The following is a 144179-nucleotide window of genomic DNA, read 5'->3' as shown; positions in this document are numbered from 1 at the left end:
TCTTGAAATCTATCCCTCCTATGTAACTGTAACCATTTCCTTTGACTACCATCTCATTATTCTCTTCTAAATATCCCAACTTTTTGATGTTAACCTATAAATCTCACAAGCTTTTTTCAATCATTTTCATTACTTTTTTTTCTCCTTTAACTATATATTTTCAATGAACCTGATTTTTTAGTTCATAGGTTCTTTTTTCTACTTGATCAATTCTTCGATTGTATCCCTTTATGGCATTTTTCATTTCACTCACTGTATTTTTCAAGTTCAGGGTTTCTCTTTATTCCCCCTCCACTAACTTTCTGTTAAAATTTTCTAATAAATTTCTTAATTGTCATCTACATTTTATTGACGTTTTCTAAGCTCTCTTGAAACACGTATTTTGAATTCTTCGTCATGAAATCTTCCACTTCCATTTTGTTAGTGTTAATCACTGGTATCGTATTTTGTCCATTTGATAATATCACTTTTTCTTGTTTAGTCTTGATTCTCAAGACCATACATTGATGTCTAAACATTGATATATATACTTAACATAGTCTTCATAGTCTGGCATTGTTTGGGAGCTTCCTCCATTCTGCCCCAAGATTCAGGTTAGGTTTACTAGTGAGTTTCCTCTTTAAGTCTTTGACCTTTTCAGTGGCTGCAATTTGAGGGGGTAACCTAAGTCTAGGACTGCCAAGGACAGAAACCTTGGACACGGAGCCTGATGCAGCACTGGGATGCATCTGAAACCTATAGCCACTGAGACCAGTGTGGCACTGGAATGTGCCTAAGGCCTTTGGCAAATATGACCTGGCTGCCCCTGATGTAGCTAGTTGGCAGTGAAAGATACTAGCACTCAAGTTCATATTATTACCAGCAGTTGTCCAGGGATTCCATTGTGTTTCTTGGCTCTTATTCTAACAGGAGAGAATTTTAGCAAAGGCAAAAAAGATAGTAAAAGTATAGCAAATTTATTAGGAAAGAAAGCACTCTCAATAGTGAGGAAGAAAGTGTGTTTTCTCTAAGAGGAGAGAGTGACATGGTGGCAGTATGTTCCCTGGTTTTATTGGGGGTTTTAGGGAAGTTTCTAGAAAGTCCTGTCCATGTACCACCTCTCAACTTTTGACTGACAATAGATTGCATCAGACCATCTGCACATGGTATTGTGCACAGGTACTTAAGTGAAATCCATGGGGGAAGGGAGAATTTTATTATTAAATGATGTTCTAAAGATCTAAAAGCAACTCTCAGTCAATTTGGTCCATGCTGACCAGTTTGAATTGGAACTTGTTTTTACAGATTTATGGTCAGTGGGCTTTGATAAGGACCATAAAAGTAAAAATTTCAAGGTAACTTGTGTTTTATTAGCAGGGAGGAACCTTGAGAGAATAGCTGCAAAAATAACTAGTTGTTTGCCAAGGACTATAGCATATCCTCTTGATTTAGGTCAGAGAAGGGCCAGAATGGTCTTTTAAAAATTCCTTTTTAAAAAAGAGAAAATATGTGGCAAGCCAGCACATTCTTAACTTCATGTCCCTATCACTCATGTCCATCAGTTACTTATCATATATCATGAGGGCCATGGGTTCCTGCTTGCACCAGGGCAGGTCTAAAGGCATTGTCTGTCCTGGAATCAGGAACTGAGGGTTTCTGTCTGGGGGTTGTAGGGGCAGGGCCAAAAATGGCCGTAGTTAGGCTCCTTCGCCAAGACTTCCAGCAGGCTATGTTATGTTTTTAGTCTGTAGCCAGAGCTTGTGGTATGGTTAGCTAAAGTATATACACTGCGATTCAGTGTATATACTCAAGGTCATAAACATTAACTTGTGAGCATGTGCCCTCCCTTATGTAACCTGTTCACAATGTGCCTTCTTTGTTTGGGCTGAATATAAAAAGGTCCTATGGAAATGGGCATGAGAGGGGCTAAAATGGAACCGGCTGGGGGCTGAAGCTGAAATTGGGGGCTGGCTAATGGCCATGGCTACCACTGAATAAACCGTTTCTTCTATCCTAATGTGTCTTGCATTTTCTTCCACCTGCCAAACCCTGAATCTGTTTCCTAGGTCAGAGTGGCCACATAACAGTGCTGCATTTTCCTGTGGCAGGCTCCACACTTTCCAAGGCAAAGTCCTACATATATATCCTTTTCATCTCACAAGCAGACAGTGTCTCTCTCCCTCTTGTGCTACCTGGTATTATAGAAGTGATGTTGTGGGTCCTTCTTCCCCTCCCCATTTCAATGCATTTTTTTCTTATTCTTATGCTAACATTAAGTGCTATGATTTCTCACATTGTTTCCTTAAATCTTCTGAAAAAAAAAAGGTTTTTTTTTCATGTTTTGATAGTTATCTAAATTGATGTTTTTGTTGGGGGTAGTGATCACTGGTAGTTTACTCTGCTATCTTACTGCATCTCAATAATTACTCTAAATGTAAATGGATTAAACTCTCCAGTCAAAAGACACACCATGGCTTAATGAAAAAAAAAAAAAAGATCCAATTATATACTATCTTTAAGAGTCTGACTTCACATATAAGAGCACACACAGGATGAAAGTGAATGGATGAAAAAAGTTATTTTATGTAAACTATAACCAAATGACAGCCAGGGTAGCCATTATTTTAGCAAAGAAAATAAACCTTAAGTTAAAAACTATCACAACAGACAAAGAAGGACATTATATAATAATAAAAACTATCAATCATCAGTAAGAATAATTATATATATGTGTATATATATACATGAATGTATATATATATATATATATATATATATGTATGTATACATACATATAGATAGACAGTAACACAAAAAACAGTTGGAGATATCAGTAATTCAATAAGGAATAGCTCAAACAGACAGATCAATAAGGAATTGAAGGAACTGAACAACACTTTAGACTAATCAGACCTATCGGATATATAAAGGACATTTACCCAACAACAGCAGAATTCATGTTATTTTCTATTACAAATGGTCTACTTTCCAGGATAGATCATGAATTCAACCACAAAACTAGTCTTAACCTTTTTAAGTAGATGGAAATCATATAAAGCATGTATTCTGACAAAACAATGAAACTAGAAATCAATAGCAAAAGGAAAATTCACAAACATCTTGAAATTGAGAATAAATCATAAGAGAAATTAGAAAATATCTTCAGACAAGGAAAAGCCAAAGACCAGATGGCTTCACTGGAGAATTTCACTGAATAATTAAAGGATTAACAATAATCCTCCTCAATTTTTTTTTAAATTAAAGTTTACATGAAATCTCAAAGGACAATGATAAGATGATTTTCCACAAAGGTCAGCTATACAAGGGGGAATGCACAGTGTCTTCAACAAATAGTTTTAGTGAAAACTGGAAGCCCCCATGTAAAAAAAAAATGCAGTCATTCATACCTTAAAACACACACAAAAATTAACTCATAGTAGACAAAAGATATGAATGCAACATCTGAACCTATAGAACTTCTAGAAGAAAACAGCAGGAAATCTTAATGACATTAAATCTGATTTCTTGGATATGACACTAAAAGCACAAGCAACAAGAGCAAAATTAGACAAAAAGGACTGCATCAAACTTAATAAATTCTGAACAGCAAAGGAAACACCAAAGAAACTGAAAAGGCAGCCTAAGGAATGGGAGAAAATATTTGAAAACTATATATATGATAAGGCTTTAATGTCTAGGTTCATAAAGAATGCCTCTGTCTGAACAACAAAATCCAACAACCCAAATTAAAAATGATCAAAGAACTTGAATAGAAATTTTTCCAAAGAAGATAAACAAATGGCCAACAAGCATATGAAAAGATGCTTAACATCATTAATCATTAGAGAAAAACAAATCAAAGTCACAATTAGATACTAACTCAAAGCATTAGGATGTCCTCTGTCAAACAAAACATACAAACAGACAAACAATAATAGGAATTTGCAAGACAGAGGAGAATTTGAAACCCTTGTACACTGTTGGTGGAAATGCAAAATAGTACAGTTACTATGGAAATGTATAGAAAGTTCTCCAAAAATTAAAAATAGAATTCCTATATTATATAACAATTCCAATTCTGACTTATAAACACAAAAGTATTGAAAACAGAATCTTGAAGACATTTTTGCCCATCCATATACATCACCACATTAATCATACTAATCAAGAAGTGGAAGCACCCTGAATGTCCATTAGAAGATAAATGCATAAAGAAAATATAGTATATACATACCAGTAAAATATTATTCAGCCTTAAGAAATAAATAAATCCTAGCTAGGTGTGGTGGAACACACCTGTAATCCCAGTGGCTTGGGAGGCTGAGGCAGAAGGATCTCAAGTTCAAAGCCAGACTCAGCAACTTAGCAAGGCCTTAAGCAAGCAAGAGGGTCTCTAAATAAAATATAAAAAAGGGTTGGCGATGTGGCTCAGTGATTAAGTACCCCTGGGTTCAATCTTTAGTGCCAAATAAATAAATAATAATAAACACTCTTATATGCTAAACATGAAAAACATTATGTTAAGTAAAACAAGTTTGTCATAAAAACACAAATGCTGCATGATCTCACTTACACAAGGTATCTAAAATGGCCAAACTTTTAGAAATGTAGAATAGTGGTTGCCAGAGGCTGGGGAGAGAGAAGAATTGGAAATTATTGTTTAATGGGTTCAGTTTTAGTTTTGCAAGATGAAAAATTTTGGAGATGGATGATCATAATAGATGTACAAGATTATGAATGTTCTTAATACTTATGAACTCTCCACTTAGAAATAGTTAAAAATGAGAAATTTTTAGTGCTTTGACCACAATTAAAAATTTAACACAGTATTTTTTAATCTTTCCCATGGGTGGATCATCTAATTTATTTCCTATGTCTCTTCTTAATTATTGCCAACATCATTTCAGCTGCTTTTGATGAAAAGTAACTATTAACTTTGGTTTGTCATGAATAAATTCTTTTTGGTAATAGATAATGTTGGAAGTCTTTAAAAATAGTAAGATGACTTTAGTAAACTTCTGTTTGTACAGCTAATTTTTTACATTATGTATTAAAAAAAATCATAAACCATCATGGCCAGAGAGGTAATGTAATGAGTAAAGTGGGCTAAATAAAGTAAGACTTCTGGAATTTTGATACTTTCACAATAAGCATCTGATACAGAGTTTGAAACTTGGCATTGGTGCCAGGAGATATTAGTAACCAGCGGGTAGTGTAGCAAACTGAAATGCACAGTCCTCCAGTGAAGGGGCAGTTTTTCTTAGTTTCAGAGCATCAGTGCCATGCAGGAATGCACATTCTCTCTTCTAAAATCTTCTGATTTTTAAACATACATGGAAATGTGGATTTTTATTTGAAATCTACTGATCATATCTATGTTGATGTAAATATTTAAAAAACACTATTCTGAATTGTTAGAAGCTGAATTGTCCCCTAAAAATATATGGTTGAAAACCTAATCCCCCAATACCTGTGAACATGACCTTATTATGAAGCAGGTCTTTCAGATATAATCAAGTTAAAATGAGGTCATTAGTGCAGGCCCTAACACAATTTGACTGATACCATTATAAGGAGAGATGAGAGAAACACACAGAGAAAAAGCCATGTGAAGACTGAGGCAGAGATCGTAGTGTTGTATCTATAAGCCAAGAATAATACCAAGGGTTGTTGGCACCATTAGAAGCCAGGGGAGAGGCACAAAACAGATTCTCCCTCAGTTGTCTCCAAAAGACCAACCTTGCTGACAGCTTGATTTCAGATTTGTAACCTCCAGAACTCTGGAACAACCTATTTTTTAAGCCTCCAATGCATAGCACTTTGTTTTGGCAGACCTATTGTTGCAGAGCAAGATCTGCTCAAAGCTGAGGCAGCCTAGGCAGTCCTCAGTGGATTACTGGGTCTCACAACAGAGGGATTTCAGACATGTTGCTCAGAATAGCAGGCAGGAGGATATTAGATGGGATAGGAAAAGAGGAAAAGGGGGCACTCAAGATAGAGAGTGAGGACCGCTCTTGCCCTCCAGTTTTCTTAGGTGTCCCAGGGAAATTTCCGGACCATCTATCCCATGCCCATATCTTGACTCTTGACTGACAGCAGGACTGTACCAGACTTCTAACATCCAAGTCAATTCTGGGTCACTTGGGTCACCTGGGCCCATGCTAATTATGGTTCTAATTATCATAACTCCCTGAGTTTTGGAATCTGGTCTGTCTGTGTAAGGGTCATAAAAGTCCCCCACCTTCCAGCATAATTTGTGTTCTCCTTATGGGTAGGGAGAAGGCAGGAAGGAGCCTTTCGAGCCTTCATTTCTCCTACAGATAACAAGTTGTTTGCTGAGCAATGTACCATATCCTATTGGCTTAAACCAGATAGGGGCTGTATGAAAGAAAGCATGTGGGGCTCAGCACAGTGGGCCCATTTTATAGAATTATTCCCTTAACTTAATGTTCCCACTTCTCATGCCTGTATATTACCTAGCACTATGAAACTAATATATTAGTAAATATGCATACCTATGTGTTTTAATATGTAGTTTGTTACCATGTAATAATATTCAGTAAATCTATTAGGGATTTTACAAATTAAGAATTTAGTAAAGTACATAATTTTTGATTTTCTATAATAGGCAAAGTATTTGGCATCATTATCAACATCACTGTCTTCTAAACTCTAAATAAAAAAAAAATGACCAGAAAGTTAAGTCTTTGAGTTTATTTTCTCAATAACCATTACTTTCTAGTCACCAGTTACTGGATGAGGCACAAGGAGAAAGATCATGACAGCACTTTTCTTCAAGAAATTTAGCATTATAATGGAGCATGGGTTGCTACAGAAAGGCAGTGAAGGGCACTTAACATTAACAAGCAGTCTGGAAAACCATTATGCAAATAGGGAAATGTCAGCTGCTTTGTTTCATAACCACTGGACACTAGAACTGAGATTCAAACCCAGGACCTCTGACCTAAACCTCTGTCTATTTTACCATACTGATTTTTTTAAAATTTACAAAATGTGGATAATCTTGCTTCCTAAAGCTTTATGAAAATTAAAAAATATATATATGAACCACATTCTCTTGGTATCTAATCATGGTAGACCTTACTAGTATCCACCAGAATACAGTCTCTCTCTTTCTTGATACATGGATGACCACATTGCCTAGACTCCTGTTCAGTAGAGCTACATGAGCAGTTCTTTCCAATGTGTCAAGGCACATAACAGCCAGTCTGTGATTTTCACACTCTCTTCCCTGATGCAGGGACAAAGTAGATCATGTCTTCTAGATGGTCCAGCAGCAAGTGACATTTCTACCAACTGGGATCCCCAAGCAACTATGTGGGACAGGACTTCTACCAACATACAATGGAAATCAATCTTTGTTTTGTTAAATCACTGATATTTGAGGATAAATTTTGAGATTAATTTATTTTTGTCTATCTTAATTAATGTAGTGCATCCTCTACAAATTTTCCTTTCCTTTTACAATAATTTAGGTCACAGGCAGATAAAAATAAACATTAAAAATTAAAATTTAAGCCATGTATGTCCCAGCCATATTCAATATATTCATATTCCAAATTCTGAGATAAACTAAAAACTGCCTTCAATAGTTGAGAAAGTAACTAGGTCCTAAGATAAGCTGACATGAAAATCCATTCATTGTCAGAAAAAAGTCATCCTCTCATTAAGGATCATTTTTCTCATTCCTCCAAACCAAATTATTTAGGTTTAAAAATAGCATAAGGACATAATAAAAAAAAATAAATGCTAAAAATCTCAGTTTGAGGTTTCAGCTGCTATTCTTAACATACCTTCAGAAGGTTTTGACTGTCATTACTACAAATAGAAGAGTTCCAGGAAGGAAATATTTAACAAAAAGTATTTTATTTTCTCTACAAATTGAGACACAGGGAGAAAGATGAGAGTAAATATAATTTCAAGTTTTTGACTTTTACAAATCCAAATGCTTCCGCCTATCATTTAATATATTTTCTAAAATTTTGTTATTTTGCCTCTTTGACGCATTATAATTATACACACACACACACACACATTACAACAGGGTTCATTATGCCATATTTGTACTTGCACATAATTTTCTCAATCTCATTCCCAAGTACCTCCCCTTTCCCACTCTTGCTCCCTCCCCCAATCTGCTTGCTCTGCTCTACCATCTCCCTTCTATTATTGTTTTAACTAGTGCATTATAATAGTGTGTGTGTGTGTGTGTGTGTGTGTGTGTGTGTGTATGAATGATTCATTGTGGTATATTCATACATGAACATAGCACAGTTTGGTAGACTGTCAACTTTCTCCCTACCATTGCTATTCAGCAACCCCACCAGAGTCCTAAAAGCAATGTGTATACCTCATCAAGGACTGGAACCACCAAAATAAACTTTCATCTTTAAAAGCTGGTTGTCTGAGGTATTAGTGACAGTAACAGTGAGATGACTAACACACTCAGGTACAGTACTTTAACACAACACAAACAAAAATAAATACCTCTTGGTCAATGAGTTTGTTGGTGCATGTGAAGATTAAAGTCAATTGAATGTGAGAAAGAGGGTAGAAAAATGAAGTGCTTTTAGTCAAAAGAGCTAGCAACTGAATTAAAAATAAGTCTATGGGGTTATGTGAACTTAGAAATCATCTTCCCTTTTTTTTTTAAGCTGAGCATTACTAATTCGTGACCATAATAGAGTAGGCTTACCACAACAGTCTCATAGAGATTTAATGTATGCTTGTGGGTGGGACTGCAAATTGGTGCAGTCAATATGGAAAGCATTATGGAGATTCCTTGGAAATCTGGGAATGGAACCACCATTTGACCCAGCAATCCCTCTCCTCAAACTATACCCAAAAGACTTAAAAACAGTATACTACAGGGACACAGCCACATCAATGTTATAGCAGCACAATTCACAATAGCTAAACCGTGGAGCCAACCTAGATGCCGTTCAGTGGATGAATGGATAAAAAAATATATATATATGGCATATATATACCCAATGGAATTTTACTCAGCAATAAAAGAGAATAAAATCATGGCATTTGCAGGTAAATGGATGGTATTAGAGAAGATAATGCTAAGTGAAATTAACCAATCCCCCCAAAATCAAATGCCAAATGTGTTCTCTGATATAAGGAGGCTGACTTATAGTGGGGTAGGGAGGGGAAACATGGGAGAAATAGATGAATTCTTGATAGGGAAGAGGGGAGGGAGGGAAAGGGAAAAGGCAGGGGATTAACAAAAATGGTGGAATGTGATAGGCATCATTATCCAAAGTACATGCATGAAAACACGAATTGGGTGTCAACCTACTTTATATACAAACAGAGATATGAAAAATTGTGGTATGTATGTGTAATAAGAATTATAATGCAAAAAAACAAGTACATGTATAAAGACATGAATTTGCATGAACATACTTTATACAAAGATGAAAAATTGTGCTATGTATGTGTAATAATATATAATACGTTCTGCTGTCATGTATTTAAAAAATAAAATCAATAAAAAATAAAAAATAATAAAAAGAGAATTAATGTATGCATTGAAGCAGTTAAACATTTTTTGAGAGATAGACCCTATAAGTGACATTATTCATAATTTAAATATTAAATATTCTGTGTTATCACCTGTACTTTGGGAAAGCAGATACATGATCAGTGGATGCAATGCATGTATTAAGTCACTTTACCAATACTGTTACCCACGTTTAAGGTGTAGCACAAAGAGGTTTTAGGTAACAATGGAGTTTCTATTAGTTAATAATATTGTAGTACATACTCATGTGAAGTGCATTAGTACAAATAAATAAAAATAAAAACATTTAGGTAGCTGCCTAGTTGTACAACATATCATATCCTGTTAAGACTGTATTTTCTAATATATTATCTAACATATACCTAACATAGATTTTATGTTTCTAAAAATGAAAAGTGAAAGGTAATAGAGCAAAGTCAGAGCCATGAACTGAGTTGCTTGAATGGAAGTAAAAGAAAGAGAATTTGGGAGGGAGCTGTGCCATTGAACTTGACTTATTCATTCAATAAGTATATCTTGAATACAAGGCATGTTCTAGGCACTGAGGAACTACAAGTTAACCAGTCAGACTTGGCCTCTGCAGGAGGAATACATGCTCCATGTGAGAACAAAGACCATAAAAAGAATGAATAAATCTCCAAGGTGGCTTCAAGCAATGGTAAATACTGTGAAGAACCTAAAACAGGATGCTGTGACACTGCAGCAAGGGAAGGGTTGTTAAAGAAGGATCTCTGAGGAAGTGACATGTAATGACTCTCAGCTTTACCCTCCTGTGGGGAAAGAGTGTCCCAGCAAAGGTCTCCCAACTGGAGTGCACTGAGCATGGTTTTGTTGAGGCATTTTAGGAAGACAGCACAACACAAGAGAGTAGCCATGGCTGGAGAGGATGGTGTGGACCTGACTTGTAGGCCCCACAGGAAGGTTTTTTTAATTTTTTTTTAATTTTTTAGTTGTAGTTGGACATGATACCTTTATTTTATTTATTTATTTTTATGTAGTGCTGAGGATCAAACCCAAGGCCTTGTACATGCTAAGTAAGCGCTCTAACACTGAGCCCCAGCCCCAGCCCCAGGAAGTTTGGTTTTTAATTTTATTAATGGTCTATTAATGGTTAGACCCTCACTGCCTTATTTTATTGATTCTAGTAGTATCTGTGCCCATTCTGCCTTTGCTGTGCACCTGTTACCAGCTGCTAGTTTCCAATCCATATTCTCTCTTTCCTCTTGTCCTGGCTGCTCTTCTGAAGAATCCGCCATCTTTCAAATAGGAAGACTCTATTTTTGAAGGATTAGAGAAAATATACTCTCTGGCTCATTAGCCATTTCTCAGAAAGTATTCCTGGTCCTCACACGTGGCTCTTTTGCAACAAATAGTGTACTAGTTATGAAACTGAAATCTAAATATGAGGCTGGGTAGAGCGATGTGCCTTTTAGAAGCTTTATGTAATCTCTTATGGCGCTGGTGCCAGAGCCAGTTTATCCATATGGCATAGCAGGCACTGTACCTAAGGCCCACAACACTTTTAGGGGTTCATAAAAATGTTTAAATTTCTTTTAAAATCAGAAGGAAACCATGGACTTTTATACTGAATAAAGCAATTAATATTAATATGGTTACTTTATAACAATATAGTCATAAAATGTAATTTTAAATACATACGTTCCTTACCATCAGCTTGTGTCCTGATAAGTATATCATAAGGTAGAAATAGTGTAAATCCAAATTGCATTAAATACACTTAACATAATGAACATCATAGCAATGTGCACACTGTATAGAGTACCGGTTGTTTCCACTCATGACTGTTCAGTTGACTGGGAGCTGCAGCTCACTGCCCCTGCTCAACCTTGTAGGGGAGGATCTTACCACATACTGTTAGCCCAGGAAAAGATCAAAACTCAAAATTTGATGTATGGGTTTTACTAAATGTGTATATCCCTTTTACACATTCTATAAAACTAAATCATCCAGAGTGAGGGACCATCTATGTTAGAAAAATAAATGAGCACCTAATAGCTGAGATAAAGTCAGTTAATTCACTTACTTCATTTTCAATTCAGTGTTTGCTGTAAATTCAGGTGCTAATAAATCAATTCACATATTTAGCAAGTCTGAAAATTGGCTTAGAAGATTACTCTTCAATGATTTACAATAACAATTCACTATATCATTTACTTAGATTTAGCCACCTTATTGTTTCATTTATTTTATTTTTTTTAAAGAGAGAGTGAGAGAGGAGAGAGAGAGAGAGAGAGAGAGAGAGAGAGAGAGAGAGAGAGAGAGAGAGAGAATTTTTATTTTTTAGTTCTCGGCGGACACAACATCTTTGTTGGTATGTGGTGCTGAGGATCGAACCCGGGCCGCACGCATGCCAGGCGAGCGCGCTACCGCTTGAGCCACATCCCCAGCCCTATTGTTTCATTTATGATGAAAGGAAAAGTATGGGAAAATAAGCTGAGTTTGAAGTAGTATTGTAAAAACCCAAGTTTTAAAAGTCAATGGTCACGAAAAATTCTATCCTGCTCATCATATTTGCCTTGGCTTAATCCCTATTTACCAACTTCCTTCCTTCTGGCTATTTTCATCATCTTCTATCATTAAACTAAGACAGTAGTTCTCAGTCTTGAAAGGAGCAGAAATAACCCCTTGAGGGAAGTAATAACTACCTACTTTTCCGACCACACCTTTTCTGTCTACTTTGAGGCTTCTTCTTTCTCCTTCTGCCCCCTAAATGTTCCTGCCTGTGCCCTCTGTTCAAGCCTTTATTTATTTATTTTTTTTGTACCTTTGCCTCTGATAATTTCATTTGCTCCAGGATTTCAATTATTGCCTCTCTCCAGAAGGATCTCCAAAAGGTGACCATATGTGAGACTTTTCAATCTATAGGCTCACATTCTGACTGCCTGCTGTTCGTCTATATTTGGATGTCCTACAAGCAATGCAAACGTAATACACTTAAAACCGAAAACCTGAACTTCCTGCATTAACAGTGTAACTTCTCCAGTTCTGTTTGTAAATGCTTCATTTCTGAAGCTCAGGGTTTCCTTGAATCCTCCCTCTTTCTCCATTGCTGCTGCAGTTGCACCCTCACTATCACCACATGCACTATTTTTAGGACTTCTTAACTGGTCTCTTTACTTCCAATTGAGGAACTTTCCTTTTAAACACAAGCTTGTATAGAGATAGCATATGGACTATCAGGCCCAGAAGCCCTGGAATGATCTCCTTCTGCTATTTTCCTTAGGAATTTGTAGGGCAGACTTTCAAAATATACCTATTGTTCTTAAAGGGAGAGATGGACATGCTTTCCACAGATCTCTGCACAAAGAGTTACGGGGAAGCTGGGGTTGTTGCAAGAGGAAGAGACAACTCTGAAATAAATTTTGAGTAGGAATTATGCACCCTCATTTGGCAAAGGGAAGTCAGTGGATATGAGAGAATGAACTCAACTGAGTATCTGCCATTAGACAAAGAACCAGTTCAGAATCAAAGACTAGATTATAGTGTCAAGCCAAAAGAAAGGTCATTATTCCACATCTATTTTTACGTTGTGGATTATACTCCTATAAAATTATGTGTTTGTTAATATGTGATCTAAATTTCTTGTTAGGCTGAAGCAAGGCTTACCATTAGCATGCTATGCCTTGTAGATACTATACTCTGAATTGATGCTTAATACAGTAACGAAGTACCCAATTTTTTCCCTAAACAGAGATCATGTATAATGTTTTGATGTCATCTGCATTCCTTATAAGGAATAGAAGAGGGCATGTGAAGGGCAGGCTTCAGATGGCATTTAACTTCAATAGAACTAGGTTGGAACCAGAGGGGAGGCTGAAATTTTATTTCTATCTTGCTCTTATTCAAAGTATCCAATAAAAAAAGAAAGAAATCTCCAAGACATATTGACTGGACACATGCAGAAGAGAAAGTACAGAAGCAAAATAGCTTTAATAAAATCACATTTCTCTGCCTTTGTCTACATTCACTCTCCAGGCCTTTTAGACCCTCAAAAAATTTTTGAGTATGTAGTAATCATAAGTTCTTAACTGTGCTTAGTACATGTCTACTTGCCCATCACTAGGTTCATTCTAAAACTTTCACAAACACAGCAAGATATCAATAAAAATAGCAGAAATAATGAAAATACACAGAAGGAAGTCAAGACCAATGTCGCGGACAAGGAAAGGAAAATAAACTAAAGCCAAGGGTTATTCACCTACAGAATGCAAGACTTCACTTGGTATAAATGGGGTACCATAATGACTGACTTTTATTATGTTAGTGTTCCATATTTGCAGATATATTCTGTTTTCATTGCAAAATCCAAATTCTTCAGAACATGAGGCCAAAGAAGAGTTTGTAGGGAAGAAGGAATACACTAGTATTTCTTTAGGTATATTGTCCTAACAATGTCATGATCCTGACTTAAAAACCATTGCCTGAGATTTCCGATTTCTGTAGAACATTCCTTTAGGGGGTATTCATTTATGTTTTTATCTTGCCACTATCCAAATCTTTCTGTTTTTGCTTCTTTCTTCTTTTAAAATCTAATCCTGATGCTCCATTAAGACATTCACTTAAAGGTTAGTCCTTGTATTTATGTTTAAAATACAAGACACTAATTTGTTTATATTCATCTTTCAAAAAAAAAAAAATCAGTGAGAAAAGAACTACACCCAGGCAATGAAAGTAATAAAAGTTGACATATGAAATAGCTATATTTCACACTTTCATATTAAAAGCTGCTAGCAGGATCACTGAGAGCCATCTGAAGTTCTGAGGTCCAAAAGTATGCATTGTTTTAATCTAATAAATGCAGGCATGCACAGGTGTGCTGAGAAACACTCACTAAAAGTTGTGTTTCTAGGGCTGGGGAGTAAAGCTCACTCCCTGGAGTACCATTGTAGTTTTCTTTTCCACCAAAAAAAAAAAAAAAAAAAAAAAAATCTTCTGCTTAATGTAGCTCATAAAAGTGTCAGACTGACAGCTTTAGAGTCTCAAATTTCTTCTTCACATGAAACAAGGGCAGTGCAGGCAAGAAAATTATTAATTTCTGAAACATCCTTAGTATTACTGAAAAGGTGCTTAATTAGGGCATTATGAGAATTAATAAGTATGCTAAAATTTTTTACAAGAATCAGGTTCTAGTACAACTGAAGTCTATTAGGATAGGATTTAATGAATTCATAAAAAGCACAGATAGCTTTTCCTATAACTCAATTATTGCTCCTAGAGATTTCATTTTTAGTTAGGCTAAAATATTATTTAAAATGGCCGTTTGGGACGGGGACCACTTAATGTATAAAATAACCAATGAAATTGCCAATAGATTGTGCTCCATTTACATAAGGGCTTGACCAGTTGACCACAGCAAGTAGTTAAGTCTTTGGAAGACTAAGAGCTTTGGTTCATCTTCTGAAGAGGCAACTCCGGATGTCTAGTGCTTCTGTGAAACAGGCAGATGCAAATACAATCGTTTCTAGGGGGAGCTGGCTTTAGACTATTTCTAAAAATTATGTGGCATATTATCAGGCAAAGACTAATGATAAATAAGTAAATAAACAAAAAAATCAAGTGCTGAAAGAGGCAACATGACATAAATAAAATCCAGTGTAAATAGCAGACAACAGAAAAAAGACAGTGTTTCAGGGGCTCGAAACACTGGAGTTATTAGTAATATTCCAACTAATACTATATTATACTCAAGGGGATAAAAGACCAAATTGATAGGTTTGGCAGTTCTTTAGAAACTAAAAATAGAATAACCCAAATTATGTACGAATAAGTTTATTAACAACTTGGACTCAGGTGAAGAAAGTAAGTCAAGAAAACACCTAGAACAAAGCATGAAAAATAAGTTAGTAAAACATGAGAAAGGCTAAAAGACAAGGAAGGCACAGTGTAAAGTCTAAGATATGTATAACTGGAAAAGAAAAATTTGGGAAAAGGAGAAAAAATAGGGAGAAGCATTTTTTTAAAAAGAGTTCATGCCTAAAAACCTTTGTTCAATGGGCAAAAAAATTAAGTCTCAGACTCAAAAGCACTTACAAAATTTAAAATTAAGTCAGAAGAAATCCTCATTAAATCCTTCACAGTAAAACTGTTAAAAAAAAGAAGACCTTAAGAATAATCTGGCAAGGGGACAATTTACTTTCAAAACAAAGGACAGTTAAACTGACATTTGATTGCTCAATATAAACAATAAAACCAGAAAAATGGAAGGATATATTAAAAGTTTTGTTGAAAGAAAATAGCAGCAGACAATAATTGTATAGCCAACAAAGACATCATTTAAATATGAATGTGAGCAGAAATTTGACATTTGACAAAAAGCAGCACATTTTCATAATAAAAATATAAAGACATTCATGAAAGAGCAATGGCTAGCATCATATTCAATGCTGAAAGATGGAATATTTTCCTCCTAAGAGCAGATAGAAGCAACAGAATCTGTATCATGGGTTAGATCAGGTATCTTCCAAAAGCTTATGTGAGAAAATGTAAGAAAGTTTAAGGGTAAAATGACTGGGTTACGAGAGGCTTAACCTAGTTAGTGCATTAATCCTCTGATAGGAATTAATTGGGCAGTGACTGTATACAGGTAGGGTATACTGGAGGAGGTGGGTCATTGGGGTAGTGCCTTTGTCCATAAAGAGTGGAGCTCTCTCTCTCTGCTTCTTGGTGGCCATGTCCTCACCTGCATTTCCTCTGCCACACTATTCTGCCATGATGTTCTGCCTCTTCTTGAGCCCAAAGGAATGGGGCTGGTCTTATATGGACTGAGACCTCTGAAACTGTGAATCTCAAATTAAACTTTTCCTCCCCAAATTGTTCTTGTCATGTTTTTTGATCACAGCATGGAAAAGCTAACTAAAACAATCTGTATTGACCATTTCCATTGAACATCACACTGGAAGTTCTAACCAGGGCTATTAGAACAATAAATAAATAAGTTTCATTCAGAGTGGAAATGAAGAATTAAAATTGTAATCCTAGTAACTTGGGTGGCTGGGGCAGGACAAATTCATGGCCAGAGAGGGCAATTGAGACAGCAATCTGTCTCGAAATAAAAAATAAAAAAGGATTGAGAATGTTATTTATTGGTAGAAAACCCCTGAGTTAATCCTCACCACCACAAACAAACAAACAACAAATAAAAAAAAAAACAAAAATTGTTTGCTTGTAGATGACATGATCTTGTATTTAGAAAACCCTACTTGCTGAGGGCCATTGCCAAGTAGGAATGACGCATCAAAATTTCCTTGCTAGGGTACTCCATGTTAAATGGATTTCGCTGTTGACATTGCATGTAAGGTGACCTTGCTCAAGGACCAAGGCGGATCTGGGTTTAGAGCTGATCAGGTTTGAGGAAGTATCCCGGTCCTTGGGTTTAGGGCGTTCCCGGTTTTAGACAATAGGGGTTTTAGGGAAGTTGGAGGTTGAAGATTATTGCTGCCGGGATTAGGGTGTTCCTGCTGCTTGTTCCCGTTGAGTTCTCATGAGATTCAAATGGGATATTGGAAAAAGCCTCGTGGAGTAGGTGAATGGGGCGGAGGAGAACTGGGATTGCCCCAGAGCGTGTGTGGAGGCCGGTGTGAGTTCGGGAATAAAGAATTGCTGTTTGAATCTACAAAGCTGTGTGGTGGCTCGTGATTCTGTGCCCAGCCAAGACATTGGCACTACTGAAGCACTAAGCAATAGCAATAAACTGTTAAAACTAATAAATGAGTTTGGCAAGGTTGTAGGATACAAAATCAATTAAAAAAATCAATTTTATTTCTATGAGCTAGAAATTAATAATCTTAAACTGAAAGCAAATTTCATTTATCATTACATCAAAACCCCCCCAATACTGATAAATAAGTTTAAAAAAATAGTACAATATTTATCATTTGAAGACTACAAAACATTGTTGAAAACATCTAAGAAGACCTAACCAAATGGAAAGATACCCTGTGTTCAAGAACTTGAAGACTTAATTAATATTATTAAGAGGAAAATACTCTAGGATTTGAAACACAGATAAAGGAATCCTTATCAAAATCCCAGCTGACTCCTTTGCATTAACTGACCAGCAGATCTGAAAAATTGATGAGGAATTCAAGGGAACCCAGAATAGCTTAAATAATCTTTAAATATATATATAAATTGGAGGACTCACAATTCCTAACTTCAAAATTTACTATAAATCTATAAAAATAAAAATAATGTGGAATGGAAAAAGAATAAAGACTGATGTTCCAGAGTTGAGAGTAAAGAAATAAAACTTTGTATTTATAGTGAATTGATTTTTGACAAGGGCCTGAAGAAATTGAAAGAGAAAAATGGTGTCTTCAATAAATGATGCTGGGACCACTAGGTGAACATATTCAAAATAATGTAGTTGGACTCTTCCTTCATGTCTTGTAATATATAAATATTAACCCAAAAGACAAGGGCTAAAACTATAAAACTCTTTTTTTTTTTTAAGAGAGAGTGAGAGAGGAGAGAGAGAGAGAGAGAGAGAGAGAGAGAGAGAGAGAGAGAGAGAATTTTTAATATTTATTTCTTAGTTCTCGGCGGACACAACATCTTTGTTGGTATGTGGTGCTGAGGATCGAACCCGGGCCGCACGCATGCCAGGCGAGCGCGCTACCGCCTGAGCCACATCCCCAGCCCTATAAAACTCTTAACAAAAAAAAACACAGGAGTAAATCTTTGTGACCTTGGCGTAGGAAACATCTTCTTAGATAGGACACAAAATTACAATTATTAAAAGAAAAAAATGTCATGAAAATTACAACTTTTATGATTCAAAGATATTATCAAGGAAGTGAAAAGACAACTTCAAAAGTGGGTGAAAATATTTCCAAATCAGAAATCTGTTCAGGAATTTGTATCTAGAATATATTAAGTATAATTAAAGTCATTATTAAAAAGAAATGACTTAATTAAAAATGGGCAAGGGGATCTGAGTGGACATTTCTCCAAAGAAAATAAACAAATATCCAAAAGGCACATGAAAAGATGCTCAACTTATTAGCCATCTGGGAACTGCAAATCAAAATAATAGTGGGAGATAGGTATGTGGTTATGTGCTTATAGTCCCAGATACTTGGTGCCTGAGACAGGACCATTGAGGGTATAAGGCCAGCCTTGGCAACATAGGGAGATCCCATCACAAAAGTAAACAAATGAAAAACACAATGGAATACCTCTTTGGACCGACTGGAATGGTTTATAACCATTGGTCAAAGAGACCAATGATAATGTTAGGATGTGGAGAAATTGAAATCCTCATACATTGGTGGTGGGAAATTAAAGTGGTGCTGAAACTTTGGAAAACATTCTGGCAGTTCTTCAAAGGATTAAATACAGAGTTACCACATGACCCTGAAAGTCAAAGAAAAATGAAAACATGTCCACACAAAAATTGGTACACAAATGTTCCTTGTGGCATTATTCACAACAGCCAAAGAGTGAAAACAATCCAAATGTCCATCAACTGGTGAATGGATTAAAAAATTTATATATGTGCAATAAAACATTATTCTGCAATCACTCATAGCACTGACAGTAACCCCATATTAGCCTTGGTACAGTTCCCTGCACCTCAATTCTGTAGGGTTGCACGAAGAGGATTAGACCACACCTTTTTGTGCTGTGGATGCGTTGCAGGAGAGGAAACATGTAACCTGGAAAGGAGGAGGAAATGAGAATAAATTTCCTAACTCCATATTCTTCCCACTCTTCAGTTTCTTGCTGGTCCATTCCATTTAACAAACCAAACCACAAGTCAGAAAGTAAGTAACCCATAAAGGATATCTTCCTGGGGCTCAAGGTAAGGTAGAGAGGGATGGGAAAGAAATTGATGAAACAAGTGGACGATTCAAGGGAGAGAAATAGAGTAATATGATAATCCAATATAAGAATATAAGAAATAAGGGGAACAGGAACAAAGCACTAGTTGGATCAGGAGATAGCACTTAATGACAGAGCATTTTTAACTGAAAATGTTTAAGAGCCTTCATTAAAAGCAATGATTATAATTGGATACAAAACAAATAAACAAATAGCCTTTATCAGATGTCACTTACAAGAGACAAGTTTCTCTAAAACAGAGATATAAAAATATCAATAGTGAAAAGTATGGGTAAAGACGTATATAAAACACCAGCCAAACTGTATTAATATAAGGTAAATACTCAAAGGAAAAACAGTAGAGATGAAGGAGGATACCTCAAAATATTAAATGTCTTAACTTGCCAAAATGACTTAATAATTGTAAATAAGAAAAATAACATACTAAAATTTATCCCCCCAATATAACCTCAAAATCCAAAATGAGCAAAAGTAAATACATAATAGTAAATAAAATAAATAGTAAGAAATTTTAATATGACATCTCTCAGAAAATAATAGAACAAAAAATCAGTACGGAAGTAGAGAATATAAACAGCATAGCAAACTGCATGGTACTGGCATAAAACGAGACACAGAGACCAATGGTACAGAATCGAAGACACAGAGACAAACCCACACAAATACAGTTATCCGATCCTTGACAAAGGTGCCCGAAACACTTATTGGAGAAAAGACAGGCTTTGTAACAAATGGTTCTGGAAAAACTGGTTATCCATATGTAGAAGAATGAAACTAGACTCTTATTTCTAACCCTGCACAAAAATCAATTCAAAATGAATCAAAAACCTAGGAATTAGACCAGAAATTATGCAAAGTGTAGAAGAAAATATAGGGTCAACAGTGTAGCATACAGGCATAGACAATGACTTTCTCAGTAGGACCTCTAAAGCTCAGGGAAATAATGCAAAGAGCTAATAAATGGGATGGCATCAAATCAAAAAACTTATGCCCAGCAAAGAAAACAATTAAGAATGTGAAAAGAGGCCAGGTGTGGTGAAGCATGCCTATAATCCCAGGGGCTTGGGAGGGTGAGGCAGGAAGATTGCAAGTTTGAATCCAGTCTCAGTAACTAAATGAGGCCCTAAGCAACTTAGTGAAACCCTGTGTCAAAATTTTAAAAATAAAAAAATAAATAAATAAATAAAAAAGAATGTGATGAGAGAACCTACAGAATGGGAGAAACACACATAAACCAACTAATAAATGGGCAAATGGATTAAACTGACCAAATTGAACTCTACACAACAATAAATCAAACAACTGCAGAAACTCCTTTTTAGCATATGCAAAATATAAAAAGTTACCATAGCCAGGCCATAAAGCAACTTTCAACAAATTTTAAGGGACAGACCAAAATCATTTAGAGTGTATTTTGTAATAAAAGGTAATTACATTTTACATTAAAAAAAAGAACAAAACAAAAAATGACAGCTGGAACAATCTCCATCATAATGATAACAATAAAATATTTTAAACAAATAATAATGAAATATATTAAAACTTGAAGGACAATATTCATACTGGAGAATTAAGAATTCCTGTAAAAAATTAGAAAAAAATAGCAAATAAACTAAAGAAAGTAGAAAGAGAAATAGGAAAGATAATAATAGAAATTAACAAAATAGAACACAAGTGGAAAAGCTTAAAAATTAATAAATTCTGCCGAATACAATAAAGAAAAAAAAGAGAAAGCATAGACAGATATCCAATGTTAGTAATAAGGAAGAGAGAAGCACAATAAGTACTTCAGATATTAGAGTTAAAGGGAAAATACAAATAATTTTTGGCTAAAACCTTTAAAAATTTAGATGTAGATAAATTCCTAGACAATACCACTTGTTAAAATTGACAGTAGAAATCTAAGAATGGAGAATAGTCCCGTAGCTATTAAAAACATTGAGTTAAAACTTTCCCCAGATAAAATTACAAAGCCAGATGACTTTACAAACACACTTGATCAACTGTTAAGGAAGGAATACTAACATCCTTAAATAGAATTTTCAAGAAAATAAAAGAGAGAAACTTCCCCATTTCTCAGGAGGCCACTATATTCTATATGAACATTTCATAAGAATGTTATAAGAAAGGAAAACAATAGGCCTGGAAATAGCTCCAATCTCTATCTGTCATAGAATAAATAAATATATTGTGGTATTCATATAGTATGAAAGAAAAAAAAGGAGTATCACTACTTGCAAAAGCATGTGAAATATCGAAAATACAGTGGTAAGGGAACCACATCAAACATAAAGGATCAGGAGTAGGATTACATTTGTTGAAAGGTCAAAACTATAAAATCAAATTTATTGTGTTTAGCGAAGAATAACTTAAACCATAAATGAAAAGAAGGGTTTGAATACTCTGGAAGTAAGGCTTGGCAGGAGGGGCAAGTGAGGAAGGCGATCTGGAGAGCTGATGATGATCAGCTGATGATGACCTTGTGAGAAGTTGTCCTGGGTTTTCCTTTGTGAACTTCTCTGTATATGGGCCATCTTTCCTAAAGAGAGGGAGAGAAGAAAGACACATTTTCCTTGAGGATTAGGATGGCTGTGGTTCCTGAGGAGGGGCAGGTCAAGGAGGTGGAAGGGGTAGAAAAGATCCCCCATGGTACAAGGGCCAAGAGACAAATTTGCTTCCTCTGCAGTTTTATAGGCTCAAGTCCAAAGGGGCAACAGCTACCCAGGGGAGTGGTACTGGTCTTTGGTACCAGCAATATCTGCTTTATTATTCCAGAAAGCTTTGCTAGTTACGGGGAGAAAAATATACAATAATCTCTCATTAACTTTCATTTTATAGAAAGATGCCTGTTTAGGTCTGAAAACATTCTGTACCTTTTATACTGCCTAGTCCTTTATTTAGACTCATTTCATGTAAACCTCTCAGATATGAAAACTAGTTCCTTTGTTGTTGCTTAAAAAAAATGTGAATGAGCTAATTCTCATAATTCTTGGTACAGCTCCTTAAGGTATTATTGAGAGTAAATTCAATATTTAATGCTGATCAACAATGCTCATAGACCTGTTCTTTTCCTGTTCTTTTCCGGATTTTTACTAACTAGCAGAATGTGTAGAGTGGAGACACAATTGATATATCATTGTCACCAGTGAATACTCCGCCTTGAGGGTAAGAAACTATGCTGGAAGTGGAGCAGGATACACTATTAGGAGATTGTGTTTCCAGTAATTTCAAATATGTATGTGATTTTTACATATTCTTTTCTCCAACAACAGTAATGAACAAACAAACAAAAATAGAGCCTGGTGTGTGTGTGTGTGTGTGTGTGTGTGTGTGTGAGAGAGAGAGAGAGAGAGAGAGAGAGAGAGAATGAACTTGTGATGGGGAGGGAACAAACTCTGGCCATTGATTAACTGCTGTTACAATACTCAAAACCTATCATTCTTAGACGAAATGGCCAAACAAGACTTTAGGTTAGAAGCAAGATAATGATAATGAATAAAGTTGGTTGCTTTCTGTTTCTTTAGTTCAGATTATCTGCAAATACACACCTCATTTTGATTGTGCTGGAAGAACCTTAATATATCTGAAGGGTTTTACATAAACTCACTTAAAATCCATACATAAAATCCACACTACAATTCAGAGAATTGCATATGAGGAAGGGTTCTGCCTGACACACATCACCAATAAGTGTTAGCTATCACCATGATAAAGTATTCATTTGATCCCTCAGCAGAGTCACCACTTGGTCTTGTTGGCCTTTCCATAAAGCATCCCAGAGAACACAACCTCCATGGACCTAGGTACCTCCTGCCTTTTTGTAGGCCTTAATTTTGATATTAGGAAAATGAAGACCTTGGATTCTTTAAATTATTTGACTGGAAGGTTTTGTCTTCATGGAGTACCATAGGTTTCCTCCATGAAGTTCAGGCCCATTGAGTGTCACCAGTGGTTGGGTTGGTGCCATGGACAGGGAGGATGCATCAGGCTAGGGAAAGGGGCTCTGGCTTCTTCAGGAGGCAGTGTTTACTTTTCTCTGGGCAGAGTTTGTGGAAGTTAAGAAAACCTGGTGAAACAGATGCCAGTGACAGATGTTACCTAATTTGGTCAAAGAACAAAGTATGTAAAACATTTGGAAATCCTCAAGAGTGCATGGGGATGGGGACACCTGCATGAAGGGCTCTGCATCTCACAGGGTGAGCACAATGTATTCACTATTTCAATCAGTTTGGGTTTTGGCGAAGCAAGTTTCTGGATTGGAATCTTGACTGCACCACTTATTAGCACTACTTCGTGCAAGGTACTCCCAGGACATGATATGCTTGCACAAGGTGTTTGAACCTCATATTGCTTATGTGTAAAATGAGGTAAACATCTACGTAATGAACAATAAATGTCCTGGGATGGAATAGGACAAGGCAGAATGGGTTTCATTAAATAAAAGCTGCTATCATTAAAAGAAAATTAAAGCCAGGCACAGTGACTTTGAATCGAAAGTTCCAGGCCAGCCTCAACACTTAGTGAGATCCTCAGCAACTTAGCCAACCCTGTCCCAAAATAAAATAAATACACAAAGAAATAAAAAGGACTGAGGATGTAGCTCTGTGGTAAAGCCCCCTTCCCCGCCGTTTGATTCTTAGTTCCCCAAAATAAAAATGAATAAATAAAAAGAAAATTAATAATCTCATTCCAGACACATTTACTCCTGCTTTGCTGAGAATTCTCAAACCTCAGTAGTTTCTTTTAATGATAGCACCCTCGATCCCTCACTGCCCCTCCCCACCCTGCTCCCACCCTTGGCGGTGGAGTGCTGGAAAGAGTCGGTAGAGAATTGGGCAAACCAGGTCCATGCCCCCTCCTGGCATGGTGGGGCCTGTCATGGCGGCCCATCACCTAAGCTGAGCAAAAAGAATGGAAGGGTCGAAGGGTCAGCGTTGCCCAGACCTCTGCCCCGCCGGCGGTGGCCAGGTCTAGTTTAGTGCCAGCAACAGCTCAGCTCTGTCTAGGTCTCCCAGCGGCGCTGGGCCCGCTCTGACCCCGGGCTCAGCCTTAGCTCAGGCGCCCACCTGGGGAGGCGGCGGTCAGGGCCTCGGGACTAGTAGCCAAGGCCCCGTAGCCGGCTGGGGACTGGCGCCAGCGCCACCGAGCGCACCGGGCCAAGCTCCGGGCGATCCCGACGCTCGCGTGCCCTCCCCGCCCCCTCCGCGCCTTGCTTCTCCTCGCTTCGCCCCGCCGCCCGCGGCCCCCACCCACCGGCCGCTCCTCCCCTCTCCCCACCCTCCTCCTCCGCCCCCTCCCCTCCCCCGCCGCCTCGCACACAGCTCGGCCGAGCGTCTGAACCTCTGGGGCCGCGAGCGCCGGCGGCGAGGCCACCGCACCTGCAGAACGCTGGAGCTGCGGAGCCGGCACCTCGCCTCTCACCGCTCGATCCCCTTTCCCCACTCGCTGGGTTGCCCATGACGCCCACGACTCCCTGTTGGCGACAATGACCACTTCCCTGCAAGATGGGCAGAACGCCGCGGGCAGGGCGGCTGCCCGGGACTCGCCGCTGGCCGCCCAGGTGTGTGGCGCTGCCCAGGGGAAGGGCGACGCCCACGACCTGGCGCCAGCCCCCTGGCTCCACGCGCGAGCGCTCCTGCCCCCTCCGGACGCGACCCGCGGTTGTGTTGTGGACAGGTAGGCAGCCCTCCGAGGGCGCGGGGGAGTGTCCTGGGTTGGCAGCCGGCAAGGGGGTGAGGAGGCGGTCCTAGGGGTGAGCCATGTGCCCAGAGCTGGGCCAAGTTTGTGAAAGTCTCTGAAGACAATTCCCTTTGAGCTTGCTTCTACCAGATCAGCAGGACGTTGCGATCTTGCAGCGCCTTATTATAAATAGCATCACCGTTTCATTGAGAGCTCTCTATGTTTCTCCCCTCTGTCCATTGGTGTGAACTAGGAGGCCAAACTCCAGATTGTCCACCCTCTGCTGCTGCTTAGTGACCCAACCTTGTCTTCAAAATATACAGCCCTTTTAATTTTATATATTTTTAAAAATCAAAGCATTAATGAGTTCACCTCCCACATAGAATCTTACAGCGACCCATGAGAGGCATAGCATGGATTGACATTTGAGCAGTCTTTACTGTTCAGCAGGAAAGAATAGAGGCTTTAAAAGGTTTCTCAATCTCCATTGCATCCAGCACAAAGTGCCTTTAGAGTTTGCACATACTTTTGGAAGGAAAAAAAAAAAAACTACAACGGCATGAAGATCTATGAATCTTTATTTTCATACATTTAAATGGTACTTTTTTTCCCCCTTCAGGTTTTCAAAGTGCTCAGACTTCAGTGAAGTTAAAATTACTCTCCAATGGACTTGTTATACTAACAAGTTCTATTAACTTATCCCTTTAAAAGCACTGCCTTTCTGCTTAGTATCTATAAGCATTTGAAAAATCAACAGACTGTGTGTGGGCAACATTGTGAATGAAATTTTGAAGAGACATGAACTGCAGCTATAATTAATAAATCATAACTTCCAAAAGTGACTGGTAAAATATCAAAGAGATGAATTCACTAAATGTAATTTATATGCGTTGTCAATTTTATGTATGCTTAACAATGTCTAACTCCTTATGATAATTTTGCACTAATATTTATATAGTTCATAATGTTGCTTCAGGAAGATTATTAAAGTGCAGGAAATGGAGTTTCCATGTCTTGTGATTTTTTTTTAAAGGCAAAAAAAAAGTAGGACTATTGTAGATTTATTTGTATCAATTAACACTTTATTTTGATATCCAGAAAATATGCACAGACCTTTCCAGTACACTTGATGTATTATTAGCATTGTCATAGAGTGGTACATGTTGGCCTTAACAACACTTTTTAATCCTGACAGCAATTATATTTTACATTCTGCTTTATGTAAATTGCATCCTATGTTCTCTCGGTGTAGGAGAAAAAAGAAAGATCTTGATGTTCTGGAAATGCCATCTATTCCAAACCCTTTTCCTGAGCTGTGCTGTTCTCCATTTACATCTGTGTTGTCATCGGGCCTGTTATCCAAAGCGAATTCAAGGAAAAAACAGGTATGCATTTCTAAATTTTCAAATTCAAGTATTTTAGGAGTTCTGAATCAATACAGTTTTAAGATTTTCAGTATTATACAATATTAAAGAATTAGTGTGGCCTAAGCTAAATAACTCTATTGACTGACATAGTCCTTTGGGCTTGCTTTCCTCTTAGGGCCTTAGTTTTCTCAGCTGTATAATGGGAGTGTTAAAAGTTCCTTCACAGAGTCTTGAGATAGGTTAAAAGAGATAATATATATGAAGTGCAGTGTCTAGAAGCTGATTTCATTCACTGGAAATGAAGGAGAGTTACGAGTGATAATAGATCATTGATTTTAAGTCAGGAATTGGAAGGGGGTGGGAAATGATAGTGAAAAGAGGATTGGCTGATCTCTTATAATGCTTTCTTTATCTTCATTTTAAACCCCCACCTTGACAACCTTATTATTTACTAAAGGAAAGTGATGTAATGAATCTGGCAAAAGGTAATTTGAATTTAGGATTCAATGTGTCCTCTTCCTTTCAGTGAATTCCAGAGTTTGAAGGCTCTGGCTGCAGAGTGCATATGTGATGATTAGAAGATAGAATTTACTTTTATGATTTTCTTTCTTTTCAAATTTCTCATGAGACAGACTCATGCAAATTAGATAATAATGACCAAGCAACCAAGAGATGTTAATCATGATTATATATTTTGAGAGAAAAAAAATCAGTGCCTTTGTAATAATTCATCTCTTGTCAAATACTGCCTCCAAGTTTTGAACCAGCAAAACAAAGAAGATGTATCCTGAGTGTGGATAGTCATGACTAGAGGGGAATTTAGGGAACAGTGCTTTTGTAGGTCAGGTTTAGCAAAGTGGAAAATGAGAAAAAGATGCTATGCTGTTATTGACTCCAGTAGGCTTCTTCTGTCCTGTTGGAGAAAGATCGCTGCATATGCACCTACGAGCACAGGGTCCTGGCTTGACTTCTAGTGACTGATCCTAGAAGGGTATTCCACCTTACAGGATCCCTTCTTGCCAGTCTCTCCCTAGGCTCAAAGGCTGGGTTTCTGTGAAGAGTGTTCCCAGGTTGCAGAAAAGAAAGGTTCCTTTTCTTTCTTTGATATTTCCTTTTGCCCCCACCTAGACTTTGCATTTAGAACTTGTCCCTTTTGTTTTTATTCTTTTGTACATGCTCAGTTCTTTGGACTGAGGGAGGTTTTGAGAACACATGAGTCTATCAGTAATTTCCCAAGCTCAGTATTGTTGTGACACACATATCTTTTTTACAAGATGGTGTTCCTGGTCCAGTTATCTCTAGCTTTTAGTTGGGATGATGTAAGGGATTGTATGTAATTGTATTATTCTATCAAATATCACTTATGATGGAAATCATTTAGGAGAAGATGACTTTTCTTTATATTGTTTTTGATTTTTTTAACCATCCCAGTCATTTTAAAAATTCTTTTCTCCTAATAGGGAAAGTGGAGGATTGTTACTTGCTATTTACAAATACGTGACCAGAAAATTTAAGAGAACCCAGACTAGAAATATTAAATTTAATTTCATCTTTCAAAACCAAAGTCAAAAAATCATTTTACAGAACAGACTTCTTTTTTCTTCATTAAAAAAAAAAACAATATGACTATAAGTGGTAAAGTACATTGAAGCTACAAATAGGATATGCTTTATCTCTTTTTGCAAATAAAATGCCCCAAGGAATACAATATTGTAGACTTTCAGTATTATTATTTTAAAATGAGAGCTAGAATGACAGAATCTATATTCTTTATTCTTTCTCCCTCTTTTTATAGTGCTGGTCACATATAATCCTCAACCTATATCTTTATGTTTACCAATAATGCAGATTTAGAGTGTACCTTCCTTTATATACATGCATGAGAAAAGTTATTTTTAAACTCTATTTTTTTTTCTAATTTCTGATTGAAATTTGCTAGGAAATCATCCTTTAGTAATGAACTCTAAACACCTATTACTTGAAGAAAAGTAAGGAGTAAGAGATCTTTAGCCCTCTTGTCTCAAGCTTTTCAGTCCCTGGGTCATTTTAATGCTTGGACACAGTTTGTGCAGTAAGATTAGTTAATTACTTTCTGGGACTATATAGTATAACTGATTCAGAATAAAGTCTCTGAACATGTGAAAGATTAAGCTTTGTGAAACAGGGTGTTCTGGAATATTTGAGTTGGGAGAGAGTTTCAAGCTCATTTAGTCTAATGCCCTTCTTTTACAGATGTGTATATTGAGTCTAAGAAGTGCTAGGTACCTAATAGTGGCATAACTTCTGCATTTCTTGAGGATTTGACTGAAATCTTTTAAGAGAACAAAATTTGGGCCATAAGAGTTGTATAAGCAATAAACATACATCAGCATTATTAGCTACAACTCTACTTATAATACAAGAATACGAGGAATAACACATGCTATTTGTTAATATTTGTCTAAGGACCTGGAATTTCTCTATTCCTCCCCCCCCCTACTTCTTGAAATGCAACTATCTCTTTGTGTTTTTTTTTTTTTCTTTAGCTTTCCCATCCCTAAGATTGATGTGAAAAATCTATCAAGTTCTTGGACATATCAAGAAATACTTATGAGTGTCATTAATAACTGGCTTTTATGTATAGTTTATGACCCACTGGATATTATATTGTGAGAACAGTAGGAAGTGCCACCTACCTTTTAAGATTGAAAAATGAACATGCAAAACTGGAATTGGTTTGCCCATCCTTCTGCAGTTGAAATGAGGGAGATCAAAAAGAGTATCATGTCTCTGTGTGCTCTGCTTCTCACACACTGTTTCTGGACTACTTTGTAGTGAGTTAAGACTTTTTTTGTATATTCTGGAAAAATAATGTCTTCCAAATAATTAAGGAATTAGTTTTCCATGTGCTCTGACTTTAATTTATTTCCTTTTGTCTGTCAGGGACTTTCAAAAGATAAATGAATCTCTGTCCCCAATTTAAAAGGCCTGTTATGTCATTTCTTTGTGATGTCAGTAATTATTCTGGTTTGTCTGTGCTGAGCCTGTATGTGTGCTCTAAAAGGAATCTTGGGTGACTGCTACATTAATTGAGTTTTCATATACTCCTTTTTTTCTAATATGCACAGAAATAGAAACAAAATCTGCCACATTCTCAGTTTTGCAGACTCAGCGATTATCAAGATTTTGCACCATTTATTTTATATATTCCTTTTGTAAGTTTTCATTGTCTTTGTTGAAATGTTTTAGAGGAAATCATGGATATCTTGTCATTGGAACTCTACCTAGTTTTATAAGCATCTTTGAAAAAATGAATTAAAAAAAATAAGACCCAAATGCCATTATTCCCTAACAAAAATAACAACAATGCTGTAGTACCATCTAAAACCATCCATAATCAAATTTTCTCAGTTGGAATGGCACATGAAATCCTCAAATTACAAACTGGCTATGTTTCAAAAGTCTGCAAATTAGTTCTTTGGGAGTTTAAATTCATTTTCAGATGGAAACAACAACGTAAATTGTATTTTGGCCCTCCAAGCTGTTTTACAAAATCCCATTTAATGTGAAATGAAACACAAATATATATGCAGAGAGAATAACAAAAACAATACTTGCTCTTAATAGGGTTTCAAACAAATCTATCTTTCTAAGAGCAATTTGCTACTTTTGAATACAGATGTTTGATGAATATAATTATTTTGGAGAAGTTATAAGTGTACAGATCTTTGTAGTAATGTTAAAGTAGGCTTTACAGCAATGCTTCTCAAAGTGCGGTTACTAAACCATGATCTTTGTCTTCAGAATACTTGAATCTCTTGCAGAACTCACTGAGTAATAATGTCCTGGGAAAGGACAGAAGGTTTTGTCTAATGTTTTTCTTTTTGACATATGTACAGAATCAATTAGTGCTGCTCTTAATCTCTACCACTTTTAGACTCAGACCTTTCAAAACTATGGACAAATCTATTTAGATGAGAAAAACTGGGAATATTGCAAATGGACTTTTGTAGCTATTCTAGCCATGTATTGATTGATTGGAGGAAACAGAGCCTTAAATGAACTAGCCTGAGAAGTTATATTTTAGTACCTAAAGGTCAGTAGTTCAATGGTCTCATAAGAGATTAGAACTGAGAATTAGAAAGTCAGCAATAATGAAAACCACTTTCTCTGTTCTCTTTTATTCTCCAACAGGCATACCTCGTAGTTTCTGTTTCTTGCAGATCCGTTTCATTTTCTGATATTTCTATGTAGTTTTGCTTGCCAGTGGACACCCCTAAGTTGTAACATTAGTGGATCAGTACTTCATTACTGACTGGAGTCTGTATCTGGAGAGAGTTATTAGCTCAGTGTGTCCCACTCTTACCAGTTGTGGCCAAGGGGACAGCAGGGATGTGGACCAGTGCTTGCTCAGCAAGGGTGTGGGAGGTTCTGTGAGGAGGTACAGGTTCAGTAGGCATGGTATTTGGAGGCAGGGAAGAGACAGTGGACAGCTAGTGTCCTGGGAGAAAAAAATCTCAAACAAAAATAAGAGGGCACACAAACTAATTCTTTTCTATATGTGTGATGTAGGATGACACATGAATTTGTCTGTCTGACTTAGCCCATCAGTTTCATGGTATCCAGTTTATTTGCCTCAATTTATTTAATATATGACACATATTTAGTAGACAATGTTTTTAGTTGATGTCACTCTTCAAGGATGTCCTGAATGTACATCTTAGTGAGGTCCCTTAGCCATTGATGACAGGAGGTACCCACTCAGTATCCTCTCAACCTCATGCTAGTTGTCTTCATTTGTAGTAGAAGACAGCTGCCTCTTCCTATTTCAAAATTTAAATCCTCTAGCAGAGCTTCCATTTTTCAAGCTTTTACTTACAGTTTGGTTGATTCTCAGGGTACATTTGCAGTCCAACCTTTATCTTCAATATGGGCTTATTTTTTCACTTTTTGAAAACCTAGTTTCTGCTTTGTTTTTCCCTGGGGACATATATAATGTTCTATCAAGAAGGGGAAAATGGAGTCATCCATGGATTAATAATATAAATGTGAATCAATTAATATAAAAAGATTTCTGCAATCTTACGGATATTACTTTAGAAAATGTCTGCTCATATGGAAGAGTAATATGTTCTACTGTGTAAGTATACATTTACATGTGTTAGCAGGATTACATGTATAAGTGGGACTGGGAATTGTCTCTTCAGCGTTTTTAATGAAGTGTAGCTCCAGGGAGACCCTAGGAAGGGCCACAAGGAGAGAGGGAAGTATCCAGAGTTAATTTAGTAGAGAAACAAATGAACTGATATAGGAAGGGAATCCTTGTCCTTTCTTTTGGCCAAAACATTTAATATTTTTCAAAGCTGGAGAGAAAATAAACACATATAGGAGTTTTAATTTCTTAATGAGTTTATAAATGCTTTTGTTTCAAAATATCATTAATAATTTTGTGGTTTATTCACACATATAGATGTAATGCTATATGTTCTGGTTGGGTTGACAGGTCACTCTCAAGGTTTTAAAACCCTTAATAGCTCCAAAGAATATTACACTTATAAAACATCCTATGTACCACTTTTAATATTGTATCTGGAAAGAGGTGAGTCATTATGATGTGATTGAAAGATAGTGATCTGGGAGTCAGTCAGCACTGTTTTACGACTGCTAGGTGATGTGATAATAGACCATTGCCCACACTTTCTGGGTCCTAAAGCTGTATAATTTTATTCTATTCCCAGAGCAAGTGATTTGGATGGGTCTTGAAGCACTAATGACTCGTGTGCTGTTAGATACAGGAGTTGTAGAAGGTTTCTTTGGTCTCACTGCTAGAAGCTCCTTCTCAGTCTCCATGCACATCTTCCCATGTGGTCACCACACCTCTTTTGATAAAGAGCACATTTGGGGTGCCTTTGGAGAAGGAGCACCAAGGCTACCTTCATGGAAGTGATGGGAACAGGAGGGTTTGGATAAATTAAATATTGTGCATCAGAGTCAAGGTTTATATATTAAAAAGCGAATCAGGAAGTGTCTCACATCTAAGAGGGACCAGGTTGTGGTGTGAAGATGAAGTACAGAACCAAGTATTTAAACTTAGAAATAAGAATATGAGATTAGATGTGAGAATTTGAGCTGGGGTTGTGGCTCAGTGGTAAAGTGCTTGCCTGGCAAGCATGAGGGCCTGTGTTCAAATCCTCAAGCACAAAAAAAAAAAAAAAAAAAAAAAAAAAAAAAAAAAAGATGGGAGCATTTGAGGCTGGTGGAGGTCCAATTGCATTTGGCTCTACTTGGCTAAAGTGTGTAGAATGAGTACATCCTCAGTCCTTCTCTGAATTCCTCTTGCCAAAAACCAAAGAGGAATACTTTGTGGTCTTCTTATTTACTGTTATATCTTTCCACAAAGCCAACTTGGATCTATATATTTTTCATCTCTGCTGCTTCAATCCTAATTTAAGCTACTGTCTTTCTCCTTGCAGGAGCCATATCTGGAAGCCATACATGGCTTTGCTTCTACATTAGCCTATCTTGGTCCATTCTCTCTCTTTTTTTTTTTTTTTTTTTTTTAAAGAGAGAGGGAGAGAGGGAGAGAGGGAGAGAGGGAGAGAGAGAGAGAGAGAGAGAGAGAGAGAGAGAGAGAGAATTTTAATATTTATTTTTTAGTTATGGGCAGACACAACATCTTTGTTTGTATGTGGTGCTGAGGATCAAACCCGGGTCGCACGCATGCCAGGCGAGCTCGCTACCACTTGAGCCACATCCCCAGCCCTTGGTCCATTCTCCATACAGTTGTTACAGGGAATTTTTAGAAATGTAGATCATGTCATGTCACTCCCCTGTAGAAAAGTTTTGATAACTTACATTAAGTCTCTGTTTCTAACTTTGACTTATAGGACTCTAGATGGTTTGACCCCTGTCTACTTTATAAACCTCCTGTGCATTTTACCCTCTGTTTATCATACTGAAGTTTCATCCTGTCTGTTGTGAACTTGAAATAAGCTTTCCCACCCCCCCCCTCTATATCAGATCTTTGGCTTGACTGTTTTCTGGGCCTGGAAACTCTTCCTGGCTCTTTACATAGTTGACTCCTCCTTATTCTTTAGGTGTTAGCATAAGAACATCTGAGCAAGGTACACTTTTTTGACCAGACTTCCCAAAGTAGCCTGCTTTTTTATTTTTATTTTTATTTTTTTAAACCCTATTACATTTCTCAGGTTATTTCCTTTGCTGTTTTTACCATAATCTGACTTGCCTTACTTATCTATTTGGTCTAATTATGTATTGCTTTCCATAATCTGAATTGTTTTCTTTCTTTATCTGTTTGGTCTAATTATATATTGTTTTCCCTTCCAAATGGTTCATTGGTTTAGGTTCTTATGTTCAAAGAATGATTGAGTGTATGGATTATTGAAAATAAGTACATAATTAAAACCAATTTTATCAAATTGTAACATATTTCTTCTAATCATGATAAATTATCTTCCTGGTCTTCATTAAATTAAAAATATTTATAATTCTATTAAAACATTCTATTTATAAAAGTAAAATTGTAGGTGAGAATCATGGACTAATTGGATTTTAGCAATCTATATTTTTTGCTTTAATTTTGCACATAGGAATTTTTAATCAAGTGTAATGAAACTAGTGGAGACATTTCTGACTTTATACAGTATTTTTCTTTAGTGCAATTGTAAGTGAAGTGTGCATTTGGCTCTACTTGGCTAAAGTGTGTAGAATGAGTACACACTTTTCATCTTTCTGTATATTTATAAAATTTGTACAGAAACTCTTGAATGGAAGTATCAGGTGGGTTTGAGTCTCTCAGACCAATGTAAATGTTAGCAAGTTTTAATTATTCAGTATTCATTTCACTGATGAAATATTTAGGTGAGTGGTCATTATATGGAAAAGGAGAGACATATACCTATTAAATATATGCCAACACTCCCAAAGGGGTACACAAACTCATAGATTTAAGAAAACCAGTTTCCAGATCTTCATCTTCTATATGTACTTTTCCTTAAAATGTGTCTTCAAGAGAACCCATTTGTGTTCACATTCACATGATTTTTCCTGATACCTTGGGGCATGTCACCTTCTAGTGCATCACACTCAGGGAAAGTTCCTTTAATGATTAATTAAAGCATCATGAATCAGAAGGGATTCCTATCTTTTTATGCCTCAAACCTGGTTTTTTTTTTTTTTTTTTTTTTTTTTTTTTTGGTACCAGCATTCAACTACTGAGCCACATCCCCAGCCCTATTTTGTAGTTTATTTAGAAACAGGGTCTCACTATATGCACAACCTCCAGTAGTGCAAGAAAAATTTATATATATTTAGAGACAGAGCTCATTACCTCATCATTGCTGAGGCTGGCTTTGAACTCTTCAATTTTCTATTTTTGACTTGAGTTTTTCCAGGTCCAGGCTGTTGTCAGAGAAGATATAACACACAAGGAAGAGTTTCCTAAGAACAAAGTAAAAACTGCATCAATGAGAAACTTTGACTCCCGAAAATGGTCTTTTGTCATGTATTTCAAAATATTTTCTGCTATTCTTAATACGTATTTAGTTGGGTGTGGTGGTGTACACCTGTAATCCCAGCTACTGGGAAGACTGAGGCAGGAGGGTCAGAAGTTTGAGACCAGCTGGGGTTATTTAGTGAGACACTATCTTAAAATTAAATGGAAAAAAAAATTAAATGGGATGGGGATGTAGCTCAGTGGTAGAACACTTGCTTGGCATGTGCCAGGCCCTAGTTTCAATCTCCAGTAGTACAAGAAAAAAATTATATATAGATGAATTTATAGACTAATATATAGATAGGGTGGATCAGTAGCTTAAAGAAAATGTGCTTACAAACACTGATATGATACAGATTAGCACATCAGATAAGGTTCCCAGGGAAGCTGACTTAAGACATAAGTTTGCATAGGAAGTTTCCTGGGGAGAGCTCTTGGAAGCAACAACTTCAGGAATGGACACAAGAAGTCAGTCTGCACTGCAGCTGTAGCAAAAGCCCCAACCCATCCCAGGAACTCTGGGTCTTGGATAGCCCTGCAGAATTGTTCAGAATTAGGGCACGGAGACTGGACTGCCTAGGAAATGCCTGACCTTAGACGTGGTAGCTCTCTTTAGCAGAGTGCAGTGGCAGGCAGGGAGGTCTTAGTTACAATTTCTTTCTTCTAGTCAGTTTTGCGTCTTTGTGAACAGAAGACCTGATAGGAGCAATTAGAGGAAGAAAAGTTAATTTTGGCTCACAGATTCAAAGGTCTCAGTCCATAGCTGACTTCATAGGTGTAGGCTCAATGTGAATCAGATATCATGGCAGAAGAACATGGCAAAGGAAAGCAGCTCAGGATATGGTAACCTGGAGGCAGAGAGTTCTGCTTACTGGGGACAAAACATATACTCGAAAGACACAACCCTAGTGAGTTACTTCTTCCAGGTGCTACTGCCTTTCTACAGTTACCTCCTCATTAGTCATATCAGCAGATTAATGTACTTACTAGGTTAAGGCTCCCACACCCAATCATTTCCCTTCTGAAAATGCTTGCATTGTCTCACACATGAGCTTGTGGGGGACACTTCTATCTAAACCATAACAGTTATCCTAGCTAATACTCTTAATAGCTGGGACTACCAACAATTTCAGGTTATTTAGTAAAACTCAGTGATAAAACTCATACATGATTTCTTTCAGTTTTTTAGTGCTAATTCAGTATTGTGGTAAATTTGTTTTAGCAAATCATGTTATGAACTATTCATTTCCATTCCAGTTATTTCTCATCATAATCCATAATATAGTATTTTAATATTTTCTACTTCTTAAAAAATTATATGCTAAAGACTGGACTGAATTTGTTTTTATTAAAAATATAAGAAATTTTTATCATCATCAGTACTTTATTTAATGGAGCTATTTCTAGTTCCATACTTGGTTTTTATTTAATTAGGTTTAAAGCTGAAACTCAGACATATAAATGTACATTCATACAATTACCAAAGGAATTATATGTACTTTTTAGCACTTCATCTCCTTAGAACGTTTGGTTCTGTATTATTTTAAATTTTGACTGCAATCAGCTATTTCTCTTATAAAATATAACCCATGATTTATTTTTTCAATGACATAGTAATTTTTCTCTTGGAATGATATTGATATCTTTATTTAATTGAAAATTAAAGTTAAATTTTACCTGATAGAATGTGTGTGTCTGATTTGGCTGATTGATATGTTAGGACTAACTTTAATTATGTGGTTGACATTTTTATTAAACTGAATATGCTAAATCTGAAATCATAAACTTTTGATGAAAATTCATTTCAAAGCTAAGACAAAAGCCACTTTTGAAAAAAAAGTTGCAAAAGCCTTAGAGTATGTTGGTTTGCTCAAGGTATGATAAAATTAACACATTTTATCCAGATATTCCTAAGAGTATTGTTTAAACAAAGTGCATTTAAGTGAAAGAGTACTAAATCATTAATGGTAAAGCTTTGCTAATGAAATTGAGAAAATGAATGAATCTGACTGGGTAGCAAACCTTTTTTGAGTTATGTGTTTTCAATTTATTGTTTTCAGTTGTGTTATAGGAGGCCCTAAGTGATTCACCAGATGACAATTAAAGATGATTTTAGCTCAGATGAAATTCAAAGATTAACATTATCTTTCATCACCTCTGTACTCCCTCTCTCCTTTACTGTATTAGCTTTTTATTACAATAACAAAATATCTGGGATAACCAATGTAAAAGAGGAACGGTTTATTATGGCTCACAGATTTGAAGGTTTCAGCTTATGATTAGTTGACCCCATGATTTCTGAGTGTGTGGCAAGGCAGCCGATTGTTCTGAGGAGCTCTCATGGAGCAAAACTACAACCTTATGGTGACTGGGAAGTAATTAAGAGAGAGAGGGAGGAAAGGGCTGGAGTTGCAATCTCCCCTTCAAGGACATGACTCCAGTGGGCTGCATCTCTCAAACATTCCACCACCTCCTAATAGCACATGGACTTTGGACCAAACTTTTAATACATATGAAGGACATGAGAAACCCAAACAATAGCATTTATGCAGCCTAATTTTCTTAGTACTTATTGTCATCTGACATATCACATGTTAATACATATATGTGTTTACTCTTAGCCTTTTCCCCGTGGAACATAAGCTCTGCAAAGATAGGAACTTTGCTTTATCAAGTTTTATTTACTCAGTCTCCATCAGGCAAACAATACATGTTACTTAACAGGCTCTTGGTAAAGTTTTGCTGAATGAATGGATAAGTGTTTGGGGAAGGAGCAGAAAAATGATTGTTAAATGAGAGAATATTTGGGAATATACTGATAGTTTAATATAAATAATATTGAATTTGTAAAGAAACTTAGAAACGTGAAATTTAGTTTATTTTCTGGGAGGGGTCTGATATTGTTAGATGGTACCGAGATCCTTGTCAGGATAAACGTTTGAGTTTTGTTTTACCATTATAAGCACATTCTAAATTTGGATTATGCTTGCTCAGAATAAGTTCTGTTCTTTGTCTCTTTGTCCTCCTTGTAAGTATTTTCAGTCTACCAGCACATGTATGCCAGTTAAAAAGCAAGGATACTTTATGGGGCTGAGTCCAGGAAAGTTTTTCAATCAATTCACATTCACAGTGGAAGATTGCTTTCATTCTTGGGAAGGGTGACATATGCGTGTGAAGCACAGTATTCAGATGAAAGGGCTACTTTGGTATTATTTAATTGTATATTGGCAAGACTCTGGCCAGTATCTGGTTTCTTTTTAGAGCCATTTTGCATTATATTACAGTACTCTGACCGTGCTGTGCCAAGGAAATTAAGATCAGCTGGAACACTCTGTAGGTCATTGGCTTGGAATCTTAGGGCACTGGGAACTTGATGTTTGTTTTAATGACCTCATTTAGGCTGAACCTGCCTTTGTCCCCAAAGCATAAGGGTCCCTTTACAAACCATGCCTGCACCTTGGGAAAGATATGGGAGGGGTTCAGAGAAAAATGATTAAATATTTGAAGGTTTTTGGTCAACCTCCATGTATAACATACTTAATAAATAATGATTCTTTAGTTGAGAAAGTTGAAGAGGAAGCATAAAGTCTCTCAACACTGATTTACCCACCAAAGTCCATGATATTGGAATATAATTTGAAGGTTGAGAATAGTTTTTAAAAATAGTAAAGGGAAGAATGTTTACTGTTCATGTAGAGTTGATGGGTCTTGTACTTTGTCAGGTGCTTTTCAAAGAGATTTCCAGGGGATTTCCCTCTTGTGAAATGAAAAACCTCCTCCATATTTCTCATAATGGGAATATATGACGAGTGCATACATGTGGCTCATGTGGGGACTGTGGGAGGGTCATGGAGGAGTTGAAGTTGTTTGGTAAACACCTTTTGGAACAAAAGTTTTAATTGAAGATGAGAGGAAACATTTTTACATGAAGATAAACATTCCTGTAGTTGAATAGAATCACAGTTTACATGATTTTTTAAGAACAAATTAAATATCTTTGCATTATTGTATACCCTGAGATGGGAAGGGCTGTGCAATTACTTTAGTACGTTTTTAACGGTACATTGTAATCATACATCATAGTGTCATTCGTTGTGATTTATTTGCATGTGCACATAACATAATTAGGTCAACTTCATTGCCCAGGACCTCTCCTTTCCCTCCACTTCTCTCTTTTTCTGATTCCTGTCCTCTATTGGTTTTTCTGCTGTTTTCATGAGATCCCTTCCCTCTGTTTTTTTTTTTTTTTTTCTATAGCTTCTTTCTATAGCTTCCACATATGAGAGAAAACATATGACCCTTGACTTTCTGAGTCTGGCTTATTCCTCTTAACATGATTTAACATGATGTGCAATGGTGCCCCCACTCCCCTCACCTCCCCAATCCCCGCTGCCCATTTTGGGTAGTTCTGGTGAAAACATTTGAGAAGCAATAGTGTAGTTTTCGGTTCTGTGAGAAGTGAGTCTTTGTAACTCTCTAGAGAGGTTTTTGTTTTGTTTTTTTAAAATCATCTCTCCTTTCTTCTCTAGCCAAAGTTCTTTTTTTCAAGAGAGTCTCTGATTTTACTGGTACCTGCATCTGTATTGAGGCCTTTGGGTTTTTAAGCATTTGAATAGTGTTTTCTATTCAACTTTTCTGCATCTTGGCAGGAAATTGGTGTCACCAGAGTCTCTGAGGACCACCTTACTCCTGAAGATCTATTTCTCAGTTCTTATTTCAATGTCTCAGGAGTTTGGAACATTTTTGACTGTTCTTTCCATCCTGAAACACTTTGCTGACCTCTCCCTCCTGCAGATTTCTGCTGTAGGATTTTAGTACTGGTGTCCTTAAGAGCTTTGTCTTAAAACTTATTTTCATTTTATTGCCTGGGTGAACTCATCTACTTCCATGGCCTCAATCGTGGTATTATAAATCTAGACTAGAATTTTATCCTGGGCTGCCTGCTGGATTCCTTCATTTATAAAGCCCATGTGCATCTCAAACCAGCATATTCCAAACAAATCGAATACTTTTCCTCTTAAACTTGCTCTTTACCCTCTGTTTCCATTCATTGGGAATGGAATGCTCTCTCCCCACATTAGAAAATCAGAAACCTTAACTCACCTTCAGCATCTTTCGTTCTTGTCTCTCCTTATCCAGTTGGTTATCAAGTCCTTTTGAGAAGACAGTTCTGAGATTTATACACCTTACATGACCTGTGTGGCATTGTAGTAGTTCAGGCCATATCATCTCTTTTATGACCACTTTGAGATTCTCCTCCTTGGTTACTCTAATTTTTTTATATGTTCTTCTATTCCTAGGAATATTATATGTTTTGACTTTTTTTAATTAAGGAGGCAAAATTCATAAAACATAAAACTAATCTCTAAAAATATTCTTAAGCATTTAACCATGTTTATAGTGTATCTAGTATATTCATTCATATTATCATGCCAACATTGTGTTTGTCTAGTTTCAAAACATTTATATACCCTAACAGCATCACTGTTTCCATTAAACAGTCACTCCCCATATTCCCCTCCATGTCCCTATAGCCACCAGTCTACATTTTGTCTCTATGGATTTACCAATTCTAGACGTTTCATAAAAGTAGATTCATATGATATATAACCTATAAACTTTTGTCTGGTTTCTTTAACTTATACTGTTTTTGAAGTTTATCATTTTGTAGTGTGTGAGGTGCATTTTTCCCATGAAACAATTCCCAGCATGTAGAGATATAACTTTTTTTTTTTTTTTTAAAATAAGATGTTGTTCCTATAGTATGTGGTTGCTCTCTCTTTGTGCCTTTGTTCCCAATTCTATTTTGTTTCTCCTTTCTTTCTTCTCTACGGGAACTGATGTTCTGAGGTTGATGAGTATCCTTTACTTCTGCATTTTTATACCTTTACAAAACATAGAGCACTGTAACATTTTAATAATGTATTCAAAATATTTTGCTCTGCAACTTACTGTTTTCAGTTGACGTTTCTGATTAATCCATATTAATGAATGTAGATCCAACTTTAATTGTATTTAATTGTACATAGTTATCATAACTTATTGTTTCTCCATCATAATAACTTAGCTTGTGTGTATATTCTTGTCCTGTGTGCAAGGTTTCCCTACAGTATGTGTATAGGAGGGAATTGCTCAGCTGTTGAGCAGATGCCTGTTCAGTTTTACTAGATATTGTGGCTTATTTTCCAAAGTGGTTGCACACACCAGTACTATTGCCTCTGTGTTTTCAGAATTTTTAGTTTTTCCCCAATGTTTAACAAAATGTAGTTGCTGTGTTAATTTGATTAACCTTGACTTTTTGTAAGGTTGAACATCTTTTCATTTACTTCTGGCCATTTCCCCCTCTTCTTTGTGAATTATCTGTATTTTTCTACTGTGTCATTTGTCTTTTTTTAATGATCAGTGAGAGTCCTTTCTGTGGTATAGATAGTAGTCTTTTGGCAACTATAAATGTTGCAATTCTGTTTTCTCACTAATTGTGATTTGCCTTAACTTTGTTTACAGGGTCTCTTAGGATACAGAACACTTTTATTTTAGTTTAGTTAAATCTACTTTTGTGCGTCTTATTTATTTAAGAAATTCTTTTCCTCTGTCTTGTGAATGTATTCTCATCTAGTCATTTTAACATTTTCCTTCTTGCTTTGGTCTTTAATGCTGCATGATATGTTTTTATATATATCATAGGAATCTAAGTTTTTTCCAAATGAATATACACACTCATACAAATACCGTTTATTAAACTAATCATCTATTTTTTTGCCAAAGCTTTTAAAAACTTTCTTTAAACTGAGTGTTGAGGCACATGCTTGTAGTCTCAGCTACTTGGGAAACTGAGGCAGGAGGATGACTTAAGCTCATGAGTTCAAGAACAGGGAGAAAGGATGGTGGTGGAAGAAAGCAGCTCGGAGATGGCACCAGGAAGCAGAGAAAGAGAGAGAGAGAGAGAGAGAGAGAGAGAGAGAGAGAGAGAGAGAGAGAGAGAGACTGTTCTCCTTACCACAGACAAAATATAAACCCCAAGGACATGCCCCCTTCAACGTACCTCCTCTGGCCACAGTTATCACCCAGTTACTCCCTATCAGGGGATTAATGCTTTGCCTAGGTTAGGACTCTCATAACCCAATCATCTCACTAAACTTTCTTGCATTTTGTCTCACACATGAGCTTTTGGGGGACACTTCTTATCTCAACCATTACATGGGTAGTATTGCAGAATTCTAGAGGTATGCTTCGCTGAGACATCCCTCTTACTTGGTGTAACCAATGTATATACCTGATGGAGAAGAATGAATTTTATATTTATTCACACATTCCTTTAATCAATATTAGCCTGGCCTTGACTAGTGTCTATATAATATTTAAACTTATAATTATACAAAATTTGGATTTAAAATGCAAATGCTTTTGATTTCTTTGAACAAATTAATGTATACTCTGCGGGAGGCAGTCTGAGTAGTTTAAAACAGTGCAACATCTTTTCTCTCACACTGGTTAATGAGGAACATATATCATGCCTTTATATTAGTAGTGACACAGTTTTTAATGTACTTTCAAATATGTTGTCATTTTTATTCTTTTAACATATGGGCATAGTGAGTAGAATACTTAGCTTTTTCCCAATTTAGTAGATAGAAAAAAAAATTGGATCCAAGATCATGGGCTAAATCATATAGATAATGCTTAACAGAGCCAGGACTTGACCCCAGATTTTCAGATTTCAATGACAGTTCTCACTTGACATGAAATTGATAGTTAGAATTCTACTTGAAAATAAAATTATATTAAAAAATTTACTTCTTTTTTTTTAACATTGCAAATATTTAAATAGTGACAAAAAGAGACATCCTTTAAACCACTCATCAAACCCAACCTTAATATATTCTGATTTCCTTTTACCTCCAGGGTATTTTTTCCTATGGTATTGTTATACTGACTTAAAGAAATATGAAAAAAATAATTATTGTTTTAAGAAATGTCAGAAATTTGTATTATTATTATTATTTTTAATTTGTAGAGTTTTGAATGATTTTCAAAATTACCAGGGAATTTGGATTATTCTAAGATCAGGATATAGTCTAACTAAAAGGGCTTAGCTGTACTCTGGGGTGTTTAATTAATTTTTATTGACATATTCTCGTCTAGGATTTAAATGAGATTTAAGTCAGTAAAATTCCTGCCTAGTGGTCTAGAGAACAGTTCAACACAGTGAATGAAGTGAAGGGAAAAAATGTATTTTCTTAACCCTTTTCTCGCTTTGGACAGAGCCCAGGTCATCTACAGAAACAGTAAGGATTTGGGAGTGGATTTGTCCTGCAAGTTAGATACTTATCATTAGAATAAATGATGGTCTATAAATATGAGTACAGAGAATATTGTTTTTTAAAGCATGGAATCAAAAAATGATTCAAATACTTAGATAAAAGTCCATTTTAAAAGCAAAATTTGACAATTGTTATCGATATGATCATTGTTCTTAGAAAAGTTATCTTACATCTTATACTTAAGGGCTGTGATTCTCTAGCCTCAGTAGGCATGTCACAGTGAGTTTTTATGTAACTAAAGATTCCTGGGTCTTATCCCTGAAGCATTTGTTTGTTTATTTGTTTTTTACTGCCTTTTTTTTGTTTCTGTGCTGGAGATTGAACCAAGGGGGCCTCATGTATGCTCCTGCTCTAACACTGGGCTATATCCCCAGCCCTGAGAATCTATTTCTTTATACTGAGGTATTAGAAATTTTAACTAGCACCTGCTGGGAGATTCTTATAACTATAATGCAGTTTAACTCAAGGCGACTTTTGAAGAAATCCTGAAATAATAGGATTGAATCAGGGTTTTGACCCACGACATATCTCCTTCAGAGAAAAGACTGGAAATCTGTCACCCTTATAGGAGCAGAATTTACTCATACATGCGTGTACTAATATTTGTGGTTCTATAACATTTTTTTTTAAAGAGAGAGTGAGAGGGGAGAGAGAGAGAGGGAGAGAGAGAGGAGAGAGAGAATTTTTTTTTAAATATTTATTTCTTTTTAGTTCTCGGCGGACACAACATCTTTGTTGGTATGTGGTGCTGAGGATCGAACCCGGGCCGCACGCACACCAGGCGAGCGCGCTACCGCTTGAGCCACATCCCCAGCCCCGTGGTTCTATAACATTTTTCTAAAGGATAACACATGTCTAAATCTGTTTGCTTATCTAAAAGCCAAGTGGGTTTTGCTTGAATTTTAAATTGTTTGCATTTAAAATCAAAGCGTACTTATTGTTTAATAAAGAAATTCCTTGGCACTGTGAATTGTCCTTGCTTCAAGACTGTTGAAGTGGTTGTGAAGTATCTCACATAGGGGGCGCTGTTTAAATATATTTTTTTGTCTTGAGTAGTTCCAAAATCATACAGCAGAGGGGGCATATTTTAAATGACACCAGGAAACTGTGACCTGATTGTTTTAGCACGAATTATTCCAGATCACACTGTTAATTTATTTCATTTATATTACTAGAGAAATATTCTTTGAAATTAATGATATATTGGAGAAAGTACTGCAAAGTTCTCCTAAGGATATTATTTGAAGAAAAATGTTTTAAACATGTATTTAATTATGATTTCTTTTCTCATTTGAATCTAAATTAGATTCATGTTCTAGATGATGAACAGTGGCTCCAACTAGCATGTCTTCTATGTTAGGGTTTCTAAGAACTAAGAATTAGGATTCTGATATGCTAATAGGCTAGTTGATTATGAAACTAGAATTGATGAGTTATTTCCTACAGCATATTTGTTGAATAAAATTTTATAGTATTTTGCCTAAAAATTGAATGTATATATACAGACATGTATATAAAATGCAAAAAATATTATATCATTTTTCCTCATTTCTTCCAGATTTAGTGCATATATAAACATTTTGTTTATGATTTAATGTTCTTTTTATGTAGCATCTTTCCAAATGTGCTCTTATCAATTCTCTGTTAGTTACAGTAAAATAAATCATCTTGAGTTAGGTTAAACAGAAAAGGAATGGCTCATTTATCATTCTTTTTGTTAAACTGTGAACTTTTTTGTTGAAGTTAGTGACTGTTCCTTGTTATCCTTTTTGTCTCTTTACTGTATACTATGAAACACTGGACAAGTAATGAGTATCACTGTTTGTGTCAATCCCTAGATGCAGTCTAGGATTAAACATGGCTGGGAATTCTTTGCTGCACTCCCATTGAGACGTAGAATGTGTGTTTCCTCTGAAATCTTGGAGGGCTCTGATTATTTGATCAATATACTTCATTGGAAATGACAGTGTGACAGTTTCTGGTCCAAGACTTTGAAAAACTGGCAGCTTCCATTTCCTGCTTTTTGGTAATATATATATATATTTTTTTTTGGAAACCTGAGCTGCCTTATTTGAGCTATGTCTAGCTATATTGGGAACCTCCATTCTGGAGAAGTCATGTAGGTTTTCTGATTGATAACCTCAGCTGAGTCCAGCTTTGCAGGCAAAGACCTGCCAAGATGTTAGACATGAATGAAGCAGTTAGGGATGCTACAGACCAGCCTATTCTCCTACTGGATGCCTTGTGACACTTCATTGATACCATACAGAGCAGAAAAATGGCCCAGATAAGCCCCTCCCTATTTCACAAAATCATGAGATATAATCAAAAGTTTGTTGTTTTAAGGCACTGTGTTTTAGGACACTTTATTATGTATTAATAAGAGGATCATAACACAGACTCAATTCTTGAGTGTAAAGTAGATGATTGCAACTGAAAGTAATCTTAGAAAACAATTTAACTACCCTCTTTTGCAGGGAAAAACTATATTCCAGAGAAATGAAGTGATATGTTTAAGGTTATCTAAACAGTTACAATCTCCACTCCTTCTCCTTTTCTATTCATTCTTCTCCTCCTGTCTTTTACTCTTGCCCTCTTTCTATCCTCTACCTTCTCTTCTCTTCCATTTCTCCTTTCCTGTCTTTCTTCTTCTTTCTCTCTCACCCTCTCTTCTCTTTGCCCATCATCTTATTTCTCTTAAAATTAACATAGGTTAAATCATAGCTAGAAATATATGCCTATTGTTTTTGCTACTAGTAGACACAGATATTAATGTTTATGAGATAATTTTTTTGTACTTTTCATCTGGTAAGGATAGGCATAGACATGTAACCTAAAAAACACCTGAAGAACGGCTACCTACCATATCAGAAAGAACTTTTTATCATCTCAAAAAGGACTCAAAAGAATTTGTTTCAGAAATACTCATTCCAATAATTTTGTACAATTTAACTACTATTATAGAAAGCTACATTCCACATAGCTACTCAGGAGATCAAGGTAGGAGGATCATATGGTTGAAGCCAGCCTGTGCACCTTAGTGAGACCCTATCTCAACAAAATACAATATTTACTAAATTAGTGATGCACACTAGTAATGCTTATATACAGTCAACCTCAATATTTATGCCATTTGTATTTTGAAATTTCTTGGTTAATTTGGAGGCCTGGAATTTGTTTTCCCATAGAAGCAAACATAATATACCTTAAGTGCAATATTGGAAATAATCACCATATTTATTGGTTTCTGTGGGCAAATGCTTTCCACATTACTGCTTAGCATCTGTAAACCCACCAGTTCAGTGCCTCACTTTGTTTTATCAGAGGAACTTCCCATTTGTTCATCAATGGGAGAGAAGGTTCAGCGGGCTCTGTATGAAAGGAAAGTGTGTTCTGCTGGGGAGGAGGGAAAGAAAGGAGCAACAGCTTGGTTCAGAACTTCCTGTTGGTTAAATTTGTAGTTCAGTGTATCTTCTCTGCTCCTTTCTCCATGGGTCCTAAGGACTGGTTTACAGGCTTTTCTGTCCATCCCTCCTGGTACCTTCCTCTTTCTAAGATAAATTCACTTGAGAACAGGATGAAGTCTGTGTTTTCCTATGTTCCTATTTCTGATAGTAGGGACCGACTGACCGACCCTCCCTTCCTTCCTTCCTTCCTTCCTTCCTTCCTTCCTTCCTTCCTTCCTTCCTTCCTTCTTCCTTTCCTTTCCCTTCCCTTCCCTTCCCTTCCTTTCCCTTCCCTTCCCCTCCCCTCCCCTCCCCTCCCCTCCCCCTCCCTCCCTCCCTCCCTCCCTCCCTCCCTCCCTTCCTTCCTTCCTTCCTTCCTTCCTTCCTTCCTTCCTTCTCTTTCCTTTATTCTTCTCTAGTCCTTGCCTCTCCCCTTTCTTTCCCTTCCCATATCTCCACTCCTTCTCCTTTTCTGTTCATTCTTCTCCTCCTGTCTTTTACTCTTGCCCTCTTTCTATCCTCTACCTTCTCTTCTCTTCCATTTCTCCCTTCCTGTCTTTCTTCTTCTTTCTCTCTCACCCTCTCTTCTCTTTACCCATCGTCTTATTTCTCTTAAAATTAACATAGTTTCTTTCATGCCTTGTGGAATTATTAACTGGTATAAAGTCCTCAGTTTGTTTTTAGATTTCGGGAAGGTGGGTGACATTGTTCCGTATCTTACTGCTTATATAAGTTTAAAACAAAGTATTTCTACTAGATTGCAAACTTTTGAAAGGTGGGACTGTGTTTAGTTTTTATTTATCATCCCTAATGCTTAACCCTATTTCTTGTGTAAATGAAAAAAAGATTAAAATCTCAGCTGGGACCTTTCTTGTGAGTATGTCTGTGCTGTGAGAGGGTGAAATGCACTGCCCACTTGAGCATCCTGTGAATGCCTGCATGCATGCTGCTGTTTCTAGCCTGCATGTTGTAAGTTTTGAACTTTGCCTTTGGTTTTCTCTTTCACTTTCACTGTTGTTCCGGTGGTGCTGCTGGATGTTTTCTTAGGAGACCATCAGTGGAGCTGAAATGCTTCCATTTCTTAGATGCAATAGATGTAGGTCTATAGGTTATTTCAAGAATTAAGGAGTAGACTTAGGAATCTTTCTTTTCAGTTGTTTTTTTTTGGGTGACAAATGAACCATAGTTATTTACTCGAGCAGAATAATTTGCATTGTGACATTCCAACTTTCACCAGATAAGACAAAGCTTGTGCTGAAAAAGTTCAAGGTAATTTTTGAATTTTTGTTTCTTTGAGTCTGATTTGCAGTGTAAAAATAAGATGCCAAGAAGTTCCAAGTCAAAGAACAAATTATTCCACAGCACATTATCTTTGTGCATTTCAGCTTTTTTTTTTCTCTAGCCATTCTAAACTATTCGCTATTTTTGTCTTCTTAGACCAAATATACTTTGGATATATTTTTCAAGTCATCAAGAAGGAAAACATAGCTCTGTGAGAATCCTAGATAGTAATTTTAGGAGGAATTTAGAATAATATTTAAGGTAATATTTAAGGAAACTTTTTGTTAAAGATTTTGGTTCTTAATTCCTCCCTTTTAAGAAAACTGACATTTTAATATCTTGAAGAGTATTAATTACTTTCTTCTTATTTTAGGGTTCAGGATCACTTAGATTTCACTGGAACAAACTTTTTAGGAAGTTAGTGTTTAAAATAATCTGAAGACTTTTCACTTTACTAAAATTTGACTTATTCCTATTACATATTTGATAAAAAAGAAAATTTTGCTATGTGATTTTTAACTGTTTTATCCCTTATGTTTGAAAATAACTAATTTGTAGTTGTGCTAATGTGGAACACCTATGTGTACTCTAAGTTGGAAGTCCATATTTATGTACAAATATTAAATGCATTCTTTATGTTTTCATTGAGAATGTTTCTGTTAGACTTGTGATCATATTTCTGCACCATTGCAGTAGGCTCTAGGTGTCATCAACTGGTCTCCCAGAGAGAGAACCTTTCTCTTTTTTTTCTAAGTCATAGCTGGAGTACTTAGTACTTGGTACTTTTTTCAAAAACCCAAATCCTAACGTGGCATTCCTTCATGTTCATTCTGAGTCGCTCCTTCCTGCCTGTTGAGAGGCACCTGAGCTCTTTCTTGCTTACAGCTTCCTCTGATTTGACTCCCGACTCTCTCCCCTTCGCCTGCTGTCTCACTGCACATGTTTCTTTCCCTTTCAGACAGAGTTTGTCATCCCAGAGTGAACTGTCACCTTTCCCAAAGAGCATGTCCCAATCTCCTTAAGGAGAATAGACCACGTGCTCCTTGCACTCCGCTAAATCCATTGCATTTGTTTTCACGGTGTCCATAAGGTCTGTGCCCTCAGGCTTCTTTCTACTCTTTTGAGCCACTGGGTCATCAGACTGCTAAGAATAAGGGTTACATCTCACTCATCCTTGGCACAGAGCCCGGGGTATGCTAGGATTTTAATATGTTTATTGAATGAAAGAATGAGTAGGCTTTCCAAACTAAAAATTCTTAATGTCCCTTTGGCTACATAAACATTGATTTATTGCAAAATCCTTTGCATGCTCTCAAGTTATTTGGTCATCTGGGCTTGTTCTGTTGTTTCATTGATTTATCTAACACATGCCTTGTTTCTTCCATGTATAGATACTGAGCTGGGCTCTGGTGAATGAAACAGACAAGAACTGACTAATGGGTCTGATATTATTATCTGACATTTGAGGAGTAAAATTATTTAGATCTCTTAAGTGAGGGCTGGCAGAAACTAATTTTAATATTTAATGTGAAGTCTGACCTCGAAGAACAGTAGAACTCCACTCTTCTTTCTTCTCTAAATGCTGTTTTTCCATTATAAATTGGCTTTTGTTTCAAAAGTTTAAAGGAAAACATCCTGTGGGTAAGTTAAAATGTGTAGAAAATATTTATGCTAAAGAATATAGGCTTATGGTTGCTTATAAAGAAATTTAAAAATAAATTGATTGCTTCTTCCTGATCTTCATTATGGCTACTTCAAGAAACATCTTGGAGATTGTCAAATTATGGATGAGTCCAGAGATTTCTTATTATTACCTAATAAGCATTATTTAAAAGTACTTGAGTAAATAATTACAAGTCCTATACTTAACATGAAAATATACAGAGGAAAGCACACATCCTGGAGGAACCTTAGACAGTTAGCTGTCCATATGGCTCTGACACTCATTAGCTGGTTAGTTATCAAGAAAGTCAGTGGACACTTCACATGTTTCTTCATTGCAAAATATACATGATTCCCACTTCCCTCATGTGGTACCCTGAAGATTAAATGTAACAGTGGACATGTGGATGCATGAAATTATTTTGTATCAAAATAATCTGTGATTACACAGCCCAGACTTAAAATGAAGTCTTTTGTCTTCCATATAGAATTATTGCCAGAAAATAATTCTATCAGTTCAGATAGTCCAGATGATTTACTCTTTTTTTTCCTTTTAAGAGTGCTTTGATCAATATACATTTGCTGTGTTGTGTGTCAGCATAAGTTAGAAACTTTTTTTATTAGACTGTAAACACAAGATATTTTAGGTATTATCTAATGACTTCCTATTACTGTAACTGAAAAGTTCTTTTGACAGCCTATCTTCCGCACTTCCCCTACTGACAGCAAGTCACATCACAATATTTTGTAATTCCATTAATACGACTATGCAAATATCATTCACCGCTACATAATATATTATGATTATATTTTCTTTATTCTGAAACCTGTTTTTCCTGAGGTTAATAATTGCCCTGTTTTATTTGCTGCATTTTCTTCGATCCTTTGATCAAATTTTTACACCCCTCCCAAGAAACTGGCTGAACATTCTTAATATAGCTTTCCAGGTGGCAGCTGTGCGGGGAGTCTGTGGGTGCCTCTCCTCTCCTGGCATTGCTCTTGAAATTGTCTGGAGGGGTCTCTCTTCAGGACTGCCACCATGCTGTTCTTACCTTGGAATTGTTTGCTTTATTCTGGGAATTCCTTTTTGCCTTTCAGTGTATTGAATACCCTGCTCCCTGGGTGTTATGCTTTCTTTCTCATTTGAGGTGTACCTTGCTAGGGAATCATGAGTAATGTTTTTGAGTCTTTACCAGCCTGAAAATGCCTTGATATAAAGCTAACAGTTCAGTAGTAGTCTTGCTAAATATAGTTTTAGTCATTTTCACTCTTTTGAAGGCATTTCTTTTATTTATTTATATACTGTTGTTTTTAAAGAGTTCCATTTTTGAGATCTATTTTTGTTTTTTTGTTTTCTCTCCGAAAGGTTCCAGGGTCATCGCTTTATCACTGATGTTCTGGAGTTTCATTTGTCTTGGGTGGAACTTGAAAAAATTCATTTTGCAGGGCACTGTGTAAGCCCTTTAATCTGGAGACTAATCCTGATTTTTCTTTTTCTTATATTATTTCTGTGGTATGTTCCTACTTTCAATTTTTTCTTCTCTAATTTGAAATCATATGAATCAGATGTTGAGCTTCTTGAATTGATCTAACTTTTTAAAAATAATTTATTCTCTTTCAACTTTTTTTTTGTCTTTTTCTTCTACTTTCTGGATAATATCCTTAATTTATGTTTGCATTTTGAAGTAACATTTTTGTTTCAGTAATTATATCTTTAAAAGTTAAGGAAAATACTTTTTTCATACTTTCTTATTTCTAAATGTTACATTTTATTTTTATAATATTTTGATGTTGTCCCTGCCAACTCTTTCAGGAGATTATTTATGGTTTTTTGAAGTTATCTTTTTTCCCATTCATTGTGTCTTTTTTTTTTTTTCTGTTGATTTGCTGTGCTCCCTTACTTCTCTGATAGAGATTCTCATCAGATATGTTGACTTTTGGCTACAGATTCATATTTTAAAATGAGTTCATGAAACAGTGACTGAAAGCTCTGTTTGTTGGCTAGTAACTTTCATGGTAGAACAGTATAAAACAAACTTCCAACATGACTATATCCCTAATGCTTTTCTCTGAGCTGTTTAGTTCTTCCGCACATAGATCCACTGATCCTTTGTTTGGGAGTGTACTCCTAGGAACTGCAGTGTGGGAGCTAGTTGAAGACAGAATGCATGGAGGGTGGATGTCTTGTAATTTGGGATACAGATTTCACCCCCAGCCTTTTCTGAACCCTTTTCAGCTATACTTTTCTTACAATTCTCTCTCTCTCTCCATTGGGTGGTGGTAGAGATGGTGGCCTAACTCTGCAAGATGTGACAGGGACATGGGTGTATGAAGACCCAATTAGACAGATTCTCAGGCTCACACCTTGCCTGCTTTATAATTCAACTTTTTGAAAGTTTCAGGCGCATGGTGAATTGCTTCTCTTGCTTTTGTTCTCAGTCTTGACCTCCTCCATTTCCCTAAGAATTTACCATTGTTTCCGGTAAAATTTCACATATTAAAGATCATGGTTACATTAGCTTACTGGTCTCTTTGTAGATGGAATTAGTGTCTTGTTTTTTGTTCTTGTTTTAGGTGACTTTGAAAAGAGGAAGAGAAATGGCATTGTTCTGCTATTTTGAAAATTTAAGTCCAGTGGAAACATATGTATTTGTTTATTTTGTCATTAATAAGAAATTTCCTTGTTTAAAAATATCCAAATGCTGGCATTGTCCAGAAAAAATTAACAGTTTTATTTATAATTATTATAAAGTTGAACTGGTGAAACTTGTTTGCTAAAAACATTTTGACTTGCATTTTACTTCTTCTTTTTTTTTTTTAAAGAGTTAGAGAGGAGAGAGAGAGAGAGAGAGAGAGAGAGAGAGAGAGAGAGAGAGAGAGAGAGAGAGAGAATTTTTTAATATTTATTTTTTAGTTCTCGGCGGACACAACATCTTTATTGGTATGTGGTGCTGAGGATCGAACCCGGGCCGCACGCATGCCAGGCGAGCGCGCTACCACTTGAGCCACATCCCCAGCCCCTGCATTTTACTTCTTTATATTCCCACATTTATATTAAAAATTTATACACAAATCAAAATGGAAAAATAGCTAATACTTGATTTCTTTTCACTATTTTTCCACTCACAGTCATATACCTAGGTACCTTTTGACGCCATGGGGGGAAAAATATCTTAACATTCAATAACAAAAAGAAGAGAAAATATTTTTTTTTTTTTTGAGAATGAAATGTTTACCACAATAGTGGATTCTTAAGCAAGTTCTCCACATATGCAGTGTGCTAGTTGGATGTCTTTTGGCATAATTGTCACACATTTGGTATGGATAACACACAGGTTAGTGTCTTCAAAAAGGTCAACCATGTCATTGGCAAATAGGAACAGTTTGTGCTCTACTTTTCCTGTTTGTATCCCTTAAATTTCTTTCTTTTGCCTAATTGCTCTGACTAGAGTTTCAAGGAATGTGTTAAATAGAAGTGGTGAAAGAAGGCATCTGTGTCTGCTTCCAGTTTTTAGAGGGAATGCTTTCAGGTTTTCTCTATTCAGAATGATATTGGTCTTGGGTTTAACATATATAGCTTTTAAAATATTGAGGTATGTTTCTACTATCCATAGTTTTTCTAGTGTTATGAATGAGTATGGATGCTATATTTTATCAAATGATTTTTTTGCAAAATCTCTACCAGAAAACTTCTAGAACTCATAAATGTACTCAGCAAAATAAGAGAATATAAAATTAACACCCATAGTCAATTGCATTTCTATTCACCAATGATGAATCAGCTGAAAGAGAAATTAGGAAAACAATCCCATTCATTCACAATAGCCTAAAAAAGAAAACAAAAACAAAAACAAAAAACAATAAAGAAAGAAGGAAACCTGGGAATCAATCTAAGAGGTGAAAGACCTCTACAAGAAAACTACAAAATACTAAAGAAAGAAATTGAAGCAGACCTTAGAAGATAGAAAGATGTCCCATGTCTGTGGAAAAGCAGAATTAATATTGTCAAAATGACCATACTACCAAAAGCACTGTATATTTTAATGCAATTCTTGTTAAAATTCCAATGACATTCTTCATAGAAATAGAAAAGGCAAACATGAAATTCATCTGGAAAAATAAGAGGCCCAGAATAGCCAAAGCAATCCTTAGTGAGAAAAGTGAAGCAGGAAGCATCACAATACCAAACCTTAAATTCTACTACAGAACTATATTAACAAAAATGGCATGATATTGGTATAAAACCAGACATGAAGCCCAATGGAACAGACAAGAAGACACAGAGGAATTCCACATAAATACAGTTATCTCATAAGAAGCAAAGGCACCATAAACATACATAGGAGAAAAGATAGCCTATTCAACAAATGGTGCTGGGAAAACTGGAAATCCATATGTAGCAGAATGAAAGTTAACTCCTTTCTCTCACCTGCACAAAACTCAACTCAAAGGGGATTAAGGACTTAGGCATTATACCAGAGACTCTGTGCCTACTTTAAAAAAAAAAAATAAGGCCCAACTCTTCAACATATCAGCTTAGGAACTGTCCTCAACAAAGGGCAAGAAGTAAAATCAAGAATCCATAAATGGGATGCTATCAAACTAAAAAGCAAAGGAAACAATCAAGAGCCAGAAGAGAAAGCCTACAGAATGGGAGAAAATCTTTGGAATCTGCACCTCAGATAGAACATTAATCTCCCAAATATATAACAATCTCAAAAAACTTAACAAAAAAACCAAATAACCTAGTCAGTAAATGGGCAAAGGAACTGAACAGACACATCACAGAAGAAGAAATATGAATGGTCAACAAATATATGAAAAAATGTTCAATATCTCTAACAATTAGAGAAATGCAAATTAAAACTACACTGAGATTTCATCTCACTCCAGTCAGAATGGCAGTTATCAAGAATACAAGCAACAGTAAATGTTGGTGAGGATGTTGGGGAAAAAGGTACACTCATACACTGCTGGAGGCACTGCAAATTGGTGCAACCACTGTGGAAAGCAGTATGAAGATTCCTCAGAATACTTGAAATGGAACCAACATTTGACCCAACTCAATTTATATCCAAAGGTCTTAAAATCAGCATACTACAGTGACACAGCCACATCAATGTTTATAGCAGCTCAACTCAGAATAGCTAAACTATGGAACTAATGTAGGTGCTCTTCAACAGATGAATGGATAAGGAAAATGTAGTATATATATACACAGTGAAATTTTACTCAGCTGTAAAAAAGAGTGACTTTATAACATTTTCTGGTAAATGGATGCAACCGGAGGGAGACTCTCAGGCTGAGTGAAATAAGCTAATCCCAAAAAACTAGAGATCTAAAGTTTGTTCTGATATGTGGATGCTAACACACATCAGGGGTAGGAGGGCAAGAATAGACTTCATTGGATTAAACAAAGAGGAATTAAAGGAAGGGAGGGGCGATAGAAAAGACAAGACAGTGGATTGAATCTAACATAACTTTCCTATTTATGTGTATGAATGCACCAAAATGAATCTCCACATCATGTACAGCTACAAGACTGGGATCCTACTCAGAATAAGATATACTCTATGTTTGTATAAATATGTCAAAATAGACTTTACTGTTATGTATAACTAAAAAGAACAAATCAAAAAATAAAGTTGCATTTCCCCTCCACCAAAAATAAATAAAGGCCAACCAGAAAAGCCTCAGTTGCTGCCTGTGAAGCACCAACAGCTGAGCTCTGGAAGCACAGATCTGTTCTGAAGTCTTGAGCAGTTTCGCATCAGACGTTGGAAGGGGAGTTTGTGAATCACAAATTCAGTGGATTTCTGATAACTTCTGATTTCACCAAATGCTAATACTAGGCCTGTAATAATGAGCTTTCTTTACCCCTCCAGTGGAGGGCGCTCCTTGAAAGAAGCTTTTGTAGCCAGTTGTTTCCTAGGTGCTTTGCTCCATTGGATTTGCCAGCATTCTGCTTTTTAGGAGCCATGGTAGGAAGACCTCCTTAATTACTCCAGTCTCCTCCTGCACAGGGGCTAGTGGCAGTGCTGGCACTGGAGAGTGACTATAAGCAGTGTCTGTGAACACTTATTTTAGTTTTAAGTTTACTTTTTTAATAGGTAAAAAAATAAAGTTTGTAGAATCAAAAACATAAAAATTACTCTTTGAAAGGCTTCACTCCCATTCTTATGCATCTTCCCATGATACCTCCCTCGGTCTATGTAGGGACTCACTAATGACCTTTTATTCATCCCCATGTATTATATAAATATTAATAGCTATAAATATATATCTCTTTGTCTCTTAACCATTTCTCAATATCCTTATATAATAGCAATTTAAAAAATACAGACCATTTACAGTAATTCTCCCTTACCTGAGGTTTTTCTTTCTATAGTTTCAGTTACTTGAGTCAGTTTTGACCTAAAAATATTAAATAAAAATTCCAGAAATAGACAGTTCATTAGTTTTAAAGTGCATACTGTGCTAAGTGGCATGATGAAAATCTCACTTTCTAGCTTGGGATGCGAATCATCCCTTTGACCAGTGTATCCACACTGTATATATTCCCTGCCCCATTAGCCATTTAACAACCTTTCAATTATCATGTTGACTGTCTAGGTAACAATTCAAGTAACCTTTATGCAGTAGCCTAATTCTACCTAGCAGTGCCTATGTCATGCACTTTATCTCATCACACAGGTTATATCAACTCTTATCACTGCAAGAAAAAGAAAACTACAGCACAATAAAACATTTGCTTGAGATACCATATTTATGTAGCTTTTATTGTAGTGTGTTATTACTGTTCTGTTTTATTATTAGTTATTGTTAATTTTTTACTCATCCCATTTATAAATTAAACTTTATCATATATTTACATGTGTAGAAAAAATAGGATATATAGAGTTCAGTACTACACGCAGTAACAGGCATACACTGGGTGTTTGATAAAGGGGAACTACTGTATAAATTAAAATTATTTGCATTAATTATAATTAGGATTTTTTTTGCACTTGCAATCACATGTTTATTAAACACAAGGCTTATCATGGGGGAATTAAAAAGATTGAAGAATAAAAGATCAAAGAGGTAAGGATATGGAGACATAGTAGAGATGCAGAGAGGGAAGCATAGCAACTCTGAAAGGAAAGAAACACTGAGGTAGATACTTACATCAGTGTTCATAAATTAAGGACTATTTCTGTATGTGGAAAAAATTGTCTATATAGCACCATGTTCTTCTATATTCAAAGCATATACAAAGTGAACAAAGAGAGCTGGTCTTTGTTCCCTGTTACTCTGGGAGTCTCAGCAGACACTTCTCAAATGGCCCAGAGACTACCTATAGTCTATTGATCTCAGTGAGACCTTTGGGACCCAATCCTGTACAAGCCGCCTCTGAGCTGAAGGCCCTATCTCCTGGGCATCACAGACTGAGTTGCCAGTCATATCTGGTATCAGCCAGTACTCATATTGTGTTCACATAGCCTCTGTCCATGTGGTTTTCATTCACGTGCATAGCAGCCAGCTCACAATATGAAAAACTAAAAGAGGAATTGGACCATGACTCAGTGACAGTATATATATGGGTGCGCATGCTCGCTCGCGCTCTCTCTCTCTCTCTCTCTCTCTCTCTCTCTCTCTCCTTTCTTACTGTTGTCTGAGAATTGCAAAATAACAGGACAATGATGTTAGTTGCTGTTGGACCTGAGTAGAATAGCCTTTTTCCTTGACCTTTTTTAATTCATTAATTATTTTATTTATTTTTGGATATGGGAGGTCTCATCCTATTGCCCAGACTAGACTTGCACTTGTAGTCCTTAAGCCTCAGTCTCTCAAATAGCTGGGCACATGCCACCACTCCTGGCTGATCACTTTTATTCAAGATTATAAGGAACACTAAGGAACCTTAAGACTGAGCCTCAGAATGAGGTGTGATTAGTTAGGGGAATGTGAGGGCAATGGTGATTTTTCTTTTTTGGTTTTGAAGCTTTTAAAGACTTTTGTCACTGAGTGAGTAATTTCAATGCAATGTTTCAGTCAAAATCCCTTACTGAACAGGCTGGGATGGAAGGTATCTTGATGAGAAGATGACAATGGAAATAAATGCTATTGTCATCTTTCCATGTGTTATTTTCTCCATCCTTACTCTTACAAAGACTTTACATTCTACATAGAAGTTTGTGTGGGCTAAGCATTTTTAACTGCCAATTTATCTGTTTAGCTTCTGGGTTTGGGAAAAACTCTTAGGTAAATACACAGACAGAAATTTCTGTGCATTATTATCTCCAACAAGCTTAATATTAGAACTGAAAGCAGTTTCTTGAGGCTGATAGAAATTCATCAGATTGAATAATTTTGCTGTATTATAAACAACATAATTGATAATGGATTACAGCCAAATATTGGCATATTATATACACATGTGATTTAACTGTTTTCAAAATAAAGCAAGTCCTGCTTTGCAAATATGAGTTAGAATATTGGGACCAGTGCAGTTGTATGTGCAGACCACTTTGAATCAAAATAATGGAGTTGAATATTTTCTGCTTATTCAGTGAAGAACATGATTGAGTCTTGTTTGTGAAACTTTAAAAACTGTAAAATCACTTTTTACAAAGCACTATTGAATTAGTTTCAGCCATAGGTAAGTGGAAATAATTCTGTAGAGGACACAGGTTTTGTGTTGTAGGATTCATTTGGTGTCAAGGTACTTGCTATGTGCTGTATATAGAGTATAATTGAATGTCAGTTTGTGCTAGTTTAAAATCTAAATAATGATTTTTATCTCCAAACTGTTGGGTTTTCTTCATCTGAGTGAGGCTTAAGGTCATCTTATTAATTTACTTGTTTCATATCAGTATTGATGCATCCAAATAAACATGGTCTCATTCAAGGTAGTCACTGGGAAATGATTCTAATGATTATGTTACTACTCAGAGTTTTGGAATAACTATTTTTGTTTTTAGAGATTAATAATAATACTTAAAGCATTCCCACTGGTGACTGATCTTAATTCCTTGAGATTTTCTGCTTTTGAGAGAAAGTGAAAAACTGTTTAAAGCCAATTTTAGGGAATGAGCACTTGACTGGGGAATATATGACAAAGATAATGAGACCTGAGTTTCTTGAATGACCTGTATACCTTGGTTTTCTCAAGTAAGAGTATAAAAATTGCTTGTGTGGGGGCAATATTATGGGCTTAATATTTGGTGCCTCCTAAATTCATGTTGAAATTCTATGTCCCAATGTGGTGGTATCAGGAGATGAAGCCTTTGGGAAGTAATTAGGTCATAAGCAAAGAACCCTCACGACTGATTTGTACCCTCATAAAAGGGACTCAGAGAGCTAGTTAGCAAGCTTTCTGCCTCCTGAGGACACAGTGATTAGCTGTGTGGAACCCATATTAGGCCCTTGTCAGAACCTGACCATGCTGTCCTCCTGAGTTTGGTCTCTCAGTCTACAGAACTATGAGAAATGACTTTTCATTGTTTCTAACTACCCAGCCTGTAGGTAATAGCAGTCCAAACTGATTAGGACAGGAACATTTGTAGAATAATGATTTAAGATGTCTAAAACTTTTTCTGTAGAACCACATGGATAGTATTTTTCCAAAGCATAAAGTATTATAGTTGTGATTTGAACTAAATACATCCTAGTAAAATGGTTTCCTATAAGCAAAAATATAATAACTAAAAACGTTTATAAATAGCAGTTGATTAATAATCTTATATTTTAACACTTATAAAATGTAAATGTACACATTGACCACAGGAGACTTCCATGTACTGTGGTGTATACATTCAACATACAAAAACTATAATTCTATCTCATCAAATTTGACTTGCAACTAATATGCCAGATTTATAGTAACAACTACTACTGTAAATGAATGTTATCCAAAAGAAATTTCTGGAATGGTTTTTCTGAATTAGGAATTCTAATAAAGTTTTCTTGGAAGTTTAAACAGAAGCCATCTTTTCTTAAAATAACCTTCCATGCAGCCAGCTGAGCAATCAAAATTTATTGCTTTGATTTTTAGAACCATTTAACTAAAAATAGCTTGCAGTTTCTCCCCACTTATGCCAGAAGGTAATGGTCTTCCCTTTGTTAATAAACTATCAAATGGATAAAGATGCCTGAAAATTTTTAAAAATATAGATGTATTTTAAACAACTTGGAATGAAGCGGCACATGATGAAATCTACCCAAATAACTTCTGTGACAGTCACTTCTGAAGGATTTCACACATCTGCTGCACTCATATGTTCTAGTATATTTGTTAAATCACTATCATTATCACATAGTCACACCTCATCAATAGTTGAACTTGAGGTCAAAAAATACATAATCTCCCACAACTACAGTTAAGAATACTTTTTCTCTCCACCTACATACAACTCTATAATGATGTCTACATTTGCGTTTTCAAAGTTTCTGCTGTGACCACTGGCAGAAACAGCAGAGCAGACCAGATGGTCTGTTGATTTGAGTACAGAAATTCTTTGGCCCTTGTTTAATTCAGTAGTTCTAGTCAATCTGCTCAGGAGAGTCTAATGAGAGAACATAAGGATGCTGCTGTTAAGATGAGGTACATTGGCAACATTTATGCATTTCTTGTCCACCCTTGGCTGGGCATTGCTGTTAGTTTTCTTTTCTTTATGAAACCGTTAAATGAACCACTGAAGTAATCAGGTATTTTTCCATGTGGCATAATGTTTTAAAGAGGTGGCTACAGGTTTAAATCCTGTTACCTATAAAGAGTTTAACAAAAGTGGGAACACAGATTTACCTGTTAACAATAAATCAGAGGTTGACTTTTCCATTTGGCTTAAGTATTTTGATGATCTTCATGGTTCTGATGTGGAAGGACAGGAATGAGTGGGTTGGAAGGCCTAAAGGAGTGCAGGGATTCTCTTCCGAATTGGAGTTTTACTTCAGAAGTTTCCATTACAAACACCACCTTTGGAAAGGTCCTTCTGTGCTCCACTAGTATGTGGACTGCAGGGGCTCCTCCTATCCCCCAGGTAATATTTTTACTTCTGTAAGAAAAGTTGTATACCTAGGCAATTTTTCTTTCCCATTGGTCCCTATATCTAGATGAACATTGCTTAGGAAGATCATCTTAAATGTCAGTTTCTAATTGGTAAGGTTAATAGACTCTGGGGAAAATAAAAATGAGTGAAGACCTTTGTCTTGAACTTCTTATTGGATTTAAACTAATGGATTAACTGAACCCCTCCTTCCCTCTTTTCCTTTAATGGCAATAATGTTGTTAGTCTGCGGTATGAAATTTGACAGATATAAGCAATATAACATTATGTCAATATCTATATTAAAGATAATTCCCTTTGTTAAAGACAATTACTATAGAGACACTGCAGTTAAATATGTTTGGGGAATGCAGCTTTCCAATCAAGGGATTTAAAAAAAATGTATATTAGCTCAAGGACACCTCTCTTATGCAGAGAAACTGTCTTGGACAGAGTAATCTACCCGAGATAGTAAGTGCCTGGCACAGGATCTGAAGTAGGGTGTTCATTAGTGATTGGGTCTTTTTTTTTTCCCCAAAGAATGTCACTTGCCCTTCACTTTTGTTTAATTATTTGGCTTGACATAGAATTCTAGGCTCAAAATAATTTTACTCATAGAACTTTGAAGATATGAGTTTATTGTTATCCAGTGTCCAGTTTTGCAGGTTAAAAGTTTGTAATCTGATTCCTGTTTGTTTTGTTTATTAGTTTTTAATATTCTCTTTGGAAGATCTGCAGTTTTTCTCTTGTTGGTATTATGGTAGTTTATTACAATATGTTAAAAATTGTCTTATAAAAACTATTCCTGCTTTGTACTTGGTAGGCTCATTTAATCTCAAACCTACATTATTTTTTATTCAGCTAAGAGAACATTATGTGTTTCATTATTTTCTCTCTTCCGTTTTCCCCTTCTGGGTTCAAATTTTGCCAAGCATTATGTCAGCCTTGTGGTTTTAAGCAAGTTAACCTCTAACATCTTTGATCATCAATTGCATTATTATAAAGTGGAAATTATAACCCCAGGGAGGCCAGTACCCAATATGGTAATTATTTTCTCTCCTTCAGAAGTCTTGCTTCTGTAAGCTTATCATTTTGATCAAAGCACTTGAATCTAAATATAGACTTCTGGCTCTTAAAGTGATGGCTAGGCTGTTTTTAGCATGAAGGTTATTGAACAAGACTCTGTTCTTCCCCATGGTAGCACTGGCTCATTTTTGAAAGCTTCTTTGGATATTGTAGCCTGTGTGTTAAATGTCAAATACAGAGGTCAGCATCTAGAAATGGGTCAAACAAAGTATACATGGAAATGGAGGTAGAATATTACACAAAAGGGTGACTCTTAGAGTTTGCTTTAAGGTACAGTCTATCAAAGAAAACAGTGGCATCTATAAGATTTCTATGTGGCTTCATTTGATGAATGGCTTCCAAGTTAATCGTTCCAGAAAAGATTCTGGTCAGGTCACACTGCTTTTAAAAATCTTAAGTGGCTCTCCATTGGTTACAAGGTTAATATCAGATTTCTCAGCTCGCTTGTCAAGTTGTTCAAAAGATTAGCTCCAATTAAACTTTCCTACTTTGTATCCCCTTCTCTACATACTCCTCAGTCTAATCCAAATATATTATTCTGTTTCTCAGATCTATCTTACACTGTTGCTTTAGATTGGAATTTTCCCCACCTCCCATTTCTAACAGTAAAATTTGTCTAATTCTTCTAAAATTATGCTTGATCTTCTCTTACATATAAGAAGGCCCAACATTCTTCTAAGGCCCATCTCCATGGCCTCTTCTTTTACAAAGCCTTTGCCAATCTCTGTCACTCCATATTCTACTTCTCTTTATGCCCCAAAGCACATGATTTGTACATTTCTTATAGTAACTAACCTAACCCATTTAAGTGACATTAGGCAGGACTGGTGTCACACTCCTCTGTGATCTCCAAGACCCAGTAGTACCTCTTGTGTAAACTGTACTCAGTGAATGTGGTTGAATGAATGAAGAACAGGACACATTGCAGCCATTTTTTTAATGAAGCTGACTGGTAATCACATTTACTTTGTTGACCCTTGACTTTAAAGATTTTTTTTTTATTATCTATATGGTCATTTCTTGATATTTCTTGTTTTCAGCTTTGATGGGGTATAATTAACAAAAATTGTGTACACTGAAGATGTACAACATGATGTTTTTGTAAGTATTGTGACATATTTGTTACAACATCATGTCACATAGTTATTATTTTTGTGTATGATAGGAACCCATAAAACCTCCTCTCAGCAGATTTTAAGTATTGATTTTTATGAATAGCTATGAGGGCTTGCTAATCATATAGGATTACTGCCAGATTTGGGGGAAATATTTGCTCAGCTTTCAGTCCTTTTCCTCTCAAGCATTTATATGAAAAGAAAAAAGACAATCAACTGTAATGCTGCCTGTGACTGAAAATATTGTGCATTTTAATGAAATTTCTTATACCATCAAACTTGTTATTCCTTTGGAAATAATTTGAAAATAAACTGACATCACTCAGAATCAGTGGTAATAAATCTGAGGGTCAAGATCTGTTTCACAGTGTGTTATCTATTCTACTTCTTCCCCACTGATGAAATGGAAGATATTGAAAGATCCAATATCTAAGTTGCAGAATTCCTGGTTAGGAAATGTGTAGCTTTTATAAAGGCACTGGAAGTTTCTTGATAGGTATGAAGAAGACTAGGGCAAGACATTGCATGGAGGTTCATTATGTGTAAGAGAAGAGCCATCATAATTTTTTGTCTTCAGTCAGCAGGATGACATTGATTTGTAGCCAGTCAACATATTCCTTTTTATTTTTGCGATGATGATGACATTTAAGAGAGCGGTACTTAAGCCCTCCATCTGAAAAGAAGTTTTAAATTGTAGGGACTTGATGCCAGTCAGCTGTCTGTTAAATATACAAATATGTTCCTTTTTTTTTCAGGAAATGAATGTCTTTTCAAGTTTAGATTAATTATTTTTCCCTTTGTAAATGGAAAAAAAATCTTAAAGATCATTTCATATAAAAACCTCATTTTGAGTATATAGGACCTGGGATCAAACTGAATCTTCCCAAGTTAATGCTAACAATAGTAACAACAACAGTAATATGATACTAGCAGTTGGTTTAAAAAGAAAAAAAAAGGTGTTTTAGTTGAAGGGAAATTTTAGTGTTTTCTGTTTTACGCTTTGTTTTTAAATTGGGAAGCTTGCATATGTTTAAATGCCAGTGCAAGGAATCTTATTGAGAAAAGGTTAAATATCCAGTAGAGAGAAGACCTCCTAAAGTGAAGTTTCCAAGAAGCTGGGAAAGAAAAGGGGATGTATTGGTTTCTATTGCTGCTGTAACAAATTACATTAAATTTAGTGGCTTAAAACAACACATTTTTCTTTAATCATACAGTTTTGAAGGCCAGAAATGGATGTTTGTAATTACATTGAGCCTGCTTGAAAAATCTTGGATAATCTTCCCTTATCAAAATTCTTAACTTAATTATACCTGCAGAGATACCAGGGAAGATAACATATTCACAGCTTCCAGGGTGGGGGTGTTAGACAGCCTGATACAAGGACCAAACACAATTGTTCTAGTGTTTAATCCCCCCCCCCCCCATTTTTGCTGTGACAAAAAGACCTGACAAGATCAGCTTAGAGGAGGACAAGTTTATTTTGGCTTTAGGTTTCAGGGATTTAGTCCATGGTGATCCAACTTCACTACTCTGGGCCCAAGGTGAGGCAGATCATCATGGCAGGAGGGCATGGTATAGGAAAGCAGCTCAAAATATGGCAACCGGAAAGCAGAGAAAGCTTCACTCACCAGGGACAAAATTTAAACCCCAGAGGCACACCTCCATGGACCTACTTCCTCCAGCCACGCCCTGCCTGTAGGCAGTTACCACACAGTAATCCATTCAAATGATTAATCCATCCAGTGGATTAATTTGGTGATCATATTACAGCTCTCATATTCTAATCATTTCTCCTCAGAGCATTTCTCCATCATCTCACACATCCAGATCCTAACAGTCCTAGAGGGAAGAAGGGAATTCTTTCTAATTTAACTGGTAAGAAGGAAGGTGGAAGACACACAAAATAGGATGGCAGTATGTCTGGTAGTGCAAACAAAATGTTTTTCCTATTTCCTCTTTATAAAATAGTTTGCTTCAGTTTCTTGAAGAATTAGGCACAGCTAGGGGATTCACAGGAGAAAAAGCACACCTTCATCTAGCCAATGGAAGAGCTGCTATGGGACAAGAATCCAGTGGTTACAGGGTTCAAAGATATTCAACACAAGGCCATACTTAACCTTTCTGTTACTAGAAGTTTTCAAGGCATGTCAAATGACCACTTGACAGAGTTTACAAAGTACACAGTTTAGAAAGTAACTAGGTACACAGTTAAATGAGAGGACCTTATAAACAATTCTCATATTTGTTGATTACATAAATGCTGCTTTCCTACATAAAAATATTTTTTAAAAAAAATGAGTACTGTAGAACATATTAAATGCCAATACCGTAGGTAATTGTTCAGGAGCAAAGAATACAGTGAGAATTCCTAAGAGGTCATTGTGGATCATTTAGCAGAATGAGATCATGGAACTTTGCTTTTTTTTTGTTGTTGTTTTTTAAGTATTCACCATTTAACTTGAGTGACCTTAAGACTTTTTAAAGTTTAGTTTTAACCATGAATAATAAATGACATAAAAATGAAAATAGATACATTAAAATTAGCCACATCATAATCATATCTTTTTTCAATCTCATTTTTCCCCCTAGGGATCAAGATTGTTAAAAATTTGGTATGGATTCTACTAGCCCTTTTTCTATGGGTTTACCTATACTTTTGTGTATATGGAAAAATATACAGTGTTTTGTTTGATTTTACACAAATGATGTAATACTTAATAACTATTCAAAAAATTTTATGTAATAATACATTTGACACTCTTTTTTGTTAGTTTATCCTTAGTTCTCTCATTTGTCACCTAATATCTCATAGTTGGAATGCTTACATTTTATTGACATGTGCCAATTTTAATATATTAGTTGTTGCTAATTTTTTTCTTGTAAGCAATGATATGGTGAACATTATTTATTCCAGATACCTTTCTAAATATGATCGTTGGTGAGTCAAGAAGAAAATTAGAAAAGGAGTGAGAATATGAAAGGGCAGGGTCTCTCAAGATACACATAGTTGCTGCTAAATTTCCTTCCATAATGTCTGTTATATCCTTTTTATCAGTTTTGAAGAATTCCACTGTCACTTGGCACTTGGACCAGCATTTAACATTATCATCATTTAACTTTTGTCCCAACTAGTAAAGATGCCGTATAATTAACATGCTTTTCTCTTGTTACTAGTGAGGTTATCTTTTCAAGAGAATGTGTTCAGTGGTATATTGTGTGTGTGTGTGTGTGTGTGTGTGTGTGTGTGTGAGAGAGAGAGAGAGAGAGAGAGAGAGAGAGAGAGAGAGACAGAGAGAGAGAGAGACAGAGAGAGAGAGAGACAGAGAGAGAGAGAGAGAGATTGATTTGTTTATTGTCCATTCATTTTCCTTTTAGGTTAATTATTTTCTGCACATTTTTAAGAATGCTTGGATTTTCTGACTATTCTTTCTTTTCTCAATCTGCTTTGCATTTGAATTTTATGTTTGGGTTTTTAATGTTGTATACATTTAAATATTTATAAGTTAAGTTTAAATATATTTTAGATCTTACGTAAAGTGTGTAAGAATTTTTCCACTACAAAATTATCAAAGAATGTTAAATTATATCTTCTTACATGTTTATAAATTAATTTTTAGAAATTTCATTATAATTTTCAAATATTGGAGGCTATTTTTAGTGTATAGTGATAGGTGAAAAGTCTGCAGCTTTAGCTTACTCAAATGGCTACAGTAAGACTTTTTGTAATGCTTTATCCTTTTTCCATTAATTTTTCAGTACCAACTGTTGAGCTTTGTATGTACACACACACACACACACACACACACACACACACACACTTCCCTTTACAACCATCACATAGCCAAGTCTGTCAGAAACTTTATTTTATTTTTAAAAATATAAAAATATTTTTATTGATGGATTTTACAGACAAATTAAGTTGTATTTACCATGTGTAGGACAATGTTTTAAAGTATATATACAAGATGTAATGACAAAATATAGCTAATTGACACATGTATTCTTTCATGTAACTATCATTTTGTACTTAGAATATGTTAGAACACTTTAAATCCATTCTATTAGCATTTGTCAAGAATACAATATACTAATTACTCTCACCATGTTGTGAGTAGAACTCTGACCTTTTATACCTATGAAATTACAATTTTTTTTTTGTCTTGGACCAGCATTACACCTGCACCCCAACCAGCACAGCCCTAGATCATTTTACTCTGTTCATCTGGAAGTTCACTTTTTTCAGATTCTTCATGTGAGTAAATTTAGCAGTCAATGATTCATTGTGTGTGCCTTACAGAACTTAATGTAAACTCCTGCATGTTCATCCATGTTGGTTTAAAAGACAAGCGTTTCTATTTTCTTTAAATCAACAAGAATTCATTTGGAGAGGATGTGAGGTGAAGCAGAAGAGTGTGTATTCATTTCATGATTACATAAATGGGTACATTTTCATTAAACACAGAGAAAAGGCATATGCGAAAACAAGCCTTTCTGGGTTACATTCTTTAGTTTCTAAAGTTGGATTTTTTTTAAGAATTTTTTTTAAAGTTATAGATTAACACAGTACCTTCATTCCATTTATTTATTTATTTATCTGCATGGTGCTGAGGATCAAACCCAGTGCCTCATACATACTAGGTGAGTGCTCTACCACTGAGCTACAACCCCAGCCCCTGGATCTTAATGTACTAATTGCTGATTGCTTTTTTTTTTTGGTGCATATTGATTGTACACAACAGATGGTTTCACTCTGGCATATTATACTTGAATACATCATAATTTGATCAGTTTCACTCCCCCTTACCACCCTTTCCTTTCTCTACCCTGGTCCTCTTCCTCTTCCCTAATGATCTTACTTCTACATTCATTCTGTCCTTCTCACCACCCCCACAGCTTCCACATATAAACAGGATACTTGTCTTTCTGAGTCTGGCTTATTTAACTTAATGTGATTATCTATAGTTCCATCCATTTTCCTGCAAATTACATAATTTTGTTTTTCTTCATGACTGAATATTGCTCCTTGTGCAAATATAGTACATTTTCTTTATTCATCTGTGACAACTAGGATGATTACATAACTTGGATATTGTGAATTGTGCCATGTTGTACATGGATATGCTAGTATCTTTATAGTATGCTAACTTTAATTCTTGCCGCTAAAATACTGACAAGTGATTTAGCAGGATCATATAGTAGTTTAATTTTTAGTTTTTTTTAGGAACCTCTGTACTCATTTCCATAGTGACTGTACTAATATATATCCCCAGCAAAAGTGTGTAAGAGTTCCTTTTACCCTGCATCCTTTCCAGCAGTAATTCTTTGTTTTCTTGATGATTGCCATTCTGACTGGGATGAAATGGAAATTCAATGTAGTTTTGATTTGTATTTCCCTAATGATTAAAGATTATGAATACTTTTTCATATAATTGATGGACATTTGTACTTTTTATTTTTTAAAAATGGTTGTATTAGTGCATTGTAGTTATACATGATATTGGGGTTCATTTTGACATATTATACATGTATGTATTATTTGCTCCATTTCAAGTTCCTAGTAATTCTCTTTCCTTCCTCCTCCCCCTGTTTTTCCTCCTCTACTCTGTTGGAATATTTATTGATTTTTTTAAATAGGCACTTTATTGATATTCGACTTAATAAAGGTGAAATTCACTGTGGTATATTCATATATGTACATGACATGATTTGTTCAGTTTCATTCTGCAGTTCCTTCTTTTTCCTGTTCCTCCCCTCCCCCACTTAAAGCAATTAGTTGGATGACTACAGACTCTGTATACTAAGCACATCTGGTAAGGAAATGCTTTTCTTATTGACATTGCTAATCTAACTTTCTTGGTGATAATTTGACATTTTCTTTGCTTTGAAACAATTTGGTATTGAAATTATCCGTTTCTTAAGGCTATGTGAAATTTCTTTGTAAATTAAACTGTTTGGACTGTGTCACTTTTGAGGAAGGTATCTCTTTGACAATTTTCTCTGTATCTCTTCTATGGTAATTGGTGTCTTTGTTTTTCTGCTTTCTGGAGTGGATGTGTATAAATTATATTGTCATGGAGATATCCATTTCATCAGGTTTTATTTGCATAAAGTTGGGGGTAGTAGTTTCTTATGATTCTTTTAGCATCTTTTTTTCTGGTTATTTTTTGTTTTGCATATTGGCATTTTCTCCCTTTTTAGGCCTCAGATTTGTTGCAGTATTTTCCTGTTTTATTCTTTTACCCAAAAAAGAAATCTGAGAGTTACTTATTAGTTTTATTATTTTTCTTTTTTTCCCCTAAGTCTTAATTTCTGTTTCTACCCACATCAATATTTTTTGTTTTCTTCAAGTTTAGTTTAGAGAAATTCTCTTAATTTTGGATGTTAATGGATTTATTTTCCTTGTTGTTTAATAGGTATGTCTTTAAGGTTGTGAATTGTAGTCTTAGAACCTTTTTAGCCATATAAAATATGATACATAGTGTTTGCATTATACTTATTATTGCGTAGATATTTTAGAATTTCTGTTTTCCTGACAGTTATTTGGGTCTTAAAATTTTCAGATGCTAGGAGCTTCTTAACTACAGATTTTCTTAGTGACTTTTCTTTAATTGCGTTGTATTTAGAAACTGTAGTAGCCTATAATCCTTTCACTACTAGAATTTACTGGGATTGTATCTTTCACTTCAAATGAGACCACATTTTTTTCCCTTCCTTAAGGCCGATTTCTTAAAGAGAAGGTTTATTTTATGATTTTACCTTACAGTTAAATATATATCCATTAAATTTATTTTATTATGTCAACCTACTTATGTTTTTAGTATTTTTTAATATACTTTTTTTAATCCCTTTGTGATTCATGCTTTGAGAGGGTTGGATAATAATCTATGAATAACGTATTACCATTTGAAACTCTTTATGCCTGCTATAGAGTTTGCGTTACAAATGTGTATCATATAATACCTAGATATTCATATCATTATTTGATATGAATATCTGATATTTGATATGAATATGAGTGAATCACACTCAGCATTGTAGTGTTTTCTTCTTTGCTTATTTGGTTCTTTTTATCCTGCGTTCAATATTGCCTGATGTAGGATCTGCCAGCCTCCCTCATTTCCTCCCTTCCTCTTTTCTTTCTTTCTTTTTTTCCTTCTTTCTTCTTCTCTTCTTTATCTCATGTCTTTCTTTGTCTATCCTTCTGTTCTCAAGATTCAACAGTCAGGTGATTGTAGAATGGAGTGGAATCTGCCTGTGATGCAACTGAAAGCATGTTTCCTTTCAGTGGGTGAGTTTGATTGTAACAGTCTGAACAACATAAATTTGGTGTTAGTACTTTACTTTATATCACGTTCTCCAATTTATAGATTTTTTTCAACAACATTTTACAAGGTGTTCTGCTTTCTTAGTTCTGTGTTTGCTTTCTTTTTATTAGAATAGTCTCTATTTCCATTTTAAACGTAGTAATTGTTGTAAGTGTAACTGTAGAAAAATCTTTAAGCTCCTTATTGCTTTAAAGATCATGCAGTTTTCCTCACTGATGATCCATAATAAAACTAATATTTTACTCTTCATTTATCCTTTTCTGCCAGCTGATTTTACCATTATAAGACAAATAATTTAAAATTCTTTTGTGATTTATCAGATTTAAATATCTTTGGTCTTAGTTACTAAGGGAGTCAGATTAATGCTATATATACTACAGACCATGTTCTTGCTTCTTTAGCTTTCCTATTTTTTTAGTAAATTTTATCATTTCCGTATTGTTATGGCTTAAATTGCCTACATTTTAAAATAGCAACATAATTACACACTTGATTGGAATTTAGTGCCATAAGTAGTTTCAGTGTTTATGCCAGTCTTTCCACTCTTTGCTAGTATTTATTCCAGCCATTTCTTGGATGACTATAGTTTATCTTTTAGTAAATTTCTCAAGAAGACAGCATGAGAACAAGATTTTAATTGTTCATATATTTTTGAACATTGTCTGTTGCCTTTACAATTAGTGAGTTTGGTTGGGTTTAAAAATCTCATCTATATTTTCTTCTTCCACAATTTCATGAACATTCCTCCATTCAGAAGAATAACTGGAAGGCAGTGGTGTCCACTGAATCCTGTTTTTGAATGTTGCTTTAGACAAATGCAAAAGAGACTGATTTCTGTTCTGCCTTATAAGTTACTAGAACTTTTTTGCCTTGCTGTTCAAAGAGTTCTAGTAACTTTAATAGGACAGGTCCTACTCTTGACAGTTTATCTGGGGAACTGTGTGACCTTTCAGTTGGTCTTTTATTGCAAAAGTTTTCTTTTGTTTTATCCTATATATATTTTTTTCTCCCAATGTTTTGTTTTTCTTTTGTGACTCCAGAGATGTGCACTTAGATCCTCTTTACTTGGTTTTAGATTTCTCAGTTTATGTCTAGAGGTTCTTAAATTTGAAACAGTTTTTCTTTTTGCTTCAGTTTCTTATTTCTTGCATCTATGCACCTCAGTTGGGATTTCTCTGTAGAATCCGGTGTATAGTGAATAATCTTTTGGGACTCTGCTTGCTGATGTTTCATTTTGTCTTTTGTCTTCTATTTTAGCCATGTGGAACTCCTATTTGAGCCTTTTGCAGTATCTTTTTAGGACGTCCCGGGTTCCCTTGGCCTCTACATTCATATTATTGTCTTCCTATAAGGCACCCTATGATTTTTAGAGTGAGGTTTAAGGGGACAGGAGAGGGCTGGGGTCTTCCTGTCTTGACCTCTCTGCCCGCCTTCTCTCCTGCAGGTCTCTCTCACATCCTGCCTCTCATACAGGTTCTCTGGACCTGTCCTTGCCATCATTTCTCACATGTACAGGTTCTGGCTGATATTCACATATTTTTAAGCAATCTAATCCCAATAACTTTCTAGTTTCTAGAAGTTCTTTTAATTAATGGTCTAAACTCAGAGTATCTTTTTTATCCCAGCCCCCAAGGTCTTCTCTTTTAACAACAAAATTATTTTTTTTCCTCTTCCTCTTCCTTCCTTTTTTCTTCATGGTATTTTAAGTTTTGGGGAGAACATGAGGAACGACAGGCACTTGCTTTGCTTGTTCTTTTGATCTAATCTCTCCGAAATTTCTGATAACTTTTCTAAAGAATAGCCTTAAAATAAAGAAATTTTGAAGACTGAGTAGGCAAAATGTTTATATTTTTCTATCTTCTCTGTTTATTATTTGTATTTTTTTTTTTGGAATCTCATACTATTCAGAAAACAAACTAATGACTTTTATACAAAAGTATATATTTGACCACTTGATCCTGCTGCTTCTTCCTGTCTGACATTTCTGAAAGTTTGCCTTCCTGATCTGGTAATTTCCGTTTCTCAGACCCTTCTATGTGTTGCTGACCATTCTTGTTTCTAATCAGCATTCCTAGAAAAATCATGAGTATCTTCTGCACTGAAATAAAATTCATCCCTAATCAAGTATCTCTGCCCTCCAGGGCGAGGTCAAGATCTTCAGCATGAGAGAGAGTGACCCTGCACATCTTACCCTTTCCTCCATGTTTTCCCAGGTTCCTCTTTGTACATAGGTTTGCTTGTTTTCTTTGTTTCTAACTTGGAATCACTTTCAGTACTGAATCCTTTGTCCGTTTGGGACACTTGTCTGGTATCTCATGATAAAGTAGTGTTCTTTACTTTTTAGGGTTCTGGCACTTTATTTATGGTCAGTTATAGAACTTAACACATTGTCATAAGTATTTTTTAAGTATCCACCTGCCCTCTTCTAGGCAGTATCTGTCCTGCCTATTAGTTCCTTGAAAGGCAGGGGAACAACTTCCAGTATAGATCTGGTAGGCACATTTTAAAACACTTGAATGAACTGTAGGTTGGTGATATGTATCATTCCTGTGACTTAAATGTTATTCAGTAATTTCTCTGAAAGAAGAAATTTTCACTGTAAATTGTTTAAATGGTTGAGATGTTCTAGACATTCCTGATCAAAGAGATACCATTAGGGGTGAAGGGGAGAATGGACTATCAATGGATAAGATAAAGCTCCTCAAGTACATGCCGCATCCTTAGGGAAATAAAGTGTCTTAGTAGAGTGATAGGAGCTGATAGAACTAGGGATTCTGAGTTTATATCTAATGATTTAGGCTATATGTTAATTGCCACCACAATCTATTTTAAGGCTTTCTCTGAAATTGGTGTTCTCAGGATAGTACTTGATTTAGCGTTCATTCTAGTGACCACTCAATGTACTATGTCAGGTAGCAAAAGAATATTCATTGTTCCTGGAAAGAAGACCATATGCTTTTGTTCAGAATAAATCATAAAACTAACAATTGTTAAGATGAGAAAGGAGACTTTTCCACTGTGTAACTGGAGTGACTAGTTTCTTTCCACATTGATTGTACATGAGTATAATGCCTACTGTGTACAGAGGGCCCTCTGCTAGGTGTTCTGGGAGAGGCAAAGGAAACAAGAGCCTGGGTCCCACCATGAAGGATTATGTTCTTCTAGGGCAAAAAAACAAGGGACTAAGAAGAGATTTATAAGTTATCAAAGCACAATGAATGAGTAAGTACAAGTCAAAATATGAGAAACAGAAAAGTTTAAGTCTGCACACCAGTACAAAAAAGTACAAAACAAGGAATGATATAATTTAGATGGAAGACTGACTCTTGATGGCATGAATTTTGATCTGGGTTTTGGAAGGAGAGGATGAATCTGGTAGCTGCCTCAAATGGGTAATATAATAACACACAGCACAGGGATAGAAGAAAAGACAGAGGAAGTTGTGTTTTGTGTAAAGCAGAAGATTGGTCAGCTAAAAAAGTATCTATCTGTAGGACTTGGTAATCAAAAAAGCATTCTTTTGCCTTATAATTTTTTTTTAATGAAGCCACTAAATAGACCGTTTAATGGGTAGAGAAGTTAGACATACCACATTCAAAAGTTCAAATATGATGTATGATAAGGAGTAAAACAATAACAGAAATAACCAGAGATGGTTTGAATATGTTACATGATACCTACTCTGCAGGCTTATTAAAATACTATAAAATAGCATATATGTAGCACCTAGCTCTTCATGTTTAGTGGACCTGAGTTTGTTGTCTTTCCCTCCCTCTAGATACCTTTTAGTTCTCAGATTGCAATGGAAAGGAGAGACTCTTGAACGATGCATGAAAAATGAAACTGTCAAAAGAGGTGTGACTTGAGCCATGGAAGATTTGTGGGGGTTAGTGAAGTAATGGACATCATTACAAACAGATGGGATATAGGTGTGTTTGGAGGAACTTTAGGAAGTTTTTGTTGAACTCAAGTGGATGAAGAGGCTTGAAAGATGGGCTTGGAACCAGAGATTGGCTGGCGGAATGTTCCTTTTCTGCTGAGATCCCTCCTGGAACCCTATTTTGGCTAGTCGTTTACCTGTCACTGTGTGTCAGATCCTGTGGTAAATAGGAGTTAGAAGCTGAGTAACTTTGAATTTCTCATAGCAAATAGCAGAGTGCTTAATACAAAATAAGGCCCTCAATATATATTTGTTTAGCACGTTCATGGAACAAATGCATAGGGCAGGATGAATATGGCCTTTCATGCCAGAGTTGTTTCTAATCTAAGTATGTGGACAATATGAGACTGAATATTGTGGAGGGGTAGATTGGAGTGTTTGGAGAGATGGGACTGCGACCCTGGCTTATTGGCTTATGGACTTCATGGATGTAGGCAACTTCTTTTGCAGTACATGCTGGGCTCTGACACCATTTCTTAGCTGTCTGTTCTTTGGTCTTAGTTTCATTATTTATTAAATAAATTGCCAGTGTCTTCCTCATAGCTGTGAGGGTAAAATGGAAAACAGCTCAGCACCTGGCACATCCTAGATACTCACATATATGTTAGTAATAATCACAATAATGGCTATTTTGTTTTTATTGATTAAAATAATGATATCCATTTGAGTGACAAAATGTATTCTCAATCTACCCAAATATTGAGCAAAACTCAAAATAATGTATAGTGCTAGTATACAATACTTTGTAATTGACTCAGCTGTAGGAAAAAAACCCTTTTATTATGTCAAAATTTCATTTTTGGAGACAAAAGATCTATCTAAAAGACTCTTAATCTAACTCTGTACTAAGAGTTCGAGCATTTTTTTTTTTAGTACCTGCTTAGTCTATTATACTAACTTGATTTCCTTGCTCTTCATAGCAATTCTGAAAGTGTTGACCATAGTTTTTTATCCTAATTTTGGAGCTGAGGAAATTAAGGCTCAGGTGACAAGGCTAGTTTGTGACAAAGTTATTTATAATTAATAAATGCTAAAAAGGATAGGCTGAGGTTTAATTTTGAATTAGTGTAAAAAATAACTTGGAAGCAAGATAAAGAACAATCAGTCAGTATGAACACCTGAAAAGGATTACTGAAAAATGAGACTGCACCCGTTTTAACCCTGCTGCCATCCCCTTAGTCTTGCAGTGTGCACAAGCACAAATGTATGTGTCAGTTTCATCTTTCAAAGAGTCGCCTTTTTGGTAACATAGTGTTATAAAATACCAAATGTTGTTCTTCAGGGTTTTCACCGAAAATTTAGAAACAGCAGTTTTCAGTTGCTGCAAAGAGAGGACCTCTCACTCTTCAGAATTTAGTTGTCTGTCAGATGTTTTTAAAGCCCTTAGAGAGCAGGTATATTGCACTGTAATGAAATGGGACCTGTGTGCTGTTTTGACATGAAGGATTCATTTTAGCATTTAGCAGGTCCTAAAGTATGGCATAAAACAGCATTTCTAACTTCTCAATCATCCAGACTTCAAACCTTGGAGTCAGCTTCAAGACCTTCTCTCTGTATGCACATCAAGTTCTACACATTCTTTCTCCCTAAGCTATTTTTCAAAGAACATGTCATTTCTGTCTTGAAGGCTGCCTGGATCTACCCTAATGTGTAGTTGTGTCTTCCTTGTGCACCTCTGGTGGTTGGCATTTGATTACTATCAATCTCAACCTGCAAGAGTGTGAATTTTTAATTTAAAAGTAATATTTCACCATGAAAAAAACAGCCATATCTCACTCAACAGTATGTTCTTACTATCTAACATAGTGGGGCATGGAGTGGGTTCATTGCTTGATGATTTAGAGAAATAAATGACTTTGATTATGGTGGAACCCAAATAAGATGTTTGAGACCAGAGAAACTTTTTGTAATATTCAGTCCTAAATTAAGAAATAAAAGAGAAAAAATCAAACATTATAATAAATATTCTGGTAATTATTATGTAATTACTGTGGGCTTCATTATCATTGGCTGACAGATTAATCTTTTACTTCCCAAGTGGTGATCTTCATCCTTGTATGAGTAGACTTTTATTTATTTTTTTATTTCTTGGGTAATTTTCCTTAAAAGGCCATGATAACCCTAATGGAATAAGGATTATATTAATATCCCCCAAAGAGACTTTATATGACTATTCATATTAACTGTACCCCACAGAACCACCATGCTGAGGAATAAACTGAAATGCTAAGTAGGGTACCAGGAGTTGTCCTCTCTTTCCTCTAAGAAATGTGAGCTCACTGTGCATATAAAACACACTGAAGCATAAAGCAGTAAAGTGAACCCTGCCTAGTGCAGTCTGGGTAACGAAATGGAAAGTTTGTGTCTGGGTTGCCCAGAATCTTCCTTTTTCCCTTGTTACTACAACAATCACGCTATTCTCTAGAACTTGCAGGGAGTGCCTGTCCTGCTGAAGCCTGGGGCCCTTCATGGGGTCAGGCTTGAGAAGCACTGAGTAGGTTCAGTAAAGCTTGTCAAGGTGTCTGTCCAGAAGGAATGTTACAATAGTAAAAGATCAGCTTAATTTTAACAGGGCAATATTTTATTTAGACTTTATTGAAATTTTTCTTGTATTGATCAATATTTTAATTGTGAACTTCCTTTAACCCCCATACTAGGATAAAAATTTTAGTGTAAGAAGAAAAAAATGGTTATTAAAGGTTTAAGATACCATTGAACAGTGGCTTTTTATTTTTTTTGAACACTGGCTATTTTTAAGTGCTTTTAATGGAATGAAACATGTTAAATTACACAGATGTGTGCTTTTTAAAAACACATGCTTAAGATTTATTGTACTTTAATGATCCATTTAAATAAAATTATCAAATTAATAACTTTATTATTTAGTTTGTTACGATAATATTGAATTGATAATATTTAATAGGTGTGACCTCTGGGATGCTGAAATGTCCATAATATAAAAGTTTTAGCTACCCAAGACATGACATGTATCAATATATATTACAATTTTTCTATTATAACATCTAAACACTTTGTACCAGTTTTAACTTCAGGATTATTTATTGTGCCTCATGTAATATGTTCCAGTTGATCCAATCATTAATTTTGTGAATAGCATAACTAAATATATCTCATTTACATATTTATACACTTTAAAGAGACCAATGTAAACAATTTCTTATCTGCCATATGTTGAAATGCTTTAGTGAAAACATAACTGCCTAGTCAACAAAGATGGCATTGAATTGCACTGTTTTGGAAAAAAACGTTAAGTGAACTAGATGCCTGTTAATCTGGTTCTTTAAATATCATAAACAAAAGTATCAGAATGTGTTTCCAAGGACAAAGGCAGAGTTTTCCTGGCTTTGATTGGTTGCTGCCCTGCCCTGTCCCGCAGTCATCCTTAATTGGCTTTGGGTAGATTGGAATCACATAAGCAGGGTGACATTTATTACTTCCCTGGTTGTTTCTTTGCACTGAGCCTTGAGATTCTCAAGGAGTAACCGTTAAAGATTTCTTTCATTTTGTCCATGATCTGTGAGAGGGGTTTGTTCTGGGAAGAGCAGGCATGAGTTTGAGTGCAAGAAGAGTCACTCTGCCTGCAATAACGCCAATTGTTCTGCAGAAAAGGGTACGTGACTTCTTCTCACTTTTTTTCTTTAAATTTTCCTTCTGTTTTTTTTTTTCCTCTGTTACTGTGTGTTTATTAATATGTCAGACACTTAGGTATCCTTAAGACAAACTGTGATTCATTGGGGGTACTGGCATTTAAAGAACATACAATTGGAATTGAACTGGGCAAAAAAATGCTGTGACAAAGCATCGCTATTGTAAAAATACCTCTATGTGAAAGCATAGGTCTCAATTTAAGGTCATTGTAACTTAGAGACTGTACTGAAGCTATTCTTTTCTCTGTCTTCTACTGTAACTTCAGGCCTTTTAATCTTTAATAGGAAATCTGCTGCTAACTATTATTTCTTATATTTGTTCACTAAGGAACAGTTTCTTTGTCACAGTATAATCCATAGTGCATCCATCTTCATTGTTTAATGGATTATATACTTGTTTTCCTGTTTAAACATGTGGTACCAGTTTATTATCAAGTTTCTACCCATTTCTATTGAGTTTCTTTCTGTTTGCTTAAGAAAAACTTTCCATTAAATTCGTTAATTATTAATGCAATTGATTCCATCTATGAAAATATTTATTAGTTTTTGTAAAGATCACTGTCATGTATTACTTGCAGTATTACATTTTATAAGGCGAAATACGCACGGTGTAATGTAGCCACATTAAACTGCTCTTGTAAATACACCAAGCAAAATGGATTGCACTAAACTCTGGAAGAATTAAATCTGCTGCATTGAAAGAGAAAGCACTAGAAAAGGAAAGCACATTTTAGGCAATATGCTTTCTGAATGGTTTTGGTGACACTAGAAACTGTTATGTTTATTTCTGTACTTGACTTTCACTAGTTAACTGTTAACTATTAAGAGCATTTCATTAAGTCAAAGGTCATGTTTTAATTTATTTTGAGACACGAGCGATCAAACATTTAGGTGCTTTGTTTTTCAAGTGTCTCTTTTTTATTGCTTTTAATTTTTAGGTTTTCAGCTTATTTTCTTATCAGTTGACTATTTACTTCCTAGGGACGTTTGACTTCACGTTGAAATAGCTATCTGGTAATTTTTCCAACATGTGTTCTCTGTCTTTCTTGATGTCTTTTTCTCATATTAAGTAAATTTAGTTGAAAATATTTTGCTTTGAGGTTGACTGGTTATGTTGAATTGGATTTAGCTGTGCATTAGTAATGACAATATAGGCCATCTGCCTGAGAATGTAAAAAGGTATGTTAGCATATATCAGATGTGTGTTTTTATGTCTGAGTTTTTTTTTTTTAATCCAGTTAGTTTTGAAATTTAGATTAAGCAAGAAAGTGCTATCATGTGGCTTGTTTTTGATGATATGTTGGTATGAGGGAAAGCATACCCTGTGAACTCGCCATTTACTAGCTGCGTGACCTTGGGCAAATCACTTAAACTCTGGAAGTCTTCACATTCTTACTTGTGCGAAAATCACTGAGGAGTTTTAGTAAACGATCTTTTTCAGTGATATTTGTGTCTATAATTCTATGAATCGGGTAATAATACATTTTGTATTTTCATGGTCATAGTCAATATTTAAATAATTTCTTGTGTGGGTTTTTTTTTTTAATGCCATCATTTGGGGGAACTTTGAGCAATTAGTCTAGGAGAAAGTGTTATGAGTAAACATTGGTTGAAAAAGAGCTTCTGGTCTTTTGTAAAGAGAAAAATGAGATTACTTTGGAAAGTTGTGATTATCATTGATGTTAGATCTGAGCTGTCAATGGACACATCATTATGATTTCTCTTTGTTTTCCTAATAATAAATTTCTTGTCAGGTTTCCATTAGAATAATTACATAAGTCAAAATTCCCTAGGCCCAATTCCAATTTGTTTCTCTTTGGTGAGAGTACCATGAAACATTTATATAATTTAATGCATCTTTATTTGCTTAAAGTGCTTAGGCTGCTTCTTTCTCTTGACATTTTAACCCTCAAATGATCCATCTGACTATACTTTTTTTTTTCCCCTGAATATCTTTATATCTTTTATTTTAGGAATTGTATATTTTTCTGACTAAAACGCTGGTCCACAATGACTACAATTATTGTTTCTTTCATGATATGAAATTATTGCACAATTATAATTAACTTGTCATTTTCTGTATGTATGATTTAAAATGATCTCACAAATAAATGCAAGTATTCCTCAGAGTATTTGGGTGGCTATGTATTGTCTTCTGTGCTTTTCTCACAGATTTGGCAAAAAGATCGCTCATCCTGAATGAGTGGCTCTTGCAAGGTAATTTTCCAATCACAATCCTAATCATTTGAAAGGCCAAAAATATTTTTGAAAGTGCTCAAAAGCAGTTGGGAGCAATTTTCTTATCAGCCCTTGTGTCTGATCAAAATGGCCATAAGATTCTCTTGGGAGTAGTGGGGAAGGTGAATTTTAAACATGGTACTTAACATGGTATGATTCTTCTTTGTGGCAGAGCAAGTTTGATCTTTAAGGAATAGAGTATTTTGGAAGACTCTGTCAAGTAAATTGGAAATGATGTTTTACTTCATCCAATTCTGTTAGGATCTGATTTGTTGGATTCTAGTGAATCAGAGTTTTAGTGAAGAAGGTTTCATTATATCCCAGACCAAAACACTCTGAATGAATCTTTTACTCCATAGCATTTTTCTGAGATGACTGCTAGGTTCTAGCTTTTTCTTTCTTTCTTCTTCTTCTTCTTCTTTTTTTTTTTTTAAATGGGAAGACTAAATCTCTTGGGTGTCGAGTGACTTATGCAAGGTCACCAAGAAGGTCAATGACAAAGCTAAAAATAGAATCTGGGTCTTGTGACTTCCAATGTGTTTCTCTTAGATACATGTTACCTCCTGAAATTAATATGTTAATGAATTGCCTTATGATGTGTATAATTACCAACTTCAAGTCTGGAATTAGCTTAGGCAAATCCTTTAATCTTCCTCTGCACCTCCACCAACTCCCATATGTTCCAGAAAACATTTTATGTAGAAAGCTATTGTGTGCAAGTGTGTGTGTGTGTGTGTGTGTGTGTGTGTGTGTGTGTATGTGTTTGAGAGAAAAAGAGGGGTAGAGGAGCAAAATAGATCAGGAGAGACAATTTGTACCTGGAGCTCCAGATTGGCATATATCATCAAGAAAACATTTTAAGATCCTGCACTGTAAACTCCCGCACTGTAAAGCTTAAATTAAACACATTATTACATTTATATTGTTTTGTAGAACAAAGGCCAGATGTCCATGTCTTGATTCCATGGGTAGACATGTTCCATGCCTCTATTAGATTAGCATTATTTTGAACATTATTTGCAAGCATATTTACATTCTTTATCCAAATTACATTTACACAAGATTGTCATAAGCACATAGAAATCTTCAGAAATCTAAGGAAAAAAGCCACATTTTTTATAATATATATTTTCTTAATATTTAAGTCCTTTTGAAAATCATATAGTATAATGCAGTGTCATTTATAAGATCCAATTCCCCATTCATAAAAGGATGATAGTTTAGAACTATCTTCTTCAAATGATCAGAGTCAATGCTATAATTTTCCAAAAATCATTTTGAAGAGGAAAGAATACAGATCATCGTGTCACTGTTTATCCCAGAAACTTTAAGTAGGAACAAAATCTGTGCAAACCTGCTTAGTGCATACTCTGGGAGCCTAGATGCCCCTCACCCTGACCAGCTTTATGGGTTGCTTCCACTTCACCCAGTTTTCCACCTTGCACTTCAAGACACTTAGCATTTGTGTCTCTACTTCTACTCCCAGGGCTGTGCTCTGTGACTTACAACTACTCCAGGCTCCTGTTTGCTTTTCCTAATGCTGCTATTGAACTGCTATTATCTATGTCCCATCTCAGGCTCTCTCATCCTAAAGCCTTCTAAGACTCTTTTCATATTTGTCTTCCCAGTGTTTTAATTCAGAGTCAATGGACACGTCATTTGTCAATTTGGCAACTATCTCCCTGGGACACCAATTGTTAATATTACCTTTTATAATATTTGAATCGTATTTGCTGTCTCTGAGGTATATTTTATGTTTCTTGGCTGTTCACATTTGGCTTTTAGTCTTCCTGTATCTTTTTTAATTTTGTATTCCTTGCAATATTTGTTTTTCAAAACTTTTTTTTTAACAGTTAAATTTTGCTATTTTTATGGGAGCAGAGCTCTAAATAAAGTACTCTGTCAGTTATAGGCAGAATTTAATTTCATTTAACCAGAAGAGTGAAAGGACAGTAGATTAAACAAGGAAGAGATTTATTTTTCTTTCACTTTATAAGAAGGATCAGGCCAAAGCTGATGTAGCACTTTTACAGTGTCCTTAGGCAACCAGGTTCCTTTTTGCTTTTATTGTTTCTTTCCTAGTCTGGGTCCTTTTACCTTTTATAGAGAGAGAGATGCATATCTCCAGCCACCCTGTGCACAGTCTTTGCACAGACAGTGGGAAGGAACAAGGGGAGGCTGGCTAGTTTTATTACATGTAATTGATTCTCTGGAATAACCAGGAGCTTCTACTTACAGGTGGGATTGTGTCATCCAGGGAACTCTGACATGAAGGGAAGTTAGGAAATGCAGGTCTGAGTCCAGGAGATAGCTCTCTTCCGCAGAATCAAGATTTAATAGGATGGAAAAGGAAAGGGAGGCTGTTGTGGGCAATTAGCCATCTCTACTACAAGTGCCTTGGAAGTCTTGTTTCATTGATGTTAACATTATGATGCCCAATATAGGATATGATTATGCTTTTGAACAAATGCACTCCATGACTTGTATGGGAACACTGGTGTGGTCAGGGGGAAAAGCAGATTTCCTGGGAGGAGGAGGTAATGGTAGTTCACTGGTTGAGTTTAGATGGTGTGCTTGCCTGGTAGATGGTGGTGAAAGGTAGTGAGTATCATTACTGCTCTTCCTACAGAGTTTACATTCTTTTCAAACCTTGATTTCTTTCCTTTCCTGGGGTCACTTAGTTGAGAATTTACCCAGGAAGACTGCCACTCAGTACTGTTTTTGTTCTTCACAAAATGTTTTCTTTCCTGAGAAGTGAATTTTAGGAAGGGGGCCTTAGTGGAGATTGTGTGGTTGTGAGTTCGAAACCCTCAGTTTGAGCTCAGCTCTGTCACTAATCTGCAGTGTGACTTTGAGTGCATTCTTTTAAACCTTTCTGAGAATCAGTTTCTCTGTCTTCAGAATATTGATGCATCCTCACGGAATACTTGAGGGGATGAAACATAAATGTGCAACTGTACTTGAGCAAAAAACGTGAATTCCTCTTTTCCTTCCACCTATGCAATGTCATGTTTTTCTTAATTTCAGATCTTATAGATCTCCCTATTACTAGAATTTAAATTCTCTGTACTTCATACTTTGAAAGTAGATATACAAAAGAAAGTTTTCTTGTAGCAAATGAATGTAACAAAAAAGTGTTGTTTTTCATTTAATCCCACCAGAGAGAAAGAACATATAGTTTTCAAATGCTCATTCCCACTGCTCCCTTTCTTTAACTTGAGAAGGACTCTTAATTTGAAATTCAATCCAATTAATATGTGCTGAGGACTTTTTGTTTTTTAAATCAACATGAGAGGTGGTTAGATTATTCCTCCTTTCAAAATCTTGGGGATTACTAGTCAGGGAATTTTAGGTTGTTTATTTGAGGGAGAGAAAAAATGTGTCTGGCATGAAGACTTGGTTCAGCAGATAAGAGGAGGCACTAGAAGGTTAGCTTTTTGACAGTGGGGGCTGTATCACCTTTGATCATCACCAGACCCAAGTATCTAGCACTGAGAAGGAACAGAATTGGTATTTACTGGTTCATCATCCCTAATCGGAAAATCCCAAATCCAAATGCTCCAAAATTTGAAATGATTTGAGACACTGTGATACTGCAAGTGGAAAATTCCATTCCTGACTTTGTGTGATGGGTCATAGTGAAAACACAAGTGCATTAAAAATATTATAGAAAATCACCTTCAGACTATGTGGGCATGTGTGTGTGTGAATCACAAATGAATTTTGTGTGTAGACATGGGTCCCCTCCCCAAGATATTTCCTCATGTATATACAGATACTCAAAAATAAAAAGAAATCCTAATTCTGAAACATTTCTGTACCTCAGATTTTGGATAAGGCATACTCAACTGGTTATAACCATTAGTTGAATAAAAACAGTTTCAATAAAAATAAGTTTGGGCTTTTGTGATACTGACCTGCTGTTGTCATGTTCTTCTCGACATCTGTCTCCATGTTGCTTTTCCTTCATTTTTTCCCTGAATTTCATCCCTGAGATAAAAAGCCTCCCACTCTGGACTTTCCATCACCTTTATCCAGCTCTAGCTTGCTGCTGTGGGCAATTTGGTCCATTCACTGTGCTCCACACAGACCAATAAAAGTAACAACAGCTGCAGTCTGTTCAGGACTGATTGTACATTCTCTTTCATCCTCATAAGCACCATACAAGGTTCGTGGCCAAACCCGTTTTGGATGAGGAAAATTGGCTTGGAGAAGTTGAATGTCTTCCCTGAGCTCCCCTTAATAAGTGGCAGAGGCAGGACTGGGATCCAGGCCTCTGGCTCACCAGCACAGGAGGCACCTCTCAGAGGAGACACATATGCCCCCATTCCACAGCGTGCCTTTGATGCCTCTTCTTCTACCTGTGCCCTACTCATGGGCCACGCCTCACCTCTCCTGCAGTCTGCCTTTTTCTCTCCTATTTACTTTTCCTTACTGTGCCCTCAATCTTGCCTCAAAGACATCATGACTGAACGGACATATCAGTGTCTTAGAACAAAATGTGTCTCTAAGTGGTCTCTTGGAACTTATTCCTAACTGCCTTATTGTTTTCCAGAGTTTATCATGGTAATCCCTAACACTGGATGCTATCAGTTTGCCAGTGTTTTCCCCACTTTGCCCTATGAGGAATCTAAGACTCATAGCTGATAATAAACCTGTGGTCTAGAATCTGATCACAGAGTGGGCTCCAGAGGCTCCCAGCCACTGTGGGCACCTGGACTGGACTCCATGAAAATAGGCACTGGGTCTCATATTATTTTGTAAACTATAATGCCCATGCTTGGCAGCCAAGGCAGATTAAAAATAGCTGGGCTGATGAACGGTCTCAGACTGTTGCTTGGGGCAGTCTGTGGGGCTGGCTGTCCTGGCCATGTCCCAGTACCCTAAGCCAAATCTTAAAAATAAGAATCTCTTTTTGGCAGAAGAAAGAAGCAAGAGTTTTGGTAATTTCAGAAACTAAACTCCCTGAAAGGATAAAGATTTCTGCCCCTGTACAGTAGTAAAAATGCTTACTCTTAACACAGTTCCAAAAGAGAATTAAAAAATTGTTTTGGCAAAAACTGCATTGTCAGAAAGTGATTATCACCTCCTCATTATTCATACGTGATATAGCCTCCTGCATATTTGCTCATACACATTCAAGTGTATTTGAGAAAATATTAGGACTATTATTTTGTATCTTCTAAAATAAAATCAGTTTATGTAGTTCTTTCTTGATTTGAAGAAAAAGTTAGACATGACCATTCTAAATTCCAGGAGAACCTCAAGTTTGAGTCCTGGTAATGATTCCTGGTAAGGCCACACAAGCACAAATGCACACGAACAGACATTAATGTGTGTGTATCTATAAACATAAACAACATTAATATGTGTGTATGTTACATATATCAAAATACATGGAAATCATTTATCTTAAAAAGCCAACTAGTTAAGAATTAAAAAAATATATTTCAACTTTGTTATAAACTTGTAATTATATCAAACAGGAATTCCATAGCCTTAACAATTTTATGATTGAAAATTTCAAAACAAGGTATGTTCATTCTTTATTTGCACCAACTGAGAATAAAATCTCCCTCTGCTGGCTGTTTCAGTATTTGCAATTTTTCTGGCAAGATAGTGAAAAAAAGTGAAAAAAAAAAAAAAAAAAAAAAGAAAAGAAAAACAGCTTTTATTTTTAAACATTCCTAAAACTAAGTACTTAGGGACATATATGTATATTTAAATTCTAGTGCTTAGTTATCTAATACTTTTACCCAAGATGCTGAGTAGAAGCAGCAGCTTAAAGCAGTATAAAAATTGCTGGGCTGGGCTGGGGAAATAGCTCAGTTGGTAGAGTGCTTGCCTCACATGCACAAGGCCCTGGGTTTGATCCTAAGGCCAGGTTCCGTGGCTGGCCTTGTAGGGTCTAGGCTAACTGGAGGTTCCTGGACAAAGTGGACCCTCTCCAGCCTCAGCTTCTTTATATTATATAATGAGAGGATTTCAGTGTATGTTCTACAAGAAGCTTTCTAACCCTTAAGGTTTTATGATTCTGAAAGTATTGATACCCTTTCTTTTATAGGACTATATACATGTTTTTCAGTGATATAAAATAAATATTTAGAAAAAATATGATTAAAATGACAAAATGGGTATTCTAGTGCTATCACAACGTGGTGGTGTTGCATACTATAATAAAATTTAGAAAGTAATACCCTCAAGTGTTCCAAACATACTGAACTTAGCATGTTTGATTGATCGGATACCTTAAATTACAAAAACATTATTTTACAGTCTTCTGATTAAGTATAACACACAGTTGATAGTGTGTTATATCCAAATTTCAGAGAGGTTAAATGTTAAAAAAATATGTTTTAAAAAAAAATCAAAGAAAAAAAGATAGTTTCTGAAAGTGCTACCATTGATGCCAGACTGCTCAATAATTGCAATAGTCTGATGTGTCTTGAACAATTTTAAATAGTACTTTTCTCTCTTTATGTTTTCCTCTTCTCTGGTCTAAACACTTTTCCCTCCACCCTCCCAACTTGTTCTTCTTTCTCACTGTGTGAACCTGTTTTTAACTTTTTCCCTTAGACATATGTTATGGTTATTCTGGGAATAAACTATTGCTTAAAAGCTGAAATGAGATACTGTAATAACATTGCATCAAATATAAACATGACTAGTGGTTTTCCGTTTTAAATATGAATAAGCATTAGCACTTGTGAGGTTTTTTTTTTGTTGTTGTTGTTGTTTTTTGTTTTGTGATTTATTTCAAAGATGAATTAGTCAGTATTGGCCTCTCAGCAGGAATTGCCTAAGTTGTAAAAACACTGACAGTTCAGAGAACACTCGTTGATGAAGTCGCTGGGAACATTAGTGCGAGATTTGTGATTTGACACCCTCTTTATTTCTCTATTATTCATATTGAATTTATATCCTTAAAAATAATATGTGTGTGTGTGGGGGTTAGCACAGGATAATTTTTAACTTAGCTTTTAATATTTGCTTTTTTAATAATGAAATTGGATCACTATCTTTTGCCTTTAAAAATACTTTTAGTTGTAGATGGATACAATACCTTTATTTGATTTATTTATTCTTTATGTGGTACTGAGGATAGAACCCAGCACCTCACATTTGTTAGGCAAGTGCTCTACACTAAGCTACAGCCTAGGCTCCCCCCCCCCACTTTTTTGGGTGGTTATTGTTGCATAACAGAGCAAACTGAAAGGGCTTACAGTTACTCTGTAAAATTGAACCCCCATTTGAGTTAGGGTTTCTCTATCCCTTGTAGGAGACAACCTTGAGGGAGGAGCCCTCAGCAGGGATCTGGCCTGAGATAAGGAGATCAGAAAAGGTAGACCAGGAAGAAGAAGCTGAGTGGCATGGCGGGGCTTTAAGGAACTATTCTGAGCCTCTCCTTGCTTGAAGGCCGTTTTGCTTCTCTTGGTTGGAAGCCTAGATATGTCATGATTCTGCAGTGTCACTGACCCAAGCTGTCAGGTGTGGCAATACTAATCCCTTTGCTTGCCAAGTTTAGGGGATTTCCAGTAGTGAAGCTGTGTTGGATTCTTCAGCCTGATGGCTGGATGGGAAACTTAGAGTACACCATAAAACTCCATCATTGCATTTGGAATTCATATCCAGAACTCTTAGACACTCTCCTTGGATCCCCAGTAATATGGGCGTCTAGTTCTGAATCAGTTCATCTCTTTATTGAGGCATGCCTTGTATTTTTCCTATTGAAACGTAGTAACATGCAAATAAATACCAGGCCAGTGTTTTTACCGAGGTGCTGTGAGAATTATCCATCTGGTGACTTTAATAACAGATTCAGGGAAAAGCAGAATGAGCTCCAGTTATTGGGAGCTAGATGGACCTGCCTAACTAAACCCTGAGCTGCTTGCCTCTGCTTTCAGTTGTGAGGAGAGAAGGAAGCAGTTCAATCTGGTTAACCCACTGTAGTGTAGACTTTCTATTGCTTGTAGCTGAGCCCTTTCCTAAATGATTAAATCAACATAAGGTTGTTTATCCTTATTCTCTTTCCACTTTGTAATCATATTCATGTAAAACTGTTATTTTAAAACTTAATTCTCCATTGCCAACTGTTTTTAAAATGTACCCTGTAGTTTGCTCGTCTTAAAATGATCCCTTTCTGTGGTGGCCCCTTCACCAGTTTGTGCTGATGGAAGCCAATGTGCCCAGCCCTGGGTGAAGGCCCTTTCCATGGGGCTGCTGGCCCTGTGCCTCACCTCCTCACCTGTTCTTGGTAACACAGTCCTTCCCCTGTCTGCAAGGTAGGCTGTTAACTCTTCTTGTCAAAATTGGTTTTCCTTCTTCCTTGATATTTTTGCTCATGATATTTGCCACCCTCAGATGTTTTCCTACCTTCTTCTCTAATTATCACAGGATCCAAGTCTTAAAAGGGGACATAAGTCACCTAATTCAGCTTTATTCACAAATTTTATGAACATGCCTTTGTTTTCTTGTTGGTCATCATGTATCTTTTCTTCCCTAACAGTTTCCAAATTTCTTGAGGTTTCAAAGCTGCTATTTTAGGAACATTAGTATTGTCTCACCCAGGGTTATACATGATGATTTCATTCCACACTGGAGCAATATTTTGATTTCCAGTGTGTGTTCCATGTTGTGCTAACCGCTGGGGATATCATAGGAAGCAACATTACCAGAGTCCTGGTGTATTGCAGCAGTCTGAAGAGCAAGGGTTATGGATGATGATTACATAGTTGTACATGTGTGGACATGGAGGGGCCTAGATCCACACTTGGAGGGTCATTAAAAGCTCTCCCACAGATACAATGGTTTGTTTGAGATCTCAGGGAGGAGAATAAATAGAAGGCAAGGACACAGTGTTTTAGGCAGAAGTAGTTGCATGCTAAAGGGCCCTATGTTGGAAAGGAGCATAGGTCTTTCAGGAAACAGAAAAAAAAAATGTGTGGTTGGAGTGAGAGAATAAGGAAGAGATTGTAAGGAATAAAGTTGAAGGGTAGGTTAAGGCTATGGACCTGCTGTGTCAATCAATTCCTATAATCATGATACTGGTCACAGTATTTATTTTGAATCAGCTACTTACACAGGTATTGTTAATGCTCATGTAAAATGTGTTGTTGAATATCTTCCTTGAAAGGGAGAATTTAAGACTTTTCTTGCTACCTGATTTCTCTAAACTATGTACTATTTTGCTCTTAGTAAATATTTGAGAGCTTGCAAAATAATACAGAATGGCAATAAGAAAGCAACAGCTTTTCTTGAGCTATTAGGGTCTTTTGGAACAGTCTTTGTTTCTAAAATATAACATTTAAAAAACACTCTTAGAGATTTGGAATAAGTAATAATGAATATGTTACTTCCCATTCCTTCGAGGGAACACACTGAATTGCTTAATTCAAAATATCTAAGAATGTCTCCTCTTATCTTACAACACTGCATTCCTTATTTAGAAAAATATAAAAACCCAGGGCTACTCTGACCTCGTTATAAAAATATTTCACATGCTTTAGGTACATTGCCTATCTATTAAAAACAATAACAAAACAATCTTAAAACATTAGAATCCTACTTTAGTTGGATGATAAACTTTTAAAGAATAATAGAAATAAGCTGCGCTTTGGAGCCTTGTGCATGGAAAGTTTCTTTGGGACTTGTTTTTTATTTTAAAATTCCTATTAATTATTTGTTAATAGTACATATAATTAATAGAAATAAGAAATAATTAACAAAATTATGTTTTTGCATAACAATATATACTTTTCAATATGATATCATCATATTTAATTGGTTTAAATTTTTTAAAACTAAATATTAATTAACTTAACTTATTAAGTTAACTTATTAACTTAAAATTAAATTTTAATTTTCCTAAAATGGAAACTTTGATACAGAAGATAACCAGTGCTAATTATGACCCAAATATCTTTTTTCTTCACTTTGCTCTTTTTTTCTTTTCCTTCATTTCATCATATGGATTTTTGCTCATTTTTTTTTTCATGGTTACTCTGTGCCTGTTTATTTATTTTTTCTTTTTTTCCTGCTGAACAACAATAGGTCCCTCTTCTCTGTACTATCCTCTGAAGAAACAAGGATAAGTGGAGAAAAACCTATGGAGTATTAATTACTTTCCAGTCCTGGCAGGTCTGAAGCCCCCTTGCTGCTCTGTGGAGCTGTTGAATGACCAGCTGAGAACTCTGAGTTCACTGCAAATATTCCAGAATGGACCCAGATTGACAGGAGCTGCCTATCCCATTTCATCGAATTCCTTGGGGTCATCAGGGAGGAGAAGAAAGGCTGATTGCTTAGTCTTTAATCAGCTTTTCCTTACAGCTTTCCAAACAATTCGTTCTTGGAGTCAAAATTTCAGAAGATTGTTTGTTACAGAGAGATACTGAGAATGCTCTGGGAACACGTCTATGCTTATTGAATTGACTTTCAATCTCTCTATCTTTTGCTTATTTTTAAATATTTTTTTAAAGAAATAGCCTATGGCTTACACTGTAAATGTTTTATCTTTTTAACCTAGAGACTTTAGGGCCTTCAAACTTTTCCCTGAACATTATAGTTTTTTGTTTTCTCACTGTATAGTAATATTGTTGTCTTCTACTTTAAAAATAGGTTCACTTTTGATTCTTTTCCTCCACTTACTTTTTATGGAGCGCAGTCCAGTGGAGGAGTTGGTATGTAAAGTGCATAAAGACACCTCGATAGGACATGTGCCCAAACACAGGTGGGCTTCACCCACATTCCAGCACATCCCTTCAAGGGTTCCTGTGGCTATTGAATTTTCACTGCTACCTGCCACATGCTCCTAGAGCAAGATTTTTTTTTTAATATTTATTTTTAAGTTTTAAGTGGACAAAATATTTTTATTTTACATTTATGTGGTGCTGAGGATCGAACCCAGTGCCTCATGCATGCATGCTAGGTGAGCACTCTACCAATGAACCACAACTCCAGCCCCTAGAGCAAGTTTTGAAGTTGTAAACTACTCTGCAGGTCAAGATTGTCATGATTGCCAGCAAAACAGTGGCACCGAAGAGTTCCCAACTTAGGTGGTGTGTACACCCCTGGCTTCCTTGGGAGCCCTGTCTACATGCTAGTGGGATGTAATAAACAGATGTTATCTGAGCTGTACTTCCCTTATTAGTCACTCTTCTCCATCGATGAAACAAGGTTCATTAGAGTTATTTTGGGCCCGGGAAAATTTTCTTCCTGTTGGCATGCAATTTCAAACAATCTTATAAAGTGTTATGAGTAATACTCTCATACTTTTAATTTTTTTCCCCACTTTATAAAGCAAACTGGAAATTTGGACCACTGAACTGGAAATATATAATATCCCTTTATTAAATAGCATGATTATATAAACTTAAAATCTTTTTCTCTGTCAGTATGTGGAGGAAACAGTATACTGATATTTCATTCTAAGGATTCTTAAGAAAAGGTCTTTGGTTTTTACAGAATCATGAAAGTTAGCATTAATACATATTAGTCAGAGAGCGTTTCTGATGAGTTGACTTTTTTCCTGAAACAGGAAGACTGAGCATACTGAGCATACTTTTGCAATAGGAACACTCAACTCTTCTAGAGACATAAGGCTTAGATTGATATTTCCCTTTTAACATATTTAAGGGAGAAATGGATATAAATAAAATAGTTTTTAACAGTGGTATTCCACTGGTAGTGAAAAAAGTCTTCATAATGAGATCCACTGAATGAATCTCAGAGATGACAAGATTTACTCCTGTGCAATATTAACCTAGGTATAATTACACCATTCATAGACAAATGTGTATTTTGGATAAATATCAGCATTAAATAGGATTTTTAAAAATAAGGGTTTGAAATGGAGTTCAAACAAAAGTCTTAAGTTTTTCTCTCAGTAGATTTTATTTATTTTAGAAATGAATATGTGTGCTTATGCCAGAAGTTTAAGTTGGCCTACACCCTCTAAATTTGTGTCTTTCAATTCTCAGCAATTTATTTATTTTTTCACATTTGCAGTAACATAGTCTGAACAAAACAATGGCATTTCCCGATTGGTTAGTTAAATTTCTCACTTTCCCCAATTTTACCTCCTGCTCTGTTCTTACCCTCTTTTCTATTCTGGCTGAGGCTTCAGAATGCCCTAGTTTTACATGTTCTTAGCCTCTTTAAAGTAGAAGACAGAGCATGTAAAATAAGAGGCATGCTTCTGTGATCACAGGTGATGAGCTTTTCCTGCAAGAAAATACATGGGAATAGTGAGGAGGTGAAGGGAACCTTTGCAGTAGCCATTGGTCATTCTCTCCATTCCTGGCCTGGTATGTGCAGCAAGGAGCTGCAGCAGTGACTTACCATTGCTCCACCTGAAGGAGCAGTCCAGAGTGGCAGCCTGTTGTCCTCTTGGAAGTGGGCAATTTTACATTGCTTTTGCCAGAAGCACCCACCATGCTTGGTCCAGTCAGTTTGACTACACCAGCGTGAATGTATAGTGGGAGCATCCTTTAGAATGCCACCAGTTTTCTAGCACAGATGCAATACTTGCAAACATAGTCTACCCAGGTGCAAAATGGGCCATGCTGAGACTACAGAAAGATCCCGGCATCTTAGTGACCTGCATGTGTTAGGTAAAAAAGTAAATGCAGATTCGGAGACAATCATAACTGGCTTCAAAAACATTTTCATGATCTTGTTCATATGACTTTATAGCCATCTCAAAGATTAAAACCCAGATTTGCAACCTGGAGTCAATTCTTACCTAAAATTTTTTTATGATGAAAAATTGCCTGTCTGTTTCTACTGAAAAGAAGTTTAATTTTCTAAGAATAGAAATTTCAAGTAAAAATCATGTACTTCATGACAGAAAATATTTCTAAGGTAAATGTTATAAATAGGTTTTGAGTACTTGTTATGGGCAAAATGCTGACAGGTTTGCAGTGAGTCCAAAGTTCACTCACTCTGAAGACTTTTATTAAGCCAGCATTGCCCAGGCTAGTTCCCCATGATACAGTCATACATGGTGAATAAATGGAGATTTTCCTTAAAGGAGCTTGTTAGCGTGGCTGAGAGAAAGACACGCAGACAGATAATTACAAAACAAAATCACGTGAAAGGGCATATTACAAAGCCTTGGGTAGTTAGGGTAGACTTTCTGGAGACAGTTCTATTGGAACTGTGGTCAAATTTATGTAGGAATTGGCCAGAGGAAACATGTTATTGGTGATGGGAGCATTGAAATATATTCCAGGTGGAGGATGTCACATGTGCAATCAAGAAAGAATGAGTTGCAAGTGTTTATCACAGAGTGACGTATTCCATAAGACACTAATCCCATAGAGGAGGGCTCCATCCTCATGACCTCATCACTCCCAAAGGTCCCACCTGCAAACACTTTCTCTTTGGGATTAGAGTTTCAACATAAGAATTTGGGGTGAAACAAGCATTTAAGTTTTTGCAGTATGGTTTATATACCAACAATGACTAACAGTCACAGCTTTGGACTACTGTCTTCCCAGGTTTAAGCCCAGTAGAAAAGAGGGTCCCTTCTATGGTTATGGAACAGCAATTTGCATTGGCTCTGGCTCTGAGTAGGTCATTTGTCTCTGTTAAATAATAACTGCTGTCAGGGGCATCTGGATACTGAATGGTCAAACTAGGAAATACCTTCCACCCTGGAGCAGAGGTTGGAGTGGAGGCAATTATGTACTTATAAATTGGCTTTAAAAATTAGAAAGAAAAAAAGGCTTTTGAAAAGCCTTAGTGTTTGTGGCATTTATTAGTTTCTTTAGTATAAATACTTCCACCGTGGCTAATTTGAAGATGCCTGACTTGCATGATTCCTGAATGTTTAACAGTCAGCTCCTGTAGGCCAGTTGCAGCAGCTCCAGCACACCATCTCTGGGCTGAAGGAAGAGCTGCCAGAATCACAAGGACTGCAGGTGAGGGAGGGCATGGTACTTTAAAAGGAAATCAAAATGGTGCCATAAAGAGGGGTGGTGCCAGGTACCCAAAGCCAACAAGTAAGTTTGTACTATTCCATTTTAGAATTTGTACACATTCTTAGGTAATTTCTTTGGATAACAGTTTTAAGGACCATATAAAATTCCATTCTGTGAAAGTTTACCTTTCTTTTACTGTTGAATGTTTAAGTTGGTAGAATTCTAAATAATACTTCATTGGACATGTCAATGCCCAAAGCCATTTTGTACACTTAGCACAGGTTTGTTGAGATAGTTTGCTTATGTGCAATTACTACGTTCAAGGAATGGACCTTTTAATTCTTTTAATAAATATTCTCTAATATATGTACAAAATAGTTTTACCACTTTATATCACTCCCATCATTGTAGGAAAGTAATTATTTCATTATATTTTCATTAAGTATAATTAAAAAAATAATTGATAGGACAAAATTGAATATCACTTTGTTTATCATTTGTTCAAATTTCTAAAAATGCAGACATTTCAATGTTCTTACAATAGGCATACTTCTTATATTGAATTTTCCTCTCCTTTCCCAGTTGTGTGTTTATATGTAATCTTACCATACTATTGTCATAGATATTTATCTTCTTTTACTTAATTAACACATAGAATAGTTACAATTGGAAATTCTTGAGCCCAGAGCTCAGCTTGATAAATGTTGATGGGATATTTTATATAAAACTCTGATTCTGTATAATTGAGGGTAACACTGGTTGATCTAATAGATAAATCCTAATATACAGTGAGTCAGCACAATAGAAATTTATCTCTTGCTCATGTTAGTGTTTCATAATGACTTTTCCCAGTTAAACATCTTCCTCGAAGTCATTTAAGGACAAAACCTCATTCTTTCCCATGATTTTCCTTTTCCCTTGGGCTATCCACACAGCTGTTTCCATTCAGTGGGGGAGAGGTGAAAGGGACTAGGGGATGAAATTTGGGAGAATTTTATGGCATCCTGGAAGTGCAGCAGTCCTTATGCACACATTCCACTGACTCAGACTCAATCCCCTGGCAACATTAATTGCAAGGAAGTAAAGAAAAAGGATGTGGTGAGCATCTATCCAGTATTTGCCCAAACTTTTATATCTGAAATGGAAAAATGTTTTCAAACAGTCTGATTTTGTTCCATACTACATAAGTGCACCTGGGAATAAATCACTAACATTACTGGGATTATGTACAAGATTTAAATATGGAATGGGAAACTTAGAAGTATTGATAAGAGATATATAGATTTTTAAATAGAGCAAAGTGGTGGGGAAAATTTTTTGAATAATCATTGAATGGCTTTTAGTTTAGACAATGCAAAAAAAAAAAAAGTGGAGTTTGTTGGACAAAGTGACCTTGACAAATAACTTTTGGTTAGGTAGCATTCAGTGTATAAGAAAATTAGTATAATCAGCTCAACTAGTAAACTGGCTTATTATAATGTTATTTTAATTAAATATTTTAGTGAAAAAGCTGTTTATGGATTGGGGAAAATCTTTGCAAATCACATATATGATGAAGGTTAGTATATAAAAGAACAATCCTTACAACCTGATAGCAGAAAAACAATGGGCAAAGGTCCTGAATATACATTTTTCCAAAGGAGACAGAAAAAAGTCCAACAAGTATATGGAAAGATGCAGATCATCACTAACCATCAGGGAATGCAGACCCACTATGAAATATCACCAAAAAGCCCTTAGGATAGCTGTTCTGAAGATAAGGGAAGTATTGGTGAGGATATAAAGAAAGGGAAATGCTTATACTGTTGGTGGGAATTTAGATCAGTTCAGGCATTTTGGAAAACGGTTTGGAAGTTTCTAGAGAAATTAAATACAGGATGACCATATGACCCAGATATCCCTCTTCTGGGTACACCCAAAGGAAATAAAATCACTAACTCTTGAAGATATTTGCACTGCCACATTTATTGCAACGTTATCAATAATAATAGCCAAGATATGGAAACAATCTAAATGTTCCATCAAAGGATGAATAGATAAAAAAAACTGTGGATGTATGTATATACTCAGTTGTATATGCACATAAAAATACAAAATGGAATATTTATTAAGCTTTAAAAAGGGAGATTCTGTCATTCATTACAACGTGTCTGAACCTGGTGGAAATTATGCTAAGTGAAATAGCCAGACATAGAAAGAAAAATATTGCATGATTTCAGTTGCACATGGTATCTTCTTTTATTAAGAAATTAAAATACAGAAACAGGGACAGAGTGAGGAGAAGGGGAATGGGAGACATAGATCAAAGATACAAACTAACAGATATATAGGACAGACATTTCCAAAGGTCTAATGTATATCACGAGGACTAAGTTAGTCATTGTATTTGGAATTTTTACCAGATGAGTAGATTTAAATTGTTCTTGCCATACACAAGAAATGGGTAACCATGTGAGAGGATGGATGTTAATTCACGTCACCATAATAAGTATTTAATTAGCTATATTTATCTTAAAACATCATGTTGTATACCTTTAACATATGCAGTAAAATTTATTTTAAAAAATCAAACAAGAATTCTCATTTTTCCATGTGTACAGGTTGCAGGATCACATTGGTTATATGGCCACGCCCATTTGAATCAAATGTATGATATGTGAAGATCATTGTATTGTCATGGGCAACTAATAAAAAAAATCAAACAAGAATATTTTAGCTCTCTTTTTTCTCCTTACACAGGTGATTAAAGTGTACAGTGAAGATGAAACCAGCAGGGCTTTAGAGGTACCCAGTGACATAACTGCCCGAGATGTTTGCCAGTTGTTGATCCTGAAGAATCATTACATCGATGACCACAGTTGGACCCTTTTTGAACACCTGCCTCATATAGGTCTAGGTAAGTTTACGGAATCATAATCTTGCATCATTTTTTGTGCCCTGAAGGTCATATGGCAAAAATTTTCTTCAGATATATAAAAGTAAACAAAAGGGAATATGATCAGATCTTTTCTTTACTTTTTATTTTTCATTGTTGGTCATGAAAGTATCACCAAATAGAAACAAGAATAGAAATATTATAAATTTAGCATTGTTCCTTGTTTAAATAATGATATACCAGAATTTTAGAACTAAACCATAGAGTTTAAATCTCCCCCTCCTCCTCCCCCTCCCCCTCCCCCTCTCCCCCTCCCCCTCTCCCCCTCCCCCTTCCCCTCCCCCCCTCCTCCTTTGTTGCACTATGTTGCCCAGGCTGATCTTGATCTCCTGAGCTCAAGGGATTCTCCTGCCTCAATTTCAGGAGTATAGGTGGTACACACGGCCATGCCCAGCTCTGAGTTCAAATTGAAGGAAAGATAAATCTCATAATGATCTTTGGAAACACAATGAAACATTTTTTTTGAGAAGTTGACAAAACAGAATGTTATTTGGACTATTTTTTATGTTGATGGCAGTATGGGCAATTATAAGTATCCATAGTGGTTATCTTCCCCCGCCCTATCATCCCTCCTTTCTTGTTTGTTTTACTCTTTTTGTGGTGCTGGGGATCAAACCCAGGGCCTTGCATGCTGTCTACCAATGAGCTATACCCTCAATTCCCAATGGTCATTCTCTCTCTTTTTTGGGGGGCGGGGGGTACTGGGGATTGAACTCAGGTGCACTTAACCACATACCCCAGCCCTATTTTGTATTTTATTTAGAGACAACATCTCAATGAGTCACTTAGTGCCTTGCTTTTGATGAGGCTGACTTTGAACTCATGATCCTCCTCCCTCAGCCTCCCCAGCCAGTTGGATTCTAGGCGTGTACCACCGTGCCCAGCTTGTCATTCTCTTAATAGTGATGTTACCATAGATTTTACTTGAAAATTATAAAGAACTCCTTTACATTTTGAGGATATAAAGATTAACCTTTTCAATTTTTTAAAAATTTTATTTGTTCTTTTAAATTGTATTTGACAGTAGAGTATTTTGTCCTATTTATACAAACATGGAGTATGTCTTATTCTGCTTCAGATGCTAGTCTTGTGAATGTACACAATGTTGAGTTTCACTGTGTTCTATTCATGTATGTACATAGGAAAGTTGCGTCAGATTTAAACCATTTGTCTTTCCTATTCCTATCCTCTCTCCCTTTCCTTCATTCCCCTTTGTCTAATCCACTGAACTTCTGTTTTTTAATTGGAAATGAGGTTTTGTATTATGAACCATGGTGAGTTTTTAAAGCTTCTTTTAATAAGTTATAAAGAATTCTCCCTAAAGGGAGACAGGGTTTGACAATAGTTTTATTCCCTGTTTTTTTATAGATATTGATTTTAAAAAACATGTTTATAGATAAGTAGATGAGAACGGAAGGAGTTTGTTATGACAATACTATTCAACTCTTTGAACTCTGTATTAGTTTCCTGTGGTTGCTATAACAAATTATCACAAACTTTGTTGCTTAAAATAACAGAAAATTTTCTTTTACACCACTAGAGAAATCAGTAACAGTGGGTTGAAATCAAGGTGTCAGCAGGCGTGTACTCTGGGGAAGAGTATATTCCTTGCCTCTTGCAGATTCTGGAGGCTGTAAGCATTCCTTGGCTCATGGCTGCCGTACACTAATCTCTCTCTGCGTGTCTTCTCCTCTTCTGTCTGCACCAAATATAATCCCTCTTTCTTATAAGGACCCTCCTAGATAGTCCAGGAAAATCTCATTTTGAAGATCCTTAATTTGATCACATCTGCAGTCTTTTTTTTTTTTTTTTCATAGAAGGTGACATTCACAGGAATTCAGATGGAGTTATTTTGGGGGGCTATTATTTATCCTGTTGCAAATTCCTTCTCATTATACATTAAAAACTTTAGTAATAAGTCATCAAAATCATTTTAAATAACTTATCATTGACAGCTCAATTACTTCCTTCAATTTGTTTGAAGAATTGTGAAAGAATTTTATCACTAGTCATTAGAGTCATTCACTTTCTCATCTGACTGCCAGTATACAAAATTGTCCCTTTGTTTGATAGGTTCCAGGGTTTACACCCCAGAGAAGTGTTTCCAAAGTAAGGTTCTAGTCAGATGAGAGATTTGCCATTCTCTGATGAAACAGAATTTTAAAAAATGATATCGGCAGAAGTGTGTTCTTAGGAGGATTCATATTGAAGAGACCCTTGTGAAGTGGATGTACCTCACGCTGCCTACATTCCCTGAACCCTTAAAAAGTGTTGGTAGACTTCGGGTTTGATGACGGCTGTCCTGGGACATGTCAGAAACCCGAGGAGAGGACAGAGTGAAACCTGTGGAAAAGAAGCTAAAATAGTTCCACAGTCTCCATGGGGATTTGGAACCTGAGCACCTCTGCAGTTGACAGCTGATGAGTTGCAGCAGTGCCAGCTGATCATGACAGCTGAGTGAGGATGGTTACATACCTGCCAGAGAGCCTGCGTTCTGAGGCAGTCTAGTCTGCAGTGGCCAGCTCGGCTCCCTGTCTCCTAGGACAGAGAAAGCTCACTGTGTATTTTCCTCATTGTCCTTTCTGACTAATTTAACTTTTCTTTGTGATAATCAATCTCACAAACTATGATGCTCTCAAAAGATATCTGCCATATCCCAAATTATTTAATTTACTTATACTGACAAGAATATAGCTTTTATTTAGCATCACATATAGCCATAGTATCTCATCCTCTTTTCTTTGAAGGGGAACTTTAAAATTATTCTTTTGGTTATAATCACTACAATTTATCCCTAGCAAATAGCTTTGAAGTTCAGTGACATAGATCTGCTCTGCAAATCGAGTAGCAGTTTTCACTGAGAACACTGAAAATTATTTATACTAAAGAATGAAATGTACAAGTCTTTTATTGGAAAAGTTTAAAATGGAACATTGCAAAATTAATTTGAGCTACATACTAAATTTAAACATATAACAATATCAATGTATTTTTACATTACTATGTTTTCTAGAAGTTGCTGAAATAAAATCAAAGATTTGAGCATAGTATCTCCTGGTGTCATCAACAATGCTTTAGACCAAACAATGAGAAGGAATTTTAGTTCTGACATTTTCTTTTTTTTTTTTTTTGCATTTATATTATATATTTAAGCAAAACAGTTGCAAACATAAATTCTACCCAAATGCTAACATGTATAATATATACAGCCTCCAGTTCTTTGTCTAACAGTGTAATAGGAAAATAACCGTTATGGAGGTGCTGTGGTTTCCTGAACACCAAATATAAACAAATATGTCTTTGAAATGTTTTTGTTGTTGTTATTGTTTGTGCTTTTGACAAACCTATAAATACTCTTGCAATATATATTTAATCAAGTAATGGAATTAAGAAACTTTTTTTGCATTTGCATATTAAAATGAATAAAAAGAAGTAGAATGAGGTTATTTTTTCTTCTTTAAATATGATATGCAGTGACAGATATCCTTTGTCAATAGAATGACTCCTGACACCTCCCTATAAGTCTTCAATGAGTGCCATTGATGTAAAGAACCAAAGGACAAACTCTTTGCCAAAAGTTTGGTGACCAGCTAGTTAGCTCTGCATGTTGTTCAGGATACATCCTTGACCTCTTTTGGACTAGAGTGATAAGTTTTCCATTGATAAAATTTATGATGCTGGAGACCAAACCCAAGGCCTTGTGCAAAACAGAGAAGTACTCTGCCTCTGGCTACACCCTCAACCCTAAAAAATATTTTCAAATACAAAAATAAATCAGTTCACTGTAAATAACTGAGAAATAAACAATAATCTTAAGAATTAAACATAATTATCCATAATTTCACAACACTGAAATAACTTCTGTTAGCATTAAAAATGTCTTTAAATAGTTTTCCTACTTTAACAAACTCTCCTTTTGTTCTCACTTTTGTAGACTGCTTTCTTTTTTATTTTTTTGTGCATAAAAAATCCCTTGAGTGTTCTTTTTCTTCCCCCCGCCCCCATTTCACTTTATAGATTCCACATAATGTAGGAACATAGGAACTTCCCCAGCTTCCCTTGGCTGTCTTCCCTAAACAGTTTAGCAAATATTTACATACAGGTTTATACTGACTTTTGTATAGTTTTGTAGATCCTGGAGACACAGTATGTAGTAGGGAAAGAAGGATAAGAACGTTAATATTTGTTATCTCTTAGGTGTCGATAAACTCCAGGGAAGGAAGATTGGGTGAAGGACAGCAAGTGGAGGTGGGTGGGAGAGATGTGCTTTAAATAGAGGCATGGGAAGACCTCTCTAAGAAGGTGGTGCTTGAGTGCAGACCTGAAGCACACAGCAAGCAGGCCAGAGGGAGATTGTTGTGGATCCAGGAGATGGGAAATGGAAAGGGCCCAAAGTGGCAATGTGCTTGTACGCAGGAAGCAGCCCAGAGGCTAGTGTGCCTTGAGTAGTGTCTCTAAAGTGGAATGTAATGGCAGAACACAGCATAGAGCCACTAGAGGACCAGATCCTATAGGGCCTCATAGGCATGGAGTAGTCCTGGATTTTATCCTGAGAAAGAGAGAGAGAAAGCAATTAGGGGTGTCTGAGCCCAGAGAGCAATATGATCTGATTTAATTTAAATATATACTTCTGGGATGGAAATGTAGCTTCGTGACAGAACACTTGCCTAGCATGTGTGAGACTCTGGGCTGGATCCACAAAAGAGGCCAGAATTAAAGTTTTGACCCTTGGAGGATAAGCAACTTTGCTTTGCTTTTACAAGCAAACTGCCTGTGGCTTATGGAAATTATCCCTGCCTCTCTTTCTCATTTGTGCTAGTTGTGCATGACCCATTGTGCCCCATTTACATGTATTCTGCATATTTATGAAATTTAGTGGTTTTGAGAGATCTTGAGACCTTATAGGGAAGAACATTTAGATTTTCAGAATAGAAGAGAGTTGAGGGTTTTTCTCTCGCTCCAGTTGGTCAAAGCTCATGTTCCTAGGATTATGCGGTGGGTTTGTTTCTGTCTCATTCTACATCTCTGTCACTCATGCATACTGTAATCTAAATCTTGAATTCCAAGAACATTTTCACATAGCCTTTCTTTCCAAGGTGATACTGATGTTACTAAGATCAAACTGAGCCAATCTGGTTCACTTTATAAAAAGGCTGATAACTTATTTTATCTGAACAACACAAGAAATCATGTTGGAAATAGCCTGCTCTTGAATTTGTATAACTTAGTAGTAATATTATGTTTGGAACTTTGAATTTAATAGCAACATGTCATATCTTCTGATCATAATTATTAATATATGCTGCTGAGAATTTTTTTTGAGCTAGTGCTCAGAACCCAGAGCCTCATGTATGCTAAACTCACACTGTGCCATTGAGTATCCACTCAGCCTGATTTTGAGAATTTTAATAGGCAGAATAAATCATTGAAAGCAACTAACTACCCCAATTTTGTTCTCTGAATTGCCTAATTTGAGTGCATGTTATACTGTGACTCTAGATGTACACACTATTTTATAGACATTGAATTTTTTTGGCTTCTCATTATTTGTTTATGACAAATATTCCACATCTACAGTTCTCTCCAGTCAAAAATAGCCATCGAATTTTAAATGTCACTGTATCAGCAAATATTTTCCCTTCTTTTATGTTGTAATATACCAGATTTTGTAACTGGTGTGCTTTGCTCAATAACCACTGGATGTCACTATAGCTCCTCCGATGGAGTACTCTTTTTGTATAATCACTGTTAAGAGGAACTTGGTGGGGGAGTGGACTTCAGCTTCAAGTCCTCTGGAACTTAATGGGATCCATGTTTGTCTTGTTCCCATTTTGATTCCTAATTGAAGCCATGGTACAAAGCAGTGGCAATTAGCACATACCTCCAGCACATACCTATAGACTCCTTGGGAAAAGGAATTAATTGTATTTTAGTATTATTACTAGGAACAGCTGAGATTTCCATTGTGGATATCATTGTAGAGTGGCTTTAATAAGCAAAATGAATGACTGGAGGCTTTTAATGAAACTGTTTTTATGTGTGCAGCCACGTCCACGTGATCTCTTTAAGACAAAAGCAATGTACAGTGCAGGGAGGGGACAGTTCACTGCTTCCTGCTTTCAAGTTGCTCCTTCACATTTTTTTTTTCCTTCTTAACTAAACAGGCAATGTTTTCTTGTTTTCTGGGGCTGATAGGTTGCTGTGCTTTCTGTGCTGTGTATAACTTACCAACTCTCAGATTTGTGGTCACCTTTATCACCAGCAAAAAAAAAAAGTCCTGAAGCCTTTGGAACATGTGATGTATGGCTCCTGTATAGTGAACCATGTGCCCTGATCTTGCAGCTTTTAAAAGACCATAGTGTCCTGATAGCACACGTAAGTCTGGAAATGAAAAAATACTTAAGCAACAAGAATACGAATTGCTCTGCCTGCATGCACCTCCTGATTCAGCCAATTTTCCTTCCATGTGTTCTCATAGCTTCGGCTGCTTGAGTTCAGATCCCACCAGTTCTCTTCTCAGGATTCTGTTCCTAATTCTCTGGCTTCTAGTTGTACCAAGGTTATCTCTCTGAATGCAGACCTGATTCTTATGCCATATGGGGCCAATTTCCTCTGTGGGCCTTATAGTACCTTGTGACCTGCCTGCCCCTTGTATCTGCAGCCCATGTCACATCTAGCCTCACCGTTTTCAGTTCAAGAACTGCCTACAAATTTCTGATGCACTGCAGTTTCTTCTCAGTGTCCTTGCTCCTGCTGTTGTGATTCCCAGGAATCCCTTTTCTGCCCATGTTTATCTGACTTACTACTATGCATTTTCCAAGGCTTAGTTATTTCAGCTAGCCCTTTCTTTAAGATACCTATGAAAACAAAGTAAAAATGAAACCTTCAGCTGTTCAGGGTGAGTGACAGCTAACATAGTACCACAGTCTGAGGAGGTTCAAAAGAAAAAAGCAGTTGGGAGCCTCTTGCACTCAACCTATCATAGTCACCTTTTCCGAGAGCAAGTAGGGAGACACATCTACCTCCTTCACAGGAGTGTCTCCCCCTAGATGCACACTACTGGTGCTCTGAAGCTATTTCTTGAGATGATCAGCACATTTGCTGGAACCATTTGTTCTCATACATCCCTTGGGAAATTGCAAATCCTGAAAAGCAGAGAGAAGTATAGGAGGCCTTAGGAGTGTTGGCAATATTTTGTGGCCTGGGAGGTACTGCTCCCACAAGTACATGCTATCTTTAGGAGTGGGAAACAAGCACTTTGGATAGGAATTAGATATTAGGCTATTCAAAGCAAATTATTTACAATATCAATTAACCAGGAAAGTGAAGCTTAATGGTATAAGAGAAGAATGTTATAAATTATTGTATATTCATGAGCTACAACATTTTTGATCATATAGCTTTTGGTTATGTTTTTGAAGTTCTTCTTTAAACACTGATGTGGGAAAATATACAATTTGTAATGATGATTAAATAAAAATAGCATATAAAATATATAATGTTTCCTAAATTTTATGAAAAATGCACACACATACCCTCTTGTAGAACCAGAGAAAAAGACAAGAGGAGGTTATTCCAGATTGATATATTTAAACATGATTTGTGACTACCACTTTTCTTTTCTCTAATAAAAATGTATCCTTTTAGTAATAAGAAAATAAGAAAAATAAGAAACAGAGACAATTTTAAAATAAAGAAATTTAAAAAGACTTAGCTAAGTTATCTTCCTGAAGCCCCAAAGTGGGCCAAATTCTATACCATTTCCTACAACTATCTTAATAATCATATTATTAAAATTAGACAGTAATTCCATTGGAACAAGGACTCTGCACTTACATACATCTTTGAAATTCATGGTCAAAGAGAAATAAGTGTGTTTTTAACTAAGTTGTACTAAACTGTAAAATATTTATATCAAATAATTTAAAGAGTCAGGCGCAGTGGCACACACCTGTAATCCCAGAGGCTCAGGAGGCTAGGAAAGAGAATCGCAAATTCAAAGCCAGTCTCACCAAAGCAACTCAGTGAGACCATGTCTCTAAATAAAATACAAAATAGGGCTGGGATGTGACTCTGTGGATGAGTGCCCCTGAGTTCAATCCCTACTACTACTACTACTACTACTACTAATAATAATAATGATAATAATTGTTATTATTTAAAGAATGGATTGCAAAAATACAGAAATGGAAGAGGCTTAGAAAGGAGGCCAAAGAAACCACATGGCATGCCCAGCTGGAAATTTACTCGGAATCCTTTAAGGATGCACTGGATAGCTTGGATTATATGGAAGCTGTTTATAGAGCTTCTGATATTTACCCAGTCATCTTCAGATAACATATATGCAAACATTTTGTGGAGAATAAGGCTTTCTATGAATGTAAGTGGTGATTTTGGGGTCTGAGTTAATACAAAGCGTATTTCAATTCACTGGAGAACCAACTACAGGGCTTTTATAGTCATCAAGCCAAAGTGTCACAATTTTCCTATTATCACACTCGGGGAGATGAATCTGGCAGTGGCAATTTTCTGGGAGATCCTGGCGGTATTAAGTAGTATTCTTAGGTTAAGGAACCTTTTAGAAATTGAGCCCTGTTTTATTCTTTGCTTCTTCAGTTTTTGTTTTGCTTGGTCAGAGGCTGTTCATTTTTATCTGAAAATAAGATTGACAAAAACGTATGTAGTTTCTACCCAGTGCAGAGAAGTACAAGGACCATTTGTCTCCTGGAGTTTCCTGTAACAAAGGTATACAAAGAATTGTTTTCTGGGCGAATTAGAGGTAAAAGCCACTTTTGTTTCTTCTCTTATCAAGTGATGAGAAGAGTAGGGACTCAGGTTTCTATTGAGCCCCACACTGTACTTTCAGTAGATTCAGCGAAGAAATCCAGGCAGAAGGTCACAGGTGAGCACTTTCCATTCTAGGAGGATTGAGGTTTTTTAAAAGACTTTGAAGTTAAATCAACAGTTTCAGAAGAAACTTTTCTTTCTTCTTCTTCTTTTCTTTTTTAGAAGTAAAGTTCCTGAAAATTAAACAGAATTACACATAGGTATCATTATTTGGTACAGTTTTTTTTTTCTATTGCCATTAGACCTCACTGATATATTTGAAACAAAACTAAAACTTAAAAACAGTATGAAGCTTTTGTTTTTGCTTTAAAGAAGCTGTTTAAACTCTGAATCTTTTCTTTTCTTTTCTGCCTTCATAGTTGCTATTTTCAAGTAATTTAAGAAGACTTTCTTCCTATTTTTCTGCCTAAATATATGTAATATTTGATAATTATAATTCACTTTGCAATGTCTGGAAAATAATTTCAGAAAAATGTTTAAAAATAGAATTAATCAATTATTCATCAGGTAGTTGGGGGTAGGAAATATGAGGTTAAGATTTAAATGATTAAAATGTGTCTTTAAAGTTTTATTAATGTTTTAATATGATATTTTAAGTGAAATTCATGAAGTTTTCAAAAAATAAAGTATTTAAAACAACTATGTTGAATTTGTGTGAAGCTTACCTGGGGTCTTTCCTCAAATATTAATAACTCCATGTTTGAGTTCATCTTGGTTTTGAACTTTGCAGCAAAGAGCCTCTGGTTGTAGGATTAATTTGTTTCTTTTTGGTATTTAGAAAAATACATTGTAAGTTTCTTAGTAGGATTACTTGATAGGTTAAAATTTGTTTGCATTTAGAATGATGCTAAAGGATGGTCAAGAGAAAGCTTATTGATAAGAAGCTGGCTGGTCCAGTACTTTCCTTAAGTTCTTGGTAATGATATTTTATATCCAGGGCTGGGCAAGATAAAGCTGGTGACCAGCAACTTTTCACTTTCCCTTTAAGTGTTTTTCTTTTCTGGTAAAGTAATCCACTTCATCATCTTGTATGTTCCTATTGAACTTTCTGCCTATAAATGCCTTTATTTAGATAGCTGTCTTTGTTAAATAACAGATACTATTTTTAATGTAAAATGTGATTTACTGATAATCAGTTATGCCACCTGGGTTTATTGGGTTATTATAGCCTTAATACTTAATGTCATGAGATTGCTTTGGGGACAATATGTGACAATGCATCCAAATTGAGATAATAATGTATACATTAAAAGGAATATTTAATGAAATGTGACTTTAAAAGCTAGATTCTGTATCAGGAAAATTTTATTTTCAATACCAGGCTGATATATGAGGCAAAAATCCCAATTGCATTCAACCTCTGGATTTTAATTTGCTTCCTCTATCTGTTATCTGAATTTTCAGTAGGATGGTACCAGAAATTTTCTTTGAAGGAATGGAAAGAATATCTTTTATTTTCTTACATGTATTCTAGTTTATGACATTTTTGAAGACATTTTTTTCTTCTTAATATTGAGAATATTTTCCTGATGCCAGTAATGGCATTATTTAAACATTCAGTGAAGTTTTCTGAAAGATTTTATTCCTTATTTTTCCTTTCTAGACTGGAATTCTGACCTTTATTTCCATGTGGTCAACAATAGCAACAACAATAACAAAAAAACCTGGTTATCAGATTACACTTTTTGGTGTCCATGGGCATTACATCATCATCATCATTATTATTTTAGTTACACATCTGTTATAGCTATTCACACATCTGTTATAGCTTGATTTTGAATCTTTTTGTATTTACTTTTTAATCTTTTTTTTTTTAACTAGAGGATTATGGTTCTACATGGTAGTTGGAGACATTTTGAAAAGTTGCATGGTGCATGAAATTTGATTTCAATCCCTGTTCCCTTTCTTACACTCCCCTCTTCACTCCCCTTTTGCTCTTTCCTCTATTACACTGATCTTCATTTTGCTCATTTATTTATTTATTTTTGATTGGTGTTTTCATAAAGGTGAAATTCCCTGCGGTATAGTCATATGTGGATATAATCTGATTTTATTAAATTCATTCCATCCTTCTCCCTTTTCCCATCCTTCCTCCCTCCCTCTCAATGTCTTTCTTGTACTCCTATTCTTGTACTGCTGATCTTCCCTATGCGTTTATGACATTCAGTCTCCCCCCCTTCTTTCCCTTATTTTGCTACAGCTTCCACATATGAGAGAAAACATTTAACACTGATTTTCTGAGTTTGGCATTTTTCACTTAGCATGATGTTTTCCATTTCTGTCCATTTATTGGGAAACCCCATGATTTTATTTTTCTTTATAACTGAATAAAACCCCATTGTGTATATTTACCACATTTTCTTGATCCATTTGTCTATCAATAGACATCTGGGTGAATTCAGAATTTGGCTATTGTGAATAAACACTGACGTATGCTGCTTTTAGTTTAGTTTTTTTTTTTTTTTTTTTTTTTTTTTTATAATTCCCAACGAGGGGAATATTTGGGTCATGTAGCGGTTCCACTCCTAGTCTTTTGAGGTTACTGTATACTGCTTTCCAGAGTGATTATACTAATATGCATCACCACTTACAGTGTATGAGTGTACCTTCCCCACATCCTTGCCAGCATTTATTATTGTTTCTGTTCTTGAAAATTGTCATTCTGACTGGAGGGAGATGAAAATGTAGTTGTATTTACCTTTTAATGTAGTCCAAATTGAAAAGATTTATAATTACTTTCATGGAAGATGAAGATTGATATAATTTGAAATGTTGCCCATTACTTTTACCTTACATTTAAAATGTGGTTGTTTATTTTCAATTAATTAGCAAATATTTTGAATTTGTTTCAAAATAAAATAAATCGAGGCAATGAAAACTGCAAGAAAACAAGAAACTGATTTTAGCTGATACAGAAAGAATGCCTGTGATATAAATAGACACAGTGGAGGTGACAGAGAATGTCTCTTGGTTGGGAAGCTCCAGGCAGGTAGCAGTAACGCTGTGCAGGGGAGAGAGCATCAGGTGGGGTCAGATATGTTGCTACTATTCAACCCGGGGAAGTTTGGCTATTCTGAACCTCAGTTATTATCAGTAAAATGGAAATACAGCTTGCTCATTAGATTATTGTATTAATTTCCTAAGAGTGCTATAACTAATTACCACAAACTTGGTGACATAAACAATAGGGATGTTTAGTTTCACAAATCTGGAGGGTTATTTTCCTGCTGGAAGTTCTAAGGGGAATCTGTTCCTTGCTCCATCCTGACTCAGGTGGCTGTTTGCATTCTTTGGCTTGTGGTCACACTTCTTGAATGTCTGCTTTTGTGATCCCACTGCATTTTCTTTTTCTGTCTGTGTTTATTCTCCTCTGCTTGTACCTTAAAAGGATGCTTCTGGTTCGGTTTAGGGCCCACCTGATTGATCCAGAATATTCTCCCCAACTCAAAGCCCTGAATAACATCTGCAAAAGCTTTGCTATGTAAGGTAACAATTACAGGTTCCATGAATTAGGATGTGATATCTTTAGGGCCACTATTCATCTACTTAAAAGTGTTATAAGAATCAAATATAGCAGTGAAACAGCTCTCAGACTGAAACGTGCCAAAATGCAACTTTTATTTCACAAAATGGAACTAATTTTGCACTCTGATTCTCCTGCCCTTGCAGACAATTTAGTTTTTCTGTTGTTTGCTCACTCTCTAGACTTGTTGGGGTAAATAATTTAGATTCTATCAGTGAGTTGTATACAGGTCTAAAATGTTCTGAGTTGAACATTGAGACCCACCTTCACATTTCTGACATTGTGGTAGGGCAAGTAAGTCCCAAACGAGGTACTTGTCTGATTGTTATCCAATTCTTTTTTGTTCTGGAAACTCTTGCTCCTTCCAAGGTTACTGCCTGAAGCATAAAGACCCTTATATTCATGGCCTTTTCTTAGCTCTCTGTGTTCCCTCCCCTCTGGGGCACTTGAGATGACCATGCTTTTTGATTAGACCTAACAATGACTCAGCAATTGCTTCTCACTGTGCTAGATGCAGGGCTTCTTGAGGAGAGTTGTTTCGTTTTGTTCTGTGCTGGTGTACATTGAACCTACCAGGCGTCACATGTGCTAGGTAAACCTTCTACCACTGAGCTACATCCCCAGCCCTTTGAGAATATATTCTTTAGACTATGGTTTGAGCCACACCACATGTTTAAATCTATTGGCCTTTTAACAACCAAAAATCGTTCTAGTGCTGGAAAGGGGCAGGATATAGAGTCACTTGGGACTAGCACCATACAGGTACTGTCTATCTCTATTTTTTTCTTTCACCCCATCTCCTGTCAATTCCTTTGTCCTAGTTTCTTTCCCAGGAAGCAGAGGGTGCATCCCTGTAAGAGAAAATGGAGAATTGGCCTTGCTCTTATTCTCTCTAAGCAGTTATATTTGCCAAATATCAATAAAGTCTACTTTGAAGCTCAAAAACCAAGAAAAAATGCCTCTTTGTCATTTTTTCCTTTCTTTAAAGTGTATGTTGAAGACATAACATAGATATTTCCTTGGTGGGATGGAAATGGATGCAAAGAAACAGGTCTGCAAAGCAAACAAGCCAGCATCTTGATTCCTTCCTGGACATTCTCTCAGTGTAGTTGCAAGGATCATAGATACAGTTTCTAGCACTTACAGTACTTACTAGTGCATACCTGTGTTTCATAAACTTTAAAATCCCAGCAGGGTTTGTGTGAGAAATAGAGTCAAGTGGGGATTGGAAGATTGTTAAGGATGCAACTTCCCATCTGATGTCTTGATAATACAGCTCTTCAGAGTGCTTATACCCAGAACCTGGTGTCTTCCTTAAGTACAATTTTTTTCACTCCTATTTTATTTTCCAGCAAATTCTGTTGGCTCCATCTTCAAAATAGATGCAGAGTCTGCCTATTTGTTGTTGTTGTTGTTATTTGTTTGTTTTTTACAAAATTGACTGTTGTTATGTTCATCTAAGCCACACCCTCACTCTGGGTTCATTGAAGTAGCCTATAAAATAGACTTTGTGTTTTCAACCTTACAACTTTTAAAGTCACTTCTTCACTCAGTAGCGAGTATGATCCAGTTAAAACATGTCAGCTCAGGTTTTCCCTGTGTTCAGCATGATTTCTCACGTAATTCAGAGGAAAAGCTGAGTCCTTAAGGTCTGCAGGGCCCGATACAGCCTCCCATCTCATCTCCATTATTTCTCTGGCCTCTCCTCCTGGTACTGTCCCCTGTGCTTACTCAGCATTAACCTCCTTGACAAGTTCCAGAAATACCAGCCTTGGTCTCATCTCAGTGGCTTTGTTCTTCTTCCTCTAAGTATCCCCTGGGCTCATGCTCTCTTCTCCTTGGGTCTTGTTTAAGGACTCCCTTCTCAATAAGCCCTTCTGTGGCAAGCTATTGGGAATGGATTCCTTTCATCCTTTTCTAGTTAGCACTAGCACTTTCTTTCTTCCATGCTCCATTTTTCTCTGTAGAGTTTATTGCCACCTTTTTAAGATTTACCTTTTGTTTATCATCTGTTTCTTCCCCAAAGCCTCATGAAGGCAATTATTTCTTGCTGACTTATCCACTATAAAAATCTCAGCTCTAAGAGGAGTTCCTGATAAATTGCAGGCCTTTAGTAAATCTTTGTTCATTGAATGGATGAATAACTTACAGCTACCAAACTATGTTGGTTTATCTTGTAACAAGTAGAAGCAGACAAATTTTTTAAGCAGGATTCACATTCACACAACTATCTTGGGAGGCAAGAAGTTGCTGTGATAACAGTGTTCAGGTTGGATTGGAAGAAATTTGGAGACAAGAGGCTTTACAAGAAAAAAAATGAAGGTCCACACAATAGCAGTCATGGTGGAAAAGCTTGTGTGGTGTTGTGTGTGTGTGTGTGTGTGTGTGAGTTGTTGGTTACGAGTGACACTTGGAGTAAGAACACCTGGTAGCTGTCGATATCAGGAGTAAAGGATATTTGAGAAAAATGCAAGTGTGACTTAATTATACATTTCTTTGAGAGAATGTGGTAAAAATAACACCATAGTGGAGAAAAATCTAAGATATAAAAAGAAAGATGAATTTATTTTGTTTTAAGGTGTTTTAAAAAATTATGGAACGTGTATAACATAAAATTTACCATTTTAACTATTTTTAAATGTGCAGTTCAGCAGCATTAAATTCATTTATGCTGTCATGCAATGATCACCACTATTTATCTTTAGAACATTTTATCTTCCCATAATGAAACTCTATACCAAGTCAACAATAACTCCTTGTCCCCCTCACCCCCAGTTCCTGGCAACCTCCATTCTACTTTCTGTCTTTATGACTTTGGCTGTTCTAGATGTCTTGTGTAAATGGTATCATTACAGTATTTGACCTTTTCTGATTGTAGTATTTCACTTATCATAGTAACTTTGAGGTTCTCCATGATGTAGCATATGTCAGAACTTCACTCCCTTTTTTAAAGTGATTATTCCATTGTGTTTATGTATTCGTCTCTTGATGAACATTGGGTTGCTTTAGCCTTTGGGTTCTTATGGATTGTGCTTCTGTGAACATTGTTGTACGAATATCTTTAAATCTCTGCTTTGACTTCTTTGAGGTACTCACCCAGAACTGGAATTGCTGTATCATATGGCAATTCCATGTTTACTATTTTGAAGAACCACCATACTGACTTTCATTTCAGGTGAACTGTGCTTGAGTTGGTGGAGAGTGTCAGTAGGTAGGACTGGACCTTTGCTGAACTTACTTCTGGGCAGAGATTCCAATTCAAGGAACCTCCCAGATGTGATGAAAAAGGGGAGGGAGTGAATTAGTTTGAGGAAGGACAAAGGAAGGTATTGAGTGAAGGACTAAGTCAAGTCGTAGGAAAGAGAAGCAGTGAAGGGAGCCTGTCAATGAGACAGAAAAGGAGCAATCAGAGTTAAGAACAGAACCAAGAGTGTTGATATACACTTAACTCAAACTCATCCATATTCATTGAGTACTCTGTCAAGAACTTCTTTTCAGATGAATAAGCTTCTATTTAAGGATGACATTACTTTCAAGGGTTCAGGTGCACTAGGTCACAGATCACTACTGAGCGTTGAATTTCTGAGGCATAGATACTTTTCAAAAAGGTCCTAGAAATACTAAAAAAGCAGAGAATCTCTTATTTTTTTGTTGGCTGTTCTCCATTTCTTCTTTTGCATTAATAATTTTACAGTTACTTTTTTCCCCCAATGTTTTATGGAATTATGACACACATTAAGAAAAGTGAGCAAAGCTAATGTGGATAACTCTGTGACTTCTCAGAGAGTACCATGTAGCTAGGTAATCAACACCCAGATCAAGAAACACAGCACTGACCTTACTCCAGTGGTTCCCTGCATGCCTCATTTATCCTGTATCAGCATTGTTCGCATTTCTGGCACCATAGCATAATTTTTCCTGTTTTGAATCTATATAAGTGGAATCATGCAGCATGTACTATTTGTGCCTGACTTCTTTCACTTAATGTTTCTGAAATTAATCCACGTTTCTGGGAATGCTTTTATACAACTTATTTATTTTCACATCATATTCATATGCAAGTCACTAGACTTTCCGGTAACTTCCAATTTGAGGCTATTATAAATAATACTATTATGAACATCATTACAGTTTCTTGTTGAAATAGGAATTTGATATTATGTCTTACCTATTTAAGTTGCCATTGCTTCAATCATTCAAGTGTCTTTTCTACCCAGTGCTTTCCCCCCTTACCTAATTATCTTTATTGTTAATATAATATATATTTTCCTTAATATTAGTTTTGAAAGTACAAAGTACCATAAGGAATTGAGGTTCTTAAAAAAATCTGTATTTACTTTCATTAACATTTTCTTTTTAAGGCATCTATTTTAATTTTTTTCTCATCTACCCAGATTATGCCTCTTAAATGTGTGTTGAATCTGTCAAAATTATTCATCCCTTAATGAGGTGAATTGTTCAACCCTGAAACAAATATTTTAATTTTGGCACCATGATGAGTTGGATGAAGAATAGCTCTTGTATCTTAATGCAGATTTGTTATTAAATTTATATCATAATTTGCATAGCAACAAAAGGAAATCGAGAATTAGCAAAATGTACATTGTGATATGTAATTTTTCTTTTCATATGACTGCTTTGGTATAAAAATTGAATTACTAATTCAAAATTGATGAGAAATTTTTATCAATCTGGATAGTAAGGAATTGAGTTGAAATTTTCTATGCATATGAGACATGTATACAAAATCTATTCTAAACGTTTGTACAGTTATTTGTGTTTGTATCTGTTTATCTGTTAACATATTCACTGAAGCATTATTCACAGAAAGAACACTAGAAGACCACGAGCTGGTGATTGAAGTGCTGTCTAACTGGGGAATGGAAGAAGAAAATAAGCTGTACTTTAGAAAAAATTATGCCAAATATGAATTCTTTAAAAACCCAATGGTAAGTGAAATCTCCATTAACAGTCAATGAAATTTAAATGAATCAGTTAAATTTTTATGAAGAATATGGTCACTATCAATAAAATACAGTTCCATTTAGTGATTCTGGCCCTTTAAAATTATACTGACATTTCTTATTCTAATAATGATAAGTCACCATGATACAAGAAGTTCAGACACATATAAAACATTTCTTTAGGCTTACTAGCAGAATCTCAATTGAGATGCATTTAGTCATTTAACTTAAAAAATATAGGTAAACCTACTTTGGAGGCATTATTGCTTTTTTTTTCTTGCCTTAGAGGAAAACTAGACAAAGCAACCGTACATTTGACTTTGAGATGAATTATTATAAGTCCTCAAATGTATTCCAAAATGTAGTTTAAGTTTTTTTTCACACTATTTAGGAAACTTAAGTAAGAAACTTTCTAAAACAAAAACAGATTGGTAATCATTGGGAATGTGTAGCTTAGCCAGAAATTTAAGATTGACATGAATCTTGATGCTTCAAATTATTTTGTTTTTAGTGAAATAATTTTTGAGCTAAATAGAAATGAGATAAAGAGTAGCATATTATCTAGCAAATACTACTTTCATTATAATTCTCTTTAAAAGAAAATAAATGTATGTCACATTCTAATGAAGACTAGGGATCTAGAGAAGTCAGAATAGCCTCTGGGCTCATTATTTTAAATTGTTTTTGTCTCTGCAGCAGTAGCATATTTTTATACTAAGTTTTGGATAATTGGATTGAAATGATCCTTTATGAAAAATATATGATACACACCATAATAGAATATTTTCAAACCCGGAAAGACCTCTTACATTCTCTTTTATTTTAACCTATTAATAGAAACATAATGGGATGATCTTTGACAAAGAAAATAAGAGTTCTAATAAAAACTAAATAGATTTGAAGGGAAAGTGTTTTCTTGTTGCAAATCTTTATTAAAAGCTAGAATTTAAAAGTTGTATTTCAAGAAATATGGTTTAGTGCTCATTTCTGTTTTATTATTATTATTTGTAATTTAAATAAGACAAGACATTCACTTTGTATAGTTGGAGCTAATGGTTCAACTGGGTGATCTGACAATATCTGGATACAGTTTTGGTTGTAGGACTGGGGGAGGGGTGGGGGTCAGCAGGAGCAGTGCCAAAGTGGGCAAAGTTAGAATTCTGCTGAACATCCTCTAAGGCTCAGGACAGCCCCACAACACAGGATTATTAGACAAAATGTTAGTAGAACTGCTGTTGAAAAACCCTGTCCTAGAGGAAATATAGTAGAATATATTTTTCCAAACTTGTCTGATCATAAAATTTACCTAAGGGAGTCCCAGTACTTATTAAAAACACAGACTCCAAGACCTGGCCAGACCTACTGAATCAGAAACTCCAGGAATGAGGTCTGGGAATTCCTATTTTAAACAACTGCCGTGGGTGAATTTTATGATTAAACAAGTTTGGAAAAACAGTAGGTGGAAAGAATTGGACTTTTACTTCCCACACTGAGTCCTGGTTTCTCTATGTTCTTGACTGTGAACCTGGGTACAGCCTTTGCCCTTGACTTCTGTGAGCCTTGATTTTGTAAAATGGGTCAGTAGTCTTTTCGTACCTGGTAGAGTAGTTGGAGGACTTGAGGAAGCGATGTGGGAACAAGCTCATTGTCAACCTGAGGGCAGTGTCCTATGACTCTAGGTCGGAGCATCTCTCTGCATCATTGTCATCTGGGCCCAGCTCTACCTGGGAAGATGCCTGAGGGTCCAGTCCAAGGACCAGCATTTTCAGAAGCACTTAATGTGGATTTTAGATACATTGGCTTAAGGATCTTCTGCTTTAGATTTCTATACTGGTCATAATTGAAACTTTTCTAGCATGGGTTTAGCGATAATTTAACCTTTATTTTTTGTCAGTATTTTTTTCCAGAGCATATGATATCTTTTGCAACTGAAACCAACGGTGAAATATCCCCAACACAAATTTTACAGGTAAATATATATTTCCATTAAAATACGCAAAAAATCGCATAATAATGGGAAACTTTTAGGTCCTTATAAAGCATGCTCACATTTTGACATGTTGACTTGAATGTTTTATTTTTTTTTTGGGGGGGGGGAAAGCTAACCAACCAACCAAACAAACAAAGAACAAACCAAACAAAAAGCTGGGTAAAGAATACCCTAAATCAATAGATCCCCCTAAAAAATTTTTCTTCCCAGTTCTGGCCAGTTGCAAAGGATTTTAAACATTTAAAAATGTACGCTATGAAAGGAAACTTTAGAGTTTTGCTTTGTGATGTGTGTATGGGTTATGTTATTCTTTTGAAAAATCAAAATTTTCAGTAAATTGAAGACATTTTATCAATAGATACATAGTATTAGCATTCATAATAAACACCTTCAATTCTTTTTGTGATAAAATACTTAGCAATTAAATGGAGGGATATACAGATATATCTGTTTCATATACCAACATCTGTAATAGCTGTGACAGAAATACTGGCATAGAATTGTAAGATATTCTTAGCTGAATCATGAATGCTGGTTATCTAATTAAAAATCTCCTTACTTTTGTGTCTGTTAGATTCATTTCTTCCAAACTAGCAGTTATTTGAGGGGACATTTTCCTAAGATATTGTCATTACAATAAATGAACAGTTTATTTTAATTTTGATAGATTGGTAGATTTGGTATCAGAAGCTCTGCAGTTGTTTTTCACAGGTTAATATTGAGCTGTGTCTTCATAAGGATTGAAGCTAAGCTCTAGGCATTCCTGAACTCACTCAGTATTCTCTGGTATTTCATAAAGATAACTTTTAATATTTCCAATACAATATGATTTTAATATATTAGTCAGGCATATCTATCATAGATTTGTTTCCTGTGGGCTTTTCAATATGGCATTCTTTATTTTCATGCTTCAGAATATCTTAGAAATATGATTAATCCCCAGATGCTTTTCTGAAGGCTGCTTCTATGCCGCTGGGTTTCACAGAGCGCCCCCCCCCCATCTGAATGTTAGGGTAAATGACAACCTCAGGACTCCCAACTCTCAGCTCCCTGAAGGCTTCATCATTGTACTGTGACTCGGTGGTGGGGTAGAGGTTTTCTTCTATCTCCTTTCCCAAATCCTCCTCTAACATAGTTATATTGCTTTAATGCTAAATTATAAAAACAAGAAAAATTGTAGGCTTTGGAATTAGATAGTCCTGCATGTGCCCCTGACCTCTTCTCTCCACTGAGGCAATGTTTCCATTTTTTAAAAGGTTTCTTCTTTTTCTAGTGTGACCTCCATGACTCTCTTTTTAAAATTTAATTGGTTTGGTTTAATAACTTGGAAAGCACTCAAACTAAAAAACCTACTTGCCTGTTTTGCATGTCAATTAATTAATATCTGTGGCTCATTAAATTAAAAAAAATTTTTAGTAAATTACTTTAAAAAATGTAAATATGTACTATTGGCATTTCCCTGAATAGCCTTTAAAAATAAAGTACATTGTTTTAGTTAATAATTTCTCTTACTTTCAGTTCTTCCATTTGTTTATTCATAGGGATTTCTATTTTCTTCTTTTAATGAGACACTAATGCACTTCCAGTGTCTTATTAAGGACACTGAGCATGGCCACACACACAGAGTGACTCCCTTCCATTCTCCTTTCCCTGACCAATGTGTGCCCCCATCTCAGTTAATTACTACTGTATAACACAGTCTTCCAAACCTTAATGGTTTAAAGGACCCACCTGCATTTTGCCAACCATTTTGAGGGGCAGGAATTTAAGAAGAGTTTGCTTTGTCTCTGAAGCACTTTGACTCAGTGGTTAGAGGAGATTCAAGGTCCCCTTCTAAGCTGTCCCTTTTACTACACATGCTGTGACACTCAGCTCCTGTCCTCTCTTTCTCCTGTGTGGTGTTTCGTCCTCCAGAGCTTCTCCAGTTTCACTGGGCTTCTCACCCATGGGGTTTCCGGATAATCACATTTCCTGTGTGGCATCTGACTTGCAGAAGTCAAGTTGATTTGAAAGCCATCAGGCTAGGACATATTTAGAACTGGCAAAGGGTTACTTCTACAATTTTATTTTGGTCCAAGCAGTGACAGGCTTACACTGATTCAGGGTGGACGGAGAAACAAACTCTGCCTTTTCATGGTTTAAAGCCAAGATGCCATTGCAGAAGGACACGTGGGATGGGAAATACGGTTGCAATCCTCTTTGGAAAAAACCCAGCCTGCCATACTGTCCCATGACAGAACTATGGAAGATAAGAGATTGTATACTCTCATCAGCAAAGTGAACTTGGCTCAACTTCTTGTCTTTAATAATTGAAGTCAGGATTGTGGTCTTCTATGGTATAACACAAGGAAATCGATAGGTGAACCTGTCAACTTTCTCACACACACACACACACAAAAAAAAAAAAAACACCATGGGAAAGGATGAGAAGTATAGGACTTCACCCTATAGATGATATCCAGCTTTACAAATAGACAATCAACTAGTTTATAATTTTGATGTTTGATATTGATATTGTTTAGTTTTTCATTCTTACATTTGATTGGTGAAAGGCTACAAAATCATTGTTTCCATAATATTAGGAGAGAGTCTAATTTTTCTTCCAGATGTTTCTAAGTTCAAGCACATATCCTGAAATCCATGGCTTCTTACACGCGAAAGAACAGGGAAAGAAGTCCTGGAAAAAAATTTACTTCCTTCTAAGAAGATCTGGTTTATATTTTTCTACTAAAGGAACATCAAAGGTAAATTAAGTATCTGTGATATGTTATGTAAGATTATTAGCTGTAAATTAAAACAGACTTTTTACTTTGTTATATTTATGACTTTATTACCTGATATCAGGAGGTGGTGACTTTTTTTGTATTCTAAAGATTTATCATGATCTGTTTAAAAATTGTTCAGTTTTATTTCACACTAGTTTCTATATATCTTTGAGGATATCTGTTTGCTCTTATTTCTGTACTACATATGTTGTTCATTTATCCCCACCCGAGTTTACTCCTTTTTCTTTATCTAAGGCTGAAGGCTTTGAGGTCCAACATAGATTATACCTTTAATTTTCTCCCTGCACCTCCACCCTTTTTTCTTTCTTTTTGGTACTGAAGATTGAACACTCAATCTTCAGTACCACTGAGCTCCATCCATACTCCTTTTTCTTTATCTAAGGCTGAAGGCTTTGAGGTCCAACATAGATTATACCTTTAATTTTCTCCCTGCACCTCCACCCTTTTTTCTTTCTTTTTGGTACTGAAGATTGAACACTCAGTCTTCAGTACCACTGAGCTCCATCCACAGTCAGTTTCATATTTTTTGGGGGGATAGGGTCTTGCTAAGTTCTTAGGGTCTTGCTAAGTTGTTGAAGGTGGTCTTGAATTTGGAATTTTCCTGCCTCAGCCTCCCAAATTGCTGGGATTTCAGGAGTGTGCCACTGTGCCCAGCTACAATTTTCCATATATCCCAGTCATAAGACTGGTCTTGCTCACTTCTGACCCTCTCTTCATCAACATCAACAGAACAGTTAGTAACACCCATCTGAGTCCTTTATTACTATTTAGTTATTTTGTGTGTGCTGTTGTCTTTCCTTACCTAGATGATAAATTCCTACAGGAATTTATGATGTTATGATCAGGGAAGAATAGATGTGTTTGTTTGTTGATATGTTTGGACCTACACACACCGTTACATAGATATACATGTGGAGATATTCACACCCACACATGTGGTCTCTTCGACATCTGTATATTCCATAGCTTTTAGCACTATCTATTTTATGTTTCTGTGTATAGTCTATGACCCCTAATAGTCTGTGGTTTATAAGTGTTGATATTTTGTGCAATGCATTGATATTTTTCAAGTAATATTCCTTTGAAGATTTTCATAAGAGGGTATTTTAATTTTGTATTCATGAATTTGTTATTGTCAGTGACAACACTGTTCCTTCTTTATGGATGAACTGTCATTTCTCTGAAATGATTATTCTTATAATTATTTGTGTTCGTCGATTTCCCCTGTTGCATTTTTAGGTCTGTTGAAATAAGTCTGTTAAATCTTGCCTGATTGTCTGCATACCCATGCAATCTGCAAACTCATATTCTTCTTTTGTACTGGTGATGTTCATTTATTGTTTATTTGACAATTTTTCCCCATTCTCATCATTTGACCTTTTAAATTCTTAGTCTTGTCCAGTTGTAACTCCAGATATACCTTGGCTTGTGGCTAACTCTAATCTCTGCCTTTGTCTTTACTAGGCCTTCTCTTTAATTTTTTGTATCTCTTATAAGGATACTAGTTATGTTTAAAGCCCACCTGAATCATCTAGAATGATCTTATCTCGAGATCATTATCTTAACCACATCTCCAAAGACTATTTATTTTTTAATTTTTTCCCCAAATAAGGTCCCATTCAAAGTTTCCAGGGTTAGGATATGAACATTTCTTTTGGGGCAAGAGGGCCACCATTCAACCCACCACCGAAAGCCATTGAAATAGCATTAACAAGGGAGAGAAATGATCAAATGAGTATCTAAGAAGATTAAGATAGGCACAGAGAGGAGTTTAAGATATCAAGAAGAGAAAGTGATAGAGGGAGAGAGAAAAACAGGGGTCAGAAACAGGGGAGGCAATGAGAAAGTATTGGAGGAAAAAGGGAGAGAGAAATTGACCAGAGGTGTGGATACTAATTAGAAGATCATTTCAGTAATCCAGGGTGGAGGTGGTGGAATCTGACCTGGGATAGACTTCACTGGGGAGAAGAGAGGAATGGCTGCCAGATTAAATGGCACATGGCCAGGCTGATAGAAAAGAAGAGGAAGCAGTTAATAATGTTCCTAGAGAAATGTTCCTGGAGAAAGAGATAAAGAAAGGAATAAAATCAATGAAAAACAAATCATTAGAACTCACTCTCTAAGAAACAGTAATCTTAGTTCTAGAAGGATAAAGCCATTATTCTGTGATTATCTTTTCTTGGGAATTTTTAAACTAGTTTACAAATTTTTCCATTATAATGTTAGGATGAATAACTGTCTACTTTTATTATTAAGGTTTTAAGCTCCGTCTTACCATTTCAATGAGGTTGCTCTTTTCATAAATGTTCCTAATATATACAGTAACATAACAGGTATATTTTAAACAAATGTGTGCTGGGATTAACGTTTTACTTTTAACTTATGAGAACAATGGCTTCTAGAGCTGGACCTGTAGCTCAGGGGAAGAGCACTTGCTCAACATGCATGAGGCCCTGGGTTCAATCCTTAGTTTTGCAAAAGAGGAAGAAGGAGAGACTGAGAGAAATGGCTTCTCAATCCAGTCAATCATGTTTATCTCATTCTTACCCCAGTGATCCTTGACTGGAAGATGTGATAATGTCTCCTTAACTCCTATATTCTTACTTCTTCAACAGGTTTCTCATTAAAACCCACAGCCCATTTTATTTTCACTTTACTCTTCATTTCCTTTCCCTCCCACTCATTAATTATATAACAGAACAGGCCGTATTCCTTCTTCCAGATTCAGGGTCTGACTTTGCTATCCATCAGTACATAATATTCTTTTAATTAGCTCATGTTTCAGTCGATATATGGAAATGACTTTATGTTCTCTGCCAAAGGAAAAATGTGAGGATGTTAGATCTCTTCAGTGATTGTGATACAAAATGTGCAGATTAAAGTCAAATATAACATTTTTACCTGGTATGGAGGCTGTGTCCTGTCCTTCTGGAGGAGGAGGTTTGATTGAATTTCACTTTGTAAAGATGTAACAGCTGTTTGGGAGTTAATAACCTCCACTGTAAGTGTTGGAGATGTGTCTGTAATTTAGATTTGCAGAGAAATCTCTACCTATCTTTCCATCTCTTCCCTTATACCCTCACATACATGTTTAGGTACTGCTAACCATGCCAACCCAGGCTTGTAGTGTTATGCCTTACATAAAAGAACAAAAATTGGTCTAGACAAAAGACTCAACATGCTTCTTACTGCCTTCCAGTGTTTCTCAAGCTTTGTTTTCCTTTCATTTGAATGATTGAGTTATATTGACTTCTACAGCATCGCTGGACAGGGATGGTTTTATCCCATATTCATATAAATCAGACATTTTATTATCAAATCAGTGTCTATCAAGGAATATATTTTTTTAAAAACATAACAGTAAGAGTACATTTTTCCTTCCTTCCCCATTTTTCCATTGGCCCTATGCTAGATCTTTGTTATTTTCTTTTCTGCCTTATTCATCAATGGTCTTAAGAACTATGGTCATTCATTAGATTAAAATGCTTAAGAACAGAGACATACAGATAAATTCTTGCTCTACCAGTTGTCATAGTTGGGAAAGCCTATTTATAAATGACAATGAAATTTCTTTGTATTTGGATAAGGTTGCTAATATTGCTGAATGTTTTCTCTCTCATTCTGTGTGTGTGTGTATGTGTGTGTGTGTGTGTGCGTGCGCGCACACGCCCCCCCAACACACTGCTACTAAAATTTAGTGCATATGGGATCAGTGGGATCTTGTTAAAATGCAGATATTGATTCACTAGGTCTGGGGTGGGGCCTGATAATTTGCATTTTCAAAAAGATCCTAGAGGATAAAGATTTTCCTGGTCTGAGACCATACTGCTAATGGCAAAGTTTTAGAGAACAGATGCATTTTGTCCAATTTTGATTATACATTGAACCTCAGAATTAAGTACTTCTCCAAGTTATTAACCTATCACAGAATAATATGACCCAGTGATTTCCCATGACCAGCTCTAAATCTCATAGATTTCCCAGAGAAGAAATAGCTGTTCATGTTTCCACTTTGCCTTGAAAATCAGACACAGTCCACTGCCAGATAATTTCCCTGAGCTCAGCCATACGAGCTTCCTTCTTGTAAAGCAAGATAGTCACACAACCCTTCTGGTTGTTTCCTGCAGTGTATTACGTAGTACACAACTATGAGGCGTGGTTGTAGCCTAATGAAGCAGGAAACATGGTCTCTTCCACCTTTTTCCTAACTCTACAGAAGCTCAAACCAACCTTCTTCCCTTTATGGAGATACCATAATTTGAAACCTGGATTAGGGAAACGTGTTCAAAAGTCATTGTTTCCTATCTTCTCTCTCTGAATCCTGGAAATGATGAATAAAGAGAATAGAGAGTTTAAAATAGAATGTGTGTGTGTGTGCCCGCACATATGCATGTGTTACATTATAAAGAAATTGTCACTTGTCAATTTTAATAAAACTGTATCAAGTTCCTGATTATCTAAGGGTGTAGTGACATAGGTTTTTTTTTAAATTTCTTTTCTTTTTGTCATATTATATTGAAATTGTATTTAGGTAATATTTGCCCAAGGAATACACTATGTAACATTATAAACATACAAAAAGAAATATTGCAAAACATGTATCCATTTCAACACTCCTATGTATTTTTTAAGGAACCACGGCATTTGCAGTTTTTCAGCGAATTCGGCACTAGTGATATTTATGTGTCACTGGCGGGCAAAAAAAAACACGGAGCACCGACTAACTATGGATTCTGCTTTAAGGTACAGGCTTAATATTTTGATAGATCAATAAAGCAAGCCTCAGCCTTTTAGGTAAGCTTGAGTTTCTTTTAATTTCTTTAAAAAAAGAGACAGCTTTCTATTATATATAGGAGAATTTTAGTGGCTTTTATTTCAACAGGTGTTACCTTCAAGATATGCATTAACGATAAACAATGTGCTGTGGCCTTCTAGCCTAACAAAGCAGGAGGGCCCCGAGACCTGAAAATGCTCTGTGCAGAAGAAGAGCAGAGTAGGACGTGCTGGGTGACCGCGATTAGATTGCTTAAGGTAATCTCACTGGAGGCATGAATTTCTATTAAATGCTGTGAGTACCATAAAAGTTTGAAAATATCTGTAGTTGAAAATACAAAGAAGAGTGAATCCTAATATGAATCTTTGTGGCTACATGAGAAAGAAGAAAAATAGTCACCACCAAATGCATGTATTTTTTAATCTAAAAGATACACATTTGCAGAGTAAATGGAATGGGCTAATACTTTATCTTTTGTTTATGAAGTAATATTCCGTTTCTAGAAATTCTCTGATTTTTATTTTTTATTTTTGCAAGAGTATTATATCCATAGCCAGTATTACTGAATGGATGTCGCTCATATACAACTTAGTCTGCGTTTATACAACATTGCTTACAATTCAGTGTGAAGTGTGTTTAAAATGTGTCTGCCTGGATGTTTCATGCAGTTGTTTTATGTTCCATTTAAGTGTTTTATAAATTACATTCTAGCTTAAGAATTACAATTTACTTCTAGTAGAACATCAAAAAAATTGTACAATTTTCCTATGAGCATATTTTTAAATCATCCACTTGGGTGTTAAATGGAAATTACAACTTCCATAAGCATAATTTGTTGATGAGCATTTGGAAATGAGTAAGAAGCTTCTAAAGGTAGATACATGTAGAAAAGAGATATAGAACTGATTTCTTTCAGAATGTATTGAAAGCACATGTTTATTCAATTTATTTTGAAACTTACATGCCAGTAAATTTACACAACTTTACAGTTATAAAATTAATCACCCATTTCCTTATAAAGACACTACTTTGATAATCACAATTGGGGTAAAAATCATGAATTTTTTTTTTTGTTTTTGAAAAAATAAAATACAAAGAGTATGTCTGTGCACTTTATTTATATCATTTACTGCCAAAGTTGACAAAGTATACAAATTACTATTTTTCTTAATCCTTTGTTTAAAATAGAAGCTTCAGCATTTACCCAGATATTCTTTATAATTCATGCCTGATCACTAATATAATTTATTAACTTATAGATTTCACATTCTATGCATAGCATATATATATATATGATTCACTTATTACCACATAAATATTTAGATTATTAACAGTGTGTGTACTAAAACTAGCTTTTTGATATATTTAGAAGTTTACATCAGAGAAATGGAGTCTTGTAGAATCCCTGGATTCTGTCCTTTCGTTAGGCTGAAGAGTGTACACTTCACTTCATAATCGAGTTCTCAGCTTATGTATTTTCTAAGTCCACTTTGGATCTAGAAGTTTTTCTGCTGCCATTTCCATATTTGCCACTTGGTAGCTCTTCAAATCATTACTAGCATCCTGGGTAAGAGAGAGATCAGGGTAAAGAAGGATAGAACAATCATAATCAGATTAGTGATCAGACTAGCTTTGGAGGAAATTTTTATTTTTTATTTTGAAAAAATTTTTAAGTTGAGGTAAAATTCTGATATTAAAAATTAATCAAATTATTTTTAATGTGAACAATTCATTGACATTGAGTGCATTCAAAGTGTGCAACCATCACTTCCATATAATTCAAAAACATTTTCATCATCACAAAATGTACCCATTAAGCAGTATCTCAGAGAATCTCAGGTGCCATTGATTTTACAAGGATACACTTTGTGATATTACAAAAAATAAAGAAAATGATGCCAATATAATTATGACAGGTGACTTTCACATCACTTTTGCCATTTGTTTTACTTTTATTTAAATAGTTATTATAGACTTATTTAGACTTAAATAGAAATTTGAACATATTTCACTTTTGCATGCACAGACTTACTTATATATACATGTACATATGTCTATATATGTAGACATTGATATATGTATATGTGTATATGTATATATGAAATGATAAATGAAATAAATTAGTCAAGATCTCTGTAAAACTTCTTCCTGTTCCAAGTCTGGCTTTCCTGAATCATTTTCATCTTAGAGTCATGGATACCTGTTACTTTCCATACAATGTCTGGCTCTGTGCCATCTTTGAAGAGACAAATGTTGTATTTTGAAATGCATGTGCAAGAATCAATGAAATATGCCAAAAATTTCCTTTAAATCTTCCATCTTGGCGATGCTTAGTTTCTGGAAGATTGTTCCCTTCTTGCTTTTTCCCCTCATCTGATTATTCTCAAAGACCCTTTCAAGTCAGATTTCCAGTTCAAAGATGCTTCATTGTGTTAGATTTCTATAGCTGGTATAGTAAATCACCTCCAATTTAGAGACTTAAAATAACACAGACTTATTATCCTATATTCTTTTTTTTCTTTTTCTTTTTTCTTTTTGACAGTATTGGGGAATTAACTCGGCAATCTACCACTAAGCTATACCCCTGTTGCTCAGGCTGGCCTCAAACTTGTGATCCTCCTGTCTCAGCCTCCGGAGTTACTGGGATTGTAGGCATGTGACACTCCTCCCAGCTATCCTGTACTCTTTTAGTTCAAGTCCAGAATGAGTCTTACTAGGTCACAGTCAAGGTTTGGCAGGGCTGCCTGCCCTCTGGAGTCTTCAGGGGAGAAACCACTTCCCTTGTCCTTTCCAGCCTTGTGAGGCCACACATACACCTTGGCTGGTGGCTATTCCTCCACTTTCAAAGACAGTAGTATCACACCAAGTCCTTCTCATGCTACCAACTCCCTAGCTCTGTCCCTTCTGCCTTTCCCTTCCACTTTTAAGCTCCCGGTGATTGCATTGGGTGCACGTGGAGAAGCCAGGATCATCCTCATCCCACAGTCAGCTGGCTAGCAACCTCAGTTTCCTTTTGCCATGTAGCCTAACATATTCACAGGTTCCAGGGTTATGATGTGGACATATTTCTGGGATGGTTATTCTGTGTATCATATCAGTGTTCCCTGTTTATTTCAATGACAAAACTTTTCCAGATGATGCCAGAAAAGGAGGCGAACAATCCAGGAGTACCTTTAACCTGTAGCCAATGAGAAACCAGACATGAAAGTGACACAGTCTGTCATACATTTGAATATTAACAGATCAGGCCTCTCTTTGGAGAAATTCTAGTTACATATAGAATTGTAGAACATCGAAGACTTAGAAAAGTGGATTGCTCACACAGAGTATCCCAGTTACATATTCTCTCTTTCTCTTTCTTCAGTTAGAACTCTGACGGCTTCTCTGTTGTGGTATTTCACTTCTCTGTTGTGGTATTTCATTATTTTATTTGCCCCTCCATAGGACAGAGAAATGTTAAAGTTGGCCCATGACTACCCTTGACAAGAGTTAAATGCCTACTAAAGGTCTTCAATGGCACCTAGGTACCTACCTAACCCTGCAGGTGTCAGGAACAATATATCTAGGAAGATAACCATCTTATTAGTAGGTAGCAGGTTTTTCAATGAAGAAGGTGGCCAGTCATCATGTTCCTTGTGAAAGTGCTGGTTTGAGGTTATTATCTATACTTCATAATGAACTTGACTAGGAATTAAGCTCTTCTGTCTTCTTCTTAAAGTTATTGTAGGCTTAGAGTTGATTTAAAGTGAATTTCATTAGGTCCCATTAATGTCATTCAAACCTTGAATTAAAAAATAATTTTTAGAAGTTGGGAAGTAATTGGATAAAGAAGTAAGCACAGGGAATTTTAAATGAATGTGGGTTTGTATTCATGTTAGAAGCAAAATCTTGAAATAATGATTCTCTTAATCCCCTCCCACCAATTTTTGTTTGTTTGTTTGTTTTCCTAATTACCAAATATATCCACTTTGCTAGAATTGGTATCAAGGAACTAGTAGAGAAATAGCACTGTTTAACTGTTTCTATGGAATTTATCCTATGGGTAAGATTTGATTTCATGGTATCGTTCAATATTTTCTATATAGTACTCTGTGTGTGTGTGTGCACTCATGCATGTCTGTGAGTGTGTGTGTCTGTGCACGTGTGTGGGTGCATGAAGGAAGCCCATTTAAGGTAGACACTCAAGTACTGGGCAGAGTAAGTGTTGCTCATAAGTTGTGTAGACAGATATGTGGGTCACAGACCCATAACTGGTGCCAGAGGGGATGCAGGTCAGTAGGGGCTGGCCCAGGTGGACCAAAGGGAGGTGCCAGAAGGGTGGCATAGGCAGGCAAACCCACCAGGAAACCTTGAGCTAGGTGGTGGTACCTAGGCTAGAGCCTGACCCCGGGAAGCAGTGTTGTGGCTGGTTGGGGTTTTGAAGAACCTAAGGGCTGGCACCTTTAGGGGCCTTTTAGACCTGCCACTGAATTGTAGTCTTACTTACCAGCTGGATTCTGGCAGCCCTGGAGGCAGGCATGAAGATGGTCATTGTCCTCCAGGTGGTAAAGATAGTTCATCAGGGCCAACATGGAATCAATGGCAGCACATTCTTCATCAAAGTCATCCTCCTAACCTTCCAAATCTGCTTCCACTGTCAGGCCCATTTAAGACCCAGCACCTGCTGGCTCAGGTGCTGCTGGGGCCTTGAGGTGATAGAACACAGTGACCACCCTGCCAAATGCCAGCACCATGAAGGTGGAGGCAGTAGATGGAACAGGGCCACTGAGACCTAACATGAAATTCATTATGTCTTCATGAATGGAAAGAATTGTGGAGTGTAGCCAAATGTAAATAAATATATATAAATATAAATAATTTAAAAGCTGCCAATATAATTGCTTCCCTCCCCTGCCTCAACAAAATAGCTTGAATCTAAAGGAGTAATTTCCAGATTCAGATGAGGATTCCTCAGGACAAGTTTGCTCATGGCAGTTAGCAGTCTTAATTTTTCTCAAACTAATAATCCCATTAGAATTCAGACCTACTTTCCCATTATGGCCTGCTGGCTCAGTCTGTAAGATGCTGCCTCCTAAAAGTGAAGACCCCACATTTCTAATCTGCTATATTGTATTTTGAAACTCTGAAATCAGCTGGACTCCTCACTGTTTTGGTTTTCTGAACGTGAAACCCAAAATTATTATGAAAATAATTATTCTTGGTTATAAGAATATTTAACCAAGAATGATATAGTGACAAGAATTTTCCAGATAGGGCCCAATTTATAGTTTTACCAAAGGGACAAATTAATTCATCAGTCATCAGAATGAAAGTGAATTTTACAGTGTTGTTTAGGACATATGTGCGGTTTGTTTGTTAAATCTTTGGAATGTACAGCATGACACCTTTCCCAAGTGAGCTTTCTTTTCATGAGAGAAGGTACCAGTCCAAATGATTTTGCTGCAAAGTATGTAAGTATGTAAGTAGAAATGTAAGTCTCAGTATAAAGTAATACCAGTATACAGTAATACTGGTGAGCAAGACCTTAATTTGGGAGCCTCAGTAAAACAAACAAATTAAAAAACATATCTTTTTAAATGCATCGTTGAAGGGCATTAAAAGATTTTCTGTCAAAATTTTGGTTGCTTTACTTATCTGTTTGAAGGAAAATCACAAAATTATTTTTATACTGATAACATATGATTAATGAAAGAATATTTTAATTGAATTACCAGTGTAGTAAAGTAAAAGTTGTAGCATTATGTTTTTGTTTATTTATTTTGCAGTATGGCATGCAGCTGTACCAGAATTATATGCATCCATATCAAGGCAGAAGTGGCTGCAGTTCTCAGAGTATATCACCCATGGTAAGGATCGATTTTTTGGAACCTATATTTTATTTTATATTTATATTATGTTAATTTGCTATTGCATTACAAATATATACTACAATACATTTACCATTTCCTTTTGGTCAAGTAAAGTTATACTTGTATATGTGATGTTATATTGAATTTTTTATACTTGGATAGCATATGTGTAAGGTCTGTGATAAAAATCATAGGACATATATGAAGTATTCAATTATAATACATAATGTTATATGTTAGTAAAACATTTTAAATATTTGAAGGAATTACATAAATACATTCTATGTCATTGCATCATTTGAGGATTAGATTCTGAATAAGATAATTTGTAGAATATTTTCCTTGGCATTGTGTGTTTTTTTAATTGATTTTCTTTGTGGGTTTTCTTATTTATTTTAATACTGATTCTGGGATTATTGTAGCCTATTATAGAGATGCCAATAATTTCAAATTTTAAAAACTGTAATATACGCATGTGCATGCTTTTAATTTCTGGCTTTCTAACAGTAATTCTTTTTTTAAGTTCCAGGTCCTTAAAAAGCAGACTGCTTTCCAGGAAATGCAAAAACTACAAGTCAAAATATAGGTCATGCATTACATTAACTATGCAGTGCTTCTCAGAGTTTTACCAAATGTAACTTGGATATTTATTTGCAGACACACACAGGCACATCTTTTACCTTCTTTAGCACTTAATTTTAATTTCCTGTGCATTAACACAGAAATTTATTTCTGAACTTAAAGTTTATGTTCTGCAATTTTTGCTGCACTTCTTAATATTGAGTATATTAGAAATTCAGATGTATGTGCCTGTGTTACAAATCAGTTAATGCACATTTCTGAAAACTGTGTTTCCACTTAGGTTAAAAATGTGTTCTTCCTGACTATGACCAAGGAAGGTACATTTACCCACATGTAATGTGCCAGATGAAATGCTCAGTTCCAGGAATGTGGCATGAAATAATGTTGATTATGAAGCCCAATAGATGACATAGAAAAAGAGCCCCTATTTTGTAGTTATGTTGCTTTAAATTGTGGAAGAATAACTTTTCATCTTTGTATCATATTACTTTTAAGCCCTAAAATAAGAAACTAAGGAATGTAATGAATTTTTATAATAGAAATCACTTTAAGGTGAATATTTTTTACAGTTTGTCAGCTTACTCTTATCTTTCAATCCATCTGTATATAAAAAGAATAATGAATTTTATTATCTTAATCCTTTCTTAAATCCCTCCAAATTTTCTTTTAGAATCTAGAGTTATTAGCATGACGTGTTAATAGCAGCCAAACGTTTGGAAGCAATTATTATTTAGTGTCTTTTTAATCATAGGAAAAAAATTGTTATAAATGAAGTCCTTTCCATTTTCATTACTTTTGTTAGCATACAAGTATTATATTATTCTTACCTTTTTCCCATTGAAAGTCATTCTGCTGTTGATCACCGCAAATCTGAGTTTGGTTAGCCGGTCTTTCTTATTCAACCCCATCTGTAAAAAGAACTGCTCCTTGAGTGAATCTGACTGGAATCAGGTGTGATAGGGGTGAGAGGTCCCAGTGCCTCGTGGTAAGGGCTTGTTCTAAACAGGAGTTGTGATCGTAGAAGGTAGCAATTGAGAACTGTATCTATGCTATTCTTAATGTCTGTGAAGGAGACCTATATGTGTGGGGAGGTATTTGTGTTTACTTTTGTGTCTATGGAGAGTCCTGCTTTTCTAGATGATTACAGAGGAATCAGTGACCTGAATGGTGCTGGTGCCTCTCACCTGTCTCTCCTGCTCTCTACTCAGGAACTGTTTTCAGTGAGTTACATAGAAAAGTTAGAATAATTTAGTTACCTTTCTCAAGTAACAGTATTCTCTTTTAAACTTGTCCATGTTTTGAGAAGAGAAACAACAGTTCTTTTATTCTAGCCATAATACCATGTGACCACCACTCATATCAACTTTTGAAATGAGAATTGTCAGCAGATATTTTAGGAAGCCAGGGAGATTTGGTTCATTTTAGGGTAAAGAAGGAATTTATTTAATGGAGTGTCTGATAATGTGTTCCTGGCTGGAGTGAGGAGATCGGGAGAAAATGTCTGCTCAGTTCTTTTTAGTCTTTACTTTTGACCCTGGGCTAGACATGCTAAGCTGCAGTTTCTTTCCTTTACTTCCCACTATATGGCACTTGAAAGAACCCTAGATGGGACATATTGGTTGCTATTTTTACCATAAGCTGTGTGATCTTGGTTGGATCTCTGGTGTCCTGCAGTGTAAAAGAAGGGGGAAGTTGCATAATCTCCTGACTCTTACATCTGGGGTGTCCTTTGGCTCTGTATGAAGCAGATGAGAGAACGATATCTGGAGGAATTCTTTGCCCTCTTGTTCAGTCATTCTGAGCTGCAGGTTTATCAAGATCCTTCAAATAGAGTGACAGAGAAAGCATGGCTAGTTGCCATGTAGTTATATTGCCTAAAAACCATTTTACATGTAAACCTCACTAAAAGTGGATACAAGCAGTCTCAGAGTGTGGTCTGGGTAATCCAGGGTACACCCAGGCTTCCCTTCTTAGAGAGAAAGGCTATGCAATTAAAATCATGGATCGTTTTGCTAGGGCCTACCCTGTTCATCCCCTAAGAAGAGCTAGAAAAAGGAACAAATATTTGAGAAATACAGCTAGTTCTGAATGTTACCAGCATTGCTTTCCTATGTGAAAGAAATTGAGCTGAAAATGACCTTTTGGGTTTGTCAGACTCTGCTTTACTTCCATTTCTTTGTCCACCAAAGGTAAACTATTAATTTTTCATCCACCATCTGCCATTCAGTAGACAACATTTACTACACTCCTCTTTCCTCTTAGTATAGTTATTGTAGCAAATGGAAAATTTCTTTAATTGTCTTGTATTCTCTGTTTGTCAAATAATTATGGAACATGGGATCTTATTGTACATCTGGTCCCCTGTATTGGGTAGGGAGAGAACAACAGCTTGTTTATTTTTTTTTTTTTCCTCACAGTATTTTTATGTTATCAGAAACTTCTCATTATAGAACCCATCTTGGCATGTGAAGTTAAAGATGTTATAAGGATAAATCTATCATTAGGATCCAGGTTAGTTACTCTGATTTGGGCAGGCGGACACTTTTCCATTAATGTTGGGAAAGCAAAAGTATATCCAACTGGTCCACAGCCCAGCACGGAAGATCACGGGGTGAGAAGGGCAAACTAAGGTGTGACAGCAAATAGAGATTACTGAGACAGCATCTGTCTGAAAAGAGCAGCTGTCAGTTAAAAAGGCTCCTGTAACAAATGGAAGATTGCACGCCAGATCTCTAGAAATATAGATGGACCATAATAAGATTGTCGGCCACTATCACGTGGTTTGAAGAGAAAATAACAGATGCTAATAAAATGGGATGTGTGAGGCAGTGATAAAGAAACCTAAATTTTTTTTTCTTGAGGATAATGTTTTGTTTGAAGCCCACATTTGACTATAGAATCTTTTCCAAAGGTAAAGAGAGAGAGTATGTGTGTGTGTGAAAGCCACAAGTCTCCAGATGCAGGTTGGCTCATAATTTACCAGTGTAATTTCACTTTGGGTTTTGTTCTTTTATTAATTATTGAAGAATAAGTGATACACACCTCCATTTAGTTTTTTTTTTAATTTTGCTTAGTTTTAAGTTATCTTCCTAGTGTATAAGACATGTGAAACTCTTGACTAGAGCGTTTGGCAATTTTCTCTTTTTTTAGTACTCACAACTCATTGTGGGATAGCATATAGTATTTGTCTACTGAATGGCAGGTGGTGGATGAAAAATTAATAGTTTACCTGTTTCTTGAAAGATGATTGCAAAATAGGACATCAGAAAAAAGAAAATAAAAATAAGATTTAGGATTTATATGTTTTACTTTCCCATTAGAGACTATGAATATAAGAAGTAATAAGCAAAAACATTGACTTTATCATTGTTTTGATTACATTTGTTTAAATATGTCTTTTCATGTCTGTGCTTCTGTCATTCAGAGTTGTTTTTGCAGCACTAACTTGGCCATCCATCTCTTCAAAAAGGGAAAAGTGTTTATATAGTACATCATAAATTAAAAAAAAAATTTTTTTAGTTGTTGATAGACCTTTATTTATTTGTATGCTGTGCTGAGAATCAAACCCAGTGCCTCACACAAGCCAGGCAAGTGTGCTACTGCTGAGCCACAGCCCCAACCCCATCATAAAAATTTTAATATGAAATCTAATATTATGTATTATTATTCTGCTAAATTTCATTTTCCAAATAAAATGAAACTTGACATGATAAGCTTTCAAAACACATGTTCCAATTTGCTCCTTTATAAAACATGAGTACTATTTCTAAGAAGATATGTATCAATCTAAGTTATAGCTTTTACATATTTTGAATCATAAAATCGTGGCTTCAAAGTTGGTGGATTTGACATAAAAGTTTAATACAGAGATGAGTTCAGAAGTGGTAGTTCTTTATAGCCAGTAGGAAGGGTTATTTCTTCCTCAATTGGAGTTTTGCCATATTAGGAGATAATGTGAAAAAGAGGTTTGTTTTAGGGGAAAGACATGCTTTCTTTCAAAGATTTTCATCACATTACTTAGCACTTAATTCAGTTATCCTAACAAATAGGCATGGAACTTATTTAGCAATGTTCTCCATAGCATCACTTTATATTGAATATGTACTTTTAACTTTTTAATTTCCTGATAGCCACTTTGGGAATCCCAGTCTCAAATTGAAGCATATTGCCAGCAAAGCAGTGAACGATTACTTTTGAAGATTTTCATGACTTGCAAGTGTTTTCTGGTTTTGTTTTGTTTTTCAAAAATTTTTTTTCCAGAGAAGTATATCAGAGAACTCCCTGGTAGCAATGGACTTCTCAGGTCAGAAAAGCAGAGTTATAGAAAATCCCACGGAAGCTCTTTCAGTTGCAGTTGAAGAAGGACTTGCTTGGAGGGTACTCATAATTTCACTTTCTTGAAAGAACTTTTAATTTGAGTTTGTTTCACCCCCAAAACTGAGATTTGTTTTCCCCTTCCTTGCTCAGAAAAAAGGATGTTTGCGCCTGGGCAGTCACGGTAGCCCCACTGCCTCCTCACAGACCTCTGCCACAAACATGGGTATGTCTGCTCCTAGCCATGGTCACTGAGCTGATGGGCAGCTTGACATGACTTTAGTGACATGTGGTCACTAAGTGATGGGGGGCATATATGTAGTGAAATCACAGTCACTGCAAGCAAACCTTTGTATTCATTCGTTTTATTTCTTTAGCCATCCATCGGTCCCAGCCATGGTTTCACCACAAGATTTCCAGAGATGAAGCTCAGAGATTGATTATTCAGCAAGGACTTGTGGATGGGTAAGTTTGAAACTTTTAGTGTTGAGTTGAATTTGAGTTTGGATTTTTTTTTTTTTTTTGAGTTGCTCAGACATGTAACACAGAAAACCCTTATTACTCTCTAGAGAAATAAGGGGTTTTTTTTTATTAGTTGTTCACAACATTACAAAGCTCTTGACATATCATATTTCATACATTAGATTGAAGTGAATTATGAACCCCCAATTTTACCCCAAATGCAGATTGCAGAATCACGTCAGTTACACATCCACAATTTTACATAATGCCCTATTAGTAATTGTTGTATTCTGCTACCTTTCCTATCCCCTACTATCCCCCCTCCCCTCCCCTCCCATCTTCTCTCTCTACCCCATCTACTGTAATTCATTTCTCTCCTTGTTTATTTTCCCATTCCCCTCACAACCTCTTATATGTAATTTTGTATAGCAATGAGGGTCTCCCTTCATTTCCATGCAATTTCCCTTTTCTCTCCCTTTCCCTCCCATCTCATGTCTCTGTTTAATGTTAATCTTTTCTTCCTGCTCTTCCTCCCTGCTCTGTTCATAGTTGCTCTCATTATATCAAAGAAGACATTTGGTATTTGTTTTTTAGGGATTGGCTAGCTTCACTAAGCATAATCTGCTCTAGTGCCATCCATTTCCCTGCAAATTCTATGATTTTGTCATTTTTTATTGCTGCATAGTACTCCATTGTGTATAGATGCCACATTTTTTTTTATCCATTCATCTATTGAAGGGCATCTGGGTTGGTTCCACAGACTAGCTATTGTGAATTGTGCTGCTATGAACATCGATGTGGCAGTATCCCTGTAGCATGCTCTTTTAAGGTCTTCAGGGAATAGTCCGAGAAGGGCAATAGCAGGGTCAAATGGTGGTTCCATTCCCATCTTTCCCAGGAATCTCCAAACTGCTTTCCAAATTGGCCGCACCAATTTGCAGTCCCACCAGCAATGCACAAGTGTACCCTTTTCTCCACATCCTCGCCAGCACTTGTTGTTGTTTGACTTCATAGTGACTGCCAATCTTACTGGAGTGAGATGGTATCTTAGGGTGGTTTTGATTTGCATTTCTCTGACTGCTAGAGATGGAGAGCATTTTTTCATGTACTTGTTGATTGATTGTATATCCTCCTCTGAGAAGTGTCTATTCAGGTCCTTGGCCCATTTGTTGTTTGGGTTATTTGTTATCTTATTGTCTAATTTTTTGAGTTCTTTGTATACTCTGGCTATTAGGGCTCTATCTGAAGTGTGAGGAGTAAAAATTTGTTCCCAGGATGTAGGCTCCCTATTTACCTCTATTGTTTCTCTTGATGAGAAAAAAAACTTTTTAGTTTAAGTAAGTCCCATTTGTTGATTCTTGTTATTAACTCTTGTGCTATGGGTGTCCTATTAAGGAATTTGGAGCCCGACCCCACAATCTGTAGATCGGAGCCAACTTTTTCTTCTATCAGACGCAGAGTCTCTGATTTGATATCAAGCTCCTTGATCCATTTTGAGTTAACTTTTGTGCATGGCAAGAGAAAGGGATTCAGTTTCATTTTGTTGCATATGGATTTCCAGTTTTCCCAACACCATTTGTTGAAGATGCTATCCTTCCTCCATTGCATGCTTTTAGCCCCTTTATCAAATATAAGAAAGTTGTAGTTTTGTGGGTTGGTCTCTGTGTCCTCTATTCTGTACCATTGGTCCACCCGCCTGTTTTGGTACCAGTACCATGCTGTTTTTGTCACTATTGCTCTGTAATATAGTTTGAAATCTGGTATCGCTATACCACCTGATTCACACTTCCTGCTTAGAATTGCTTTTGCTATTCTGGGTCTTTTATTTTTCCATATGAATTTCATGATTGCTTTATCTATTTCTACAAGAAATGCCATTGGGATTTTGATTGGCATTGCATTAAACCTATAGAGAACTTTTGGTAATATCGCCATTTTGATGATGTTAGTTCTGCCTATCCATGAACAGGGTATATTTTTCCATCTTCTAAGATCTTCTTCTACTTCTCTCTTTAGGGTTCTGTAGTTTTCATTGTATAAAACTTTCACCTCTTTTGTTAGGTTGATTCCCAAGTATTTTATTTTTTTGAGGATATTGTGAATGGAGTGTCACCACTTCTATTCAATATAGTTCTCGAAACACTGGCCAGAGCAATTAGACAGACGAAAGAAATTAAAGGCATAAAAATAGGAAAAGAAGAACTTAAATTATCACTATTTGCAGATGACATGATTCTATACCTAGAAGACCCAAAAGGGTCTACAAAGAAACTACTAGAACTAATAAATGAATTCAGCAAAGTGGCAGGATATAAAATCAACACGCATAAATCAAAGGCATTTCTGTATATCAGCGACAAAACTTCTGGGTTTGGATTTTGGATTTGGTTTGGATTTTGCCAGTAAATAATAATCATTTATTCAGTACACACCAAGTGTTTTTAATTTTGGCTTATCATAACACAGAAATGACTTTGTTCTGTAAGAGTGGCTATCACTGAATTCTAGCAATATCTGTATAATACCTAGTACACAGAGTGTGCTTAGTATTTGTGTATAAATTAACAGAGAATAGGATTCTTTGTTCTTGACTATGAGCACTAATGTTATCCATTCTGTGCCAATTCTAGCATTTTAGATATTAATTCATGAGAGAAAAAAAACTAACCTTGTTTTTGGGTAATCAATGTTTTAATTTGAACAAGTAATTAATATGATTCTAAAATATGATTTACATTATGACATTATCCTTATACATTGTAAATCTTTTTAGGTATAATGCAGGGTGTATTAAGTAGAAAGCCTTTTTTCTTGTATATTTTGAATGTTTGCTTTTATTTCTGTTTACATCCCTATTGCTTTTCTCTAAATATTAACAGCTTAAAATATGAATATATTAAAATATTACTTTTTGATGATTTTTTGTGTTATCTTTTAATGGGATACCATGGAGTACACAAGAGAAGCATAAAATATTTTATAAGAGATTTATAATCTGAAGGATTTTATTCTCACATTACTCAGTTTCAGGTACTTTAATACTTCCCAAAGCAGTACAATGAGGACATTTTATTGAGGATTGGATGAAAAATGAAATTGTTGTCAGTTTAAACAAGTGGAGAAGGAATCTTTTATCTTCAAAGGTTGACTTAAGATGATGACAAGGGTTTGAGGAGATTTAATACTGACATTTGGGTAAAAATGCATCTTCACATGGAAGATTATTAATAACAAGTCAGCATATCACCAGACTCTAAATAAGAAAGGATTTTAATATGCTTCTCTGCTTGGAGCATAGTCTTTTTTTTGGATATAAATTTGAACAGTGATCAGAGTTACAATCCAATGAGGTCAGGAAAAGAAAAAAAAGAATGATTTAAATGTTTTAGAAGATTATAATTCCCTTTATTTATGAATTTTTAACCCGGAGAAAATAATTAATTGTACAGAGTAATCATGCCTGTTTCTATTATTTTGGTATTCCTTTGGAAAGTTGTGAAGGTGTCAGGCGGTCCACCAGGTGGTAGTGGTGATCTGCTTGGGAGGGGGAAGAATTACTGCTTAATTTTCCCGTGAAATGCCCTTTGTCCTGTCTCCCAATGATGTAATGTCAGAGTCTCACAAATAAAATGGATAATTTCATCAGACATCTGTGATGCCTCAGATTTGGCTGCCTCTTTGCCCAGGCACAGTGAGATTAGTATTGGAGTCACCAGTGGGGACCACTTACACAGTGTGTTTGCCAGTAATTAATACAAAACTGGCTTTTCACTGCATTGCCAGTAAATAAGAATCCATGCCCGGCAGCCTTTTTCTCTGAGACCATTAGGCCACGTCTTCTTTTTGTAAACTGACATTAATAGAGGCTTTCCCACTGCATTCTTGAAGGTTAAAGTACACGTTGGGTATATTTTTTTTAACTTGAAACATTTTTACTTAAACATTTAATAAACAATCTAAAGATGGATTTTAAGGATATAATCATTTCTTATTTTCTGTCGTGTAACAGTAGAAGCCAGAATCAAAAGAAGAAAGCAGACCAAGTGTAGAAAAGGGGGTAAAAAATGATTTTACTCTAAATCATTATGTCCTTTCAGGGGCCTATCATGATCTATAAACTAACTAACTACCTAACTAACCATACACACACACACACACACACACACACACACACACACTCATCCCTTATTCTTTCTCATCCCTTATTCTTTTTGGTAGTTACATGTGAATACCCAATTTCCCAGTGGAAAAAGGACAACATGAACTGTTGATGCCAACAGAATGTTATGCTGGGTATTGTAAGCAAACAATGTCACAAATAGACTGTGTATTTATCCTATTAAAATTACATTAGCACTGATGACAGTTTTGTAGTATGAGATTATGTTATAACATATCATTCACCAAGTTGAATAATCATACCCACTGAATACACAGTTAAGGAGATCCCAGCTACAGCTTTTATGAGTACACGTCCTGGGTTTGTTACATGCTATGTTTCTATGAGATCTGTGAGTAAATGTAGAAACATATTGAAATTCTTCCTCTCTCTCTTTAGAGTTTTCTTGGTGCGGGATAGTCAGAGTAACCCCAAAACTTTCGTCCTGTCAATGAGTCATGGACAAAAAATAAAGCACTTTCAAATTATACCAGTAAGTAATTTGTGATTTCACATTCGTATATTAGATATGATCTTAATGCATAAGCTTTTGGAAACTTTGTTTTTCTGTTGTTCCTTTTATTAAATATAATGTGGGAGCTTGTGCTTTGACCAGAGTTAAGTTTGGCAGAAATGGTTTTATGAGCCTGAATTAATATAAGAAATACAGGAATTGTAAAAATTAAATTTATCTTTTTTCCACGAAATATGATTTAGCAATATTGTATAGACCCCATGCCACCTATTGTTAAAAGGCCACTAAAGATTCTTTTTTTTCTGAGTTCTAACCATTCCTTAAAAAAAACATTATTTTAAAACCCTTTCTCTTCTCTTTTCTCAAAGACATTCTTTGCTATTATTGTTGCTAGTTTTTGTTCATTTGTTTTAAATTATTTGTATAGAAACACAGGAACTGTGAAATTGGTGGACATTTAAATAATCCTGGGAACGTTTTTAAAATATCTGTGACTCTGTTTTTGGCTGTCTCAACTTGCTTTGGGATTTTTATTTTTATTTTTTGCTTCTGTTGTTGTGTGTCAACATGTGCACATATGTACATATGTGTGTGCATATTGGAATCAGGCAGAGTAAAACAGATTCAGTCAACTTTCAGGAAGGTCTTATTTAAATTACTGGTGCTTTCCTTTGAATTGCCTCTTTTTGAAGTCATCCAAAGGCCATATAGAGTACCAACCCTGCTTCTTTGATTATTTGATCACTGTCCCCAGCAAGTATGAGCGTTTAATGCTAGAAGACTTCACCACCAAACAAAAAAAGTCAACTGACATTCCATTAGCATAATATTTTATTGCTTCAGAATGAATTCACTGATAAAAATTATATGAATAGTCATTTTTTAGTATACTGAGTAATTAAGTAGACAATGTTTAGAAATAGAAATTAATTTCTATACACGGAAGCATTAAAATCTCCTGTCTACTTTTACACTGAATAGTACAGATTGCTCTCTGTTCATTGACTCAAAATAGTTAAACTATCCTAACTAAACAGAACTCTGGGAGAATTAGATATAGAGAAAGTGGAGGCATTTCTCTTATCCAAGGATCAGATGATACTTCTTTTAAATATAAGTGAAGTTAAAAAAAAAAAAAAAGAAGTGGACATGCCATGCTGTTCTCTGCACAGTCCTTAGTTTTATAAACTTGTCAATTTTGGCATGAAGACATAGCTTGCAGTGGAGCAACCATCATTCTTCTGGATTCTTTACTGTCTTTACCAGCTTGTTGCTTTTCCTCTTGCAGGTGGAAGATGATGGTGAAATGTTCCACACGCTAGATGATGGCCATACTAGATTTACGGATCTAATCCAGCTGGTGGAGTTCTACCAACTCAACAAGGGTGTTCTTCCTTGCAAGTTGAAACATTATTGTTCTAGGATTGCTCTATAGCTGAACCAGAAGCGATGTGTTAAACTGTTGAAGAAAAAAGACTCAAGGGGGAAAAAATTAAAAAGAGAGCATAAATAAGGGTAAAAGCATACTGTGGTGAAAGGAATATTTCACCTGCAAGTTATAAAAAATAGTTTGTGCATTGCAAATAAGCAAAAACTTGGATTGGCATTACAATCATCATTTAAAATTTGTAAGTTGAAATTAAACCTTAGGAAACAATGACTTGGAGTTTTCTTGTGTGGTTTCATATTACTGTATTTTCTTCAAATATGCATATTTCAAACATTTATCTGCTCCTTTTTAAAATATGACAGTCCTAGAATTCTCAAACACCAAATATGAAGAAGAAATCAGGTTTCAGAATGAGTTTTTGCAAACTGAATTCCAGTTATACTACTTTTTCAATATTAAGAAGCATGACAAAATCTTTAGTTATTAATTAAAAGAAACTATACATGACTTGTTAATAAAACTAAAAAGAATTTCGAATTGTATGTTCTCTGGTTTTATTATAGTCAAAAGATCAAATCATACTTTGTGGTAGCAGCTTAAAATTATTTTGAAGTAAATTGTTTTTTTGTCTAGAAAACTTTCATTAAAGTCATTGAATTACTAACTGTACCATAAAAATCTATACTAGTATTATACATATTGGTGGCACATTGTTAATTGCACTTTTTTCATTTCTTAATAATTGGCTGGAGATTATCTATTTTTAAGAAAATGATCAAAATATTGAAAAAATTTTGATAATTTGCACACACTTTATGATATATAAACTATGATAACATAACATTGTCACCTTAATATTTCATGTTTAACTCATGCTCTTTCAGAACATTCATTAGTTCCTTTCATTAGTAATTCAGTAAACCAATCAAAATAGGTAGAAAGAAAGATTCAAGATCTATGAGATCTAATAGTTAAATCTTTTTTCTTCTCTTTGTACCCCTTTTAGTTTTTTAGCATGGCAGCATCAATATGGAAGCCAAAGATTTTGAAAACTTGAGACAGTAACCTCCCTGTTACCACTCCAAGACAATCTGGGATGTTTTCACTTTTTAGTTTTGTTTGGTTGGGTTTTGACATTGTTGTTTTTGTTGTTGTTGTTCTATGATTCTTGTTCCCAGTTTGGAGGGAAGAATAATCATTGTTCTTTAAAAAAGGAGGAGAAACAAAACATCAACTAAACCTCATTGTTATACAAAATATTGCCCATCCCCTCTAACTGAGCCTTGTAACAATCTTTGGGAAAGATAGTTTTTTTTTTTTTTCAAAACTGCATAATTCACTTTTAGATTACAAATTATACATTTTTGTTAACAAAGAATAGAACATGTTCATGAAATGTGAATAAAATCAATCATCACTAAAAAAGAATTATTTATTGGATTTTTAATATTCACTTCACTTCTCTGTGCAAATCTAACTCCTAAAACAATGAAACTTAGTACATTAATCTACTGTTATAAATTACAGGTCAGGGGGCTGGGGTTGTGGCTCAGTGGAAGATCGCTTGCCTAGCATGTGTGAGGTACTGGGTTCGATTCTCAGCACCACATATAAACAAATAAATGAAAAAAGGTCCACAAACAACTAATAAAAAATTTAAAAAAAATAAATAAATTATTGGTGGTCAGGTGTCCACAAACCCTGAAAAACACAGAACTTGCTGGTGGAATAGTGGGACGTAATCACACCTGCCCCTTTTAAACTTTCATCATGGGCCTGGGTATTTCTGATTTATTTCCAATTTACAGAAACATTCTGTGTTATGAATTATATATTTCTCATGATATCTCCATTTCAAACAAATATCATAAAATGTAATATTTAAAATACTAAATTCTTATTATTTGATCAATTTGTGCTTGTATTTGTTATTTGTGTTTCTAACCTCGTTGCTAATCTAAAGTTACTATTGGGGAGCTCAGATTTTATATGAAATTGCTTACTTTATTTTTAAATCAAAAGTCAAAATTACTGAGGAAAGGGTCATGGAGTATTTTAGTCAGCTTTTTTACTGCTGCAACCAAAAGACTTGACAAGAGCAATTAGAGGAGGAAAAGTTTATTTGGGGGCTCACAGTTTCAGAGGTCTCAGTCCATAGACAGTTGACTCCATTCTTTTGTATCTGAGATGAGGCACAACACCATGGCAGAAGTGTGTGGTGGAGGAAAGCCATGGCCACCAGGAAGCAGAGAGAGAACAAGCTCTCCTCACCAGGGATAAAATATCAACCCCAAAGGCACATCCCCAGGTACCCACCTCCTCCAACCACACCTTACCTGACTATGGTTAATCCCTGTCAGTGGATTGATGCAGTAGATTAGTTGAAGACTCTTATAACCCAATCATTTCACTCTAAATTTCTTGGATTGTTTCACACATGAGCCTTTGGGAGACACCTAATATCTAAACCACAACACGGAGGGAAATTATTGTTTTCTTAATTTCTTTTAAAAGGGGGTACTTACCTCTGTGTGGCTGTGTGTGTGTGTGTGTGTGTGTGTGTGTGTGTAAATTTACTATGATGTTAAATCTTAGAATATCAGACACATTCACAGGCACTCCAGTGTTGAAATGCATTCCCCAGAACATGTAAGTTACCTTTGGAATCCTTTCCATTGTGATTTAGCCATGTTATATTATTTTGCCCCAGTCTGGATGGGAATAATGACAGATTAGCTCTGTTTTCTTCTACTTATGTTCATATGTGGGAGTTGGCATGCCTCACTCTCTCAGAAAGAAGGGAGTGCCGCAGCCATCCAATCTTGATGTTCTTTTTTATTTCCATATATTGAAGGAATGAGTAATTATTTTGAAACATTTGGAAGAACTAATCAAACAAGATTAAAATTATTAGGAGTGCTGTAATTTGAAATAATTACTTGTTTCATCACCTGTACTAGAAAGTTCCGATTTATATGAGTAGACTTTTATTTTACTCTGTTTCAGGGTGCTCAGCATCAATTAATCCATGTGGTCTCTGTCTTTTGAACACCAACAAGGACAACTCTACTCGTGGTGCTTGTATTCTGGTCAGCAGATCAGACTGTTCCCTGGATCCTAATTACCCTGAGGGGGAATGATTGTAATTGGCAAAGGTTACAGCTT

General features: G+C 35.8%; 1 protein-coding gene and 1 pseudogene across 5 annotated transcripts; one reads left to right on the top strand and one right to left on the bottom strand.

Moving 5' to 3' along the window:
- Nucleotides 1-24693: 24693 nt before the first annotated feature.
- Nucleotides 24694-141281, top strand: GRB14 (growth factor receptor bound protein 14). 4 transcript variants are annotated; one of them, XM_081262080.1, is made up of 14 exons: nt 24697-25072; nt 26328-26460; nt 96704-96860; nt 114097-114218; nt 116128-116202; nt 118830-118967; nt 123642-123752; nt 123945-124040; nt 129549-129629; nt 134475-134591; nt 134682-134754; nt 134906-134993; nt 139549-139642; nt 140913-141281. In XM_081262080.1, exons 1-14 carry the CDS (start codon nt 24882-24884, stop codon nt 141057-141059), a joined length of 1623 nt encoding a protein of 540 aa, XP_081118206.1. In that variant the 5' UTR covers nt 24697-24881; the 3' UTR covers nt 141060-141281. The 4 variants fall into 4 exon arrangements, with proteins under 4 accessions (XP_081118207.1, XP_081118208.1, XP_081118206.1 ...); XM_081262081.1 differs by lacking the exon at nt 116128-116202 and having other exon boundaries at nt 24694-25072; XM_081262083.1 differs by lacking the exons at nt 24697-25072; nt 26328-26460 and adding an exon at nt 77567-77770.
- On the bottom strand, nt 52898-55626 carry LOC308630612 (histone H3.3A-like; annotated as a pseudogene). Its single transcript has 2 exons — nt 55324-55626; nt 52898-52999 (listed from the first exon to the last, which is right to left on the bottom strand). The product of its transcript is annotated as a histone H3.3A-like (transcript).
- Nucleotides 141282-144179: the final 2898 nt, after the last annotated feature.

The sequence above is a fragment of the Spermophilus citellus genome, assembly GCF_964194105.1.
Source record: "Spermophilus citellus genome assembly, chromosome: 11".
In the NCBI taxonomy this organism is placed as follows: domain Eukaryota; kingdom Metazoa; phylum Chordata; class Mammalia; order Rodentia; family Sciuridae; genus Spermophilus; species Spermophilus citellus.
This window is presented reverse-complemented; position numbering and strand designations above follow the sequence as displayed.

Bases quoted from the DNA above. Each gene is read 5' to 3' on its own strand.
- GRB14 (XM_081262080.1), top strand. From the start codon at position 24,882: ATGACCACTTCCCTGCAAGATGGGCAGAACGCCGCGGGCAGGGCGGCT. The intron at 114,219-116,127 runs GTAAGTGAAATC...ATTTTTTGTCAG, and splicing joins AATTCTTTAAAAACCCAATG to TATTTTTTTCCAGAGCATAT. The intron at 134,592-134,681 runs GTACTCATAATT...TTCCTTGCTCAG, and splicing joins AAGAAGGACTTGCTTGGAGG to AAAAAAGGATGTTTGCGCCT.